General features: G+C 40.4%; 2 protein-coding genes across 2 annotated transcripts; one reads left to right on the plus strand and one right to left on the minus strand.

The window, feature by feature from the left end:
* The first annotated feature begins 9344 nt into the window (after window positions 1-9344).
* On the plus strand, window positions 9345-21912 carry LOC132816018 (anterior gradient protein 3-like). The gene is made up of 8 exons (XM_060825423.1): window positions 9345-9469; window positions 9619-9801; window positions 9896-9959; window positions 13577-13629; window positions 13797-13873; window positions 18437-18500; window positions 18614-18697; window positions 21326-21912. Exons 2-8 carry the CDS (start codon window positions 9639-9641, stop codon window positions 21373-21375), a joined length of 555 nt encoding a protein of 184 aa, XP_060681406.1. The 5' UTR covers window positions 9345-9469; window positions 9619-9638; the 3' UTR covers window positions 21376-21912.
* Window positions 21913-52774: 30862 nt separating this feature from the next.
* On the minus strand, window positions 52775-97337 carry tspan13a (tetraspanin 13a). The gene is made up of 6 exons (XM_060824734.1): window positions 96959-97337; window positions 85568-85735; window positions 65046-65126; window positions 63378-63491; window positions 60966-61076; window positions 52775-54282 (listed from the first exon to the last, which is right to left on the minus strand). The coding sequence occupies exons 1-6, from the start codon at window positions 97019-97021 to the stop codon at window positions 54208-54210; spliced, it is 612 nt and encodes a 203-aa protein (XP_060680717.1). The 5' UTR covers window positions 97022-97337; the 3' UTR covers window positions 52775-54207.
* Between the last annotated feature and the right edge of the window lie 46842 nt (window positions 97338-144179).

Raw genomic sequence — 144179 nt, forward strand, 5'->3', positions numbered from 1 at the left:
ACACTCATATTTTGATTAAGGAAGTGGGTATGGAAATTCTGTTTCGGGGAATGCTCATTTCTGAGCTGGGTACAGTCAGCAGAAGTCCAAGTGGTTTCATCAGGTGTACTTCCACAAGCTGACAATTACAAAACATTCTGAAGATATAGGTGAGGAATGTGATCCAATGAAAGGGGAAATGAAAGTGCGATTTGTTTAATATGTTTAGATTCAAAGCACTCGCCATGTGCAGCTGTGGATTGTTTCTGTCGGATGGCACGAGCTATGTGGCAGCCTACATTTGTCAGCCTTTCTGGCATGCTCATAATGATATACTGATCACTGGAAAACAAACCAAAGCACCTCTATCAGACCCCAGAAAGTGACTGGGGTCAATGACTTAGCTCCCAATAGGCCAACTGTTTATCAAGACACACCCATTCACAAATTTTCAGCACCAACTTCCTTGTTATGTCACAAACCATTTTCTTTATAAATTTCACTGTTGTTTCTTTCCATAGATTTTATGATGAACTTCAAACTCTCAATTCTATTTATGGTAACAGAAATATTATGATATTCATGCAACCAATTAATGTTGATGTGACAATTTAGCTCTGATCTTGCACAGAGTAATGCAAATTTATAAACAATAAAAGACAAGAGTAGATCAGCCATGATTTCCAACATCCACCACTTCTCATAGCTATTTGCTCTCCAGGAAAAAAACTGAAAAATAATGTTAAACACTCAAAGGGAGAAACAAAATTGGAGATTTTCCTTTTGGCTATCAACGTTAATTAACGTAAACATGGTTACTTATTATTTGGCTACTTTTATATTTTGTGACCTTCATCCCTGATTGCAACTGCAGTATCTCTGTTTCAAAGGAATGTTGCAAATATGCACTCCCCAACTGAGCCAGCAGCCTTGTTCTTTAGATTGACTATCCTCTGGGAAAACAGAAAAGAGCTCTCTGTCATCGAGCCCAGTCCTACCTTCACACAATATAAACACATCACCAATAATGTGTATATGTTTAGCATCTTAACTTCACCTTTGTATCCACAGCACATCAAATGAACATGATGAGTCAAGATTTAAAATCAAACTACATAAGAAACATTAGGTCAATATGACCAAACATTTGGTCAAAGAGGTTGTTTTTAAAGTTATCTTAAAGCTCATGAGAGAGATAGAGCAGTGAATAGGTATAGATAGCTTTACAATTCCAGAGCTAATATCTCTAGTGGCTGAAACTGTATGTTCAAATGGTGAATTAATTAAAATGCAGGATTTTACAGTGCATGAGGCTACAATTGATGCTATAGTCCTTGCTTATGTTTTGAAGTTGAAATTAGCTAACTGTATCAATACAGTCCATTTACATATAACCATCAGACATTCTAAAGACTACAGTTCTCTAAAATATCTAGGTTAGTATTTTAAATCTATGGGGCAAGAAGTTGTAAGTTGACAATCAAACTTAGGATCCTCCTCTGAACCTTTCCTGATGCCCCTCAATGACCCATCATATGAGAAAACTAAAAATGGACTTTGTATGCTAAATGAGGCAAAACAAATGATAAAATAGCATATTTTATTTCACACTAAACATCACAACACTGTAACATAACATTTTATTGCTTTAAGTATTGCTATAAGGAATTACTTCAGAGAATTATTTTGAAAAATCAAAGACCTATTTTCATCTCAGTAGACTTTATGATCATTTGACTGTAAGGTATGATCTTATAAAACCTAAGGTTGTACCATGTGCAGAACATTAATTTTAGCTAAGTTGAATATACTTTCCAGACAGTGGCTGCGTTTTCATTACAACAAGTTTAGTTTGGAATGTTTTATTTACACCTAGAGTTGTAAATTGAACATAAATCTTAAATTGCTCTACAAACTTTGCTTACAGCTTGCTCGACAAACCTTAAATCCAAACAATAAATGATGGTAGTGAAAATCAATTCCTCAAAGAATGATCTCTGCAGTCAACCTTCAATAATGAATCTCCAAGCAAGTCTAAAACATTTCCACCTGTAGAGATGCAATCAAATATCAATCCACTATTTTAAAAAAATTTAACCTGCAATTCCTTCAAAATTGGTAGGGTAATATATTATGAGATGCATTTCCAAAAATCTAAATATATAATGTCCCCTATGATACTTTCATTCATGATCTCACTATGTTCTTCAGAAAATGTAATCACTTGTTATTACTTTATTGCTTCAGAATCTATGTTGAAATTCTCTGAAAACTCCTTCTCTATCCCTAAAATCTTAAGTAACATCTATAATGAGTTACGTAACATCTTGCCAAGAACTGGTAGGGAATGCAGGATGATTAGAGAAATTGAGGTTTTGATTCAGAAAAAGAAAGAAACATATGTGAGGTATAGACAGGAAAGATCAGGAGAATCATTAGAAGAGTATAAGGCAATTGGAGAATACTTAAGAGGGAAATCAGGAGGGCAAAAAGGGGATATGAGATAGCTTTGGCAAATAGGATTAAGGAGAATCCACAGAGTTTATATAAATACATAAAGGACAAAGGGTAACTCCTCAAAGATCAGTAAAACAGCCTATGTGTGGAGCTGGAGTAGATGGGGCAGATACTAAGTGAGTATTTTGTATCAGTGTTTACTGTGGAGAAGGACATGGAAGAAATAGGATGTGGGGACATAGATGGTGACATCTTGAACAATGTCCATATTACAGAGGAAGAGGTGCTGGTTGTCTTGAAACACATAAAAGTGGATAAATCCCCAGGATCTGATCAGCATGCCCTAGAACTCAATAGGAAGTTAGGGAAGTAATAGCTGGGCCCTTGCTGAGATATTTGTATCATTGATAGTCACAGTTGTAGTGCCAGAAGACTGGAGGTTGGCTAACGTGGTACCACTATTTAAGAAAGAGGGTAAGGAAAAGTCAGGGAACTATAGACTGTCGAGCCTGATGTCAGTGGTGGGCAAGTTGTTTGAGGGAATCCTAAGGGACAGGATGTATATGTATTTGGAAAGGCAAGGACTGATTAGGGATAGTCAACAGGGCTTTGTGCATGGGAAATCGTGTCTCACAAATGTATTTGGGTATTTTGAAAAAGTAACAAAGAAGATTGATGAGGGCAGAGTGGTGGACATGTTATATATGGACTTCAGTAAGGCGTTTGACAAGGTTCTCCATGGGAGTCTGGTTAACATGGTTAGATCTCATGGAATACAGGGACAACTAGCCATTTTGATAAAGAACTGGCTCAAAGGTACAAGACAGAGGGTGGTGGTGGAGGGTTGCCTTTCAGACTGGAGGCCTGTGACCAGTGGAGTGCCACAAGGATCAGTGCTGGGTCCACTACTTTTCATCATTTATATAAATGATTTGTGATTTGGAGATGCCGATGTTGGACTGGGGTGTACAAAGTTAAAAATCACACAACACCAGGTTATAGTCCACTAGGTTTAATTGGAAGCACTAGCTTTTGGAGCGCTGCTCCTTCATCAGGTGTTTGTGCACAACTATCTGATGAAGGAGCAGTGCTCCAAACGTTAGTGCTTCCAATTAAAACTGTTGGACTATAACCTGGTGATAAATGATTTGGATATTAACATAGGAGGAATAATTAGTAAGTTTCCAGATGACACCATAATTGGAGGTGTACTGGACAGTGATAAAGGTTACCTTAGAGTACAACAGGATCTTGATCAGATGGGCCAATGGGCTGTGAAGTGGCAGTTGGAGTTTAATTTAGATAAATGCAAGGTGCTGCATTTTTGGAAAGCAAATCTTAGTAGGATTTATTCACTTAATGGTAAGGTCCTGGGGAGTGTTGCTAAACTAAGTAACTTTGGAGTGTAGGTTCATAGCTCCTTGAAAGTAGAGTCACAGGTAGATAGGATAGTGAAGAAGGCATTTGGAAGTGGGAGGTCATGTTGCAGCTGTACAGGACATTAATTTGGTCTCCTTCCTATCAGAAAGATGTTGTGAGACTTGCAAGGGTTCAGAAAAGATTAAAGATGTTGCCAGGATTGGAAGATTTGAGCTACAGGGAGAGGATGAATAGGCTGGGTCTGTTTTCTCTGGAGCATCCGAGGCTGAGGGGTGACCTTATAGAGGTTTATAAAATCATTGTAGGATAAATAGACAAAGTCTTTTCTCTGGGGTGGTGGAGTCCAAAACTAGAGGGCATAGGTTTAAGGTGAGAGGGGGAAGATAAAGAGACCTAATGGGCAATGTTTTCATGCAGAGCCTGAGCGTGTATGGAATGAGCTGCCAGAGGAAGTGGTGGAAGTTGGTTCAATAACAATACTTAAAAGCCATCTGGATGGGTATAAGAATCAGAAGGATTTGGAGGGATATGAGCTTATTGCTGGCAAATGGGACTAGATTAATTTAGGATATCTGGTCAGCATGAATGTGTTGGATCGAAGGGTCTGTTTCCGTACTATACATCTCTATGACTCTATGATTCTCTATGACTGACACCAATCAATCAGCCAATAATCCCTGGAATATAACTGGCTAATCTTTATAAACATTGTTAAGCATAAGTATACTTCCAACAACAGGGGATAGTCTTTTACTTTAACAAGCTACTAAAGATGAGGACAAGAGGTTTTCAAAATACATGATTGCCTGGATGGCATAGTGGCTCAATGGTGAGCATTATTACCTCACAACACAAGGGTCCCAGGTTTGATTCCACCCTCAAGCAACTATCTGTGTGACATTTGCTCATTCTCCCTGTCTGCGTGACTTTCCTCCAGATGTTCCACCTTCCTCCACAGTCCAAAGGTGTGCAAGTTAGGTGTATGGGCCATGCTAAATTGTCTATAGTGTCCAAGGATTTGCAGGCGAGGTGTGTTAACCATGGGAAATGCAAGGATGGGATATAGGGGCGTGGATTTAGGTGATATGCTCTTCGAAGAATCAGTGTGGACTCGATGGGCTGAGTGGTCTGCTTCCACACTGTTGGGATTATCTCTTTAAGTAGCCTCAGGTCAATGACAGTCAGCTCCAGTGAACTTTGATGCTTCTAATTATTTCTAATTAAATACAGATAAATCCATCATTGAAACTGAAATGGTATAACACAAAAGTAATTTGGACAAAAAACACAAACAAAATCAATAAGAATATAGAAAATACAGCGAGAGAGTAAAGAAATATCAAAAGGGCTAAGTGAAACAATGAAAAAAGGTAACTAATAAAACCTTAAGGGTATTATCAAATGAAATTCATTGAAGAAATTTTAGGATAGTTCATGAGGAAGAAGGTATGTCAGAAATACTAAGTATTTAACAATGATTTCTGTAAATGTAAATGAGAATACACTAATGGAGGATAGAGAACAATCATTAGTGACAATTACAGAAAGGTAATTGATTCAGACCATCCTGAATCATCAGATTGGTAAAACCCAAAATGAATAAATCACTGAGGACTTCTGAGATAAGTCATAGAGAAGATAACAAAAGATTTGCTTTAATTTTTCAAACTTCCTTAGATGTACAAGTAGGCATGGAAATGGAGAATAGTTAATGTTTTTTCAACTTTCATTGAAGAAAGTAAAATAAAATCAATACCTGTATAAACCAGCAATTCCGTGTTATTCACAAACTCTGAGAGCAGAATTTTAATCGTAATCACAGCAAAAAAATTAATGAGTGTGTTGTTTTAATCGGTTTTGTCCTGAACCTTTCAGTAGCTGTCAAATTTGCATATTCACATTCACATCTGATCACGGCTACAAGCACACCCACCTAAAGCCAGAGGAGTCATTCTAACACGAGCATGTTAAAGCACATGGTGATACGCAGGCTCCTATAAAATACAAGGCTCTAACGATAATACACACTTAAAAACCTTTGCCATCAATCACCAGAGAAGGAAAATGATCATATCATTTCTTAAACTACAGAAATACTAATTATGTCTTTGGATGTTCCAATTTAGCAAAAGGAAGATTCGGTTGGATGGCCTTCTGTGACAATGATTACTCTCTTAACTTTGATTCATTACCATTTTGCAAGAGTAAAAGCAACTTTAATTTATGTAATGTGTATCATAAAGGATAAGTTGCCCAAAAAACATTTCAAGAAGTATAATAAAAATTGAACATCAATCCAAAAAAAAGTGGGTGTTAACTAGGTCCTTCAAGGAGGAGAGAGAGCTAGAAGGGTTAGGATGTAGATTGGTGATGCAGAGATCACCAGAGTAAGAAGACCAGAGAGTTCTGAAAAAGGCTTCTAAAATTTATGGATTTTAAAGAAATGGAAAATACAGCATGGAACCAGAAAACATTGTTGATCACCAAAGAGAGTATTGGCTAAGCGGGACTTCAGTAGGAAAGAATCAAGGCAGAAGACTTTTGATTAAGAGGTTATGTGAAAGAAAACTATTTTCAATATGAAAGAGCAAAACAAATTGAGCAGTCATAATATGTTGACAATTATTTTTAATATATGAACATGACCTGGACACAGGTAAAGTTGGTTATTGGTTCAAAATTGCAAAGCGAATAGAGACAGGTAGACCAATGAGTGGCAAATCCAATTGAGCGATCATATATATTTGCAATGCATTGCAAGATTTGAAAAACCTCAAATGGTACATTTCCAAATATAGTGCAGAAGCTATAGGATCTTGGTGCTCAGATAAAATATATGAAGATAGCTGAAAAAAGTCATCTTGCATGCATCAGGACAATTCATAAAGTGTGACTTCACAGGAAAAATCACCATTTGTGTCGTATGAGATGAAGGTGGTGATTAGTTGGCAAGTGTACTTTGATTTGGACAGAGCTTATCATCGAGAATGCACCCTTTGATATTGACTGATAATTAACTGCCTGGGTTTATTCAAATCAGGAAGGTTGACTTTGATTGGTGAGGGCATTGCCCTGAAAAATGAACTAGTGAATGGATGTCGTCTAATTTGTTGAGTTAGGCAAAGATCTTTGTAAAATAGGTGGACAAATGAAAAACAAAGATAAATGAAATATTAGCTTTATATTGAGATGTCACAATTGCAAAATATGTCTTCGGAGGGTAGCTTACAAAATACTTTAGAGTATGAAATGTTGCATCAGGAGTGGACTACATATATAAGTGGACATTACAGATCATTCAAGCAGTGGATGCACATTTTACAAGCATGCTGTAGACTGCTATGGATAGTGATTGTAGGGTCTTCAACTTTCTACCTATCATGCATGAGAAATTATCTCTCACAAACTTGATGGAGTTTTTTGAAGAAGTAACAAAGAGGATTTGATGAGGGCAGGGCAGTAGATGTGATCTATATGGACTTCAGTAAGGCGTTTGACAAGGATCCCCATGGGAGACTGGTGAGCAAGGTTAGATCTCATGGAATACAGGGAGAACTCAACATTTGGATGCAAAACTGGCTGAAAGGTGGTGGTGGAGGGTTGTTTTTCAGACTGGAGGTCTGTGACCAGTGGAGTGCCACAAGGATCAGTGCTGGGTCCACTACTTTTTGTCATTTATATAAATAATTTGGATGTGAGCATAACAGGCATAGTTAGTAAGTTTGTAGATGACAACAAAATTGGAGGTGTTGTTGACAACAAGGAAGGTAACCTCAGGTTACAATGGGATCTTGATTAGATGGGCCAGTGGGCTGAGAAGTGACAGATGGAGTTTAATTTAGATAAATGAGAGATGCTGCACTTTGGGAAAGCAAATTTTAGCAGGACTTATACACTTTGGTTAGGTCCTGGGGAGTGTTGCTCCTTGAAAGTGGAGTCGCAGATAGATAGGATAGTGAAGAAGGTGTTTGGTATGCTCTCCTTTATTGGTCAGAGTACTGAGTACAGGAGTTGGGAGGTCATGTTGCAGTTGTACAGGATATTGGTTAGGCCACTGTTGGAATATTGTGTGCGATTCTGTTCTTTCCTATCGGAAAGATGTTATGAAACTTGAAAGGGTTCAGAAAGGATTTACAAGGATGTTGCTGGGGTAGAGGATTTGAGCTATAGGGAGAGGTTGAATAGGCTGGGGATGTTTTCCCTAGAGCTTCGGAGGCTGAGAGGTGACCTTATAGAGGTTTATAAAATCATGAGGGGCATGGATAGGGTAAATAGACAAAGTCTTTTCCCCAGGGTGAGGGAGTCCAGAATTAGAAGGCATAAGTTTAGGGTGAGAAGGGAAAGATATAAAAGAGATCTAACAGGCAACTTTTTCACTCAGAGGGTGGTACGGTATGGAATGAGCTGCCAGAGGGAGTGGTGGAGGCTGGTACAATTACAACTTTTTAAAGGTATATGAATAAGAAGGGTTTGGAGGGATATGGGTCAGGTGTTGGCAGGTGGGACTAGATTGGGTTGGGATATCTGGTCAGCATAGACGGCTTGGACTGAAGGATCTGTTTCTGTGCTGTACATCTCTATGACTCTATATGGCTGAAAAGCAGTTGCTCCTATTCTCATCTCCTGCCATCGGCATGTGTTGGAAGGATTTGTAGATTAATAATCAATGTGTTGATCATATTATGAACACAGCTTGCTTAGCCATCAAATCCTGACTGGGACTTGAAGATAGAAATTCAGGATCAGTGATGCTACACACTGCGCCACAAGACCTCCATCGGGCACAGCAGTCCTTGCAAAATAGACTACAGCATTAAAATGGATAATTATTTGAAAAAGTATAGAAAAACACGTGGGCAAAACAAGATAACCAGAGTATAAAACCCAATTCCTCAATGGTTCCAAATTCAGCACAAACAAAAACTTATTCTCATTGTGACTAAAATGTCTGTTTCACTAAAGCAAAGTACCACTTAAATGAGAGAGGATGCTGAACTGTACCTGAAGAAATGTTTGCTGAATGCTGGTTGTTGGCTTTAAAAATTATTAAGTGAAAATAGAACATTATTTAATTTTAGAAACATTCCATTTTGAAAAACATGTTGCATTTGTCATATAAATTCATATTTCATTAATATAATGGAAATGGAATCCACAATTAGTGCAGAGGCAACATTGGGGTGTTGCCACAATTTGTATGAATTGTACGATCTGAAGCTATGAATCAGCACAGTAGTCAATTGTTATATAATTTTAAAAAAACTACAATGCTGTCTGCAAAACTTTCAGCCAATAGTAGAGAGACCAGTCAGCTTTCAGAGGAATCAACAGATACTGATTTGAATTACTCAATGGTTTGAAAGGATGTCACATTTTTTAAATACTTCGCTCAATCTAATTAATATTGCAAAATTGCACCTAAGAAACTTTATTGCGAACCTTCTGAGCTCAACAAGTTCCAAAATGATCGATTTTTTAGCTTAAATCTTAAGTAAAGTCTATTCTTCCTGCATTCCCAAGTTGGGGAGGGCGAGGAAAGGATGGTGACCAATGGGGTGCCGATGATCGGGTATATATTTGGGAACACAGCACCTCTCGAACCACAGCTCAGTCTTAACAGCACTCACCTCGGATTCACTGTTACCTGTCACAGGTAAGCAAGGGATGCAACTTTTGATTTTCACCAGGAAAGTGAGATCACTTTTGGCAATCTAAAGTAGTTCCTAAAACTTGCGCTCTCTCTCTCTCTCTGGGGAATGACGGCGTCGCGTACATAGGTAACATTTAGCTCTGTGTTTCCAGTAATCGGAATTCCTACCAGGATGGCTCGACTTTCGCTGTTCTTTCTGGTGTTGCTGGCGGCTGTCTCAAGTTGTCTGGCCAGAGGGCACCAGAAGACTTTGACCCCTCCCCAGAAGACTGCGAGCCCTCCATCTAAACAGGAGAGTTCGGGCGAGAAGAAATGCCCTCCCAGTTTATCCAGAGGTAAGCAACCACAGCGGGTTGGTGGGAGAGGTTACACACTGTGCTTTCCACCTGCTCCATTAACTGAACTTTGTGCATTTTTGTTCCATTTCAGGATGGGGCGACGACATTGATTGGATTCAGACCTACGAGGAAGGACTGCACAAAACAAGGAAAACGTAATGTCTAAGTAAAAGCGCTCTCTCGTGTCTCTCGGTCTTCTATCTGCACCTTTCCCACCTTCACTGCCTCGGATGCTTGTATATTCCTGTAGGGTATTGAGTATATGCAATATTGATATTGGCTGGTAGATGTGGAATAACTTCCGAAATGACTGATAGTTAAGTACCGCAAACTGCAACGCCTCGGGAGGACTGAAACTCCAAGCTGAGAGGCATTAATGGGAAGCAAAGGGCTGTCTTTAGGAGTGTGCACATATTCCAACAGCAAACTGTAGCTGAGACAAATGTTTCTCGTCCTCGCTTCAGTAACACCCCATTGATTGACCAAAAAAAGTGGGGGGGGGGGGGGGGGTTAAGACGGAAAGACACGAAAAGAACCTATTCCGAGGATACCGGAACATCACGTAAAACAGGAAGCGTAGTAATGTGCACTCTGTTTTTGTTTCTAAGTGTTGCAAATGTCTGTTGTGCCTCAAAGACGGATATAGATTAGTATCCAAGACCGAATCTCTGGCCGATTAATTGTATATGTTAGTACTAGCCATGGGTTTGTTAATTGAATGAATTGATATCTCTTCCGTAAATATAATTTCTCCTAAGCCCAGTTTTGTCTAAATACAAATGACTCCAAATCCCTAAAATATAAGAAATTAAGTATACTTGTCCCTTCAAGCTTGTTCAGACATTGAATAAGATCATGGCTGATTTTCCCACTGCTTCACGTTCCTTCACTATCCCCAGATCCCTTAATTCCTGCGTATTAAAAAGAATAAGCTAAAGATCGACATTTAGTGAACAGGGTCAGGAGTGTGGTGCTGGAAAAGCATTGATTCAGCAGGTGCTAACTGTTCTCTGGGAGAGGAATCTATCTCGAATATCAGATTCTAACACTCCTCAGGGAATGACAGTGCCAGCCACTCCCAAATGCTTTGGTGCTGAGAGATGAGTTGTCTCACGGAAGAGAGAGGTGTAAAATATGGGGAGGCTCACAGAAATAGGTGCACTTAATCTGCATCTTCAATCAATACAACATTCTACAAATTTGTAAATGGAATCAGAATGTGGAGTTTGTTACACTTGATATTTCTAAATGTGATTATCCTTGTTTTACTTTTGATTAACTAAAACCTGGATGTGAGTGGATAAGACATGATTAGTAAGTTTGCAGATGACACAAAATTAGGAGGTATCATTGGTAATGAGGAATGTTGTCACAAATTACAGAGGGATCTTGATCACATGGGGAAATGGGCTGAGGATTGGCAAATGCAATTCAATATGATAGTGGGAGGTGTTGCACTTTGGAAACTCAAACCAAAGTAGAACTTATGAAGTAAATGGTAAGGTCCTGAGGAATGTTGTGGAACACAGGGACCTAGGAGTACAAGTAATCGTTCCTTGAAAGCAGCGTCATAAGTAGGCAGGGTGGTGAAGAAGGCATTTAGCACGCTGGCCTTCAGTCAAGCCATTGAGTATAGGATTTGGGATGTTACGTTACAGCTGTATAAGTGGTTGGTGAGGGCACACTTGGAGTATTGAGTACAGTTTTGGTCACCCAGTTATAGGAAAGACTTTCTTAAACTAGAGGGCAAAGCAGATTTATGAGGATGTTGCCTGGACTAGCAGGCCTGAGTTATAGGGAGAGGTTGGTCAAGATAGGACTTTATTCCTTGGAACATAGGAGAATGAGAGGTGACTCTATTGAGGAGTATAAACTCATGAGGAGCATAGATAAGATGAATGCATATAGAGGTTTTCACAGGGATGGGGAGTTGAAAACTAGAGGACATAGGTTTAAGGTGGGAGGGAAAGATTTAAGAAGGACATGAGAGACCACTACTTCATGTAGAAAATGCTGCGTATATGGAATGGGTTGCCATATAAAGTAGTTGAAGCAAGTACAATAGGAACATTTAAAAAACCATTTGGATAAGTACGTGGATGGGAAGGGTTCAGAGGGATATGGGCTAAATACAGGCAACCAAAACTAGCTGAATGGACACCATAGGAGAAAGTGAGGGTTGCAGATGCTATAGATCAGAGTGTGGTGTTGGAAAAGCACAACAGGTCAGGCAGCATCTGAGGAGCTGGAGAATCAATGTTTTGTGCATAAGCCCTTCATCAGGGATGAGGCTTGTGGGCCGGGGTGCTGAGAGAAAAATAGGAGGGGACTAGGGCTAGGGGGAAGGTAGCTGAGAATGCAATAGGTAGATGAAAGTAGGGGAGAAGGTGATAGGTCAGAGAGGAGGGTGGAGTGGATAGAAGGGAAGGATAATGGACGGGTCAAGAGGGCGGTGCTGTGTTGGCACCATGGTCGGCATGGACCAGTTTGGGGCCAAGGGTCTGTTTCCATGTTTTTTTTGCCAATGTGATTTTTGTTAAATGCACATGCTTGTTAAAATCAGGCATAGCTATCTCAGGCCATTATGCCTGAGGCCCAGTGAGCTGGGCTCATGTGCTGTCTGTTCACTTCACAAGCTAGTTCAAGTTGATGCAAAAGGCAAACATCTTACAAATGGCACACAGACCAATTTGACTCCATATTTACCAATGCTTCTTGTTACACTAAACCCATGAGGAATCTGTGTACAAGCAGTGTACTCAGTTCATCATGGTCCAGATATCAGAAATCAAAGAACCCTCCCTATATGATCGAGAAACCACACTAAACAACAAGCATTTGTTTGTGGCTGATGTTTTCTTTGTTACAGGGCCAATCTTTCATGCTGTCATTCTCATGTGAGTTTCAACAGCTCAAATCCTGAAATAGGTCTTGAGTTGTGCCATCAATAACATCAAAAATAGGTGGTAACATATAGGCTGCCAACAGTGTTCGACAATCCACCTTTGATCTTTGTCAAGTGTCTGGAGCACCATAGATATTTGAGTGAGATGAACTGTCATTATCATGCCAAGTCAACTTGACTGAGCACCAACAGGCAAAATCTGATGAGCAGTAATTCTCCACAAGGATGATAGTATCCATCCAAGTATTTCCTTGGTGTTGTTATCATGTAAGACATGATGATGTTTAAATAACAAATGCATCTTGAGCAAAAATGTTGGACTGCAGCAATCGGTCAAGGAACTTGCCGTAATGTTAACTTTGAGGTACACTCTTAGCTATTTCAATTCATACAGCATTAAGATAATCCCTTACTATATGTAGTTCTTGCAACACGCAAACCTGCTAAAGATGTAACCTCAACCTTTCCTCTCTCTAGTTGTCATAAGTGAAAAATGTTTAATATGTTCCAATCCAATTTTTAATTGTCAGTATGCTGACTGAAACTTAAATGGCCTCTAATGTAATAGAAAGTTGCTAGTTACTTATCATATTTCCCAAATGATTTTTGGTTAATCCATCTGAAAACACTCAAGAATTTCAAGTTAAATAGTTTCTAACCAGTTGTTTTTCTATTTCAATCTTCAATACTGAGCACACGTAATACGAATTTCGGTTCATTACACAAATTAATTTTCTTTAAACGTATGTTTTTCATAAAATTTAAACAATGAAATATTAATTACAGTTTGACATGTTTTATTTACTCTCTAATCTGACATTTTTATTTTATGTTAAATAAAAATATATGTTTATTTTTCCATTTCAGTAACAAACCTTTAATGGTTATCCACCACTTGGAGGATTGCCAATACAGTCAAGGTAAGGGATCACTTCAAATTCCATGCTAATTACCTTTACCCATGCTTTAGAGTGAAATAGCTGCTAAGAATGCTCAGATTTAGGTTGAAATATTCACAATCACTTTACCAAAAATGGTCAGAAGTATTGTACAATTTTCAAGTATTTTTCATAACTCTTCTTCACAGCCTTGAAGAAGGCATTTGCTGAGAATGAGGAAATCCAGAAAATGGCAAAAGAAGACTTTATTATGCTCAATCTTGTGGTAAGTGAGAAAATAGACATTGAAAACTTTATGTTGTAAAAGCACATATCCAGGAAATTATGCTAATATTGTAAAGATTATGAATTTCAATTTGCTTATCCATACAGTTTAATTTGAGAATAATATTTTCCATGCATTTTATCATTTTCAAATCCTCCACGATCACCTCAGATATTTTTAGATTGAAATATGGTTTCATTGAGGATTTAAATTATAAATCTTTAATGATCAACCTTTGGCTCTTTACAGTCTCTCAATATCCTTTATTCTTGAAAATCAGTATCGTCATAGATCCAGTTTTTGTATCATTTTTAGCAACTAAGCATATTAGTCAACCTGTAGTCAGAAGATAGTATGGTTTTACCATAACATCATTTTGACTTTCATTTTACAATTTTGGCCTTTTGAGTTCAGCATTCTATTGATGTTATTCACTGGTCCTTTGATTCATCTATTGAGTCTACCAAGAAAGTCTGTTTTAACTTCATTCTGAACTATTTCAGCCCCATAAAGTATATGTTGCTCTTTTTTCCAATGTACAGTTGATTACATCTATCATTGTCCCGCCTGCTATGTCTCCTTTTTTTTTATTCCACTGCTTTACAATGATAATTCTTCAAACATCTTAGTCTATGTATTTCACAATCCACACTCTCTCATTTTCAGCATAATGTGCTTTTCGTTATCTTTCAAATAATTTATTGTCCATTCTCAAGTTCTGTCCCTGAATACTCACAACTTCAATTTTAATTGCCGGTGATTTTTTTTTTAAAAAAGAAGTATCTTTACAATCACCTTTTCAGCAGTTTACTTACTTAACACTGTAGAGATTAATTCAATAGGCCTCTTGTTCTGTTTCAGAAAGATCTTTGGTCAGGTAGGACTTTGCCCAATTAATTGCTTAATTGCAGTTTTCCAAGTTAATTATTTCACAAACAATCGTCAAGAACATTCTAATTGATTTCAATAAAGATTACATATTTAATTCACTGTCTGTTTTACCACCACATTTAAATATAGGTACAATATTAGCTGTTTACAAGAAATTCCTCAGTGACCATCGATTGGCTTAATCATGAACCTTACATACAATGAAAATTACTATCTTACCATTGAGATTTTAATTTTTTCTTAACTACTGCAGTTCACACAGGACTTATTTTTCATTTTAAGAAATTGTTGTTCTTACTAAGACTATCACAGGAGGACATGTTTCTCATTCTCCCATTTCCCCATGATTCATTAAACAAAAGAACGAGTTTGCTATATTATAGTAAATAATAACAATCAAGGACAAGTATTGTACATTGTGAGCAGATGTATGCTTTTTAGTTTAGTACATATTTTATAAATGGTTTGATTGTGACAAACCTTGGGGCAAAGCCTTCTGATGTAGAGAATTACTGTAGATCACGACATATAAGTCCACCAGATGACGAAGACAAACCCAATTCCTTGGAGTCAAAAATTAAAATTGTGTGCAGTTCTGGTCTCCCTCCTATGGGAAGGATGTTGTGAAACTTGAAAGGGGTCAGAAAATATTTACAAGGATGTTGCCAGGATTGGAGGGTTTGAGCTATAGAGAGATGCTGAATAGGCTTGGGCTGTTTTCCCTTGAGCATCTGAGGCTGATGGATACCTTTACAGAGGTGTTTACAATCATGAGGGGCATGGATAGGGTAAATAGACAAGGCCTTTTCCCTGGGGTGGGGGAGTCCAGAACTAGAAGGCATGGATTTAGGGTGAGAGGGGACCAATTTAAAAGAGACCTACGGGGCAATTTTTTCATGCAGAGGATGGTGCAGGTATGTAATGATCTGCCAAAGGAAGTGGTGGAGGCTAGTAAAATTCCAACATTTAAAAGGCATTTGGATAGGCATTTGAATAGGAAATATAGGCCAAGTACTGGCAAATGGCAGTAAATTAGTTGGGATACCTGGTCAGCATGGACAAGTTGGACCGAACAGTCTGTTTTGTGCTGTGCCTCTCTATGAATCTATGTATTTGCAAAATAGTCCGTAAGTATGGCTATGAAATGTAACACTTGCATTAGTAATCAGTCTCAATTTAGCACCCCTTATATTCTTAAAACATTCTTAACTTCCCTTATACTCTTAATTCGGTTTGTGGGATCAAGCAGATAATATAAGGTGTCATTTGAAGAAGATGCACAGAAGGTTAAGGTAGGAGCAAATTACAGTAGATGCTGGAATCTGTACTGAAAACAACAAATGCTGGAGATAACAGTGGGTCAGGCAGCATCCATGGGAAGAAAGAGAACAGGCTAACGTTTCAAGTCTAGGTGATTCTTCATCAGGGCTAAAGTGAAGTGTGGACTGGGCAGCATTTATACAGTAGTGGGGTTTGGAGTGCTGGGTGAGAAAGTATATTGATAGTTCAGAATAAGTGATCAGAATGTGAGAATGGCACAATAATGGTGTGCCTAATTGCCAGACAGGAACAAATATTCCCACTTGTCTGGGGTGAGATGAGCGAGGACACGATAATAGAGAATGTAACAGGTAAAGCTATAAGAAAGAGAAGGAGTAGGAGTTGGTTCATAGTTTGAAGATGTTGAACTCAATCTTAAGTCCAGAAGGTTATAAAGTGTCTAGTCTGAAGAGGAGATATTGGTCCTCCAGTTTATACTGTGATTCACTGGAGCACTGCAGCATACATAATTATGGCTTGGTGGTTAGCACTGCTGCTTCACAGCACCAGGGACATGGGTTCAATTCCTGCCTCAGGTAATTGTGCAAACTCCACACAGACACTCACCTGGTGTGTGTGTGTGTGTGTGTTTCCTCCAGGTGCTCTGGTTTCCTCTCTCAATCCAAAGATGTGCAGGCCAGGTAAATTGGCCATGCTAAATTGCCCATAGTGTTAGGTGTATTAGTCAGCGGTAAGTATAGGCTGAGGGTCTAGGTGGGTTACTCCTCGGAGGGTTGGTGTGGCCTTGTTGGGCTAAAGGGCCTGTTTCCATACTGTAGGAATCCAATCATAAACTCTAAAATCATTGAAATGATTACATCATCAGAAATATGTTGTGATACACACTCAAGTGAGCTTAATCAAATAGTGAATCTAACAACGATTTCAGTCCAACAATTAATTAAATGTAGCTGCTTGATGGGAAAAAGTGTTGTGACAGAAGACTGAAATTGTTCGGACTACTAAAAGCCCTCCAGTGCCAAAATTATCCATTTCCAGCATTCTTAGGCAGCAAAATCACACAACCATTTAATCACATTGACAAGGGTCCATTAATTTTGATGACCAGTAACCAAACTGTGGGGTAGAAAGCTTAAAGTTCTAGTGGAAATGACAGGCCAAAAGACACGATCATCATGATGATTTCCTACATGACTGATGGAACAAAGTTGACGTGCATGGTAGCTTTCACATGCAAAACCACAACGAACATCAATTTCCTTTCAGGAGTTTTGTGCATGACAAAAGCAGGATGAATTAGAATGGAGCTAAATTGCACATTATTAATGCCTGTGATTGCCACTTGAGTGTGACACATGTTCAGATCCCATAAAACTGAGATCGAGATACCTGCAAAAGAAATAAGAGGAGCAAATTACTGCAGTTGCTGTAACCAGATGTATAACCACATCATGGTTATACCAACATCTGAATTAATATCTGTAGTGCAATCTGTGATAGGAAGTCAGCATTGGCATTGAAGGATGGCTCAACAAGACTTTCAAGTATCACATTCTTAATTATCAAAAGTCCTAATCATAAAACTTGCTGATATTTCCTTTAGAAATCAAAACCTTGTTAACATCTTGATTAGAAAAAGTTCAAAATTTTTGGGCAATTCCAACCTTCCCCTTGTGATTCTGTTTAATACTGCTCCTAATATGCTTTATACATATGGGAATGGTGCAAGATGCGAAAGCAAACAACATAAAGCCAATAGCCAGTCATTATTTTAATAGAATTGTGGTGTTCTCTAAATACAGACCAGTTCACACATTGTCACACAACATTTGAACAGTAGTAACTGCATTTTTTGGATTAGTGGTGCTGGAAGAGCACAGCAGTTCAGGCAGCATCCGAGAATGCTGATTCCTGATGAAAGGCTTTTGCCCGAAACGTCGATTTTTTGCTGCTCCTCGGATGCTGCCTGAACTGCTGTGCTCTTCCAGCACCACTAATCCCAAATCTGGTTTCCAGCATCTGCAGTCATCGTTTTTACCTAATAGTAACTGCATGTCAGAATCTTCCAGACACCCTTTGGAATCTTACACACCAGTGCAACTACATGAGACTTCCCTTTGAGAGTGGCATTTTGAGTTAACATAGTTGGTAAATGAAAGAACAATGGAAGCTACTTATTTATTTATGCTGTACTTTTGCCATTTTACACCAGCACCTTGTTTAAAGAGCAGGTTCACATTAAGCATATGCATGTTTATTTCTGACTTCTTTTTCTCTTAACAATCTATGCACCTTTTAGCATTGTTTCTGTTACTGATTGGCATTACTATATGCAAATATTGATTTTTTTTTAATGCTAGTGCTGCAACTAAATCAGTTTCTTCATTACAGTTTGAGACAAATGACGACAATTTGAGACCTGACCAGCAGTATGTTCCGAGGATAATATTTATCGGTAAGTATTTCAACGTCAAAATATTTTTCGAAGAATATAATTATGGTTGGTATTCCAGGCATTTCATTTCTATAGTTGTGTATTGAATTCCTTTTTTTTGTCTTTGAATACAGATCCTTCCTTAACAGTGAGGGCAGATATCACAGGGAAATATGATAACCGTAAATATACCTATGAGCCTCAAGACATGGATATCTGTAAGTCCAGTTTGGTTCAATTACTGTAAAACCAGTTGTAGTTCTTTGTTTTAAAATCCAATCTGTTGCACATGCTGGAAATACCATTGGAAATGAACTTCCAGGCAACATATGTGGAGAGAGGATTAAGAGTTCACAAATGTGGTCAATAACTTTGCATCAAAGCTAAGAAAAGTTAGAAACGCAATAGGTTTTGAGCAGCTGGAAGTGGGATGTATTAAAAAGGACAGGAGGGAATGTCTTTATATGATGGAAGGTGTAGATGACAGACCAAACTACAGAAAGGTTGGTGGTGCAAGGCCAAAAAACTGACAGGACAAGTAAAGAAACGGAAGATGTTTGGAGAGGAGATTTGAATGACAGAATGATGAATGGCTATAATATGAAAGTAAAAACAAGAGTAAAACTGAAACTTGCAAAGAAAGTGAAATCAAAATGGGTATCCACTTTTTTATGGAACACCTTTCTTCAGTCAAAGAGAACTAACACTATTTAATTTTCCCCTCTGCATTCCAAAGAAGCTCAACAAAAGCTCAAGGAGCAACATCTGTTCATTTAGGCAGTCTGTAGTCTTCCACAGTCAATTTAGACCATTAACTCTGCCTCCGTTTTTGCCAGTAGCAGCACGTTCAAACCCATCTGTCTCACCTCTGCCGCTGAATTAAAGTTCAGCCCCGGTCACTGCCTTTTCAAACAGTTCCAACTGGAGTGGTAATGCTTCTATTTTCAGATTCCCCAGATTATAGAAAGTGGAGGGACTAAAGTAATTCTGGCTCCAACTCCTGGTGGTTTCTCTGAACACTGCCAATAGGAACCTGAATCTGGGTGAGGCAGGATTGGTATCAACTGTAACACTTCCACAGTTGAATAACCTACTGGGAGTGGAAGTTCTCGGTTCACTCAAAGTACCAGAAGATTACTAGTGCCTATAGGATCCTGTTCAAATGGCAGAACATTGTTAGGAATGTGCTTGTGATTTACTAATATATCCTTCCAGAAGGGAACATTCCAAGGATGGAGTACACATTAGGAACATTGATCTTCTAATCCTCCAGTGGTAATTTTTAAAATTTCAACCAAATATGTTTCTTTGCAAATTGACAGTCAATTCTAATCAAAGCTGGACTGCCTGTGAAACCATTGTGAAAATTACATTCCTATTTTTAATTGACTTGGGGGGTCTGAATTTTAAATAAATACTTAACATTTCAAAACTTGCAATTTATTGATGTCAAAAAATAGGATAGTGACCTACTTAAAGTTATTCAATAGCTTTTGTTCTATATTTAACAATCTGTAGTCTGAATGTGGTTATGTTACTTCAACCATTTAAAGAAACCTGTGTCATTGTGATTAGAGGAGAGAAGGTGAGAGAGGATCTGATCGAGGTAATCCAATTATAAAGGGTGTTGACAGGCCAAAAGGAAAGTAAAACTGAACAGTAGACCAGGAAGTAGCAAGTCTGTTTAAAATTAAAATCTTAAAATTAAAAAACCAAAGCATGAAACTTGAAGATCATGAAGTATCCAAACACAAATGTAGTTGAAGAAGAATTTATTGTGACTTTTTAGAACAGAAATGGTTTCACACATTTGGGGGGTAAAAAGGAAATGCATAAAAGGACAGAACATGACACTCAGCTTTACTCTTGCAGCAAGTTCTCTTTGGTTTTGGGCATCCATGCTAATACATTGATGGTGTAAAACTTTCTGACCCCATGAGTTGGCTTTATAAGAGCTAAGGGGAAAAGAAGTAAATCTAAAACTTTTGCCCCAATTTGACATCAACCAGATTCCCATTGATTGAAACTATAGCTCACCCTTTTCAAAATCATTTACTAAGTTTGAAACATTCTTTGCTCAACTCTATATTATCATGCACATCCTGCGGATGGGAGAACTGTCCACTTCATCACAGACAATAAAAACAGGTGCTGAAAGAAAGTTTGGACAAAAGAGCTTATGGCAGAAGCTATTTGATGCTGACAGCTGAAATGCAACAATTTAGAAAGCAATGAACTTGAACTGTGACTTCGCAAGATAAATATCTGAAGTGTTAATTCTTTTGATCCCCACTGCCAAAAGAATCAAACTGAGTTTTATTTTCCAGAAGTAATATTTGTACACAGCTATTCCACATGGCTAAGATCTAGAATACATTGCTTGAAAACAGTTTGGGGCATTAAAGTGGGAATCAGACAGTTAAACTGGACAAAAAATGTGCAAGGTTACAAGGAGAGAGAATTGAACAAAGCGAGCTGTTCATTCAGAGCTGGTGCACAGCAAGTCAAATGGCCTGTTCTCTGCTGAACAACTCTCCGATTCTGTTCCAGTCATATTAAATTTTCTCCAGTTCAACTTTGCTAATCAGTCAATGAAATAGCATGAACCAGGGATTGAATTAAGAATCTTTGTCATGACATTCCAGTTTACTGGAGTATGTTCCATGGTCCACGATCTCTATTTTCCATAAAACTGCGCAATTACATTCTGAGATCGATCTTTCAGACTTGCATTGATGCTGATGGCATACACAACAGGAATATTGTGAACTCTACAACCCAATAGAGATAGCAAACTGTAATAAATTTGATGATACATGAATAATACTTTGCTTATTTTTCTTTAGTGGCTGCAAATATGAAGACTGCCCGAAAGCTTCTGAAAATTGATTTATAGAAGCTTGAAGTCACCTATCTATTATAAGCTTTATTCATTACGTTACTTCTGTTCAACACTTGTAACTATAATACACTCATAGTGAATCTACACAATCCCAATATTGTATTGATATTTGCAAAACAAGTGTAAATAATGTTCTCCCAATAACGGCATTCCAGCTTGTAAGCAATGATATTTTAATAAATGCTTTTGATACCAATGTGAGTGTGTGCACAAATTCTGTACAATTAAGTGAACAGACAGTAACACTTCCTATTATATAGTTCTGTGATTGATTTACAATTAAAAATATAAAAGGAATTTCCATTTTGTATTGTGCTTTTCATGACCTCAGGATATCTCATTTTACAGCTAGAATGTACTTTTAAAGTGTAGGTTTTTTTAATGTCATATAATCGCACACTGTTGATCATTTAATCATTTTAAAAATGAGTTAACAAGCGATACTTAATTATGTGATACTTGCACTGGACAGAATGTTTATACACTGATTAGATTGTTTACTGGATATTAAACGTGGCATTGCAAATAAAACTTGCTTACTCTGTTCTGAATTTTTAGCTAGTACACATGCAGGGTTTTTTTAATTATTATAGGCATATTCTTTTTTTTCTCAACCAAATGGCATTTCCTGGTGCTTTGAAATCACACTTGACAATTAATAACTGAAGATAAATTTATAGGAAAAATGAAATTCTGTGTGATGTTCTTTATCAAATTTTAAATACATCTCAATTGAATAAATATCCTGGAAAGGAAATGACTACGGGTCAGATTAGAGAAAATGGATCTCTGATGATTGAGCAGAGGCAGGAGGGTAATTGTTAGCTATGTATTGTCAGTTTCGCATAAAGGTGTGACAGCAAATTAGCCTGTTTATTGTGGGATGTAGAAATGTGGCAACAGAAGATTGTTAGGAACCTGTTGGAATGAATAAATTCCAATAACTAAATTTATCAAATGACCCCATGGAACAGTGTACAAGACTTCACTTTTTTAGATTTGTATTGATTCTGATTTGATTGTTAAACATGAATTAACAGGTAAATGATCGTCAATGTAATTAAATAGTGCAGCAGGAGATTTTGTGTGCAGTGCCTTGTATCTTTGACCAATGGACAATGTTGAGTGTCAACTTGTAACACCTTCCAATGTCCACCAAAGGCAGACAGTAGGAGTGGGAGAGATTCCTGGACAACCATGTATCTGGGGGAAAAAGGATAAGTGGGGCCTAGAACACCACCGGCCATTGTTCCACATATATAAATATGACATTACAACTTATTCATCATGGATGGCTAGGAAATAGCTGAATTTACAGGATGACATTGTGAATCAAATTGATGTCAATAACATGGTTCTAACTCAAATCGTAACATCAAATATGATTTTCTAATTGGTCAGCACTAACTGAATAATCCCAAATGTGCTTACAATTAGACCAACAAAATTAACATTATCAGTCAGCTTTGCAATCTAGTTCACTGCTGCATGCTAGAAGCAATGGATTTCCTCCCATAGAGATTTGACCTCTGTGGAATGGATAAACCTGTCCAGGCATCACATTATCTTTGAATTGAAGTATAGGCCTCAATGGTTCTAACATATTCTTCATTGAAATTGCTTATCCCAGCAGAGTTACGTGCCAGTCAATCAGGAGTCAGCACCCTTTCTTTATGCAGTGTAGGACTTTGTTCCTTTTGAACACCATTATGCAATTCCTCCCAACCCAACATGTAGGAAGGTCACATTAGTACAATAAACTTAAGAGGATCACAGACACCTTGGTTTGCTTGGCCATTTGCCCTTGTTCTGCCTTCTGTGGCTGCTCTTTTAGTACCTCTGCAACATTGCCTTCAGACTCATCATATAGCCCTTCAAATGCTATTGAGTTCAGGATTATTGTGTGTAATAACTTCATTTTTAATCCTTCCAAACTAATGATGCTTTAACTCTGTCAGTTTAGGAGGTAGCCACTGCTACTGCAAGCCTGGCCAGTTTAAGGGCCTAGCCCTTAGACTCACAAAGGATAGCTTCCTGTGAGAGGCATTATCCCTCCATGTCTCAGGTCAACCCCTCAACCTTTTCTGCCATAGATATGAACTCAGCACAATGGAAATTATTCCATTGACGGTCAGCTCCAAATACCCAACAGCTAAACCAAGCCAATGAAAGCCTGCTGGATTTAAGTCCACAGATTTCAACATCTAGTAGGACACCTATAGGAGTAGCACTGAATTATCATGACACTGCTCATCATGGTGATTTTACTTTTAATCTATGTTTGATTGGTTTCATGATAAACTTATTTGCCTATTCTAACCAATTAGCAGATGATCTTTGACTATCAGCCTTATTAATGCCTTCTTTCCAATAACTTCGGAGGTTCTCCCACTACCTTCTGGGTGACACCAAATCTCCTGTAGTCCATGGCCCATGTAGTCCATGTAGTTAGGCCAACAATTCTGGCCATTGTACTGCATGCTTTGGAGAGGGGATTAGTGCCAGGGAGGCATAGACATGTCCAACCCATCCATGTTGACCAGATATCCCAACCCAATCTTGTCCCACCTGCTAGCACCTGGCCCATATCCCTCCAAAACCTCCCTATTCATATACCCATCCAAATGCCTTTTAAATGTTATAATTGTACCGGCCTCCACCACTTTCTCTGGCAGCTCATTCCATTCATGTACCACCCTCTGAGTGAAAAAGTTGCCCCTTAGGTCCCTTTTATATCTTTCCCCTATCACCCTAAACCTATGCCCTCTAGTTCTGGACTCTCCCACTTCAGGAAAAAGACTTTGTCTTTTTATCCTATCCATGTCCCTCATGTTTTGTAAACCTCTATAAGGTCACCCCTCAGCCTCCGACGCTCCAGGGAAAACAACCCCAGCTTGTTCAGCCTCTCCCCATAGCTCAAATCCTCCAACCCTGGCAACATCCTTGGAAATCTTTTCTGAACCCTTTCAAGTTTCACAACACCTTTCCGATAGGAAGGAGACCAGAATTGCACATAATATTCCAGCAGTGGCCTAACCAATGTCCTGTACAGCTACAATTTGACATCCCAACTCCTGTACTCAATAATCTGACCAGTAAAGGACAGCATACCAAATGCCTTTTTCACTATCCTATCTACCTGTGACTCCACTTTCAAGGAGCTATGAACCTGCATTCCAAAGTCTCCTTTTTTTCAGCAGCACTCTTGAAAACCTTACCATTAAGTGTATAAGTCCAGCTAAGGTTTGTTTTCCTAAAATGCAGCACCTCACATTTATCTAAATTAAACTCCATCTGCCACTCCCTAGCCCATTGACCCATCTGATCAAGATCCTCTTGTAATCTGCGGTAACCTTCTTCGCTGTCCACTACACTTCCAATTTTGGTGTCATCTGCAAACTTACTAACTGTACCTCTTATGCTCATATCCAAATCATTTATGTAAATGACAAAAAGTAGAGGACCCAGCTCCGATCCTTATGGCACTCCACTGATTACAGGCCTCCAGTCTGAAAAACAACCCTCCACCACCATCCTCTGTCTTCTACCTTTGAGCCAATTCTGTGTCCAAATGGCTAGTTCTCCCTTTACTCTGTGAGATCTAACCTTGCTAATCAGTCTTTCATGGGGAACCTTGTCGAACACCTGACTGAAATCAATATAGATCACCTCTACTGCTCTGTCCTCATCAATCCTCTTTGCTACTTTTTCAGAAAACTCAATCAAATTTGTGAGACATGATTTCCCATGCACAAAGCCATGTTGACTATCTCTAATCAGTTATTTGCAAAACAGTAAGGGCTTAACCATTAACAAAATCAGGCAAAAGTGGGAATTAACGTCGGCAGGATTTTGAACATCAGGTCATGATCACCTTTAAAAGATTTTCTTATCTTCTACAGATCTTCTTTAAATCTGCACTGGATAAAAGATCAACAGATATTTTGGCATAATGCAATTTTTGTAAATGTTTGTAACTTGTGCTAGTGAAGAGCCTGTGCTTATTTTTGTTCTGAACTTTCACACTTGGATATGCAGTCGGCTTCCTGCTTTGTAATGCTCTACAATTTGGCTGTTGCACTCGAACTCGCTGGTATAGATTCCTCATCCTCGCTCCACCACTGTCGTCCTGCCCATTGTCTGATCAGAGTTGGTGAAGGCAATTCAGCAATATTTCTCATTTCTTGTACCGTTTGTTGGCGTTATCTCAATATTATATAAATGTTTCCTGCTCACTTCATATCTTTTTGAATGTAATGTGCCCTATGACTTTGTCCATTGTCCTTAACTATAGATGCAGACGTTTAATTATTTTGGCAAGATCAATCTGCATGAATTCTCCTGTTTTCCTATAAATAACCATTGGTTCTAACTCTGGTTACCTCAGTTGATAAAATCGCGTGAGGCATGGATAGGATAAAAAGACAAGGTATTTTCCCTGGGGTGTGGGATTCCAGAACTAGAGGGCATGCGTTTAGGATGAGAGGGGCAATATATAAAAGGGAACTAAGGGGCAACTTTTTCACACAGAGGGCGGTGCATGTCTGGAATGAGCTGCCAGAGGAAGCGGTGGAGATTGGTACAATTACAGCATTTTTGATTAGATTATTTACTTACAGTGTGGAAACAGGCCATTCAGAGCTATAAGGTCCACACCAACCCTCCGAAGAGCAACCCACCCAGTCCTATTCCCCTACATTTATACCTTCACCTTACACTACAGGCAATTTAGGATGGCCAAGTCACCTAACCTGCACATTTTTGGACTGTGGGAGGAGACCGGATCACCCGGAGGAAACCCACGCAGACACAGGGAGAATTTGCAAACTCCACACAGACAGTTGCAAGAGTTGGGAATTGAACCCGGGTCTCTGGTGCTGTGGGGCAGCAGTGCTAACCATTGTGTCACAATGCCGCCCATACGATCTGTGTAAGTGCCGACATTTTTACCATTATTTTCTCAAAACTTAAAAACTTTCCCCAATATAAAGCAGATTTTCTTGCATTACCATATACTGGATGTCCTTATGCCAGTGACGAAAGGAAGCAAACCTCGATTTTATAACATGTGAAAGATGCTCCGTCGATATAGGAATTTGTAATATCAATGTAATTTGTGCTGTGTGGGTCAAGGGTTGACTTGTTCAGCATGTTATGCTCTGAAGGCTTTGGGGAAAGAGACGTGTGCATTGATAACAACAAAATGTGTTAGTGTTGTTATTAATATTCCCTAGTTTCAAAAATCATTAGTAGACATTGGCGAGGGGATACAAAACATTGCGACACAACAGACAGTCAGTACAAACACATATTTCACACAGACAATACTAAATAATTAAAAAAGAACCTGACAAATACACATGACGACAAACCACAGTGGTCATTCTGAGTCTGCGTTTGAAGAGTGGGAATCTTGAAATGAAATAAATGGCGGTAAATTATGGAAGCCTTATACTTTTTAACGATCAGATAGTTTTCCAGTTGTGGAATTGCATCCTATTGAAATTTGCTTTCTAATGAGAGGTTTTCTAGTCTGGTATGACTGTTCAGTCTTAACAAACAAAGAGCTGTTTTAAGTTGACTGCAAACTTTGCTTGATGCCTATCTCAAAGAGCAGTACTCTACTTAGAGGCAGAATTTTTGCAATATTAGTTTGCCATTACTGACATTTTTTATGGTTGATTTTTAAATTACAATTCAGCAGCAGCATCAGTGCTGCCAACCCCACTATCAAGAGCAACTGCAACCAAAGATTTGGATTCTTACAAATATTTTCCACAGAACCTTGTATTCATTTCTGCCTTTTTATGGCAAGCTTTCTTTTTAGTCTTTTGATCTATTCTAATCTTAAAGAATTTAAAAGGCATCTGGATGGGTATATGAATAGGAAGGGTTTAAAGGGATATAAGCCAAATGCTGGAAAATGGAACTAGATTAATTTAGGTGATTTGGTCGCCATGGGCGAGTTGGACCGAAGGAACTGTTTCCATGCTGTATATCTCTATGACTCTATAACTATTTTCTTGAGCTGCTGATCTTCGTGGTAACATTTTTGTGCTTGCTATCTGCATTGCTACTAATATGGTTGATATTTTGGATTTAAGATTTCCTTTTCAGAAACCAGATCATACTTGAATGTAAAGATTCCCAGTTTTTCCTGTGAATGCTTCCATTCCTGTTTGTGTCAAAGTTCATGCCAGTCAAGCTTTCTCAGCTGTGTTTCCTTGAAAATGTTCTTCACGTTGCATTGTAGATTCATTGCATGCATTCTGCGGATCCACATTTCTATCCTTCCCTGAATATTCTTGAAAATTTGCAAATTTTTTAGATGTTTCTTCTCTTTATCAATTTGTTCATTTACGTATTTGGCAGTTACAATATTCCTCTATTCTGAAACATGTGGGTTCAGATTTTCCAGTTATTGTTCTAAGACCACACTCATGAAGTATTGAATTTCAGCAATAGGCTAAGAGTCATACTCCTGATTAATATCATTCATTAAGCTGACTGTTTATTTTGGTTCTCCAAAGACAGAGGTTTAATTCTACCTAGAGCTGTGTAAATAAGAAATTTCTCTTTGAATAAGGTCCTATTCAGTTGATTTGAGATCTTTACTCACTATTTTTATGCTAAGAAATGAAGAAAGCTTAATAAGCCTCATTTATTTAGCTTATTAATTCTATTGGTTTATTTTTATTTTTATTCAGCTGAGATCAAACTGTTGCTATTTCAGCTTAAACTACTGCTTTATTTATTCGAGCTTTTTAATATTGTATTCAAGAACAAGGGTTTCCTCCTGCAGTGATAGTATCAGAAGTCAACAGCACAGAAAAAGACACTTCAGCCCATCAAGTCTATGTCCTCTACTTTTAGCAGCCAGTTTTCTCAAGTCCTTTCAAAGCATGTTCTTTCTATTTTTCTTCATTCACTTTGAGCATTGTTCCTGTCAGTTTTATTTGTGCTTTCCTCCTCCTCTTTACAATTTATAAACTGGCTTTGCACTCAGACAGGATAGTCATTCCTCCAAACGATCAACCTCAAGCTTTGTTTTGTTCATGCTGTTTCAAACAAATTATTTTAATGCTTTTCCTACAATTCAACTTTAACTTGATTGCCTCTCCAACTGTAAGTTAATTACAAATTTATTTTTGTGCAAATATTGTGCAAGTATGATTACAGAAACTTATTTTATTCACCCTTTTGGACACACCACCAGCGCAGCTGAGACTTGAACTTAGACCCACTGGGCTCAGAGGTAGGATACTACCACTATACATCAAAACCACCCAAAATTTCAATTGTAGACTTGGTTACGAGAGCCAATCTTGATCAGTTACAAGACCAATTCCAGTTACAAGTGTGTTTTCACAAGTTTTACAGAATTTACTAAGTTTATTGAAAAACCACAAAACTTGATACTTACTAAAGCAGCGGAGTCAATTAATTCTTACTAGAATATTAGCTCTCAATTTCCAGTTGACTTTGGTGCTGCCTCTTTCAATATCTTGATAACTGTAGTTCTCTTTCTGTCTTCCTTCTACATACTGTATGACAAACAACCAGACATTATTAACCTTTCCAAGCAGCCAATACTCCATGGGCATAATCAGAGATACCCTGAACTCTAATTGGCTTGATAGTTAATGAACAGTTAATTTCCGATTGGCTGAACAGTGTGTATCCAATTCCTGAATGATATCTTTATAATTATTAGCCATTTCAGTGACATCACTTCCTCCTAACTCCTGATTAGTTTTCTAATATGTCAATTATTCAAGAGACCATCCACTCCAACATGGATTGTTTCACTTATTTTTATGGTTTCTTATTAAGATGATGGGATATTTTACAATATCTGCCTTACAAGGTGTTCAGTTATGAGGATATATGCTGTTACGTTCTCATGATAGATATCCTGAGCTCATTGTCTCAGATTTACCTACTTGGTGCAAGTTTCCCATTCGATGAAACATTATCAGTGATTGTACATTTTTAGATGTTTTACAGTTAATTTTAACTACACAGCAGCAACATACAATTAAGTTGGTAGAGAGTCTTGACAAATAAAAGTTTAAAAACATAAGATTATACTTTCACAAAACTAATCACAAACTATTACAGAGCTTAATTCAAATTCAAAAGTGCATTTTGTAAACTGTAATTATTTCTGTCAATCTAAAACACCATGAATTAAAACCAGCTCAAAACAGAATACAGCTGTTACATAGAAGATAGAACATTACAGTGCAGTACAGGCCATTCAATGTTGCACTGACCTGAAACCAATTGGAAGCCCATCTATCCTACACTATTCCATTTTCATCCATATGTCTATCCAATGATCATCTAAATGCCCTTAAAGTTCGTGGGTTTACTACTGTTGCAAGCAGTGCATTCCACACCCCTACTAATCTCTGAGTAAAGAAACTACCCCTGACCTCTGTCCTATATCTAACACCCCTTAATGCAAAGCTATGTCCCTTCATGCTCACCACCACCATCTGAGGAAAAAGGCTCTCACTGCCCACCCAATTTTACCTATGATTATCTGATATGTCTCAATTAAGTCACCTCTCAACCTTCTTCTCACTAACGAAAACAGCCTCAAGTCCATCAACCTTTCCTCATAAATCCAAAGTCAGGTGAATTGGCCATGCTAATTTGTCATTAGTGTTAGGTGCATTAGTCATAGGGAAGTGGGTCTGGGTACATTACTCATCAGGGGGGTCGTTGTGGACTGGTTGGGCCAAAGGGTCTGTTTCTACACTGTAGGGAACCTAATCATCTAATCAAGACCTTCCCTCTATACCAGGCAACATCCTAGTAAATCTTCTCTGAACCCTCTCCAAAGCTTCCACATCCTTCCTCTAATGCAGTGACCAGAACTTTACACAATACTCTAAGTGCAGCCTGGCCAGAGTTTTGTACAGCTGCAGCATGACCGAGTGGCTCCAAAACTCAATCCCTCTACCAATAAAAGCTAACACACCATACGTCTTCTTAACAACCCTAACAATCTGTGTGGCAACTTTCAAGGATCTGTGTATATGAACACTGAGATCTCTCTGCTCATCTCACTATGAAGAATCTTATCATTAGCCTAGTACTCTGCATTTCTGCTACTCCTTCCAAAATGAATCACCTCAAATTTTTCTGCATTAAATTCCATTTGCCACCTCTCAGCTCAGCTATGCAGCTTATCTATGTCCCTCTGTAACCTGTAACATCCTTCAGCACTATCCACAACTCCATTGACCTTAGTGTCATCTGCAAATTTACTAACTCATCCTTCTACACCATCATCCAGGTCATTTATTAAAAGCAACAAACAGCAGTGGCCCCAAAACAGATCCTTGAAGTACCACTAATACTAACTGAACACCAGGATGAACATTTCCCATCAACCACCACCCTCTGTTTTCTTACAGCTAGCCAATTTCTGGCCCAAATGGCTAAATCACTCTCAATGCCATGCCTCTGTATTTTGTGCAATTGCCTACTGTGGGGAACCTTATCAAATGCCTTACTGAAATCCATATACACCACATCAATCACTTTATCCTTGTCCACCTATTTGGTCACCATCTTCAAGAGCTCAATAAGGTTTGTGAGGCACGACCGACCCTTCACATAACCATGCTGAGGATTCCTAATCAACTTATTCCTCTCTAGATTATTTTAAATCTATCACTTACAACCTTTTCCAACACTTTACCCAAAACTGAAGTAAGGCTCACTGGTCTATTAAACAAGGGGACAACATTTGCTATCCTCCAGTCTTCTGGCACTATTCCTTTAGACAATGGCAACATAAATATCAAAGCCAAAGGCTCTGCAATCTCATTCTTGGCTTCCCAGAAAATCCTAGGATAAATCCCATCTGTTCCAAGCTTCTTATCTATTTTCACATTTTCCAGAATTGCCAACACCTCCTCCTTGTGAATGTAAATCCCATCTAGTCTAGTAGCACATCTCAGTATTCCCCTCGACAACATTGTTTCTTTCCAGTGTAAATACTGACAAAAGGTATTAATTTAGCACTTCCCCTATCTTCTTGGACTCCATTCACAACTTCCCACTACTATCCTTGATTGGCCCTAATCTTTCTCTACTCATTCTTTTATTCCTGATATATGAGAGAGGGCTTTAGGGTTTTGCTTGATCCTACTGCCAATGACTTCTCATGTCCCTCCAGGATCTCCTTAGCTTTTTCTTTAGCTCTTTTCTGGCTACCTTGTAACTCTGAAACACCCTAACTGAGCCTTCATGTCTCATCCTTCATCTTTAACCAGCAACACATTTTCAGCTCTGATCTCCAGCATCTGCAGACCTCATTTTTCATCCTAACATTAGCCTTCTTCTTTCTCTTGGCAAGAGATTCCACTTCTTTAGTAAACCACGGCTCACTCCCTCAACCACTTCCTCCCTGCCTGACAGGTGCATACTTATCAAGGACACACAGTAGCTGTTTCTTGAATAAGCTCTACATTTCAGTTATGCCTATTCCCTGCAGTTTCCTTCCCCAACCTATGCATCCTAACTCTTGCCTAATTGCATCATAATCACCTTTCCCCAGCAATAATTCTTGCCCTGCATTATATACCTATTCCTTTCCATCGCTAAACATAATCGAATTGTGGTCACTATCGTCAAAGTGCTCACCTCCCTCCAAATCTAACACCTGGCCAGCTTCATTACCCAGTACCAAATCCAATGTGGCCTCGCTCCTTGTTGGTTCATGTACACACTATGTCAGGAAAGCATCCAGAATACATTGGACAAAAACTAACACATCTAAAGTACTCAGAATATGGTAATTCCAGTCAATATTTGGAAAGTTAAAGTCCCTCATAACAACTACCCTGTTACTCTCACTCCTGTCCAGAATTATCTTTGCTATCCTTTCCTCTACATTTCTGCAACTATTCGGAGGCCTACAGAAAGCTCCCAACAGGATGGCATCACGTTTCCTATTTTTAACTCAGCCCGTCTTACCTCAGTAGAGGAGTCCTCAAATGCCCTTTCTGCTATCGTAATACTGTCTTTGACTAACAAAGCCACATCTCACCCTCTTTTACCATCTTCTCTGCTGCTACTAAAACATCTAAATCCAGAGCCTGCAACAACCATTCCTGTCCCTGCTGTATCCATGAAATAGCCACAACATCAAAGTCCCACGTACCAACCTATGCTACAAGTTCTCCCACCTTATTCTTGATGCTCCTGGCATTGAAGTAGACACACTTCAAACTACCTTCCTGCTTGCTGATGAACTCCTGGGACCTTGAAACCAAATTTCTGACCTCATTACTCTCAACCTCCTGGACACTGGAACAATAATTCTGGTTCCCATCACCCTGCTGAATTAGTTTAAACTCTCCTGAATAGCATTAGCAAATTCCTCCCCCCCCCCCCCCCCCAGTATATCGGTACCCCTCTGGTTCAAATGTAGACCATCCTGTTTGTAGAGGTCCCACCAACCCCAAAATGAGCCCCAATTATCCAAGTATCTGAAACCCTCCCTTCTGTACCGTCCCTGTAGCCTCATGCTTTTTTTGATTCCTGACAGTATAGAAACAGGCCTTTCAGCCCAACAAGTCCACACTGACCCTCTGAAGAGTAACCCACCCAGACCCATTCTCCTTTCCTATATTTACCCTGACTAATGCACCTAAACTATGGGTAATTTAGCATGACCAATTCACCTGGTCTGTGCATCTTTGGATTGTGGGAGGAAACCCACAATGCACAGGGAGAATGGGCAAACTCTACACAGATAGTCACCCGAGACTGGAATTGAACACAGGTCTCTGGTGCTGTGCGGCAGCAGTGCTAACCACTGAGCCACTGTGCCACCATGAAAATTGACTCCTGGCCATCATTCATTCCAGATGTTCTGTTGAATTCAAATTGTACCATCTGCCAAAGAGGGACCCGAACGCACAACCCCAAAACACGACCTGGGTTTACAGTCCAGCGTTAATGCCATTCGGCCATCACCTCCTCTCTCTCCCAATTCCTTGCCTCACAGCAACAAATCAGAGACAATAATCTAGCATTAAGCTTCCATCTTAGCTCCCCGAATTTCTGCCTGAAATCCCCATCCCCTTTCCTTCCTATGCCACTCGTACTTCAGTGGACCACGACTTGGGGCTGCTTCACCTCCCCCATGATCCGAGACATCACAAACCCTGGCACCTGGGAGGAAACACACCAACCATGAGTCTCGCTCATTCCTGTAGAACCTCCTATCCGTCCCAAAGACTAATGCTCTCCTCCTCTCCTCCCTTCCCTTCTGAGCAACAGAGACAGACTCTATGCCAGAGACCTGTACCCCATGGCATACCCCTGTAAGTTTCCCCCACCCCTGCCCCACAACAGTATCGAAAATGGTATACTTGTTATTGAGGAGAATGGCCACAGGGGTTTCCTGCACTGCCTGTCGGTTCCCTTTCCATCCCTGACTCTAACCCATTTGCCTTTTTCTTGTACCTGAGGTGTAACTACCTCCCTGCAATTCTTCTCAATAACCCTCTCCACCTCCCAAATGATCTGAAGTTCATCCAGCTCCAGTTCCCTAACACAGTTTTCAAGAATCTGGAGTTTTGTGCACTTCCCACAGATGAAGTCAGCAGTGACATTGGTAGACTGCTGCCCTAAGCTCCATTCCCACTATTGTATATTCCCAAAGAGACTGTAGAAAGATAAAGAATTTTAAAAAAAACTAGTTACTTTACCAATCCTTTCTTTTGGTGAGAGGAGGAGAATGGGTTGTAGATACTACTTAAGTAGCGTTTCAGGTCACCTAAATATATTACTTCACTTACTCAGCAGTCCCGTGCCCGCTCCTGCTCAGTATGCTATCTGCCTATCATGCGATAAGTTTATAAAATTTAAAATTTATCTTCCTGGTAGGCCCCTGGTCCTTGCTGTTGCTTCTCCCACTGCTACTGCTACTCCCCTCTTCACCAAGTAACCTTTTTAACTTCCCTCTGAAAAGGGCAATGACAGAATGGATTTAATATTGTAAAAGGATGTAAACTTGCTCATGCAATCTTGAAAGGCTGTAAGTTCTTGTTCTGTGATATGAAAATAATTGTGGCAGAGGCTCCCTCTTTCATCAAGGATGGGTTAAGTCATTTGGCCTGTCTTATATTTACTACAATTAAACAGAATAAAATGTAATGTCTTATTTGTTTAATCAAGTCAAAGTGATTAATTGTTGCAAAAGAATTTGATCCTACACAACACACATTATTTTTCATCCTTAACTTGACGCTGTAATGTAATTTTCAAACTAGAAAGCTAGGTTTCTAATTATTTTGACGTTTATGAAGAGTAGTCTGTTCCTTCATTTTGGTAGGTATTTTCTCAAAACTTTAGTTACAGCAGCCTCAGTTGACTTTCTGAAAATGACCAGAAATGCAACATTCCCAGTCAAATCATTTCAAACCAAAAAGGAAGTTAATAGATTAATGAGGAACTACACCAACAATAACAAGATCAGCCCTAAATGAAGGAAAAGGTAAATAATTTCAAGAAGTTTCCTCAATTTATGTATTTATGTTCACCAAATTACCGAGAAGGAAACTCATGTTAGCCAGCAGCATTAGGAGTCCCTGTATCTCCAAGAGAAGTAATTGAGTTGCATGCATCACTAGACAAGCATGGGGGTGCATTGCTCTCAAACAGAAAACCCTTATGATTTTCTCCAGCTGAATGCACTCACTGAATGTATAAACAACTTCCAACTTGATGTGAACTCTATGTTCTTGCATAGTATTTCCTGGGGATTCTGTTTGACCACACACAGACAACAGGCTTGTTTCTTCCACTCCCAAAACTCCTTTTACATTTTTTAGTTTACTCAAGTCAATCTTGTCCTTCAGGCTTTCTCTTTTTCTCCTTTGAGGAACGCCTGTGTTTTACCTTTGCCATCTTTCTTAACATGATGTGCAGGTGCCAGTGCTGTGGATTGGGGTGGATAAAGTCAGAAGTCACTTGACACCAGGCTGTAGTCCAACAGGTTTATTTGAAATCATACAAGCTTTCAGAGCACAGTCCCTTGTGCCAGATGCAGTCTTTCTCAACAGATCTGGATTTATTTTCATGATCAAACTTTCTATCTCTCCAATCTATGTCCCAATCAAATGTCACTTCCATCCTTCTTGCAGATTCCATACAGCTCTTGCCACTCACTTACTAACCCATGGGCAGGAAAATAGCAGTATTTATTTTGTCATAGTTACAGAGAACAATTGTGAAAGGGACAAGTACACCGCCAAAATCTTTCTAGTGAAAACACTGGAGAAGCATTAACACAAAATTGATTAGGTCAACTTAAATTATAACAATTTTCTTAAATGACACAATGTACATGTAATTTGATTTCCACTACTGTATATACTTGAGTAAAAGTCAATCTCATGAACAAGTTAACCCCCTATTTTTGGTCAAAAAATCTGGAATTTTCCATATGTGTTGTGCAAAAGTTGACCCTAGTTTTTCACAGATAACAGGTCATATTTGTGAGTCAAAATACTATCCTGTAATTAATTTCCACGATGAGGAAATTAATTTTTTTCTGCTATTATGTGTTTTGATGTACAATTCACACCAATTTGACGTGAAAGTTTAAGATGCATCAGGTCAGAGTCAGGTGATAACCAACCTCACGGAATACATTTCTGTATGTAGTTGAGGTTTTGAAATATGTTCATTTTGTATAAAAATGCCCTCCAGAAAAAAACAAAAAATGTATAGCAGTGTTTAAACTGAAAGTTACTGAGGTTGCACAGAAGACAAATAACTGTGCAGCAGCAAGAGCACTTTTTGTTTCAGAGAAACTTGTGAGAGACTGGAGAAAGATACCGAAACAACTTCAGTCAATGCTAAAACAAAAGTGTGCCAACAGAGGTAAACCTAGCAAGCGGCCACAATAGGAGAAAAAGTTTTTGAGTTAAGTAAGTACTTCAAACTGGAAAATGTGTTAGTGGTGAAGCCACCTGAATCCATGCACAAAACATGTCAAAGAAGGATGTAATTTCGGACTTTAATGCTGGATGATGTGCAAGGTTCATGAGAAGGTACATTGGCAGAGAACTAAGATTGCACAAAATCTGCCTGCTGAACTAGAAGATAAGATATTACAGTTTCACCAGTTTGTATTCAGAAATCGGCAGAAGGAAGGCTACAAGTGATCATGTATTGGAAACATGGATGAACCACCTATTGCTCTCGACATGCCAGACAGTTGAACTGTGAACCAAAAAGGAGAAAAAAATAGTATTGGCAAAAACCACGAGCCATGATAAAGATAGGTTTACTTCAGTTCTTTCTTGTATGGCTAATGGCACTAAGTTAAACTAATGGCTGTTTTTAAGAGAAAAACTTTGCCAAAGGAGAAATTTCCAAAACAAACTGTCGTCCATATGCATCCCCAAGGCTGGATGGATGAAGGTGGATGTAGAAAATTGATAAAGGAAGTTTGGAATTTATGACCTGGCAGACTACATAAGGAAATAAGTTTGCTCATTGGGGATCAAATTTGATCACATCTAGTGAAGGATGTTGTTGATAACATCTGATCATGTAATGCTGACATAGCCGTAATTCCCGGCGAACTTACAAGTGTTTTGAAACCAATAGTTGTCGATATCAATAAACTATTTAAGGACTTGTTGTATAATGTAGTGGAATAACTGGATGCCTGATAGAGAAAAAACATTCACAAAAGGAGGCAGTATACAGGCTCCATCACTGCCACTAATCTCTGAATGGATCGTTGATTCATGGAAGGAAATAAAAGCTGACACTATTTTCAAATCATGCAAGAAGGTTGGAATTTCAAATGCATTGGATGGAATGTAGGGCGATTAGCAATGGGATGATATAGATGTAGAAGTGAATGATGTGCTACCTCTAACAACAGACAGTGGAGATGAAGAGGATCCATACAATGATATCATTCATCCTGATGATTATGAAGCTTTATTTGGTGCTGAAGGTGTTAAACAGTATGATTTTGCAGGATTTTAATGAACTTTTGTATTTGACATGTTCCATTTAAGATGTACCACATAATTGTGATTTAAAGCTGTATTATATTTCTACTTCACTTTTTGTATGTATAAATAAAAGCTTACTAATTCATTTTCATCTCTTTAGTCTTTATCTGGTAATTACCATAACTTGTTGTGGCTTATTTTTCTTCATTCATTTACAGTTCAATTGAGTGTCTGCTAATGATACAGTAAGTTGGACGGCAGCATGAATTTAAATCCTGCAAAAGCAGCATCCATGAAATAGTCAACCCCATAAATTCAACCTGAAAAAATGGTCTAAAAAATTTGACTTTTACACAAGTACATAAGATAAAGTTAGGAACAAAGTGAACGTCCTTTGCTAAATTAAACTACATAGTGTTTTTTCACGGTCAACTTTTCACTGACAACTCATATTTCTGAATTTTCCTCTTTCCAATTGTCTGCCTCTTTTAAATTTCTCCCTTTCTACTTTGATCTCTTTTACTGACCTTTCTGATTGAAGTTTTTGCATTTCTCTTTCAAATAATTGTCTTTCTAATTCCATTCTCTTTATTTTGAGTTGCCTCATTTCCCTTTCATTTTCTGAGTCAGTTCTAGCTTGATCTACTTGAGCACAGACAGAACCTGCTTTGCTTTCTTACTTTCATTCAAGTCAATTTGTCAATAATATTTGCCTTTGCAGGTGCTTATTTGAAGACACCACACTACCACCACCACATGTTCTGTGAAAACCTTCAAAATGTCTTTCCTCAGCTGTTTCATGGCAAGGAGAGATAAATCCTTTCCCTTCACAAAGACTTGAGCATCAAAGTTACTCATGTTGATTTGTTATTAACACAGCAAAAGCAAATGTAAAATCTTATTTATTTAAATGATATAAAGTTCCAGCAACCTCATCTCAGCCCAATTTGGATTTTTCCCAAACACTAACTCGAACTGACCACAATGGAGATCAAGTAACAAAAAGAACCAAATTTACCAAAATGGAAATAAGTCTAAAAATATATCACCTTTTTATAAATGCCATTTTAACAATCAACTAGAATCAACATAAATTTAATATGAATAAACTAATAAATCATGGTCAAGATGAATGATAATCTATGCATTTAATAATTGACTCAACAAAGATTAATCTCATGACTTTATCAAGCAGCCCACACAGCATATATCATCAGCTTCAAGGCTGACCATCTTCAGGTAGAATTCCAGCTCTTTATCTTCAAGGATTTAGCCACTAATTGTCGTTCATCAGCAATTCCTACTCAGCTCAGGATTCGCAGTTAGACTTCAATATAACAATGCCACTTGCCATTAGCTTCTCATTTCTATTCTCATTGACCTTAGTTCTGGCATTCAATTGGCCTGCATTTTTAATCCACCAGAATCACTTTTATCTAACCGATCAGTAAATACTTGATATGTTGTATGACTGGTTCTATACATTTAATACTTTACAGGAAGAAACAATAGCAGAAAACTCATTTTTGATTAACCCTGCTCCCAGATCATATTCACCTTCCTTGATTGCATCACCACTTTCTTCCTTGCAAACATGCCATGTGGGTCCAAGTTTGGACTATAATCCTAAATCATGGGATTATAGCTATCTACAGGGTCCGCGAATTTCATGAGCCAGTACTCCAAGAGGTGGTCAAACAATCCACCTTCACTGTCAGTTTCATTGAATCCTGTGCAATTCAGAGTTTTCATCACCCATTGACCCCTTCTCAAGCTGCTACTCTCACAACAATCAACTGAGAATTAAAGAGTCTAAGGAACTTGTTCAATTGCCAAAGAACAATAAGCAACCTAACAGTGAAATATTTCAGTGAAATACAGTTCAGAAATTGGGGTGACCAAAGCCAGTTTGCTCTGAAGTAAAAAGCTCTGACATGTCTATGTTGTGAATCTTTCTAGTCTTCATCTTCTGCCTCATCTTCTTATGCCTTTCTACTCCAGAGAATACATCAATTTTTGCTAAATTTTTATATACAACTCAAGCAATACTAAATAAGGAGACATCCTTAGTCAGAAGCCAGAAACCTGAGATAATCATCAAAAAAGCTTCTTCTTCCTTCTGATTAATGGTAGTCAACCTGATTTATTATCAGAAGGTGGCCAGTGAAGAAAAGCACTCCCGCCGATAAAAAAAAAGCACCAAGACAACACCGGAACAAAATGGAAGGATGCACAGGCTCATGGTCCAGATACCCTGATGAGGAGTTCCAAAAACAGAGGCTGTCCCGTTCTTTCAGGGGAGGTGGTTGGAAAATTCCACATGGTCTTCTTCTCTCTCTGTCCTGTAGCATCTGCCTGCACTCATGTACTCCCACTACTCCCAAAGACCAGATTGAACCATCAAGCAAGTTGCGATAACTTCCTTTCTCCTAATGGATAATGAAAGGTAGTCCACCTTTAAGTTGTGTGCAAATCCGCTGTCATGACTCACTTACTGCTAGTTAGCAGATCACTGTAAGGATTAGGATGTAGATGAAGCATTAACCATCAAGTTGTGGTGCAACCTCATTTTTGAGTGATTGCAGGTATCTTAAATGGTAATAAGTTGCTATATGATCACCAGGGCTGTCATTCCTCAGCGAGCATTAACTCCTTTGCCAAGATGGCACTCTGTGCTAAGGGTTGACTACACAAATATTTTAACTTGCGTCCTTATCTAGCCTTAACTATCCTTTCTATTTAGTGCAATCACAGCAGAAGTTCCAATGGTAGGCATCTTTGCTAAAATTAACAAAAAAACTGGTTCACTTGTGGCCTTAGGGAAAGAAATCTGCCATCTTTAACTCAGCAATGCAGCAGGTGACCCTGCAGCAATGCAGCTGACTCCTAAATGCTTTTGAGAGACAGTACAAGGGAACTGCAACAAATGCCAGCCTTGACAGTTAGGTCCACACCCAATACAATACCTATTTTTCTCAGAATCCATAGCTTTAGATTGCAAAAAAAAGTAGTAGATTGCAGCCTATCAACATCTTTATGACAGCAATCAGGAATGAGTCAAGTCAGAGATGTCCATTGGCACACCCACTCCACCATGTGAAAGAATAGAAATATCATCTTGTGTTTTTCATGTCTAAGCTTCAGCAACTTTGCTAACCTCATTTAGTGTACCTTTTCTCTTCCTAGCTTTCTTGCGGTACCCTTTTTTCTTTCTTTTTGCATCTTTGTTACTGAGTCCAATTATAGCCCCACTTTTAATTTTGAAATGCACATGGAAGATGTTACAGATGTAAATAGTTTCATCAAGAAAATGAGGAAAAGCACTTAAAATGTCGAAGTTATAACCACATTGGCAAAGGTTTGTGGTTATTTTAATTGTCATGATGCTAATTTTATTGTTTGAATGACCGTACAATGAAAAATAATGTACCCATATTGAAAACTCTAAACCTAATAGAGTGCTTTGCTTTGAAATTCTACTTCTTATGTTACTTTAATCTATTAAGCATTATGTTTCCTTTCACTTTTATCAATGACCATATATGCACACATATTCTTCTGTTATCTAGTCCTTTCACTGAACTATACTGTTGCTCACCATATGCGAAACCATTATAATTTTAACTCCCCTTACCTCACTAACTCATTTGTTCTCCTGCAAAAAAAAATCTACAGCCGAAATCACCCATTTATTATCATGAATGATGTAGTGAATAGTAGCATTTGTGGTCAGGTGGCATCAAAGTGATAGAAATTAGCAAGTTTTGTAGCTCAGGTTGAGGTTCTGGATGTAGGTTTGCTCACTGAGCTGGAAGGTACATTTCCAGATGGTTCATCACTGTACTAGGTAACATCTTCAATGGGTCTCCACTGCTGATTATTCCAGCTTTCTATTTATATGTTTGGGTTGGTGATGTCATTTCCTGCAGTGATGTCATTTCCTGTGGTGATGTAATTTCATGTTATTTTTCTCAGGGGGTGGTAGATGGGCTCTAACTCGATGTGTTTGTTGATAGAGTTCTGATTGGAATGCCATGCTTCTAGGAATTTTCATGTGTGTCTCTGTTTGGCTTGTCCTAGGATAGATGTGTTGCCCCAGTCGAAGTAGTGTCCTTCCTTATATGTATATAAGGATACTAGTGAGAGAGGGTCATGTCATTTTGTGGCTAGTTGATGTTCATGTATCCTGGTGGCTAGTTTTCTGCCATTTGTATGTTTTGCAATTAGGATGCTCCTTATGAATCAACTTAATTCAGTCCAACTGAATTAATTTTTGGGCAGAGGTGAGAGGACTACCAAAATTAATTAAGGAAAAATTGTTAAGTCAATGTTCAGAGGCCGCACATTTGGAATATGTACCAAATTTTAGGGAAAGCTTAAATAGAGTAGGCGAGTAGGCTAGACAATATTTGAAAGTAGGAAAAAGTGAGGACTACAGATACTGGAGATCAGAGCTTAAAAATGTGTTGCTGGAAAAGCGCAGCAGGTCAGGCAGCATCAAAGGAACAGGAGAATCGACGTTTCGGGCATAAGCCCTTCTTCAGGAATTCCTGAAGAAGGGCTTATGCCCGAAATGTCGATTCTCCTGTTCCTTTGATGCTGCCTGACCTGCTGCGCTTTTCCAGCAATACATTTTTAATATTTGAAAGTTGCACAGCATTTGATGAAACAGGAGGCAGACAAAAAAATCAAAAATTCTTAGCCTCACTTGAGGAGATAAAGTCTAGTATTACTACCAGTGATAGGTGATGTTTAAGGTTAAGTGGCCCTCATCAAATCAAAAGAAAATTAAGTGAGGTGAATTATTTAATAAGTTTTGCCAAATAGAAGGGAAACTCACAGAGTGTGTCATGTGAATAGGCTCAAATGGCATTTTGATAGGGAAGGAAAACAAACAGAGAATGTGGTACTTACTACAACTCAAAATGAAGAACCAAATCCAGATAAACTTGAATTTGATTTTCTTCAAATTCAATTGGATAATGAGGAAAATTTGAAAAATTGGGGTAAATTATTGAGTTAGTTTCAGAAGATAATTTAAATTACCTGAAAGGGTTATTACAATCACACGAAAAGGTATGCAGGAATAAGTGTTGAGAGTGTGGTGCTGGAAAAGCACAGCAGGTCAGGCAACATCCGAGGGGCAGGAGAATCAAATTGATGTTTCGGGCAAAAAGAGATTGAAAGCCTGTTCAAAGACAATATAATCAAAGTGAGTTGCAGCAAATGGAGCTCACTCATAGTGATGGTACCAAAACCATATAGTACCCAATACGTAGGTGTTGGTTACTGCAAAATCAATGCAGCAACAGAATATGATTCATACTCTAGTCCATGACTGGAATATTATATTGAGATGGAGGGACAAGCAACTTATGTTTTGAATTTGGACTTACTCAAAGGAGACTATACTAGAGCGCATGAAGGTAATTTTGGCTTTCATGACACCAAATGAACTTTACCAGTTTAAAGTTATGCCCTTCATTATGAAAAAAATTGTCAGCTATATTTCAAAAACTAAAAAATAGTCATTTCAGGATTATCAGTTGTGTGACATACAAAAGACGATCTAGTGATTTTTTAGTCATACACGGAAGGAACATTTGGAGCATCGATCAGAATTGTTTGGATTGACATCCGAAAGTGGGTTTGGTGATAAACCTTAGAAAGAGTAAGCTCACAAAAATTCCAGTCATGTTCCTAGGCTATGTCATTGGACATGGACAGATGGCCCCATGGGATGTGAAAACAAAGGTTATTGGGAAGTTTTCCATCCCATCGACAAAGAAGCAAGTATTACAATTCCTGGGACTAAGTGGTTTTCACCTAAAATTTGTACCAAATTTTAGCAGCATGACTGCTCCACTGCCTGACTTGTTAAAGAAGTGCAGAAAATTCCACTGGATGGAGGAATGTCAGAAGGCATTTGACATTATGAAAGCTGTGTTAACCACTACATCAGTGTAAGCCATTCATAACCAAGCAAGACCATTCAAAAAGGCTATTGATGCAAGTGATGTGGGTATCAGTGCTGTATTCTTACAACAATATGATGAGAAGATAAAAAGACCCATTGGGTATATTTCCAGAAAGTTGAATATTCATCAGAATAAATATTCCACAATTGAGAAGGAGAACTTGGATTTGGTGTTGGCATTGCTAAATTCAACATTTAGATTGTAAATTTGCTCACTGAACTGGTAGATTTGTTCTCAGATGTTCAGTCACCATGCTAAATAATAATATCAGTAAACCTCAGTTGAAGCACTGGTATTCTGTCCTGCTTTCTATTTGTGTGTGTTGGTCTAGTGTGTTGGTGATATCACTTCCAGTTCTTTGTTTTTGAGAGGTTGGTAAACGGGGTCCAAATCTGTGTGTTTGTTGATGGAGTTCTAGTTTGAATGCCAGGCTTCTAGGAATTCCCATGCACTTCTCTGTTTAGCCTGTCTAAGGATGGATGTATTATCCCAGGCAGACTGGCTCCCACGTTGTCTGTATGTAGGGATATTAGTGATAGTTGGTCATGGTTCTTGGTGGCTTGTTGGTGTTTGTGTATTCTGGTGACTAGTTTTCTGCCAGTCTGTCTGCTGTAATGCTTCAAGAGTGTGGTGCTGGAAAAGCACAGTAGGTCAGGAAGCATCCAAGGAGCAGGAAAATCAACATTTTGGGCAAAAGCCCTTCATCAGGAATAAGGCTGAGAGCTTTGGACGTGGAGATATAAATGGGACGGCATGGGACTGGGGGGGAGGTAGCTGAGAGTGCCCAGATCATACACATCCTCTTCACCTCAGGGGATCTCCTACTCACAGCTTCCAACCTCATTGTACGGGAACCCAGCATCGCCGATTCTACCTCCTACCTAAGATCCACAAACCTGAATATCCTGGCCGACATATCATCTCAGTCTGTTCCTGTCCCAGCTAATTCATCTCCACATAAATCGATACAGTCGTATCATAACACTGACACTCTTATTCATTTGGTTGAACTGGTCCTCACCCTCAACAATTTATCCTTCAAATCCTCCCACTTCCTCCAGATGAAAGGGGTAGCCATGAGCTATGCCTGTCTCTTTGTCAGCTACGTGGAACAGTCTATCGTCCTCAGTTACACCTACACCACTCCCCACCTTTTCCTCCACTATATTGATGATTCCATCGGCGCCACCTCATGCTCCCATATGGAGGTTGAACAGTTCACCAGCTTCACCAACACATTCCACCCTGACTTTAAATTCACCTGGACTATCTCTGACACCTGTCTCCCCTTCCCGTACCTCTCCACCGCCATCAATGGCATTTTCTATAAACCCATCGAGTTCCACAGCTACCTGGATTACACCTCCTCCAACCCTGCCTTCTGCAAAAATGCTATCCCTTATTCCCAATTCCTCCAGCTTCACAGCATCTGTTCCCAGGAGGACCACTTACACCACAGAACACACCAGATAGACTCCTTCTTTAAAGACTGCAATTTCACTTCCCACGTGGTTGATGATGCCCTCCAATGCATCTCATCTACATCCCATACCTCTGTCCTCGAACCCCACCCCTCCAACTGCAACAAGGACAGAACCCCCCGGTCCTTACCTTCCACCCCACAAATCTTCGTATGCATTGCATCATCTTCCGCCATTTCCACTACCTACAAACAGACCACACCACTAGAGATATATCCACCCCACCTCGCTCTGATCCCTATCCGCTTTCCCACCATGACTACCTTGTCAGCTCCATGCCCTTAATAACCCACCCTCCCTTGCCACTGCAGGAATTGAAAAACCTGCCTCCCCTCCACCTCCGTCCAAGGCCCCATAGGAGCCTTCCATGCTCCTGATGCGGTCTCCTCTACATTGGGGAGACAGAACGCCTACTCTCAGAGCGCTTTAGAAAACATCTCCGGGACACTCGCACCTATCAACCCCACCGCCCCGTGACCAAACACTTTAACTCCCCCTCCCACTCTGCTGAGGACATGTAGGTCCTAGGCCTACTCCACCGCCACTCCCTCACCACCCGATGCCTGAAGGAAGAACACCTCATCTTCCGCCTCGGGATCCTCCAACCCCATGGCATCAATGTGGATTTCACCAGTTTCCTCATTTCCCCTCCGTTCACTTTACCCCAGTTCCAACCTTCTAGCTCAGCACTGTTTTCATGACCTGTCCTACCTGAATATCTTCCTTCCCACTTATTCGCTCCACCCTCCCCCTGACCTATCACCTTTACCCACACCTCCATCCACCTGTTACACTCTCAACTACCTTCCCCCCAGTCCCACACCCCTCCCATTTGTCTCTCCACCCCGAGGCTCCCAGCGACATTCCTGATGAAGGGTTTTTGCCTGAAACATCAATTTTCCTGCTCCTCGGATGCTGCCTAACCTTGCTGTGCTTTTGACTCTAAATCTCCAGCATCTACAGTACTCACTTTCGCGCTGATGTAATGTTTGTTGCAGTCATTGCAGAATATTTTATATCAGACAGACAGTAGCACCAACACTAAGCAGAAAGAAAGAATGGAACATCCTCAATTCAGAGGAAAGGAAAGCCCTAGAATTACTTAGAAAGGACAGAAATATTGTCATCCTACTGGCAGATAAAGGGCGCATGACCATCGTCCTGAACAGAACACAATACATTGAAAAAGCAAACGCACTTCTTGCACATACCACCTACCAACAGATGGCGGTGGACCTGACTCCACAGCTAGAAACCTGGATTACAACATACTGAAGAAACTCCACAAGATAGGTGAAATTAACAAGAGAGACCTCAAAAGAATGAAACTTGAAGGGTCCAACATACCTCGTTTCTATGGATTACCAAAAGTACACAAACCAGGGGCCTCCCTCAGACCCTTGGTCTCACTTCCCGGCACACCGACGTACAGACTACCAAGAAAGTGCAACGTAAACTGAAACACCTCGTAGAAGACTCACGCCACTCCATCGACTTAACCCAGGATTTTCTGAAAAACATCCAGGACACCAAGGTAGACGACGATGAGGTAATGGTTTCCTTTGACGCGAGATCCCTATTCATAACAATAAACATCACCCTGGCCAAAGAAACACTGATCGCACTATTAGACGAATCAAAGACACAAACACCAGACAGCACCAACCCCATCAGCAAGGACGGCATCCTAAAACTAATAGACTTACACCTCACAATCCACTTCACATTCAACGACATGACCTACAAACAAATCAACGGGACACCCAGGGGATCACCAATATCAGGAACCTTGGCAGAAGCAGTAATGCAGAGACTCGAACGAACAGCCCTTCCCACAATCCAACTCAACCTTTGGATCCGCTATGTGGATGACACCTTTGTCATCACAAAATGGGACAAATTAGAAGAAACCCACAAACACAAACAACATCCTTACTGATCTAAAGCTCACCAAAGAGGAAGAGAACAATAACAGACTCAACTTCGTAAGCGTCACAGTAAAATGAAAAGCCAATGGAAAACTGCAGACCAGCATCTACAGGAAATCCACACACACTGACCAGATACTCAACTACAAGAGCAATCATCCCTACACCCACCTATGGAACTGCATCAGGACATTATTTAAATGAGCCACAACACAGCAGCAGCACCCAGGAACTACAAGATGCCGAAGTAAAACACCTATACAACATATTCAAGAACAATGGGTATGTGATAAGTACAGTTTGCTGATTCTAACACAACAAACCTAAACAAGAAGACACAACACACACACAGATTCTAGTCACATTACCCTAAATTAAAGACAACTTGGAGATGATGACCAGACTACTCCGGTCCCTTGGCATTATGATAGCCCGCAAACCTACTGATACACTGAAACAGTCCCAATGAATCTAAAGGATCCTTTTGTAGAATAGAATCCTTACAGTGTGGAAATAGGCCCTTCAGCCCAACAAGCCCACATCAACCCTATGAAGAGCAACCCACCTAGAGCCATTCCACATCCTTTCAGCTTGTACGTACCACTGACCTAGCCGACACATCCCTGAACACTATGGGCAATTTAGCATGGCCAATCCACCTAAACTGCGCATCTTTAGATTGTGGGAGGAAATTTGAGCACTCGGAGGAAACCTACACAGACACGAAGAGATGTGCAAACTCCACACAGCTAGTCACCCGAGGCTGGAATAGAACCTGGGTCCCAGACACTATGAGGCAGCAATGCTAACCACTGAGCCACCATGCCGCCCCAGACAACCAGCAGAAAGAACATCATATACTAAATACTTTGCAAAGATTGCAACAAACATTACATCAGACAGACTGGCCACCAAAAGACAAGACCAACTATCACTACTATCCTTACGCACAGATGATGAGGGACACCAGTTTGACTGGGACAATACATCCATCCTGGGACAAGTTAATCCAAGACATACATGGGAGGCCTGGCATTCAAACAGGAACTCCATCAAACACATTGATTTAGACCGTATGTGTCAACCTCTAAGAACTAGAAGTGATATAATCCACCACAACTGACCATTAAACACAAATAGAAAGCAGGACAGAACACCAGCGCTTCATCTGAGGTTCACTGATGATGTTACCTAGCATGGTGATGAAACGTCTGAGAACAGATCTTCCAGTTCAGCGAGCAAGCGCACAATCTGAACCACAAACTGAGCCACAAATCTTCACAAAAATTGGAATTTCAACATTTATATTGCCAATAAAGTGGCAGAGAGAATCGTATGTACTGTTCATTTAACGTGCTTAGAAATAATTTAAAGACAAAAATAACAGGGTGCTGAGATAGAACTTATTGTTACAGGAATGTAATTTGGAGGTTATACACATGGCAAGACAAAGGAACGCAATTGTCAATGCACTGTCATAACTGATAAAGGAGGACAAATGTGTTCGGTGGCAGAAAAAACATATTGAAGTAGATAGCAATATTGAAGGTTTGCATGCTCATTGCCAATATTATGTATATGCTTTCTAGTGTACTAATAGTGTAAGACTACAGGTTCTTATAAATGAAAGCATCTTTGTATATCAATGGGTTTTGTTTTAAAGACAGGAGGTGTGATGGTACTATGGCTTTATGATGTATACTTTGTCCTGTTTTTGTTTGAAGAGCAGTTTTGAGATGAGGTGCTGAGCTGTGTCCTCCAAGCCAATAAAATGAACCATTTGTGAGGCCTTGAGATTTTTTTAAGTTGGAATAATAGAAGCAGCATGAATGGGAGGAGTCAGGCTCCCACAGAACCAGGGCTTCAGTTAAGCTTTAGTAATTGATAAACTTTGAACTTAGCTATGTAAGCTATTATATCTTTCTCAGCCACAACTAAAAAGCTTGTGTATGCAGTCTCACATGAGATTCTGGCAGAGAGAATCTATTTTACTGAATTTGCTCTTGCCAAGCATGTGTTCAGAGGATGTTAAAATATTGGAACAGTTGCCGTTTAGTGGTTAAATAATCCAATACAACTAAAGCTACAATTCTTCTTTCTTCTGATTGCATTTTAACTGTAGGTTAAGAATGGTGTGTTTTACTAAAAGCTGAATAGTCTAACCAATTGAATTATACCTGGAAAACAGCACTTTATACTTATCTTAAATGAAATAAAAGTTGGGGACTAGGCTTGGTATATTTAAAGTGAGAGACTGTGAGGTCTACAGATGTGGGAGATCAGAGTTGAGAGTGTGTTGCTGAAAAAGCACAGCAGGTCAGGCAACATCCGAGGAGCAGAAGAATCAATGTTTCAGGCCAGAGGCCTTCATCAGGAATGAGGCTGGGAGCCTCGGAGGTGGAAAGATAAGTGGGAGAGGGTTGGTGGTGGGAGGAAGGTAACTGAGAGTGCAATAGGTGATGAAGGTGGGGGTAAAGGTGATAGGTCAGAGTGGAGGGTGGAGCGGATGGGCTGGGGAAGGAAGATTGACAGATGGGACAGTGCTGAACTGGAAGGTTTGAATTGGGTAGGTGGGGGGGTAGGGGAAATGAGGAAACTGGTGAAGTCCACATTGACGCCCTGGATTGAAGGGTCCCGAAGCAGAAGATAAGGCGGAATTCCTCCAGGCGTCGGGTGGTGAGGGAGTAGCGATGGAGGAGGCCCAGGACCTGCATGTCCTCGGGAGAGTGAGAGGGGGAGTTGAAATATTCAGCCATGGGGCAGTGGGTTTGATTGTTGCGGGTGCCCCAGAGAAGGTCTCTAAAGCACTCTGCGAGCAGGCATGCAGTCTACCCTTTGTAGAGGAGACCTCATCAGGAGCAATGATACAGTAAATGACATTAGTGGATGTGCAGATGAAACTTTGATGGATGTGGAATGCTTCTTTGGGGCCTTGGATGGAGGTGAGGGGGAAGGGGTGAGCGCAGGTTTTATATATCCTGCGGTGGCAGGGGAAGGTGGGCTGTTACAGGAGCGTGGACCTGATGAGGGAGTCGCGAAGGGAATGGTATTTATGGAAAGCAGATAGAGGTGTGGAAGGAAATATATCCCTGCTGGTGGGGTCCTTTGTAAGTAGCAGAAATGTTGGCCAATGATATAATTAGGCAGAGGTTGGTGGGGTGGAAGGTGAGGACCAGGGGGATTCTGTCTTTGTTGCGGTTGGAGGGGTGGGGTTCGAGGGCGGAGGTGTTGGACGTGGATGAGATGCATTTCAGGTCACCTCCAACCATGTGGGAGGCAAAATTGCAGTCTTTAAAGGAGGAGGCCATCTGGTACGTTCTGTGGTGGAACTGGCCTTCCTGGGATCAGATGCAGAGGAATTGGGAATACAGGATAGCATTATTGCATGAAGTAGGGTTGGAGGAGGTGTAATCCAGGTAGCTGTGGGAGTCGGTGGGTTTGTAAAAAATGTCAGTGTTGAGTCAGTTCTCATGCAGGGAGATGGAGAGGTCTAGGAAGGGGAGGGAGGTGTCAGAGATGGTCCAGGTGAATTTAAGGTCAGGGTGAAATGTGTTGGTGAAGCTGATGAACTGTTCGAACTCCTCGCGGGAGCACAAGGTGGCGCCGACACAGTCATCAACGTAGCGGAGGAAGAGGTGGGGGGTGGTGCCAGTATAACTCTGGAAGATGGACTGTTCTACGTAACCGACAAAGGGACAGGCATAGCTAGGGCCCATGTGGGTGCCCATGACTACCCTTTTCGTCTGGAGGAAGTGGGAGGATTGAAAGTAGAAATTGTTGAGGGTGAGGACCAGTTCAGCCAAAGGAACAAGAGTCATTTTAAAGTGGGTTTTTGTCTGGTTCATAACAATGACAAATCTTTTAGATGTCCAAAAGATGGCAGACTTGTCAAAAGCTGTTCTGGGGTAAAACTTACAATGAACATAAAATATCCAACATACAATTAGAGGAAAGCAAACCAAGGATCTCTCTCAGTTAAGACTGGATTTATATGCCCAGTCCTAAGGAAAGAAGTTCTCCGTTCAAAATCTTATGTATTTCTCCTTCCATAGATGCTGCCAAACCTGACTTTTTTTTCTCTTGAAACTATGATGCTATTACAGATTTTCTAGTTTCTGTAATACTTTGCTTTTATTCAAGGAATGGAACTATGATTACTTGGCTTTCTGTTGTAATGCTACTTCTGAATCTCTACTTCCTGTTGTTGGAGTTACATCTGTTGAAGTGCGCTCAGTTAAATGGTGCTAAAGCATTCACTGATTTTATGATAGTTTGTAATGCTAATATTTTCATGTACCTGTAAGGCTAAGGGATTTAAAGTGCATGTTTGTCAGTGGTTTAATGACAAACCAGTGTCAATTCCTGATGAATGGGCACACTTTCCTTTTTACATTTAATTGGTTTCAAGGTGACATGATCAATCACAATAATTTGAAAATGGTATAACCCAGCTTAAGAGACTTGAATAGACTCAGTGTACAGCACAGAAGCAAACCCTGCAATTCAACTTGTCCATACTGACCAGATATTCCAATCTGACCTCGTCCTACTTGCCAGCATTTGGCCCATGACCCTCTAAACTCTTCCTATTCATATACCCATCAGGTGCCTTTTAAATATTGTGATTGGACCCACCTCCACTACTTCCTCTGGCAGTTCATTCCACACATGCAAGACCCTCTTCACAAAAAGTTACCCCTCACATGCCTTTTAAGTCTTTCTCCTCTCACATTAAACCTATGCCCTGTGTGTGTGTACACTCCCACCTTAGGAATGAGACCTTGGCTATTCACGCATCCATGCCCCTCATGATTTTTCAATCTCTATAAAGGTCACCCTTCAGCCTCTGACCACCAGGGAAAAAAGCCCCATTCTATTCAGCGTCTCCCTATAACTCAAACCGTCTAGTCCCAGCAATGTCCTTGTAAATCTTTTCTGCACCCTCTCAAATTTAACAACATTATTCTTTTAAAGGGGCAATCAGAATTCTACACAGCATTTTGAAAGTGGTCTTAGCAATGTCCCATATGACTTGATTAATGGTGGAATTTAGCTTTGATTCCAACCTACAGCATCTGAGGAACTAGCCAATTTGATATAAAGTTGGCAATGAACAAAGTAGTAGTGGAGAGTTGCTTTTCTGACAGGAGACATGTTACCATCCGATGGCCACTGGGATTGGTGCTGAGTCTGCTGCTTTTTGTCATTTATATGAAATAATTTGGATGTGAATATAGGGAGCATGGTTAGTAATTTTACAGATGACACCAAAATAGGTGGTATAGTGGACAGTGAAGACTATTTCAGAGTGCAACGGAACCCTGATCGTAAGGGCCAATGAGCAGTAGAGTGGCACATGGTGTTTAGTTTAGATAAATGTGACATGCTGCATTTTGGTAAGGCAAACGCAGGGCAGAACTCCTATATTAGGGCCCTGGGGAATGTTACTGAACAAAGAGACTTAGGGGTGCAAATGCATAGTTCCTTGGAAGTGGAATCACAGATGGACAGGGTGGTCTTGGCAGCATTTGGCACATTTTCTTTTATTGGGCAGAACATGGATTATAGGAGTGGGGACATCATGTTTAATGCAGTTCCAGCAGGTTTTGACATGGATGAGCGATAGGCTAATATGACTGAATAAGGGCACATGTATTAGCAGAGGCTGTAATTCCTCCTGCAAAACTCTGGATAACAAGGTAAATGACTGCTAAATCCTTAGATGTAGATATATGCATAAAAACATAGGAATTAGCCGCAGGCTGTTTGAGCCTGTTCTGTTATTCACTAAGTTCTTGGCTTATCCTATTGTTAAAACATGGAATTAGCCACATTAAACAGACAGCAAAAAAATGATCAGATCTGTTCATTATTTTGGTGCAAGTTTTTTTTGAAAATTCATTTATGGGATGTGGGTGTTGCTGGCTTGTCAAACATTCTAACAATGGATAAGAATAAACTACAGTTAAACACAAAGAAATTAAAAGGAAAGCATTCACTTCATCCACCCACATAAATGAAACTTTAATGGCTGGAGTCCACAACTTATCCATATTCCCAAATTTTACAAATCCCATAAATACAGTAGCAATTTTCTCCACATTAGCATTTTTCCCGTGAGACATGTTAAATCACTGCTGTGTCTCTCCAGTGTTAAGAACAATTAATGGTTTGGCCTACATTCATAAACATACTAAGATACCAAGCCGTCAAATATACACAGGTCTGGGCACAGTTATGTCATGAGCAAAATTGCACAATAATCAATATCTTAAATATCCAAATAAAAGTAATTCCTCATTGTGTAGAGAAAAACAAATGTGTTGCAAACTCAACTTACGTGATTTGTTTCTAAATTAGCTATATTTCTAGTGAACCACCTTTACTATACGCACTTGAAGCAAAACAGGTTTTTGTTTGAAATCAAAACAATTCTTTAAACAAGTATTAATAGATTAAAAGTATTACCACCAAAATGCAGAGCAAAAAAAAAATCACAGTATATTAAATTTATCAGTAATCATCAGGGTAGTGCGGTGCTACAACAAAACTTCACATTAAATCACACAGGCAATTGTAAGCAGTTCCAAATAAGCTAGGGAAATAAATCGGCCACTGTTGACTGAACCATCAAAGAAATGAGCTTTCCACAAACAAATGCACAAAATTCTGCAAATGCTTTTGAAGTCTGAAGATCATTAAGCAGCAAGAAATGCATTTCTTTCAGCTAGTATTGCTCACAATGGATCATGAGATCCATACGTAAAACTAAACTTTTCAATTTTCAGAGACAGAAACAGATCTAGAGATGCCTTCTGAAAACTCAAATGCAACATGAGCTTACAAAAACAAATGGCTCCACCAAGTTACTGCACAAAAAGAAAATGCATTTATAGTATTTACAATTTAATTTGCTTAACATTAATTATGATTATTGTCCGATCAAACAAAATATCCTTACTATTAGTTAACTATGCACTAATGGAAAATGGAAAAATGAAAAATTAGAATTATGTCATTATACACTACTATAGTTTTAAGGGACTGTAATATCAAATAATGTTGTGAGCCTTATTTCCTTTGGTGTTAATTTTCAATCTCATTAGTGTGGTGCTTTTCTAAGAATCAACACAAAGTTTTGAAAAGGCAGCTTTTCTTGTGCTAACCAAATGCCTGTGATGAAGATTAGGCTCCAGACAACAATAAACAGCAGTGCATTCCTCAACTTTGAATGCTATTAGTGGTCAACAAAGATCAGTTATAAGTTTCATACAACAGAAAGCAATAACTGAATGAAAATGCTTATCCCAGGTGAAATACATGTCTTGCAAGCTGGTGGAGTTCTAGATATTGAAAGCCTCATCAACAAAAACAACACAGGAGGCTTCAGTAGTACAGTATTCCAGTGGTGTGATGTTTCTGAAGAGTTCTCCTACAGGAAAGCACTTGGATTTGCTCGTGGATCTTTCTGGTTCCTATATCTATGTGTTAACCACACACCCAGGATCTGAAACAAACACATTTGTAAATTACCAAAGAGATAATGTGCATGAACAACTTGATTAAAAGGTTAAAGTTGAAACTTCAAGAAAAGTGGTAAACTTTTATATAATCACATGTATGACAATGAAAATAATTAACAATTGTTGCATAGTTTAAAAAGGATGAAGCAGGGAAGCAACAGTGAAAAATAATTAAATGAAATGAAATAGGCAGGTAACTCCTCATTAATCACTTTTCTACTGAGCATAAAATCTGTGTTTACTCTTTGTGCTTAGACCAGTGCTTCTCAAACTTTTTCCTCACAGTAGCCCCATTTCCATGCTTAATAATTGTTGTGACAGTGAGAACCAAGAGGAGGGAGCTGGCAAGAGCAGGAGCCCAGCTGTTATAAACTGGTTAGAGCTCCACAGTGACCATTGCTGCCTTAAAAGCAGGCCTGGCTTACATCATCTGGTCAGAAAAGCACTGACTGAGATTGTGTGTCTAAATTGTACCCATGTGTGCCCAAGCTGTAAAATATACACCAACGGAGCTTTCTCTTGGGTTTCATATAGCTCCAAAGTGACATGATAGAATTGCAATTCTCAAAGAGTGAAATACAGTCTAAAAGATACATATGAATATACATACATATGAATTAGGAGCAGAAGCAGGCAATTTGAGCCTGCTCCAGCATTAAGAACGATCATGGCTAGTTCGATTCCTCCATATTCCTACCTAGCCACAATAAATTTTCACCTATATACTCAACAAGAATCTACCAGCACTGGGTTACAAAGAATCAAGGAATTTAAATTGCCTTTCAAAGAAGAGTGTTCCAAAGCCTCTCATTCCTGCGAGAAAACACTTTTCCTTTTCTGTCTTAAATGGGTGAACTTTAATTTTTGAACAGTTTAAACTGACTCTAGGGGAAGCATTCTTTCCACATTCACCTTGTCATGGCATCTTTATGCTTCAATCACATGGCCTTTCATTCTTCTAAACTCCAGCCGATAAAAGCCTCTCCTTTCCAACATAAGGCAACCCATCCACTCCAGGTATTTGTCTAGTAATCTTTCTCCAAACCATGTCCAATAAATTTACATGCTTCCTTAAACAAGGAGAACAATACTGTACACAATAATCCATGATTTGGAGATGACGGTGTCGGACTGGGGTGTACAGAGTTAAAAATCACACACCAGGTTATAGTCCAACAGGTTTAATTGGAAGCACTAGCTTTTGGAGTGACGCTCCTTCATCAGGTGGCTCCTTCATCACTACCACCTGATGAAGGAGCGGCGGCCCAAAAGCTAGTGCTTCCAATTAAACCTGTTGGACTATAACCTGGTGTTGTGTGATTTTTAACTTTGTTACACAATAATCTAGATATGGTCTCACCAATTAACTGTATAGCTGAAGCATCATCTCTCTAGTTTTATATTCAATTCCCACATTGCACTCCAGTTGCCAGATCTTTACCTACCCAATTACCCTATCTACATCCCCTTGCAGCTTCCTTATGTCCTTTTCAAAATGTACATTTCTACCTAATCTTGTATCATCAGCAAATTTAACAAGCATAGCTTTTATCATTTTATCTATGTCATTTATATACATTGTAAGATAAAGCCAAGCACTGATTTTTGTGCCACATCACTTATTCTATGTTGCCAAACAGAAAATGACTTGTCTACTTTCTTTATCCATGCCATTCCATCATCCCCGACACCAATAATTTCAGGATGTGGCACTTTAGCAACTGCCTTGTGGAAACCTAAAGAGTATATTTGCTGATAATATATGCTTTGGGTAAAGGACTATTTCTTGGAAGTTCTTGTTCCCAAAACCATTGACTCTGCCTAATTATCTTCAGCTTCACTAGGCACCTTGCTATAATAGCTTTAATAACAGTTTCTACCATTTTCCCTACAAGAAACATGAAGCTAATTGGTTTGCAGTTTCCGTCTCCCTCCCTTGTTGAGTGGAAGAGTTACATTCATTACTTTCCAATCTAGTAGAATCTTTCTTGAATCAAGGCAATTTGGAAAATGAAAACCAATGCATCAACTATCTCACAAGCTAGTTCTTTTAAGACCTTAACAGGAGGCCCAGCAAGACCTGAGGACTAGTTAGCTTTAACAATTTGCTCTCCAACCACTTGCCTTATAACATTTTTGAAGACTTCCTGTCCATTTCTGGATTTATGGTTATTCCTGGGATGTTAATCGGTTTCCCTGTAGTAAAGACCAATGCAAAATACCTATTCCACATCTCTTTAATTAGCATTTATTAAATCCCCAGATATGCTTTCTATAGGGCTAATTGGGGATCATCACCACGGATTTGCAAAAGGAAAGAGACAAATTAAATTTTTTGTGAGGAGGTAACCAGGAGTGTTGATGAGAATAATGCAAATGGTGTGGCGTTCATGGATTTATGCAAAGCTTCTGATTTCGTCCCTCATGGCCCAGGCTAGTCAAAATAAAAGTAACAGCACATGGCACATTGGATCAAAAACTGGCTGAGAGACAAGAAACAGAAGATGATGGTAGAGGGATGTCCCTGTGATGAGAATTTTGTTTTCCGTAGGGCTCCACAGTGTCCTTACAGCTTGTGGTGCACACGTTTAATTTGGGTATAAATGTTGGGTGTACAATCAAGAAATTTGCAGATTACACAAATAAGTGCAGTGTGGTAAATAATGAGGAGGATATCAACCAGCTGATCAGTCAAACCGGGCAGTGACAAATGGAATTCAATCCTGAAAAGTGAGAGATAGTGCACTCTGAGATGACTAACAGGGCAAAGGATTACATGACCCCGAGAGCACTGAAGATCAAAGGGACCTTGATATACATATCCACAGGCTCCTGATGGTAAAAGGTAGATAAGGTGGTTAAGAAGGACACTTGCAGAGGCATAGAATATAAGAACAGGGAGTGATGGTGGAACTGTATAAAGCTCTAGTTGGCCACAACAGAGGAGAACTGCATAGCATTCCAGTCACCACAATATAGGAAGGATGCTATTGCACTAGAGACTGTGCAGAGGAGTTTTTTCCACAACCCTGCCTGGGTAGAAGGGTCTGAGTGAGAAGGAAAGGTTGGACGGATTGGAGTTGTTTTCCTTGGAGCAGCAAAGTTGTGAGAGGAATGGAGCTTTAAGGGGAAGGCATGTTTTTCCATTTTTCAGATGCATCAATAACCAGGGCAGAGATTTAAGGTGAGAGATAGAGGGCTGAGAGAGGAGTTAAGCGTAATATTTTCACCCAGAAAGTGCTGCGAGATTGGAATTTACTGCCTTAAAGAGTGGTTGAATCAGAAACTTTAGTCATGTTCAAGCACTGCCACAGCGTCCAGGGCTTTGGGCCAAGAGCTGGAAAATATTAGTGTAGTCAGACCCTTGTTGACTGGTATGGAAACAATGGCTCCAATTTATGAGTCTACAAGCAGCTGACTAGGGGCACTCCTGGTGCAATAATATAGTTTGTGATGTGAGGAGTTTTCGGAGGGGAAAAAGAAACATGAAAATGTATCAGGTTGTTTTTGATTTACCAGAATCCTGAAGTGACTTTTGCTTAGGAAAATGCATAGATCAGAAAGCTTTTGTGTCAGTGTACAGAAGACCAATGGATGACCAGTTTCTCCTGGAGAAAGCATTATTTAGGAAATAGGTTACCTCGGCATAAGGGTTTTAGTTTGAAAATTCCAGACCACATGTGCTTATTTTGGAAACTGGAAGGGATGATTTGAAACTATGAATGCTTAACCTCAGTTGAGGGAATAATTGTGGAAGAGGGTATCAAACTCCGAAGGCCAGGAATTGAAACAAATAGTTAAGTCAAACCAATAGATGTGATGGAGAACAGAACTCTCTCTGGTACTTGTGTGCTGTGAAGTGAGGGTTTTGGGATAGATGGGGTTTTTCTCTGCCATGAGTATCAAAAATATGTCAAATTTTGTTCTAATGAAATAGCTTGGTTTGTTCCATTCTATATTCAAATCATTGGGGTATTAAAATTGTTTCATTGTTAAAGACAAACCTACAGCATTGTGTGTGCTTGTAATTCAGTGAAAGACTACCATATTAAATGTATAAAATGTGATCAATGAAGCGAGGTTTCAATCTGAGATCAGACTTGGCCAGTTGTAACATTAGCTTTTATCAGAAATATGACATCAATGAAGTGCAGTTCAGATCAGTAGCACAGTACGATGCTCAATCCCAAACTGATGCAACTTCAAAAAAGATTTATAAATTACAGAATGCATTCTTTAGGCATTTCGAATCTTGGTTATTTTGGAGCTGCAGAATGTTACATACATTTATTACATTCTTGGGCTGAAATTCCAAAGGGAATTAGTTGAAGAGTAACCATGTTAGAAAGAAATAAAAATTCTGCTTCATGCTAGACCATGGCTGAAACAATATTTAAATTCAATTATCCATTGAACAGAAGTTGAATAACATAGGAGTACAAAAACAAAGAGGTACGCTGAACTTGTCAAAGACACTTGTTAGGTATCAGCTGGAGTTTGTTTTGCAGTTTGGCTCTACACTATACACAGGATATGATTACATTAAATGGAAATGTCGGCGAATTTTAAAAGAATGGCTCCCGCGATGAGAAACTTCAGTTACGAGGAAAGATTAAATACTTTAGGACTATTCAAGTTGGGAAGAAGCCCAAGAGGTGGTCAAGGAGTAAAATTTTCAAATTCATGAAGAGTCAGGGTAGAGTAGAAAGTGAGAAACTGTTCTCATTTGTAAAAGGATCAAGCTTGATGGGGTCAGAAGAAGCACACAAAAACACAGACTGCAGGTCTGGCAGTATCTGTGGAGAGAAAACAGATTTAATGTTTTTTCAGAACTGAGAAAAGATGGAATTTATACTGATGACGTGGAGGTGGGGTTTGGGAGGTGAGAATGGATAGGTGAAAAGGGAATCCAGTGAGACAGACAGAAAGAAAACAAAAACCAACATAGTGTACAAAATCCCATGCAAGGACTGCACAAAACACTACATAGGACAAACAGGAAGACAGCTAACAACCCGCATCCATGAACACCAACTAGCCACGAAATGACATGACCAGTTATCCTTAGTAGCCACACACTCAGATGACAAACAACATGAATTCGATCAGGACAACATCACTATTATAGGGCAAGCCAAACAGAGAACAGCCAGGGAATTCCTAAAGGCATGGCACTCATCCACAAATTCGATCAACAAACACATCGACCTAGGCCCTATATACCGGCCACTGCAGCGGACAGCAACTGACAACCGGAAGCAGCAGATTCAAACCACTATAAATGCCGGAGGAATCAGCTCAGAAGCGCTTCACAGGAGGCTCCCAAGCACTGAGGATATCACCTAGAAAGGGGACGAAACGTTTGCAACAAAAACTCCCAGCTCGGCGAACAGAACCACAACAAGAAAACAAGAAGTTAGGCAGACAAAAGGGATGGAAATGGTACGCCAGGAAAGAATAGAACCAAGGAGTTATAAATGGGTGGAAATGGTTTAACTACCAAAAGTAACCCATGTCAACACAGGATCTGTTGTGTGGAGGTCAGTAGGAGACCTAGACTGTGGTATTCATATTCTAACAGTATTAAACTCAATATTGAGCCTTAAGGCTATAATATCCTCAAGCAGAAGGTGAAGTGTTCTTCTTGCATCGAGTCTAACTGCAGCAGAGCTATCTTTTTCTCCCTCTCCATTCACTAACACCAAAGCACCAGCAGCAAAAAACGACCTTTTCCTAGAGGCTATCAATTCTGAATAAAGGCCACTGGAGTCAAAACAACAACTCTACATTTGTTCCACAGACCTGCTGAATTCCTCCACAAATTTCTGTTTTATATTTCTATAGTTCTTTGCTTTATACAAAAGAAGCAGTTGTGATGGGAGGGAAAAAACGATTTTCATACAAGTGGTCTGAATTTGGAAAGCAATGCCTTCAAGAATGGTAAAAGTAGGCTCAACCGTGGTATTAGAGGGGAATAAATGATTATTTAAATGGTAACAGTGTGCAAGGGCATGGGGAAAAGGCAGCAGAATGGCACTAAGCCATGATGCTCACTTGGTGAGCTCACACAAACAGCTGGCCTGAAAATTTTCCTTTGGCACTGTCCCAGTTCTGTGATTCTACAATAAATATAAGATTCATTTAGTTTTTCTGCTGTCACCTCTCAAGTCATGCAGCAGTAGTGCAACAACTTCTCCAGCACTGAACATACCTCCACTCAAAAATAAAACACAAAAAACAAAAGCACAAATGGTCCAAATTGCAGAAAATATCACAATTGCTACATCACAAACAACTTTTGAAATCAGTAGAATAGGAGCAAAACAGAAATGCTGGTAATGACCTTACTCATCAAATAAACTTGTCAAAATAGGAGCATTAGAAATATTGAAGTTATTGAGAATAGACCCCATGACACTGCATATATCTTGTTGTCTACTGCAACACTCACATGCCATACTAAACAGCTAATGACGACTTATGAAAATTCTCCTGAATATGCATGCTATATAAATTGGAATTCTAACAATGGAAGTATGCATTTTGTATTGATCTCATTATAGAAGGTACAAAAACTATTTTAATTTTGCAAAACTTGAATGTGAAAACCACTTCTAATGTTAACAGAAGTACTTAAGTGCTTTAAAAAAATAAGAACTTTGCCGACCTCAGTGAAACTGAAGAAAAGACCTACACCACCGACAAATCTCAGTACTTCACCAGCGTAGGTTTTTAAGATGGGTCCACATAGATGACATTCATTAGCAGTAGCACAACGCTGGAAGAAGAGAACAATGGCAGTGATTGTATTTTTTTTTACAATTCATGTTATTTTCAACAACAAAATTTGCACTTTTGATTTCTTTGGTGGACTACAACAGTTTCCATTCAATAATTCAAAGCTGTCAAATGCAAATAGAAGAAATGCAAAATTAATTCAATGTTAATTTTTCCTTCTTGTTTGCCCCCAACTTTCCAAGACATAATGGCAACTCTTGGTGCAACAAGGGCAAAGTGCACAGTACTGGAATCAAAGACTTTGTAGCACAAGAGAAGACCACGGAACTCATTTTGTTAATGAGTTCCAGCTCTCTATGTATTTATTACAAAAATAGTCAGGTACGTATTTTCTGAAGGCAATATATGGATCCATTATTTTTAAGGATCTCACACATGCAATTGGGGCATTTTTGAACATCCTAAGAAACCAAAACAAAAACAAAAACGCTGGATAGAAATTTATTGACAATAGCCTTAAATTTCCAATATACACTAGTTGTCTTCAAATCAAAGCCTTCAGTAAAAGTATCTGACAAAAAATAACATATATATATATATATATATATATATATACACACACACACACACACACACCCCTTGATTATCCAAAGGACACGGGTGGGGAGTATTTTGTTTGGATAATCGAATGCCGGATAACACAGTTTAGACAAGCATCAGAACCTTGTGATCTTGTTTGGATAATCCAAAACTCAAATTTCAAACACAGTGACATTGATTTATAAAATCTTTATATTCATATTTACACCAATTACCAATATCTTATCAGTTTGATTAAGGTTTTTTTTTGGTCTACAGATTACAGAGTGCTGATAGATTAAGAACTTTCCCAATTTCCTGTCAATAAGTTTAATTCCTGGTGGGCCTGGAGATCCTCCCTGCCTGAGTACTTCAGCAGACACTGGTCATTCTCTAGGAGAAAGTGAGGACCGCAAATGCTGGAGATCAGACTACAGAATGTGATGCTGGAAAAGCACAGCAGCTCAATCAGCTTCTGACATTTTGGGCATAAGCCCTTCATCAGGAATGATGCTTGTGGGCCAGGGTCTGAGAGATAAATGGAAAAGGGTGGGGTAGGGGGCTATGGGATGTCTGAAATGGTGGAGAAAAAGCATTTGTTGAGTGTGTGAATCCTTCTGAGGAGGTAAAGCAACAGATGTCCTTTGCAGGTCTGGGATAGTGTGGCCCTAAGCCACGGCTGAGCTGACTGCAGGGAAAGCAGGTGGCGGCTCATGGCTGCGAGTGTGGAGCAGAGGATCCAGAAAGAGAGCTGTTTCTTAGAGCCCCACTCCACTCTCCCATTTATCTCTCAGCCCCGGTCCACAAGCCTCATTTCAATTGAAGGGCTTATGCCCAAAACGTCGATTCGCCTGCTCCTTGGATGCTGCCTGACTGGCTGTGCTTTTTCAGCACCACATTCTTGACATTGACCGTTCTCTGGATGATTATATTTCCCATTCCACTCCTCTTCACCGACTGCAGCAGTCTGGCTACAAACGCCATTTTTCTTTTAAATTTAAGATACAAGGAATGTAGAGGGTGCCTTAGCGTTGATGCTTTCTCTCTCTAACTTCCATTCCAGCCTGCAGTTTATTTTAAGCTGGAAGGCCTCTGACTGGTCATGAAATGTCAAGACTAGTCATTCTTATCCAGCATCAAGTACCCAGAACAATCAAGTGAAAGTTGCAGAGAGGAACCAAATTCTGCACAAGGGCCAAGCTCAGCAACCATAAATAGTGTTGCTGTCTGTTTCCCAACCCCAGAAGGAAATTTCCTTTGCGAACAGCTGTCAGTCTGCATTTAGAGTTCACTCTCCAATGGCAATGCCTCTACCAGTCAGAGTCTATTTGCCATTCAATCAACATTCTCAGAGAGAAATAGTGCTGCTTTGCTCCTTGAATTTGGTATTCTTGCAAATGGTCTTATTGAATGCAAGATGAAAAGCTTCAACAGCATGTGTCTTTTCACAGGAATGAGCTTAAGTGCATTTTTTGGGAAGTGGAATCTTCCCAGTTGGCAGAACTATAATTTGAACCTAGTGTAAACTGGTACAAATTCATCTTACTGTACTGTGGGGCTTTAATGTTATATTACTGAGTCACATTGATGTACAGCTAGTAAAGCTTTGCACTCATCCAAATGTCAGCAGAGTTTTGCACTGAATTATTCTGGACAGAAATGACCAGGAACTATTTTTTTGGCTCAAAGATTTACTCTGAAAGGACAACTGGTAAGATTGCCATTTTGCTTCCATGTTCTAATTTACATTTTGCACACTTACAGCTTTGCAGGTTTCATTTAGGTTCACTTCATTAAAGCCACAACAGTTCAAGTATACTTCCACATCTCCTCTGGTTTCCACGGATTTGTTCCATCCCACTTCCAGAAAATGATTCTGAAAGAAAACCATAACATTACCTTGCGTTTTAATCGAGCAACTCCTCAATGAAAGAACTTGTGTTTACGTAGTCTTGGGACATTATGTGGAAATTTCAGAAATTAATGATAAAACAGGTAGTCAGAACCTCAATATAATGTACTAACCAAAAGACAGCTCCTCTAATATCATCTTACTCCAATCCTATCTTTACTTCTTGGCCATAAACAGAGGGCATAGATAAAAGTGCAATTGCATCCAAAGTTAAAGTCCGATGAACAGTGGTGCAATAAAATTGTAGGCAGGATGCAGATAGCTTGAAGCATTAATGAACCAAGTCTGCAGCCTGGTGTGGGCAATAACTTAATCAAGGGCAGATCATCAGTGGGTGCAGCGCTGGAGGCTATCCAGTGGGAAATAGAAGGCTAACGATTAATTGAAAAAGAACTATGAACCAACAATCATGACTCAAGGGTCCAGCAGAGGTGCATATTTCCCTCAGTGGTTATAGCAGTGTGCACATTATAACTGAGGAGGGGTGAGAGAATGGAGATTAAAACATATGAATCAAGGAATGAAAAATTCAGGGACAAATGGAGAGAGAAAGCTATATCCAAAGAATCAGTAATGGAAAAGAAGCTGGTTCCAGGAAATGTAACAGGAAACAGAATGCAAAACCAATAGCAGTTGATGTTTGGCACAGTGTCGTCCAGGGAAGGGTGACTGAAGAATCAGTAACCAGTAGGCTGCAGGCAAAAAGCATTAGCGATCATGCTGCAACATAGAAGCATAATCCAGGATAGGATATGAACCATCAGAAACAGTTTCCCAGTTGGACACTTATGTGGTGCATTTGTGCATAGGCTAAAGAAATTGATGCATTCATTGCAATTCTTTCATTTGAACTTTATGCAAAAACAGGAGGGGGTAATCTTTGAGACTGCCAAACTCTCTTGCATTCTCATGGCCACACCCTAACCAATCAACTGTCTGATCTGAGAATTAAGATTGGCAATTAACTGTTCTTCTTGCATCTCCAAGCTAATGTTGGCTGAACCAGTTAGCACCCTCTTTCCATACCATAGTGTCTCATTTTATCAAGTCTGTTGTTTACATTCTAATCCTGATGAATGCACATCAAATGGCTTCAACTTCTCAACTCCTTTTAGCAACATTAGATACAGACATCTCTGATATACTACTCCCAATGCGTTCTTAAAAAAAAAATCAGTGATTAAGAAAAAACACTTTTCTATAGGGAACAAAATAAAAACATGAGGGCCAAAACTGTTGGCCCAAAAGTGTGGCCCTTCCTACCCATTTCTTGTCCAATGTTAGCTGATTTGACCTATCCCACAATTCTAGCCTTGACTATTAATGAAGTTATAAATCTTTCAGTGGATATGATTTATATTCACAACCGAGAAGGTCAACCACAGAAAATGCTTGTTGATAAATCCAATGCATCAAATCAACAATTAAGCCGAAGGAAATTTAGGCTTGTTCAAATCAAGTCAAAGGAGAAATGGAGAAGCGTTTCTGAATTTACAAAATAATGGAGAACTGTCTCACCTGCTGATTCTCATTCAGTGCGAGGCTTGCACAGGAGATGGAGAACTGGACCACAAACACCAAAAACAAAATGATCATATACTATCAACCAGTAGTCAAGGAAAAAAAACATTAATCATTTGCGGGTCTTATGGCATTTGATAATGTGCAATCGCCAGATTAGAATATTTTTGACTTTCTCAAAAATCAACCAACTTGTTAAGTTTCATAGAACCCCTACATCGTGTGAACAGGTCTATTTGGCCCAACAAGTCCACACCAAACCTCCAAAGAGTAACCCACGCAGACCCCATCCCCCTACTAGTCTACATTTACCCCTGACAAATGCACCTAAACCTACACATCCCGGAATAGTATGGACAATTTAGCATGGCCAATTCACCAAACCTGCATATCTTTGGATTGAGAGGGGAAATCGGAGCACCCGAAGGAAAGCCACACAGACACAGAGAGAATATGCAAACTCCACAGACTGTTGCCTGAGGCTGGAATTGAACCTGGGTCCCTGGCACTGTGAGGCAGCTGTGCTAACCAATGAGCTACCATGCCATTTAATCAATAACTTTGAAAATGAAATTACTTTTATGCAGTAAGTTGTTAGGATTGGAAATGTGTTTCAATTTTTAATCGTGCTTACAAAAGAGAATTGGATAAGCATCTACAGATAAAAAATTTACAAAGTTTATGGGTGCATAGAGAGGACAATGAGACTAACTACATTGTTCTCACAAACAACTAATGCAGACACAACAGGCAAAATGGCCTCCTACACTATAATCAAACTATGATTATTTTAGGAAAGCATAAAAATTATATATCTAATTTCAATAATGTCAGTCACATATCAAATTCCTGCTGGAGGATTAGAAACAGCATTGATTTTCATTTAATCTCTGAGCAATTAGAAAACACTCTGCACCTATTATTTGGAAATGACTAACTTCCATTTCTATGTGAACAGGTCAGAGTTAGGAAAGCTGATAGCTTGGGAAAAGGGAAGGAAAAAGCAGCGAGAACATTGAGAAGGTAGCAATGTTTTCTTGTCAATAGAAAGCTGGGAATGTTATTGCGGAAGTCAAAAAAAGAACTGAAAGACAGAATATGTCCTACTTAAGAGGGAGCTAGTTAATGTTGACTATTGCATGGTTACAGATAATGTTAACAGAGCAGGTTTAATTCCCCTACAGTCTGAGGTAGATTTGGGATCTGCCTCCTCACCTACCCCTGCTAGTGGTGGACATTGGCAATCCACCATTAAAAACTGTCAAAAAAACAGCTCAAGCAAAGGACTTACCTTCAAGCAGAGCGCTCGTGAATAAATTAATCATATTTAAGCCAAATAGATTGTCCTGCTGGTGTGGGAAACATATGAAGCGTTCTTTGTTACATAATTTTGTGAAAACAAGTTCCACCACTTAAAAAAAGGAAGTTGGATACTTAAGCTGCTCTGTAATTCCATTATTTCAGTTTTGCAATTCACATTTAGCCTCATGGGTTAAATTCCCAAACTGGCTTGTATTACTCTGAAAATCCCTTTTTCTCAACCTCTCCCCTCACTTGATGCATGGTGACCCTCAAGTTAAACCACCACCAATTTTCTCTCTCTAGCGATGAGAGAATGTATCTATAGTCCTATCGACTTACCTTTTATCTTGTATCTCTGAAAACAATTGCTTAGTCAAAAGAGACTTAAATAACTCATGTGCAAAAACAATATTTCATAAAATGGCAGTGTTAAACTGGTAGATACAGGGCTTAAGATCACTGGAAGAGTATTCAACACCAACAAACCCAAGGTAGTAATAATGATAAACCTGATTTTGTATCACTTATTTTCAAGCAAAGTAAGGAACTGCAACAAATGATTATTTGTACAGAAGTCATGACTCTTCAATTCTTAGTCTTTCTGTGCGGTGCACAATTATAACCATATCACCAAGATTTTAATTTTCTATATTTTGCATCATTCAAATTTAATCCAATGTTGTAGTGAAGTAGTTCAAGCTCTAATCTCAAATCAACTAATCCTTGCTTCTCCTGTTCAAACAAAACAAAACAAAAAATTGGCAGTTTCAAATCTTATGCAAAAGTCCTAGTTGGCAGTATTTCAGGTTTGGGTATTATGTTGAGCAGTTGAAGCAATACATATTATATTTCATAAGACTGTTTAATTTCATTTCTGAAGAATACTCAATGGTGAAGGAACTTTACTTTTTAAATACAAAAAGAAATATTTAAAATCAATTTTACTTTAAATTGCCTTCACTTCAATCCCTAAAAATAGTACTGTAGAAAGGTTAACCAATTTGTAAACTATTTCCGCAGCTGTCATCTGCAGCTAATCAAGGCAATATTAAATTATGCAAGCGATGGGTTATGTTCCCTGCATATACTTGCTCAAGCTTGCGTATCAATGGCTAACTATTTACAGTCTTCCTCATACTATTGTTTGCCTATGGACTTTGTGAAAATAATGCAAATTTCACAATCTCATGGCATATTACAGGCCTCAATCTAACAGTTCAAGAACAGAACAGGATTCACTGATTTTTTCAAGGTTAGAAATGTATTCCATCTAATGTGCAGAAACATCTGGACTTTTTTTAATTCCCTAATGAAATGTTGGTGTCACTGGCTGGGCTAGCATTTATTGCCACCCCATCCCTAGTTGCCGTTGAGAAGGTGGTGGTGAGCTGCCTTCTTGACCGCTGCAGTCCACGTGCAGTGGGTTGACCCACAATGCCATTAGGGAGGGAATTTCAGGATTTTGACCCAGTGACAGTGAAGGAATGACAATATATTTTCAAGTCAGGATTATGATAGTGTGGAGGGGAATCTACTGCCCCTGTTCTTCTATATGGAAGTGGTTGTGGGTTTGGAAGGTGCTATCTAAGATCTTTGGTTAATTTCTCCAGTGCATCTTGTAGATAGAACTCACTGCTGTGACTGAGCATTAGTGGTGGAGGAATGTGATGCCAATCTAGTAGGTTAATTTGGATGTTGTCAAGCTTCTTGAATGTTTTTGGAGCTGCAGTCATTAAGATAAGTGGGGTGAATTCCATCACATTCCTGACTTGGGCTTTGTAGATACTTGACAGGTTTTTGGGAGCCAGTTGGTGAGCTATTCACTGCAGTATTCCAAACTTCAGACCTGCTTTTGCAGCCACTGTATTTGCATGGTGAGTCCAGTTGTCTTTCAGGTCTATGGTAACCCCCAGGATGTTGATAGCAGGGGATTCAGTGATGGTATTCAGCATTAAAATGTCAAGGGGTGATGGCTAGACTCTGTCTTACTGGATATGGTCATTGCCTGCCGTTTGTGTGACGCAAATGTTACTTGCCACTTGTTAGTCTGAGCTGGATATTGTCCAGAGCTTCTTTGAATTTGAATATAAACTGCCTTAGTATCTGAGGAGTTGTGAATGGTGCTGAACATTATGCAATCATCCCCACTTCTGATGTTATGATGGAGGGAAAATCATTGAAGAAGCAGTAGGGGACAATACCCTAAGGAACTCTTGCAGTGATGTCCTGAAGCTGAGAACACTGACCTCCAATAATGACATCTTCCTATGTGTCAGGTAGGACTCCAACCAGCAGAAAGTTTGTCTCTTGATACCCATTGACTCCAGTTTTGCTAGGACTCCTTAATGCCACACTTGGTCAAATGCAGTCTTGATGTCAAGTGTGGTCACCCTCACCTGACCTCTGGAATTCAGCTCTTTTGTCCATGTTTGACCCAAGGCTCTAATGAAGTCAGGAGTTGAGTGGCCCTGGCAGAACCCAAACTGGGTGTCACTCAGCAGGTTATTGCTGAGCGGGTGCTGCTTGATAGCACTATTGATGACATCTTTCATCACTTTACTGATGATAGAGTGTAGATTAATGGGGTGATAATTGACTGATTGGAATTTTCCTGATTTTTATGTACAGGATATACCTGGGCAATTTTCCATACTGTTGGTTGTAGCTGCACTGGAACATCTTGGCAGGCTCAGGAAATGACATGTTCTGGAGCACAAGTGTTGAGTACTATTGCCAGAAGGTTGTCAGGGTCAATAGCCTTTGCAGCATCCAGTGTTCCAACTGTCTCTTGAAATCATGTGGAGTAAATCAAATTGGTTGAAGACAGGCATCTGTAATGGTGGGGACCATTGGAGAAGGCTGCAATGGGTCATCTACTTGGCACTTCTGGCTGAAGGTCGCTGCCTCAGCCTTATCTTTTACACTGATATGTTGGGCTCTTCCATCATTGAGAATGGGGAAATTTGTACAGCCTCCTCCTCCAGTGAGTCATTTAATTGCCCACCATCTTCAGGACTGGATGGAGAAGGACTGCAGAGCTTAGCTCTGATCTGTTGGCTTTGGACTTATTTAGATCTGTTGATCATTTGCTGCTTATGCTGTTTGGCATACAGGTAGACGTGCTTGATAGCTTAACCAAGTTGACATCTCATTTTTAGATATGCTTGATGCTGCTCCTGGCATGCCCTCCTGCACTTTTCATTGAACCAGGGTTGTTTCCTTGACTTGATGGGAAAGGATGGACTAGAAATATGCCAGGTCATGAAGTTACAGGTTGTGCTGAAATACAATTCTGATGTTGATGGCCCACAACACTTCATGGATGCTCAATCTTGAGTTGCTAGATCTGTCCAAAGTCTGTCCCATTTAGCACGCCGATAGTGCCACATAACACTTCTCAACGTGAAGATGGGACTTTGTCTCTACACAGACTGTGCAATGGTCACTCTTATCAATACCATCATGTATCTGGCAGATTGATGAAGATAAGGTCAAGTATGTATTTCCTTTTGTTGGTTCCCTCACTGCCTGCCACAGACCCAGTCTAATAGCTATGAATGAGGACCCAACCAGCTTAATTGGTGGTGCTGCTGCTGAGCCAGAATTGGTGGTGGGCAATGAAATCTTCCACCCTGAGTACACTGTGGCCTTGCCAGCCTTAGTGCTTTCTCCAAGAGTTGTTCGACATGGAGGACTATTGATTCAAGAACTAAGGGAGGACAATGCATAGTAGTCAGCAGGTTTCCTTGCCCATGTTTAACCTGAAGCCATGAGACTTAGTCGAGTCCAGAGTCAATGTTGAAGACTTCCAGTGCAATTCCATCCTAACTGTATCAACTGTGTTGCCAGCTCTGCTGGGTCTGTCCTGCTGGTGGGACAAGACATATCCAGAGATGGTGATGGTAATGTCTAGAACATTGTAAGGCATGATTCCATGAGTATGAGGCAAGATTTGACTCGTCCAAGAGATTTAGGTCCCTTTCCAGACTATTTTGCACTCAGTTGAGAGGTTCAGTGTCCTATTGGTATATAAAGGGAAACAAAATGTTGATTATTTTCTGAATTTTACCAACCTAACAGAGGTTCAGTTAACAGGTATCAGCTAAGCAGCTGGCTGTGATTTGGTCATTCTGATAAATCTGCAAACTAATTTCTTTTGAATTCCAAGTAGCTTAAAGAGGTCTACTTTGTCCAAAAAAAAACACAGCCAAGCTTTCAAAGTAAATGCTTCAATTCCAATTACAAGTCAACAATTGTAGTAAAAAAAAATGTTTTTATCAAATGAAGGAATGAAAGCTGAAAATCTTCAGATATTGTTATTATCTACAAGCATTAAAATATAGTAAAAGGCAAACAAATCTCAATGTGGGAATTTAATTAGCATATTAAAACCTTATTGGGCATAACTAAAAGAAAATACTGATTTTTCTTTCCTCCTTCCTGCGATGCATATAGCATCCCACTGGCATAGAGTGCCCGCTGAGGAGTACAGGCACATGCCAATTTTTAACACTTCCACACACACAATTGTTCTGATTTTCACACCACTTTCATGGCAAGTTTTTTTTCCCCACTTTTTAAAACCTATTTAGAATTTTGCAGCATGGAATCAGGCTATTCAACTAAATAAAATCACTCTACAGGAGCTTCCTCTCGCCTTACTTTGTCTCATCCTATCAACATATAATTTGATACAATTTTGTCTTGATTCTGAATAATGGGCAGCTAAATTGTAGACTCAGGCAATATCAGAACCCTATGGAAGAGGGCAATATTCTTCAGTTAGAATTCTAAGTAGCAAGAAAGCTCGCTACGCCTGGCGACAACATGTTGGATCATTTTGGCTAGTCATAACAGATTTCAATCATGAGGGAAACGACATGGGCTCCGGCAAGAAACAAACTAGATGCCAAAAATTCTTGACGTGGAAGTCAGAGCAGTTTTGATGACTCCGGCTCGTCATTTGCTCCAAAAGAATTTTGTGGCAATGGCATCTAAAATGTGCCAGCTTCCTTTGTGACATGTCTCTGACACATTCACTTCTGCACTTCAATACTGCAGTGGCAATTTATCATTGTAATAATGAAGCAAGGACACTTTGCACTCAAGGACACGCACCCAGCTCATGGACTGTACCAAGATGTGTTGCCAACCTGTATGTTTGCTCTCGTAGCACTCACTCACTTGGTGCCTTGCCTTTTTGCACATTTCCCCTCAGCCAAAGATACTCACAGGTACTGCTTTGATGCCTTGCAGTTTAGTACATGCACAAGCCAGGAAGCTTATCAAAAGTTGTCAGCAGTGCTCAGTCAAGTTAAGGAAAAGTGTCACTAGTTAGGGTGTCAAATTGGCACAGTAAGTCATGGGCAGCCTCTGATGCCTCTCCAGGGACTTGGACACTGCTTGAGGGCAGTGATAGTCAGGATTCAATTCACATAAAGGACAAGGAGCTGACTTTTGGGCAGTCCAACACCTGTTTCTGCCTGTGGGCTGTTTCCCTCCTGGAATGAGAAGGACAAGAATTAAAGGATCTTAAAAACTGTATGACACAGCTGTTACTTTTGGTGCAAGTGGGCAGATGTCCCATGTGAGGGAGCAGGCAGTACTGAGGGAATGCTGGGTTAGTGGCTTCAGGAATGTTGGTGACAGCAAGTGAGGGCAGACATTACAGGAAATGGGGAGAGTGACAAGTCATGGAGTCTTAATGGAGGTGGTAAAGTAGAAGAAATAGACTAAGTGTGAGGTCCCAGAGAAATGGTGATGGCACTTATGCTGGCAGAGTGAGGAAGGTCATTGCTGTGCATTCTTCCAGATGGCTGACACAGATGGCAATCTAGGCTGTAAGTGTCATGGCCTCCTCTGATGGTCTTGAGTGTAGAGGATATCCCACCTCTGCACCACTCGGTCCACCCAAGGCCTTCAGGTGCCTGCCCAAAAAGCAAGACACCAATTTTCCCATCTCTGCCCCGTCTGGGTCAAATATCAGGAGGCACGCAGGGCAGTTTCAGACTGATGGTGCCTGCCCAGATACACACTGGCCTTTTAATGATGGTGCCAGTTCCAGGCAGACCACCCTATTCCAACATCTCTCAGCATCAACAAGTTGTTTCTGTTACGCCAAGTGGTAGAATGAAGCAAAAGGGTTTCCTGGGGGGGGGGGGGGGGGAGTGTTGGAAGACAGTGAGATCGTGCTAGGGCTCATTGAAAGAAATCCTCCACAACCAAACTAACTTTTAGCCAAAATGTTAAAAAAAAGTAAGATTCAGTCCAAAGTTTACAAAATTCAAGAGGTTGTTAAATAACTTCAACTGGGAGCAATGTCACCATAACAAGGTGTGAAGCAGTCTGGCAACCTTCCAGTTCTCACAGATGGCCAACCTGCTCTAAGGCAAATGATAAGTAACTGTAACTTAGACATACTGCTTCTACCAGACTAGGTATTTTTGAAATCAAATCACTTGAAATCAAATTGAAATCACTTGCTGCCACCAACATTCCGGGCGGCACGGTGGCACAGTGGTTAGCACTGCTGCCTCACAGCGCCAGAGACCCGGGTTCGATTTCCGACTCAGGCGACTGACTGTGTGGAGTTTGCACGTTCTCCCTCTGTCTGCGTGGGTTTCCCCCGGGTGCTCCGGTTTCCTCCCACAGTCCAAAGATGTGCGGGTCAGGTGAATTGGCACGGCTAAATTGCCCGTTGTGTTAGGTAAGGGGTGTGTGTAGGGGTATGGATGGGTTGCGCTTCGGCAGGTCGGTGTGGACTTGTTGGGCCGAAGGGCTTGTTTCCACACTGTAAGTAATCTAAAAAAAAAATCCACTGGGATTACTCTCAGCCAAAACTACTCCAGCATTGTATATTCCAGAGCTCACACACGCAGTAAGAAGTGAACTGAAACAGACTAGGCTCTACCAAATTTTGTTTAAAGTTATGGACATCTTATACTAATGGAAAAGGCTGCAAACAAAATATGGGATCAAAAATGAACAGAAGGGGCAAACTTTGTACTACAAGATCGATATTCAAACAGAAAACACAATAGAATTAGACAAATTTAACATGGATTTATAAAAGGGAAATCATGTTGAACAAACTTAACAGGATTTTTTTTTGGAAAACATGACCAGTAGAATAGATGAGGGAAAACAAGTGGATATGTTGCATTTCGGCTTTCATAAAGCTTTTAATAAAGTCCCACAGAAGAGATTTGTGAGCAAAATCAAAGCACATGGGATTGGGTATTATGGTAGCAAGGACTGAGGACCAGAAAGCAGCCAGGAAACAGAGTAGAAATAAACGAATCATTTCCGAGGAGAAGGTTAGTGGTTCATGAAATACGACAGGGATTGATTCTTGAGCCTCAGGTCTTCACAATATGCAGTACAACGTGGATAAGGTTTCTGGGTAGTTAAAGATGGAGGATGGGAAAAATTTCTCGCTATAACTTGCTGCTCCTTTTTGAGGTAATTCAGGTGTTGGAGGTGATTTCCTTAAATTCCAGGAGCAGCAATTAGTGTTTTGTATGTTGTTGCATTGTTTTCGAACTTTGGAGAAAAAAGGCAAAACAACAGCACTTGTAAAGGGCGAGGAACAAACAAAGGTCAGGTTAATGCAGGAGAGAGAGAGAGAGAGAGAGAAAGAAACCCACATTGCTAACTGACACAGCAGTGAACCTGCGCAGTTACTGCCTTTGCTGTTTGAATTCATGTATTCGTAGACATCAAAGTGTGTCTGGGAAAGTTAACAAACAGTGAAATTCACAACTGATCTTGGAGGAACCTGTTAGGTAGAGGTCACAGCAGAGAAACAGATAGGTGGATAGTTTTAAGTGTGGCCTTGCTATAAGTCTGCAGTATTGAGTAGAGTGGGTTCTTTCTTGATTGTATTTTTATTGAGCTAAGTCTCTTGATTAAACTTAAAAATATAAGCCATACGTATTATGTTAACCTGGAGCAGGGTTTTGTAGAGGAAGACTAGAAGATTGGAAGACTGCAAAAATGGCCCTTAGTAGAGTGATATGCTCTTCTTGTCAAATGTGAGGGTTTAGGGAGAGTTTATGTGTTACTTAGGATTATATCTGCAATAAATGCTGTTGGTTGCGAATCCTATCAGATCGAATGCATCGGTTGAAGCAACAGTTAGAGGCAATGAGGAATTCATAAGAGCAAGGGAGTGTGATTGAAGGCAGTTATAGGAGGGGAAAAAAGTTGCAGGCACAGTCACATAGATGGGTTAACTTCAGGAAAGGTGGGATAAGTAGGCAGGATGTGCAGGAGTCTTCTGTGACTATCCCCCTTTCAAACAAATGTGCTGCTTTGAAAAATGTAGGGGGTTATGGATTCTCAGGGGAATATAGCAAGTTTCTGGCATTGAGACCGGCTCTAATGCAATGAAGGGTATGTCAAGTCCCAATAGATTGATTGTGTTAGGGTAATCTCTAGTCCGAGGCACAGACAGACGTTTCTGTGGCCAGCAGCAAAAAATCAGAATGGCCCATTGCCTCCCTAGTTCCAGGATCAAAGATGTCTCACAGAGGGTGCAGAATATTCTCATGGGGGAAGAGGGGCCAGCAAGAGGTCATTGTCCACATCGGAACAAATGACATAGGAAGGGAAAAGGATGAGATTCTGAAAAGAGAATAGAGAGAGTTAGGCAATCATTTAAAAAGGAAGTTCTTGAAAGTAGGAATATCTGGATTATTCCCGGTGCTTGAGCTAGTGAGGCTCAGAATAGGAGGATAAAGCAGATGAGTACATGGCTGAGTAGCTGGTATATGGAAGAAGGATTCACATTTTTGGATCATTGAAATCTCTTCTGGGATACAAGTGATCTGAGCAAGGAAGACAGATTGCACCTAAATTGGAAGGAAACAAATATGCGAGCAGAGAGATTTGCTAGAGCTGCTCGAGGATTTAAACTAGTTGGGGGGTGTGGAGGAGGGAAGCAGGAGGTTGGCGGCAACGGGACCCAGGGAGATAGTGAGGAAAGAGATCAAGCTGAGACTGGTACAGTTGAGAAAAGAACTCAGTCAAACGAACAGTCAGGGCAGGCAAGGGACAAAGCAGAAAACAAGGTAGGACTGATAAATTGAACTGCATTTACTTCAAGGCAAGAGGCCTAACAGGGAAAGCAGATGAACTCAGGGTATAGAATAATAGGGTTGTTATGGTAAGGGATTTTAACTTTCCATACATAGACTGGGACTGCCATTGTGTTAAAGATTTAGATGGAAAGGAATTTGTTAAGCACACTAAATCAGAAAATTTTCTTTTATATGTGGATGTGCCTATTAGAGAAGGTGCTAAACTTGATCTACTCTCAGGAAATAAGGTAGGGCAGGTGACTGAGGTGTCAGTGGGGAGCACTTTGGGACCAGCGACGATAATTCTAGTAGTTTACAAATAGTGATGGAAAAGGTTAGAGTAGATCTAAAAGTTGAAGTTCTAAATTGGAGAAAGGCCAATTTTGATGATATTAGGAAAGAACCTTCAAAAGCTGATTGGAGGTAGATGTTCGCAGGAAAAGAGATGGCTGGAAAATAGGAAGCCTTCAGAAATGAGATAACAAGAGTCCAGAGAAAGTATATTCCTATTAGGGTGAAAGGAAAGGCTGGTAGGTATAGGGAATGCTGGATAACTAAAGAAATTGAAGACTTGGTGAAGAAAAAGAAGGAAGCATATGTCAGGTATAGACAGGATAGATCAAATGAATTCTTAGAAGAGTATAAAGGCAGTAGGAGTATATTTAAGAGCGAAATCAGGAGGGCAAAAAGGGGACATGAGATAGCTTTGGCAAATAGAGTTAAGGAGAATCCAAAGGGTCTTTAAGGACAAAAGGGCAACTAGGGAGAGAATAGGGCCCCTCAAAGATCAGTAAGGCAACCTTTGTGTGGAGCCGCAGGAGATGGCGGAGATATTAAATGAGTATTTTCGATCAGTGTTTACTGTGGAGAAGGACATGGAAGATACAGAATGTGGGGAAATAGATGGTGACATCTTGCAAAATGTCCATATTACAGAGGAGGAAGTGCTGGATGTCTTGAAATGCATAAAAGTGGATAAATCCCCAGGACCTGACCAGGTGTACCCTAGACTTCTGTGAGAAGCTAGAGAAGTGATTGCTGGGCCTCTTGCTGAGATATTTGTATCACCGATAGTCACAGGTGAGGTGCTGGAAGACTGGAGGTTGGCTAATGTGGTGCCACTGTTTAAGAAAGGTGGTAAGAACAAGCCAGGGAACTATAGACCAGTGGAGTCTGACATCAGTGGTGGGCAAGTTGTTGGAGGGAATCCTGAGGGACAGGATGTAGGTGCATTTGGAAAAGCAAGGACTGATTAAGGATAGTCAACGGGGCTTTATGTGTGGGAAATCATGCCTCACAAATTTGATTGAATTTCTTGAAAAAGTAACAAAGAAAAGTAAAAAAGTCCATATAGATCGTCAGGCGTTCGACACGGTTCCCCAAGGCAGACAGGTTAACAAGGTTAGATCTCATGGAATACAGGGAGAACTAGCCATTTGGATATAGAACTGACTCAAAGGTAGAAGACAGAGGGTGGTGGTGGAGGGTCATTTTTCAGACTGGAGGCCGGTGACCAGTGGAGTGCCACAAGGATCGGTGCTGGGTCCACTATTTTTCATCATTTATATAAATGATTTGGATGTGAGCATAAGAGGTATAGTTAGTAAGTTTTCAGATGACACTAAAATTGGTTGTATAGTGGACAGCGAGGAAGATTACTTAGATTTTACAACAGGATCTTGATCAGATGGGCCAGTGGGCTGTGGAGTGTCAGATGGAGTTTAATTGAGGCAAATGCACAGTACTGCATTTTGGGAAAGCAAATCTTAGCAGCACTTACACACTTAGTAGTAAGGACCTGGGAGTGTTGCTGAACAAAGAGACCTTGGAGTGCAGGTTCATAGCTCCTTGAAAGTAGAGTTGCAGATAGATAGGATAGTGAAGGTGGTGTTTGGTATGCTTTCCTTTATTGGTCAGAGTATTGAGTACAGGAGTTGGGAGGTCATGTTGTAGCTGTACAGGACATTGGTTAGGCGGCTTTTGAAATATTGTGCACAATTCTGGTCTCCTTCCTATCGGAAAGATGTCGAAAGGGTTCAGAAAAGATTTACAAGAATGTTGCCAGGATTGGGGGATTTGAGCTATTGAGAGAGGCTGAACAGGCTGGGGCTGTTTTCCCTGGAGTGTCGGAGACTGAGGGGTGACCTTACAGAAGTTTATAAAATCATGAGGGTTAACAGACGAGGTTTTTTCTCTGGGGTGGGGGAGTCGAGAACTCGAGGGCATAGGTTGAGGATGAAAGGGGAAAGATATAAAAGAATACCTAAGGGGCAACTTTTTCACACAGAGGGTGATGAGTTTGTGGAATGGACTGTCAGAGGAAGTGGTGAAGGCTGGTACAATTGCAATATTTAAGAGGCATCTGGATGGGTATATGAATAGGAAGGGTTTGGAGAGATATGGGCCAGATACTGGCAGGTGGGACTAGATTGGGTTGGGGCATCTGGTCGGCATGGACGAGTTGGACCGAAGCGTCTGTTTCTGTGATGTACATCTCTATGACTCTCAACGCAAAGTTATAAGAAAAACAAAGTGGCAGATTATTATTTAAATGATAATAGATTGGGATATGTTGATTCTTTTCAAAAAGAAAAGGACCCTTGTGTCATTTTACCCCAGTCACTGGAGGCAAACAAGCAGTTGCAGCGAACAGTTTGAGAAGCAAATGGTACATTAGACTTCATTGATGTATTCAAACCCTCTTGCAAAGATGTCTAATTGCAGCTGTGCATAGCCTTGGTGAGACCACACATTAAACTGTTCATGCAGTTTTGGTCTCTCTACCCAACAGAGGACATCCACACCATACAGGAAGTGCAGTAAAGAATTCCCAAACTGATTTTTAAATGGCACGATTTCATTTCATTTCAGGTAATACTGGGGCAACTTCTGTATTCACTTGAGTTTAGAAAGATAAAAGGGACTCTCACTGAAACAAAATTCTGACAGGTTTGGACAGACAAGATAAAGGAATGATGTTTTCCATGGTGGTGGGAGGAATATAGTATAAGGGGTTCTGGTCTTAGTGTATGGGATAGGCCATTTCAGGTGGGCATAAAGTTAAATTTCTTCACTCAGAAAATGGTGAACCTGTAAAATGCTCTCCCACAGAAGGCCAAGTAACTGAATATATTTAAGAGATAGATTTCTTGATACTAAAGTGACAGCAGAGGAAGCATGAATTTTTTTTGTTCTGTTTAGTATTGGGACATTGTGTTGCTGTCTGGACCAGCATTAGTTGCCTATCCCTAATTGCCCTTGCTGGGCCATTTCAGGAGGCAGTTAAAGTCAACCACATTACTGTGGGTCTGGAGTCACGTACAGGTGAGACCTGGTAGAGATCACATATTTCCTTCGCTAAAGGACATTGGTGAACCAGATAATTTGTTTGATAATTGGCAATTGTTACTCGGTCAACAATAGGCCAGCTTTTACTTCCGGACTTTTACAGAATTCAAGGTTCTCTTTAATGGTGGAATTCCAATCCTGGGTTACTAGCCCAAGGACAGTACCACCATGCCACTACCTCCCCAGCACTGAGATAGAGGATGAGCCTTGATTATATTGAACGGTGAAAGAGACTTGATGGGCTGAATGGCCTACATTTACTCCTATTTTCTACATTTCAAGAGTGAGTCTAATGAGAACATAGGAAGTCAAATCAAAGCATTCCTACTGTTGGAACTAATATAACCTCATATTTCATTTATTGACACAGGTTGTACACATTGCAAAACAGCAGCATGACCTCAATAGCTTGCCACACAATCCATACTGGAAGGACTTGCAGCATAAGTGAGTTTGCGTGTCTAGTTTTGGCTTGGTAGGATTTTCTTTACATTAATTACAGTTGAGTAGTTTGAAAGAAATAAGTAATTTAATTCCATGTTCCATTTTAGACTGAAATGTAGGAGGGGAATCAGTCATAACCAAAGCATTTACTGTACAAACATTTCATCCCTCCAGCAACTGCAGTATTATGCTTCTGGGCATACGTCATTATTGTGTAGGATAGCCAATTAATTTTTAATCAATTATTTAAAATCAAATACTGCTGGGGAATATGCACAATATATGCCAACGTTGAGTTCTGTGAAATTGACAGAATCTGTTTTGAAAGAATTAAGCCAGACCAGCTCAATTTCTGCAGTACTGAGAGATGCAAATAAATCAAATGTTAAATTCAAAATCATATTAGATTCATAGAAATTGCAGTATTTAGATTCCCTCTAATGACCGATTATCACTTTATTGTAAATATTACATTGCTTGTCCATCTTTTCTCAATCAATTGGCTCGATCATTTAAGCATAAAATGGGCCATGCAGTGTTCCTATTGAAGAGGAGAAAACAATATGGATGTATAGATAATTCCATTTATAAAAATAAGTCAAACATATTTATGTTTACAATTACAACACCAGGTTATAATCCAACAGGTTTATTTTGTAGCACGAACTTTTGGAGCGCTGCTTCTTCATCAGGTGGTTCATCAGTGACAGCCACCTGATGAAGGAGCATGCTCCAAAAGCTAGGGCTACCAAATAAACCTGTTGGATTATAACCTGGTGATGTGTGATTTTTAACTTTGTCACCCCAGTCCAACACTGGCTCCTCCAAATCATATTTATATTTGTTCCCCTGAGTGCATGACAAAGGTTTGCCTGCATATCAAGGCTCTGAAGATACCTCGAGTAAGGGCTTATGCTCAAAACGTCGAATTCTCTATTCCTGAGATGCTGCCTGGCCTGCTGTGCTTTGACCAGCAACACATTTGCAGCTCTGAAGATACCTCGCAAGTTACAGCCTTCAAATATTTCAAATGAATCCAAAATATTTGATGTGGACAGTGAAATACTGCTGGATTCAAAATAGAATTCAACTACAAAATGGTCAGTCTATGTCTGTTGGATAAGAACTGGCACATGCAAGTTTACCCAAAGGGAAACTAGCAACTATGGATAACGTAGCTGTTGGGAAGATGTATTGTTATTTAAGGACTATTTGGAAATATTGGAAGATATAGAATGGTTTCAAAGCTTTCTGGGATTAACAGAGTTGCATCAAAGGAGTGAGATCAACTGTTTAGGGTGTATTTTCAGACACCCTCTGTTTATCTGAAAAAAATCAATTGATTTTGGTGAAAACAGTAAAGCTAAGATTTCAGAGATGAGATGGGGTTTGTGGCCTTGGTTACTAGGAAACCTGACTTTTAAAAAAATGTTATGTTGCCTCTACGCTAATACAAGAACAGCAATCTTCTCTGAACTTAGAATTCTGTTTTACAGCCACAGGGAGGCAGTAAGGAAAGCACCCGGAAATTGAAGTCACTCTCATGAAATGCTCTTCTTGGAATTTATCCCTGGGAACCGGATTCAGATTACACGTATTTATGACTATCTTGTAAAACCTGAATAGCTAGACTGTGACCCGTATTCTAAAAACAGTCAAATATATTTTGCTTATAGAGGTGAAATTCTACCATGAGTCTATAGCTGTCTGCAATTCAGTTTTATTGATATGAAGTCCAGGATTGTTTTTATCTTGACCTTGTCAAATGGGGTTGAATCTTATAGTTTTTTGCCAAATTATCTGTTTTATCGATTATCATGGAGGATTGTCTGAGGTCCAGCAGGTTCTCTTGCTACATTTTAAACAAATTCATTAATTACCTGCCCCACCTCTAATGGCATCCTTTTCATCTGAGGCCTCATTCTACTACTCACATATCCAGAACAAATTTGTCACTACCAAGTTATCCCGGAATAGACTTGCATCCCAAGCACCAGCATTATCTTTAAGAGGTCATTGTGCTACCGGGCATGCATGGTTAGTCCAGAGCTGCCCTGCACCATTCAGGAGACTTGTCCCAGATATGGCAGACAAGGGAAAATTGATGCCAGGAGACAAATACCAGGAGATCTTGGTGGACAAGCTGGTACAGATGCTTCAGGATCAAAGGCACCCAGGATGCCAGACCATTCTAGCCTGATCCAAAGTTGCCATCCAGGTCTCAGATATCTGGGGGAATACGCAACCAAATATGAAGGTCAATGTTCTTCTCCACTCAATCAGTGCAAAGAGCATATTGGCTGGGCTACAACATGGAGGTTTTCTAGAGCAAGCAGCGAGCAGGCATTGGCTCGGACTTTCACGTTCAGAATTGTCAACTCTAGTTTTCTTGTGATGTGTTGTAGAATAGGAAACTACATATTAACAAGGTGAGATTTGCTGTTAATACTTCATTACTTAAGGGTGGCACTGTGGCTCAGTGGCTAGAACTGCTGTCTCACAACGCAATGGACACAGGTTCAATTACAGCGTTGGTTTCCTCCGGGTGCTCCGGTTTCCCCTACAGTTCAAAGATGTGAAGGTTAGATGAATTGGACCTGCTAAAGAAAAATTGTCCATAATGTTCAGGGATGTGTAGGTTAGGTGCATTAGTCAGAGGAAATGTAGAGTAATAAAGTAGCAGAATAGGTCTGGGTGAGATACACTTCAGAGGGATGGTGAGAACCTGTTGGGCCAAATGGCCTGTTCGTACACTGGAGGGATTCTATGATTGACAAACAATCCCCCTCGATATACAACTCACTTTTGCCTAGTGAGGAACTGGTTTTGATGTCCACAACCTAGTTAAAAACACAATAAGTGGCCCCACTTCTAGAAAGGCCTTGCAATTCTACAGCTATCTCACCATAGCCACATGATTGAAGTCCCTGTAAGATGCAGCCCAGCTGGTTCGTTTTTGTCAAACCACTCTCTCTGCAGAGACATGTCCATGTTGTCTGTCTGTCTGTGCGCGCACGCACGCACACACAATTAGATACATGATTTTACTTCCAGATCATGGTGTTAACCAGTGTTGGCTTCTTGCATTAAGGATAAGCTTTGTTTACGTTAAACTGATTATTTTGAGCTCATTAAAGGAGGCTGGCAACCATCTCTTTTATCCTGAATATCAGTACATAAGAGAAGCAACTGACCATTTTAACAAATAAACCAAAACACATTTATACTAATTGTGCGATTGGTGGAGTAGTGGGATAGGATTCTAATGTCTTCGAGAAACCCACTGAAGTTTGCTCATGACTAGTTCCTGGACATGCGTATCCATCTAGAAAAAAAGGTTTACTCCCATTCCAATCTCATCAGCCTCGTCAGCAATGGACTGTGAATTCAATTGTGATTTATTAATTCATGGAATGTGGGCAAGGCTGGTTGGATTAGCACTTATTAATCACACCCACATGCCCTTAAGTGGTAGTGAGCTGCCTTCTTGAACTACTGAAGTAGATGTTGTATCAACACAGCCAAAGTGCTTTTCGGGAAGGAGCTCAGTGACACTGAAAGAATGGAGATATTGTTCCAAGACAGGTTGTTGGGTGGATTGGAGGGGAACTTGTAAATGGTGGTGGTGTTCCAATGTATCTGCTGCCCTTGTTGTCAAGATCATGAAATCGCAAAGTAGGTGATTTGGTGAGTTGTCACAATGCATCTTGGAGATGGTACATGTTCTGTTACTGTGCACTGATGGAGGAGAGAGTGAAGGTGCTAGCTAGGGTGGCAATCACGATAACTGCTTTGTTCTAGATGGTGTTGAGCTTCAAGTATCATTGGAGCTACTCTGACATCAGCAAGTAGACACAAATCTAATATGTTTAAAGTGTGGTGCTGGAAAAGCACAGCAGGTCAGGCAGCATCCGAGGAGTAGGAGAATTAACATTTCGGGCAAGAGCCCTTCATCAGGAATGAGGCTTGTGAGCTGAGGGGGTGGAGTGATAAATGGGAGGGGTGTGGGTCTGGGGGTAAGGTAGCTGAGAGTGAAATTGGACAGGTCATGAGGGTGGTGCTGGTTTGGAAGGTTGGAACTGGGATAAGGTTTTTGGGGGGGGGGGGGGGGGTAATTAGGAAACTGGTGAAATCCACATTGATACCATGTGGTTGGAGTTTCCTGAGGCGGAAGATGAGGCGTTCTTCCTCCAGGCATCAGGTGGCGTTGCAATTGAGGCAGCCCAGGACCTGCATGTCCTTGGTGGAGTGAGAGGGGGAGTTTAAGTGTTCGGCCAAAAGGCAGTGGGGTTGGTTGTTGCGGGTGTCCCGCAGATGTTCTCTGAAGGGCTCTACAAGTAAGCATCATGTCTCCCCAATCGCTGGGAAACCGCATTGGGAGCAATTGATACAGTAAATGACATGTGTGAAAGTGGAGGTAAAACTCTGATGGATGTAGGAGGCTCCTTTGGGTCCTTGGACTGAGGTGGGGGGGGGGGCGGGGGGGGGGTGGTGGTGGTGAGGTGCGGGCATAGGTTTTGCAATTCCTACGGTGACAGGTGAAGGTGCTGGGAGGAGAGGGTAGGTTGATGTAGGACATGGTCCTGACAAGACAGTCAATCTATCAATCTTCCTTCCCACCTACCCACTCCACCCTCCTCTCCAACCTATTACCATTACCCCCACTTCCATCTATCTGTCACACTCTCAGCTACCTTGCCCCCTCCCAATTATCTCTCCACCCCCTCGGCTCACAAGCCTCATTCCTGATGAAGGACTCTTTCCCGAAACGTCGATTCCCCTGCTCTTCGGATGCTTCCTGACCTGCTATACTTTTCCAGCACCACACTCTCGATTCTGATCTCCAGCATCTGCAGTCCTCACTTTCTCCTACAAATCTAACATGTGACAAAAGATGCTTTGGACAGAAAATTATAGAGCCGCACTTAATAACTTTTTATTTAGAGGAATTCATTTAGAGCATGTAAATAAAGGTTTTTAAGGAGTTAAAAAGCCTTACTTACAATTAAGGAGCAGGCAGATTCATAAGCTGTGTATGCGCGAATAACACATCCCAGAAATATTTAAGACCAATCTCCAGTGAGTGCAGATTATTCCATCATGTTCCTGGTTTGTGTCTTGTAGATGAATCACAAGCTTTGTGAAGTCAGGAAGTGAGGTGGTCACTGCAAAATTCATAATATTTGACCTGACCTTGTAGCTATAGTATTCATACAGCATGCCTATTGCTGATAGTAATTGCAACATGGGGGAAACCTTTGGACTTACTTCAATTTCTAGACAATGTCAATCTCAGGATGTTGATAACGGGGAGTTCAGTGACGGTAACATCAAGGGATGATGTTTAGGTTCTCTCTTGGTGCAGATGGTCATTGCCTTGCGTACTACGAACGTTACTTGCCGTTTATCAGCCCAAGCCTGAAGGTTGTCAGGTCATACTGCATATGTACATGGGCTGCTTCAGTTTCTGTAGAATAGCAAATGAACTTGTTGTACAACAATTGGCAAACATTCCCACTTCTGACCTTATGATGGATGGAAGGTCAGTGATAAAGCAGCTGCAGATGGTTAAGCCTGTGGTACCAATCTGGGGACGTTCTGCTGTGATGTTCGGTGGCCTGTGGATTATCAGATAGATAACTCTGAAAATGCTTTATCATGTGCTTTAAACGAATATTGCTATCTGCATATGAAGCTAATGTGGAGTATCTCTGCGTTATGGCTATCGCACACACACCAAGAAATTGCTTACTCCAAGTAAGGCTCTTTAATTCCTTTGCAAAGTAACACTCCCCCTTCAAATGTTCTAAATAAAACTCTGTACATAAAAAGTTATCAATACAATATTTTGGCAAAGTATCGAGCACCTCTCTCTTTAAATGCTCATTCTAGACTGGTAGCTTCTTTTTTCCCTGATGTCAGGCCATGTGATCATCAGGATTCATAAAACTCGAAGAAAGAATGCCAGTCAGGTGAACTTCTGAACTGTGGCTCCCAGTGAGGAGCAGGATTAAATCTTTACAAACTCAATATATGAAATAATCCTACATCCAAAAAATGTTCAACCTATTGATCTCAGTTATATACTTGAACATAGGTACCAAAGATAAAAAAAGTATCTAACTCCACACACCATTCAATGACCCAACATATTAACATTAAGTCCTGTTAGCTCATGCTTTCACAATCATTTTTTGCACATAATCATTACACAAATTGAATGATGTATTTTAAGGTGTTCATTTCTATTTATATTCTACTTAATAAATATTTCTTTCAATCATTTTTGAATCAAGTCTAAATGTCAGAGTAAATACTAAATGATTATTTTCTGTTAAAGGATACGAAAAATAGTAAGACTTGGTGATGCTTAATGGCTCCCAATAATCCAATCAAAGCGATGAAGAAAAGAAAGATTCCAACTCCAATCACTCCTGCGACAACAGAGAAGCTTGTAACAAGTCCAAAGGTTTTGCCCCATGCTGCAATTCCAATCAGCAACAGGCTCACCAGCTGTAAAAATAAATGCATAATTTTAGAATTACAGAGAGAAACTTTTATCGCATTAAGCTAAAGTTATATGGTTATAAATCAACAGTGAGGGCTCTTGTACTTCAGTGGTAGCGTCCCACCTCTGGGTCAGAATGCCCAGGTTACATTTCATCTGCTCCAAGGTGTGTTGTAACACAGATAGATTTTTTTAATCAATCTATAAGTTAATAATAAAGGAGATTTTTTAACAACCCATTACACCTATGTTGGATCAATCCAATACTAATCTCACTTCCCAACATTAAATTTGGATTCAAATATTATTCCAAATGTCCCCTCAAATAATGCAACTATTTTGGCTTCAACCTATTTGCAGGGCAAAGCATTCTCTGGTTTCTAATGACACTCTAAATAAATATTCTATTCCCTCCCCTTCCTATCAGCGTTTTGCCCAACTACCAACAGGAGAAACGTTCTTTTCCTAGTCACTATTAAAGCTTCTCAAAAATGTCTAAAGGTCTGTATTAAATCTTGTCTTAATCTGTTCCAATGGAAATAGAACTGTATCGAAAGTCTCATTCTCAACTAATTTCCCTCTTAGAAATTCTATATGGAATAGTCTTAATCATTTTAATATCATTCCTGCACAGTGCACTGCACACTAACCAATAATTTGTATAAAAACACCTTTACTTCTTTTACTCTTGTATATTTAAATTTAGATGATTTAAATTATACTGGCCTTTATCAGCATCTGCAGGCTCTATTAGCATTTGCAATTTCAGAGAATTATGTATTTGAACCCATCAATCTGTTCATCCACACCTTTTAGTATTTTTCATTAAGTATATAAATCATGTTTGCAGCTTTTCTTTCCATTATGCATTCCCTCAAAAGTTTTTACATTGCTTCCATATTTCAAGAACATTCTACTAACTTGTGCACAAATGTTTTACTTTCATAGCATACAATCTTAAGTTGCTGATGGTAATATTTCTATACGTTAACAACAAAAGAGGATCCAATTTAAGACATGTCCAAACTCCTTCAATCCAAGCAACACAATTCACTTCAACTGTTTCCTTCATATCAATTCAGTTTGTATCTATCAAGCTACACTTTTTCTTATATAACACTCTTGACTTTTCTAACAAGACATTTTATAATCATTTATGATTTTTCAGATTATATACACACATTGTAGTGCACATTCTCAATACTATCCAAATGGCAATTTCTTCAATGTTGATTTATCAAACAGAAGCTGGCTTTAAAAATATGTATTGACTGTTCTGAATTACAATAACCTTACAGGGTCTTCTTAAATTATGGTTTAAATTATGCTTCTTTAAAACTGTGCAAGAAATCAGGGTAAACTTAATTCCAAGGCTAATGTTGAAATTCAAGATACAACCTCGTTCCTATTCATTTAATCAACTTCACATGTACATGAATATTAAATGTGCATACATGATTATGACTTTTAATAATATATTTTAACTGATACATAGCCTTACTAATCTAAACATTTCAGGAATGGATCAGTATCATTGCTTCTAATGGAATGAATGGCAAATAAATATTTCAAATTCTCGAAGGAGGAGTCATTATTTAGAAATAACATGGATAAAGAAACTTAATATCAAAGCAGAATCTTAGAGGAAGATTTTAACAGAGAGAGAAAAAAAAATCCCCATTCCCACTGTTGCAGAAATAATCATTGTTTCCCTCAAAGCATTACTAAGACTATTTACAGCAATCTTGCTTTGACACAATAAAAAGAGGTCATTGTTAGCTTGTTTGCTACGGGAGATGAAGTACAAAAGTACCAAGCAACATGATGTTATAATTTATCCACAGACTGAGGGCTCAAATAACAATGTAGTGTTTAGTACTCTATAGTAACTTGCCAAGAATTATAATGTATAATTACTGTTTTACACGGATTTGGTAAAATTCATTACACTATGTTTATAGGGGGAAAAAAGGTCTATAAATTCAACATATTAGTATGTTCTTTTAGAAAAAAAAATCCAAAAAGAAGTTACCAGTCTCATCTATGATATAACAAACTTCACAGTCACCCTTTGCTGCATTTGTGACAGCAGTGTCTTCAACTATTTTGCATTCACCCTCTGGAATTTGTCTCAAACTATTCTAATACTTGCTTTCATGACATTCCTCACAATCCATGCTTTTGATAAGGCCTCAGAATATTTCCAATAGCTTTTTCATTGTTTTGATGTCCCTTTCTTTCATTTTGCTCCTTGAAGTGCTGCAGAATGTCTTTTCATGCTAAAGGCAATTGTCTAAAAGTAGGTTTTGCTCTGTCTATATGCTTTTGTACATATTATTCTCAATATTAAATGTTCCTCAGACTTATCCATATGATAATTTTAGGTAGTATTTCTTTTCTACCTGACCAGAAGGAATATTTAATACACCTTTAAACACTTTGCTTAAGGGCTTTCAATGCAAACTTTCCCTTATGCCCTTTTCTGGCACATACTAATCAATTTTTCCCATGCTTACCAAATAATTGTTTTTAATCTTATTTAATCTGTTAATTTTAAACTTTCACATCTGTTCCAATATGATGAAAAGACCATGCTCTATTTGATAAATGTTCAGAATACTATCATAACAAAATTGTCTTTAAATTATCTATTTCTTTTTCTTAGCAGTTAGTGTCTACATATTAAACCTCAACGGTGGCTGATAGAAATGTATAGTCAACTGTACATATCACACCTTCTCATTCCCCATGACAAAGGTATGACATTGCACTCTGTGTTCAATAGATTTAGAAGCAGCCATGCTTTTCTACCTGCCTTTAAATGCTAGTCTAAATAAGCCCAGTGGTTAGATTGGAATTTAATTTTAAAAATAATTGACTTAATTTACAGCACATTCCATTGCTTAATTATTAGTTAAACTGTATTTCACCATTCCTGCCCATGACTGGATTCAGTGCAGTCGTGCCTAATGTGTAGTGAATCTGACCATTTTTAATTATGTGCAAACAGGATGCTTCCATCAATTAGAAGACTTGTCCAAAAAATTTCACTTTTCAAAACTGAAGCTTAAAATCATGCAATTTCAACCAGGCATGTGACCTGTAGATGAGGAGGAATAGAAGGATGCTTGTGGACAGAGAGGTGATTGCACAGGGATAATTAAAGAAACCTTTTCTGAAGATGCACTGATAATAACCAAATAAATAGGAGTGAAAGTAACCAAGAACACTTCCAAGAAACTAGATGATGGAAGAGGACTGTCAAAAATGCACAGCATTCAAAATAGATGAAGAGAACAGAGCAAAGAAGCACCATCATAGTCACAAAAAATACCATTCATTGCTGCTTGGAGAGATTACACTGCTGTGGGAAAGACAAAAACCTAACTGGGGGAGAAACATGAGAGAGTAGCAGAAAAGTTGAACATTGAAGGCAGTTAGAGGTGGGCATTAAATGCTACCCCAGCCAGAAGCACTTCATGATCCATGTACCAGGAATCACCACATCTCTTTGGGCCGGTATCTTTATCTTTTCATTATTTAAAATCCCATTCTATTATTTTTTAGATCTAATCTGGATTTGTCAACACTGAAATGCAGTCACACAATCTACCAACATTTCTACAGAAATTATTTGACCTACATTGTTTGTAATGATAGCTATTATGTCAGTGGCAAATCTGAATAGGAGTGTTTCATTGTAATCAACTAAGTCCTTGATGAATACAATGAATAACTGGGGCCCCAAAGATCCTTGCAGGCAACACTAATGAATTCCTGCTATTCCTTGCTCATTATCCCTACACTCCATCTCCCTCTGCTCTGTCTGCTTTAGAACAACTATCTATATTAACTTTTCCATCAGAGGTCTTCCTTCTACTTCCTAAAGTCCTTATGACTGCCTACTTGAAAATTTACCATTAGGACCTTAGTCCTAACTCTGTCAAATTACTATATCCCAAAAGTACAGATCCTTCAACTTCCAGTATTGTTGCTTGTGTTCACCGAAATGGAACCACTACTTCTCACATTCCTTCAGGCATGCTCTTAATCAATTTATCTCTGTGCTAATTTGCACATGGCTCAGGTAATAACCAACAGATTATGACCCTCACTGTCCTATTCTTTAACACAACTCCAATTTCCTGGCATTCTCCAAACAGGATCTTTTGCCTACCTTTTCCCACATTAACCTCACCAATACTCTTTCAAATTAGTTCCTTGCTTCTAGAGTGCAGCCAAACCATCCTTACTTGAAGGTTCAAGTCTGTATTAAATGGGCCACTCCCCGTCAGGACAACAGTAAACAAAGAACAATGGGCCTGAAAGGTCTGAAGTTCTTTCTAATCTAGCTGCATAATTGTAGTCAAATAATTATTCGAAATGACTTCTCTCCCTCTTCCTGAAATGTTATCTCTGGCGTCACCCAAGGATCAACCTTTACTTCCTCTTACTGATATGATCCAAAGCCAGACCACTAGTTTTCAAATGCATGCTAATAACAACCAGCTCATCACTGCCTTTCTCAACTGCTCCACTATTGCAAAATTATCAGACAGCTTCTCTGATATCCAATATGGTTGTGCAGAAATCTCCTCCAAATAAATAGTGTGAAGAGTAAAACCATTGTTTTCAGTCCGTGCTCCAAATTCTAGTCCCCAACTACCAACTCTATCATTCCCCCGACAACAGGTTGAGATAAACCAGTCTCTTTGCAATCTTGGTGTCATATTTGATCCTGAAATAAACCTACAACTTCATTTTATTCCATTCCCTAAGACCGTCCATTTCTACCTCCATAACATTGGTCAGCTTCACTCAGCACAGCTCAACCACTGTTGAAACCATCATCCAAATCTTGCTTACCTCCAGACTTGACTACTCCAACTTGTACATGGCAGTCTTCCAACTTTCTACTTTGTGAACTTGTAGTCATCTAGAACTCAGGTGCCCATGTTTGAACTCTTAGCAAGTCCTATTCCCTATCAGTCCCATGTACACTGATCCACATTGGTTCCCAGTCAAGCAACATTCTGACTTAAATTCTCATCCTTTTATTTAAATCCATTTGTGTCTTCCTACTCCACAATCTTTAGAGATATCTCCTGTGAAGCAACTTGGGCATTTCATTTGGGCATTCAAGGCACCATATAAATAAATGATATTGTTGTTAAGTTGGGAGATGAAACATTGCCAAATTTCTCACTTTACATCACCATCCAGCAATTCTTGTAGAAGCTGCACACCTGGACATTGGTTAGTAGCTTGCTGAGACTTATCACTAATGTTCACGCATGAATCATGTTTGAGATGAGTCACTGCCTTCAGGACAGAGGAGTAAACCAGGGATAAATGAAAAATAGAAGTCAGTTCCTTTTTCAATTTTTATTTTCCAATGTATCCTACTGCAAACATGTTTATAACTCAGCACATTTTGTACTTGAAACATATTTTTTAAAGTTGATGTACATTCATTCAAATGAAGCTATTATTTTTGCCATACTGAGTGAGTGTACTGTGCTTCAGGTTTCCAGGCCCCACTACTGAGCACCACACCATGAGACACATTGAGTGCACAGTGTGTTTTGTGCTCCAGAATGCATTCCAACTGCATTGTTGCTGTATAAAATATGTGCAGTAAATATGCATAGAACTGGTTATGCCTTCCTTATCATGAATAAGCTGAGTGTTCATGAATGTAGCTGAAATTACTACACCACCTTTTGATTACTGCAAACGAACGTTGCCAGGGTTGATTTGAACTATCGGGAGAGGCTGAACAGGCTGGGGCTGTTTTCCCTGGAGCATTGGAGGCTGAGGGGTGACCTTATAGAGGTTTACAAAATTATGAGGAGCATGGATAGGGTAAATAGGCAATTTTTTTTCCCTGGGGTTGGGGAGTCCAGAACATGAGGGCATAGATTTAGGGTGGGCGGGGAAAGAGACCTACAGAGGATGGTACGTGTATGGAATGAGCTGCCAGAGAGAAAGTGGTGGATGCTGGTACAGTTGCAACATTTAAGAGGAATTTGGATGGGTATATGAATAGGAAGGGTTTGGAGGGATATGGGCTGGATGCTGGCAGGTGGGACTAGATTGGGTTGGGATAGCTGGTCAGCACGGATGGATTGGACCGAAGGATCTGTTTCCATGCTGTACATCTCTATGACTCCATACAGTTTGGTTTCTTTCTTTGGTTAGCCATGACTTTCTAACAGAACCACCTTTTGGGATACAGTTGTTGACTGTAGCAGTTGGTGGGGACAACTTAAGCAATAAAAAAATCTTACTTTAAACCATGGATACACTGTACATTTTATAGCTCATTGTGAACATTAGCTCAGCAATGTGTTTTTCAGGACGAGGTTTCAAATTATGGTTGAATTTACTATTGATTATATTGGCGGAAAGGTCTTTTGCTGCTAAGCATTGTATTCCACAATGTCATTTGCTCCTCCATCAAAAATAATTGATCCACAACTAAAGTTTTTAAAAATGTCAATCTGTGAATCACTTGTCTCAATTGCAGGACTGAAATTTCAAGTCTCACTCCGGAATGTGATCACCAAAATCAAAGCCGATACTCGAGTACAGCTTTATAAAATCTAAGAGGCATCTTCACAGGAGGCTTCTTACACTGAGGTCCCACTTAATTGCTCAGGTGGACTCAAAATCTCGTAACACAACTGTGAGGAAGAACAGGAGAGTTTTCCCTGGTGACCAACCCAATGTTATCTTTCGATCACCATCACACTAATAAGATGATCTTGATATTATCACATTGCTGTCAGATAACGGAGTGTAAATTAACTACCATGTTTCCTATATTATAGCAGTAACCAACCTCTCAAAAATACTACATCAACTGTAAAGGTCTTGGAGATGTCAGAAAAAAAAGCACGATATCAATGCAAGCTTTTCATTGTTTTATTCAATGAGCCAGAATCCCTCTACAAACTGTACGAAAATCTACCTCACACAATATCAGCACTACATAAGCAGAAATGATGTTCGCAACCTTTTGTATGCATACATTACCTTTAAGAAAGTTCACCTTTAAGAACTCACTATGCTAAATGTGCGCTATGTTGTAACTCTACCTGGGACATAGTCAGTCACTCGTCAGAAATTGATTATTAAACCATTATTAACATGACATGCCTCACTTCATTCCTCATTGCCATCTAAACCTGGCAATTGTATCATTAAAAGGCACCCAAAGTAAGCTGCTTTGGAATTAGAAACATTTCAAGACCTCTAAGGATTTTTTTTTAAAATGACTTACACTTATTCCTTATCCCAACGCAAACATTTGTGGAGATAACAAGAAGGGGCTCTGTGGTGCAGCAGTAGTATCCCAGGTTCAAGTCCCACTTGTCCAGAGATATGTAATAACATCTCTCAACAGGTTGATTGGAAAACGAGGTTAAAAAAATGAAAATAAAAAGGGTCTCTCTGGCACAGTGGTAGTGTCCCTGGTCTCTGGCTAAGGTTCAAGTCCCACCTGCTCCAGCAATGTGTAATAATATCTCTGAACCGGTTGATTGAGAAAAATAGATACAATATGTATCTTTGTCACTTTTTCTAAATTATGAAGGCAATCATTATAGCTTGTAAATGTGTCTATAATCTGGAGTCAACAATTTACAGTATAACCTTAAAATATATTCCTATGCTAATCCTTACAATGAACTAATTAAACTGTATTCAAATTATGAAATACAATTTCTTTGTTGCCTTAAAATGTCTCACTCCAATTATATAAGCTCTATATTTCGACTGCTAAAACTGCCCTGCATCATTATTCATTAAAACATTAAAATATATTAAATTGCAAAGCCTGGGTGTTTAGCATATTGTGGTAAAATACAATTAGTTACAAGATAAACGCTGGGCTGCAAGATGATTTTTTGAAATAAGCACAGTACTTTAGGTGTTGAGAGAAACAGAAATCAGGTCGAATGTGCACGTGACTTGTATCACATGCACCACCACCTGACTGAGCAGGAAACTAAAACATCAGCAAGAATTCTCAGTCTAGAGGCCTAACTCAGTGACCCATGCTGGAAGTCATTGTTAAGGAAGTGATATACTTCATACAATAAAACAACGCCCAGAATGCTACTTTTAACCTTGAACATGTATTTTTCTTTTCTTTTAGTGCTTATAACTTATTTATTCACAATCTTCCTAATGTACTTATATTTTTTGGCAAACAACTTCACAAGAACCTTCCATTCTGCAGTAATTACATCACAACACCTCAAAGAGTGTCCACACCAACAAGTGTGTTGCAGTGAAACAAATATTTCACAGAAATGCAGATTATAGCAGAGCTATTATATAGCTGTTTTGTATCAGTTTATACTCCTGTAAATGATGCTTATGTTTCTTCAGGAACTCAAAATGCAGCATGTCACAAAAGGTTCCATACTTCACTTGGTGTATTTCAAGCTCAGCATCATTATCAAGCCTGTTTTCTGATGACCCTTTCACTATTATGGAAAATTTTTTTTAAGTTTAAAAAAAAACTGTTATGCTTGGCTTCAATGCTTTTTTTAAACTGTAGACTTGTCTTTTGATTTGAAACAAATTCTGTTCCTCTTTCCACAAATGCTGTTAGACCTACTGAGCTTTTCTAGTACGTTCTATTTCAGATTTGCACCATCCAAAGTACTTTGTATTTAATATTCTCCTGTTTATAAGAGTGACTATTTAAACGTCAGTGCTTCCATTACAGTTTAGCTTTTGTGCTTTACTTATCATATATATATAAAAAAAAGATATATATAGATATTTATACATTTTTTTTAAAAAGTATGTCCTTCCTATTCTAGGATAACTGAGATATTCTTGAAAACAAACAATTGTGCTCATATCCTGCCGAGCCTCACTCACCTCAATTTTTCCTGTGAACTTTTCTTATTTCCTAAACATGGAATTATGCCAGCCACAAAATGTTTGTATTGCTCAGTGTTGTGAACTATTCCTCATATGTGGTGTTATATGCCACTACTTTATTTCTCCCCATGCCATTTAACTTCACATGAATAATTGCTAATCAGTTCCTATCTGTCCCTTTCAATATATTCCTAATCTTTCCTCAGTATTTACTGTTGACAAATCATTCCATACATATTGTACTTACAATATACTACCCTACTCATTTTCCTGAGCAGCAACTACCTTTGACTTGAATTTGAGACATATTAAAATTTCTTTGCCCAGATTGCCCTCTCTGGTTTTCTCATCATTTTCTGGGGAATTTTCTTTTCAATTTTGGATAGAGTTTGAAATCTGTTGGAGGGTAATTATCTGGGGCATTTACCAGCCTTGATTGTTTTACCAATGTCAATACACTCAGTGCCTTTAATTACTCAGCTTCCTTCATTATTTGTCCTTCTGCCATGACAACACTGTTCCTTTTTGTACTGGTCTCCAGCGCTAATGCACGATTGTTCACTGATGCTCTGAACTAGCCATAATAATTCACTGAGATGACTCACAATGAAGTTATTACAAACTCTCATGGTTAATGTCTCTCCCTTTTGAATTTACTACAAATGTTCACTTTTGTCTCCCCTGAAAGGCCCTGTATTTTGCTTTTTAAGACTATTAATTTTGTATCTTTATCAGAATTGCCATCTACACCCTAAACATGTCATACCATGCTTGTATGAATTTGGCTGCAAATCAGTTAATTGATTTAATTTTGCCATTTCAAAACTCATTAATAGTTGGCATGCTCCCATTTTTCAATCATCGTTTTTTTCCCCCACAGAATAGCTGTGTGCACTGTCTCTATGACAACTTTAAAACCAGTTGCTTTCAGTTGTGGGGATTTTACTCAATGACAGAGGGGAAACAAAACAGAAATCTGTAAGCAAGCTGCTGACAAGGAGGAAGTCAAGATGTTATGTACTTTCCAGAGCTCAATTTCCTATTTTTTTTCAGAATTACAGTAACCCAAGCCTTTGCGTGAATTGCACAATTAACTGAAGAACATCCCTTTCCTGAAGAAAAATTATGTAAACATCAATTCAGATGTTAATCTTTTACTTTAGAAGTCATTTTAAATATTCACATAAACAGCTAAATATGCAGCCTGAACAATTTTCTTACACAATTTTCAGTACACTATAGATTAACATTGTAGTTTAGCATGCTTCTAATGACGTGATAGAAAATGATTGCCAACTGACATTAATTACAATTTTTTTTGCATAAGTTCAAACCTAGATGAAGAAATGAAGCCATATACCAAGCAAAGGGCTTCTTAGTGAGCAACTGGAAATTCTGTTCTCTCTAAATAATTAACTCTGGTATGAATATCACCTACTGAAACCAAGGCATGTAATGACCGTGCTTGCAGAGAGAAACAAAACTAATTTCTTTCCATATACAATATACCAGATCATGACAATATACCAGATTTCATATAGAAATTTAAAGATTATAATGAGCTAAAGATTTCACAGACATTTACGTGCTATGCCTGAACCATGGTGACATTTGGCTGAATGTTTTGGACGAGGGAAAAATAAAATGTAGGTCACTCAGATCATTGAGGATGTGCTGCCAAATCAGGGAGATACAATTTTCCATCGTATTATTCATAAAATTCATAAATTGATGGCGTGAGATATGGCGCTACCTCTGTTCTCTAAGAGTAACATTTTGACAGCTGTGTGAAATGAATTGCACCCTAACATGTCCATCTTTTCCTCAGCACTCTTGTAACAAAATGAGCTTAAATGTTGCTGGTACACAACCAGCCAGTGCTGAATGATACGTGTACACGCCCAAGCTCATAGCTTCCTTAAGATTTGAGTGTTCATACAAAAGCACTACCAGGAATCGTGTAAGTGCATGTAACACATCCTGTAACCTTTACTGCTGGGAGGAGGGAAATAATGCGGCGGGTTTCGAACATATTTTTCGAAAGCCACATGGACAAACTAAATAAAAATATAAAAATCGTCCAGTGGACTGGGTACTGAAAGACTGACGGCGCCCAGACTAGTGAAAGCACGATCACCTAAACAATAACTATCCCCTGTAGGACACACAAAAGCGGCCGGAAGGGAAATCGGCGCTTCAATATGTCATTGAAAGGTGCAGAGGAAGAATTAAACTTCAGGAGAGAAATGGTATTCTCACTCGTTTCGCTCGAAACCCAGCGAGAACGCTGCCATATGTCTCTGTCTGACAGTGCCCCGGTTACTCACAATGTACAGCAGGTTCAGGACACACAACGAGTTCTTGGAACAGGTGAAACCGCCGCAAACCATCTTCAAACGATGAAGCCCCAGCAGCTGATCAGCCCCGAGGAGGAGACAGAGGTGGGAGACAAGTCGCCGGGCTGCTCGCCTGCCCCAGTGTATTTTTTTCTCTCTTACCAAGGCAACCCCCCCAACTATTGGCTTGAAAATGCCGCAAAGCCGGCAGCTCTCACTGTCAGAATGCAGGATCTCACACACACACAGAGAGAGAGAGAGAGAAAGCAGCAACTCCGCTCAATACGCAAGCGCTGCCGCCTGCAATCAGCTGACGCTTGGGTTCGGCCTGAACCTCCCAGCTGCTGCCAGTCAGAGGGAGAGACTGAGACACAGAGAGAGAGAGAGGACAAGGGAAGAGGAGGAGACCACACACCCCCACCCCCTGAAGGCAGGCACTCAGCAGTGTCAAGGAAATGTCAGCACTTACCTGGCAATGTCAGGAAGGAAAGCCATTGGACACCTGCAGCGGCTTATATTATTTATATTTGCACAAGTATCAGAATATGTTTCAGACAGAAAGCTGATTTACCGCCCACTACCTAAATTGGTTATTATTTTTGCATGAATATCAGGAACAGGTTTTAAGGGAGGCTTAGACCCTCAAAGACTGGGCACCATTACGAGTGTGAGCTGACAAACATTTATGAATCGTTCACACTATGCATTGGGGCATAGTTGATGTGGATTCCATTAGAATATTCCTCCATCAGGTCCTAGTCCCATGGGATCTGGCATTACTGATGATGCCGTCTAATGTGGATATTAATCCTGGGTACACCTTCCCCAACTATTTCATCCTGTCTGTAAATGGTCTACATTATATGACAAATTCCCTCTACTAAATTCATTGATCCCATTCCTGAGTCTTAGAGATCGATTCTAAGATCATTGCCTGATCATGTTCTCATCTCCTTTGGAAGACACCTAGGATCAGTGTATTCCTGGAGATCCATTCTTTTAGTTTGCCAGTCTGAGTGCCCAGTCATCTGGATAATTGATCCTGACCTATAAAGGTCTTCTGCTGGTATGTACAGATTTCCTTCTCCTGAGAAACCCCTAATCAGTCTGCACAAGGTAAGAAGACTGGATGAATTCATTGGCTTTCTAATATTGGTTCTGGACTCATTGAGTCTCCTGGCTGAGGTTTTGGCAGGTCGTCTGCCCTAGATTAAAATTGTCATTCACATTTTAACAATTTAATAGTTCTTTAATATAATGTGCAAAAACAGACATCTGTAGGCATACTATACTCGGATTTCCAGAAGGTATATGTATGATTAGATTAGATTCCCTACAGTGTGGGAACAGGCCCTTCGGCCCAACAAGTCCACACTGACCCGCTGAAGAGCAACTCGTCCAGCCCCATTCCCCTACAGTTACCCCTGACTAATGCACCTAACACTATGGGCAATTTAGCATGGCCAATTTACCTAACCTGCACATCTTTGGACTATGGGAGGAAACCAAAGCGCCTGGAGGAAACCCATGCAGACACGGGGAGAATGTGCAAACTCCACACAGAGAATTGCCTGAGGTGGGAATTGAACCTGGGTCCTTGGTGCTGTGAGGCAGCAGTGCTAACCACTGAGCCACCGTGCATAGTACCACAAAGATTATTACAGGAAATAGAAGCATATTGTTTAGGGGGTATCATATAAACATGGTTAGAAAATTACTGGCTGTCAACAAAAAAAGAGAAAATATGTACAAATGGGTATTTTCTAATCAGCAGGATGTGACAAATGGAGTCCTAAAGGAACCTGTATTGCGGTATTACAATTTTTACAATTTACATCAATGACATATATGAGGGGAGTAAAGGCATGGTAGCTAAATTGGAAGATGAAACCAAGATAGGGAGAAAGGTATTTTGTACAAAAAGACAGAAGGAATTGGATATGGATATGCAATTGTATATGGATAGGTTGAGTGAGTGCACAAAAATCTGGTGGATGGCTTATAATGTGGGAAAATATCACTCCATTTACAAGTTTGCTGATGACACAACTATTCAAGTTCGGATTTCAAAAACACAACACAATATAATTTGTTGTTGTTGTATCATCAGTCTTACCAGACTACAAAAGCTGCTCTCTCATTAGAGAGAGAAGAAACCGGTGGTGATTTAACCTGACTGCCACCAGACCTCAGGTGAGGTAAGAGGTTGAGAAGGAGAGTCCTTCATGGTAACTTCAAATCGATGATGGGAATTAAACCCATGCTGTTGGCATTACAGAGCTGCTGTAAACCAACAGTCCAGCAACTGAACTGAACCGATTCCCCACAACAGAATACAGGAAAGAGATTGAGTGTTTAGTGGCAAAGATAACAATCTATCCATCAATGTCAGCAAAATGAAGGAGCTGGTCATTGACTTCTGTTACAACATGGGGTAAACTCTCCTGCTTAATTTAAAACCAGCAACACAGAAAAGATTTATCCCATGCAGTAATCTGTAAAAATCGACTGGCCAAGAATTATTTCAAGTAAAAATAAACAACTTTATTTCTTAAAGTAGAACAGAGAATAATTAACTAACCACTATTTTCAATTTCTTTCTCTAACCTATCTTTTACCTTCCCTTCTATAATACTAGCCTGATAAAACTCCTAATTAACATTTACAAAACAACACTTTTTATCTCAAAACCAGGCAGCTGTAGGTTCTTATCTTTGGATTTTCCTGTGTCATCTTTTCGCTTTGTTAGGAATTTCTGCATTACAGGTTATTGATTGAAAAGGGACTTTTAAGAGATATATTTTTTCAAGCTGTCTCTTACATGCTAGGAGTTGGCAGATCTCTTCTCAACTGTTCAATTTTCCCCAGCCTTATAACACAGAGCATCGAATTGTGTCATTGGCTTTTAAGATTGTCAATACACTCAATCCAAACTTGATTGGAAATTGGTATTTTTATCAGGGTATAATTTAAGCTGATTGGCTGGATTCAAATTTGTTTTTGTCTCCAGGCAACAAACAACTCAAGTTGTTCAACCCAGTGTCACATACATTGTTGCCTTATTGAGAACATTTAGTGTTGTTCAGTAGTTCTGCTGCTTTTAACTCTCTTAAAGGTACACCCACATCTTCATAACACTTCAGGAAACAGAGTAGAGTGTTCTCCCCTCTCTACATCAATGGTGCTGAGGTGAAGACGGAAGAGAGCATCAAGTTCCTGGGGGATGATGATCACTAACAATCTGTCCTGATCCACCCTTGTCGATGTGACACTCAAGAAAGCACAACAATGTCTGTACTTCCTCAGGAGTTAAGGAAATTCAGTATGCCCACAAGGACTCTTTCCAATTTTAATAGACAAACCATAAAAAAAACATCCTATTGGGATACATCACAAAGTGGTATGGCAACTGCTCTTCCCAAGATCAGAAGAAACTACAGCGCACTCCATCATGCAAACCAGCCTTCCATTCGTTGACTCCATCTATCCTTCCCACTATCTTGGGAAAGGAACCAATATTATCAAAGACATCTTCCATCCTCATTATACTCTCTTCCACACTCTTCCATTGGGCAGAATATATAAAAGTTTGAATACGCATGCCAACAGATTCAAGGACAGCTTCTTCCCTGCTGTTATCAGACCTTTGAATAGATCTGTCAAATGTTAATTCTGATCTCTGTCTCTGCACGGTAACACTGTATTCTGCACTCTGTTCTGCTATCCTGATGTCCTTCAGATGGTATGATCTGCCTTAATAGCTAGCAGAACATTTTTCACCATTTCTCAGTACATGTGACAACAACAAAACAAACTTGCATTGGAGGTGTTAGTAGATTGCGACTTAGAGTGAGTGTGCTGTCTTATGAGGATGGGTTGAACAGGCTGGGCTTCTTTCCATTACTTTGTTTTACCTCACATTCCATCTACGGTCTGGGAATTTAATTCACAGGAGATGATTCAGGTTTTTGTGTTGTATCTCATAGAATCCATAGATCATAGAATCCCTTCAGTGTGGAAGCAGGCCATTCAGCCCATCAAGTCCACACCAACACTTTGAAGAGCATCCCTCCCTGACCCACCCCATGCCCTATTCCTGTAACTTTGCATGTCCCACATCTAACCCACATAACCTGCACATCCCCAGACACTAAGGGCAATTTAGAAAGGCCAATTCACGTAACCTGCACATCTTTTGACTGTGGGTAGAAACTGGAGCATCTGGAGGAAACCCACGCAGACACTGGGAGAATGTGCAAACTTCACATAGGCAGTCACCTGTGGGTATAGAATCAAATTTGGGTCCCTGGTACTGTGAGGCAGCAGTGCTAATCACTGAGCCACTGTGCCATTCCAGTTCCTTAGATATGTTTCTACATCCTGGCAATCTTCCAGGGAGAACATTCGTACTCTCTTTTAAAATTGAGTATATTCCCCACTACAAAGTTTCCAGACAGCCACTGAATTGCCTTCACAGGCACATCAGGTTTGCATGTCCTTCTTTAAGACCCATTGTGTTGGTTGGTCAGTCTGAGTTCCCAGTCATCTGGACAATTGGCCCTATCCTATAAAAGGTCTTTTACAACAGTCTGTATTGCTTAAATATTTAATATATCCATAAATTATTCAGGGCTATGATCTATTGTCATGACATATGGTACCAATCCTCTTTTTCTTACACCCTTTATGGCACCATTGATTTAAGATATTCCTTCATTTGCAATAATTGGTTGGATCAAAATTTCAACCAAGTGGAAAATCTTTACATTTACACAGGAAGAGCTGAATCTTAACTTCCAAAAAAGGTGCATAATGGGATTGTGTCAGATTATGAAAGTCAAGAACAGAAATGGACTTAGCACGAAGCCACCCTCTTCCAATTTTAAGAGATGATGGATGAAGGGCGGGAAACAAATCCACTCATGGGAAGCAGGTTTGTCCTTTAAATGTTATAATTGGTCTGTGTGCCTTGATTTATCCAGCCTGTTTTGTACACAGGTAGCTTTGGGAATTCAACAACTGGAAGGATGTCAGTACAGCTGAACCTCTATTGCCTACCGTCTCAGCAACCAGCAAACCCAGTAAAGTTTATATCGTTGTTTCAGTGCTTGATTGTCTGTGAGATTTCTTCATAAGTAGCCGAATTAAATGTAGCTTGTGTTTATTTAGCCACAATAACATACTTTTCCCAACTTGGTTTAAATATTTCCCAGTCGCATCAGGAAAACATTGTGCAAGGAACTCAACTAAATTCTGTTCAGCTGCAGCCCTCTCAACCTTTATAAGTCCCTTCTCCCCCAGAGCTTATTTAAATATCACAACGATTAGTTATTCCACTATTGGAATACTGCATGCAGTTCTGGTCTCCTTGCTATAGGAAGGATGTTGTGAAACTTGAAAGGATTCAGAAAAGGTTAACAAGGATGTTGCCAGGGTTGGAGGGTTTGAGCTAGAGGGAAAGGCTGGGACTGTTTTCTCTGGAGTGTCAGAGGCTGAGGGATGACCTTATTAAATCATAAGGGGCATGGATAGGTTAAATAGGCAAGGTCTTTTCCCTTGGATGGGGCCAGAGGGCATAGGTTTAAGGTGAGAGGGGAAAGATTTAAAAGGGACCTAATAGGCAACTTTTTCTCACAGAGAATGGTATGTGTATGGAATGAGTTGGCAGAGGAAGTGTTGGAGGCTGGTACAGTTGCAGCATTTAAAACATGTCTGGATGGTACATCAATAGGAAGTGTTTAGATGGATATGGGCCAAATGCTGGCAAATCGAACTAGATTTATCTAGGATACCTGGTTGGCATGGATGAGTTGGACTGAAGATTCTGTTTACATGCTGTGTATCTCCACATCTCTATGACTTAATCGAACATCCTTTCTCCTGCACAATTTTCTAAAAATTTAGTCATCTGCTACATCCTCCTGTTAGTGTACTTGTTTGCACATGGGACTGGGAATAATCTAGAAATGACTATTTTTGAGGTCCTCACTATCTTCCTATCTCGCTGCCAGAGTTCTGACTGCAGGACCACATCCCAGTTTCAATGTGGACCATAATTGCTGGCCACCATGTTATGGAATAATTTAAATCAACACAGGTTCTGATCAATATTCCAAGCAGACTTTATTGCACTGGTGGGGAAGACAATCGTACCAGGGACACCAAGAAACTTCTCCAATGAAACAAAGGATACAACTGCTTTATATACATTTATTCATGTTACATCACTTCTAATGTGAGCCAATCAAATCACGTTACTATCATATCACATGGTCACATTGTCAATTTAAAAGTCAAAGCCATGGCCTTGTCACAGCTACATTTATATAAGTAACAGGATATCTGTGGTATGCAAGGAACGTCTGTTATCTTGAGATTTGTGAACTCTGTTCTTGCCTTTATCTTATATTGGCACTTGCTATATGTGATTCTGATCATCAAAAAACCCACTTGTGCTTTTTCCCTTATCACAAACTGTTTGTTACATTTCCATTATCTCACTGTTAACCTTTTCACCCCCAGATACATTCTTCAATTCTACCCCTTTCACACTGTTAAAATGGTCTGCAGCCACCAGTGATATTCTCAACTCTGGTACTCAAGAATCATCATAGGTTCACTTCTGTGGCTGCAGAATATCCTAACTGTTCCCTTAACTCTCAGTTCACCTATCATTATTGCTGATCCAAACTTTCTTGTACCCACCTGAATACCCACCCAAGGCACCATGGACGTAATTCTGGCTACACTTTGCACATAGTCCACCACTTTCAACAAATATAGTGTGGGTAGTTTTCAGCTAACATGTGTTCTGGCACAGGATTTGCTTATAACTTCATTTGAAGTAATAAGGAACGTTATTTTCAAGATCACTTACCTCTGTTCACAATAGCGTGATTCCAGCAATGATCGTTTCATGCACTTTGTTCTGCGCATGCACGATGTCCGTGCTGGTCTTCGTGCCATGCTGCATATGCGCGATGTTAGTGCGGGTCTTCAAACCATGCTACGTGTGCGCAATGTCAGTGCCGGTCCTCGTGCCATGTTGTGTGTCCGTGATGTCAGTGCTAGTCTTCATACCATGCTGCGTGTGCACGATTCAGTGCTGGTCTTCATGCCATGTTGCGTATGCGTGATGTCAATGCTAGTCTTCATACCATGCTGCGTGTGCGCGATTCAGTGCTGGTCTTCATGCCATGTTGCGTGTGCGTGATGTCAATGCTAGTCTTCATACCATGCTGCGTGTGCCCGATGTCAATGCCGGTCTTCGTGCCATGCTGCGTGTCCGTGATGTCAGTGTTAGTTATCATACCATGTTGCGTGTGCGTGATGTCAATGCTAGTCTTCATACCATGCTGCGTGTGCGCGATTCAGTGCTGGTCTTCATGCCATGTTGCATGTGCGTGATGTCAATGCTAGTCTTCATACCATGTTGCGTGTGCGCGATGTCAGTGCCGGTCTTCGTGCCATGTTGCGTGCCCGTGATGTCAGTGCTAGTCTTCATACCATGCTGCGTGTGCGTGATTCAGTGCTGGTCTTCATGCCATGTTGCGTGTGCGTGATGTCAATGCTAGTCTTCATACCATGTTGCGTGTGCGCGATTCAGTGCTGGTCTTCATGCCATGTTGCGTGTGCGTGATGTCAATGCTAGTCTTCATACCATGTTGCGTGTGCGCGATTCAGTGCTAGTCTTCATACCATGTTGCGTGTGCGCGATGTCAGTGCCGGTCTTCATGCCATGTTGCGTGTCCGTGATGTCAGTGCTAGTCTTCATACCATGCTGCGTGTGCGCGATTCAGTGCTGGTCTTCATGCCATGTTGCGTGTGCGTGATGTCAATGCTAGTCTTCATACCATGTTGCGTGTGCGCGATTCAGTGCTGGTCTTCATGCCATGCTGCGTGTGCACGATGTCAGTGCCGGTCTTCGTGCCATGTTGCGTGTGCGCAATGTCAGTGCTGGTCTTCATGCCATGCTGCGTGTCCGTGATGTCAGTGCTAGTCTTCCTACCATGCTGCGTGTGCACGATTCAGTGCTGGTCTTTGTGCCATGTTATGTGTGCGTGATGTCAGTGCTAGTCTTTGTGCCATGCTGCGTGTCCGTGATGTCAGTGTTAGCCATCATACCATGTTGCGTGTGCGCGATTCAGTGCTGGTCTTTGTGCCATGTTATGTGTGCGTGATGTCAGTGCTAGTCTTCATACCATGTTGTGTGCGCGCGATGTCAGTGCAGGTCTTCGTGCCAGGCTGCGTGTCCGTGATGTCAGTGCTAGTCTTCATACCATGCTGCGTATGCGCGATGTCAGTGCTGGTCTTCATACCATGCTGCGTATGCGTGATGTCAGTGCTAGTCTTCATACCATGCTGCGTGTGCGCGATGTCAGTGCTGGTTTTCGTGCCATGTTATGTGTGCGTGATGTCAATGCTAGTCTTCATACCATGTTGCGTGTGCGCAATGTCAGTGCTGGTCTTTGTGTGCCATGCTGCATGTGCGTGATGTCAGTGCCAGTTTCCGTGCCATGCTGCACATGCGCTAATGCCAACAGGTCAGCTTTCTGTGAGAGCTGATGTACAGAGAGCAGCTTTCTGAGAGAGATACATTGAGCAGCTTTCTTTTGAAAGGTACACTACTCCAAGATTATCCCTTTCTCGAAAAAAAAGGAGGGGCATAATGTTACGTACCAGGTCAGACCCCTTCAAAATAAATTAAGAAGGTAAACCCTAACTTTTTCTTATTTTAAAGGCAGATTTGAAGAGGGTGTTCTACATGCGGCTTTAGGCCTTACAGAATTTATTTAGACACTACAGCTGAAATACCAACAAATGAAAACAGAATGTAAAGAGCTAACTATTGGAAAATTTATCCAACCCAGTACAGCAACTTAATTAAGGAACTGTTCCAATTCAGTAACATCCCATTGTGACGACACTGCTCCTTTAACACAATTATTCTGTCCTTGTTTTTTTCCACAAGAGGTTGTAAAGGCAGAGGTTCTGATATATCTTGAAATATTTACTTGAGAAGGCTTTTAAGCCTTTCTTTTAAAACATGTACAATGAAAGGGGAGTGGCCAGTTTTCCCAGTTCAGAGTTGGGTTTGGTCTAGTTTTAACAAGCAGTCTGTTTGAGGATGCTGATTAAGGAAACAGCTCCATGCTGATCCTGACCCTCTGTGACACCTCTCCTGTAAGAACCTGTGTTTGCTGTTACCTTTTTTGCCAAGAGAGTGTTTATGGGATGCTGCAAGTATTTGGAACCACATCGTTAAGTTGCGATAGAGTCAACTGGGGTTTCAGATAGGTTAAGTTGTTCTGAGTTCAGTTCTCTTTTGTTCATATTTCGTTCAGTAATCTGTCCCTAAATTCTGTTTTATTTAAAACTGAGTGGTTGGGCCAGCTGCATCACTCTTGGAATACCCACTTTACACCTGCTTAAAACAATTTGAAAAGGTAGGAACTGGGCTGCCTTCTTGAAATATTTCGAGGGGGTCTGGCCTGCTCCATAAAACCCAAAAACACACTCTTTGGCAAAAAGATAAATTGAAACTCATATTCTTGTTTCAGGGGGATTCAACATCCAGAGAGATTTTAGAGAGAAAGTCAGCCAGGAATCGTACACTGAAGCTTGCAACCTTTCCTGGAATCCAGCATCTTGTGATTGCCACAGCTAAACCAAACTAGAAAAAAACTTGAACTGGGAAAACTGGCCACTCCCCTGCCATTGTGAAACTAGGCTCTTTCTAGACCCCTTGCCATCCCTGTCTTTATGACCTCTCTTTAAAAAGGTCCAAGAACAAAGTGACAGCAACTTCACAATAGTGACAAGAATGTTAACAAGAAGTGGCCTGGTGATAAAATTGCAGGTGATGAAAGCAAAAGAAAAGTTATAATTCTGGAAGAGAAGCTAAATATTGTAAAGCATTTTGAGCATAAGGAAATAATATGTGATATAGTTCACTTAACATGAATGAGGGACTCTACGCATCATGATAACCCTCCGTCTCTGCATGAACAATATTTTAAAAATATACTGTGATAAATTTACTTTTTGTTTCATTGATAAATACAATTTATACCTTCATTCAGGGTGTACTATACTTTATGTTAGACTTTTGGGTTATTTTTGAGTGATCATGAGGGATATTTTTTGCTGATCTGCCCCTACCTGCTTTTCCTAGAGACACCATTATTTATATTAAGCAATTTTCTGTAAAGCGAGGTTTCCCTGGAATGCAACTACAGCATTATAGGAGGACTAACTGTACTAGATACTGGTTGGAGATTGAAATGTATTCAGGGGATTTCTGCACGTTCTACCTATTCCTGTCTGACTCTGCTGATCATTCATGCATGCTCTGCAAGCATATCCTTAAGCTGAAGAGTGAATGTTTGAAAAATTCATTTGCAGGATGTGGGCTTCACTGGCTGAGCCAGCAGTTATTGTTGGTCCCTAGTTGTCCTTGAGAAGGTGATTGTCAGCTGCTCTCTTGAACCACTGGAGTCCATTTGCTGTAGACCCACAGTGCCTTTAGGCGGGCAGCTCCCTTTATGGATTTTGATTCAGCAACACCGAAGCAATGGCGATATATTTCCAAGTCAGGGTGGTGAGTATCTTGGGGGGGATCTTACAACTGGTGGTGTTCCCTACATTTTTCCCATGGCCTGTCGTTCTATCCAAAATTAGTCATGGGTTTGGAAGGTGCTATCTAAGGAGCCTGGGTAAACTTCTGCATTGCATCTTGGAAATGATGAACATTATTGTTACTTAGCATTGGTGGTGGAGGGAATGTATGCTTATGGGTGTGATGCCAATCAGGTGGACTGCTTTATCTTGGGTGGTAATCAAGCTTCTTGAGTGTTGTTTGAGTTGTACGTTACATCTGGGGGTTATTCCATCATATTACTGACTTGTGCCTCGTAGCTGCTGGATAAGCTTTGGGAAGTCAGGAGATGAGTCACTTGCTGCAGGATTCCTAGCTTCAATGTCTATTGTCCCAATCAAGTATTCTTATCTCAGACAAGATGACAATACCACATCAGTGTTAATGTCCAATACCCAATCTCTGATTAGGTAATGATGAATTCCATGGATTAGTTTACTTAAAATAATAAAGCCTGATATTAGTTATTCAGCATACATTATACGAACTGATTTCTGTATGTGAAACTTGCTGGCCTGCAGCAGATGAACTTTTAGACAAAGTTGCTATTTGAGATATGCGGGATAATATTCTCTGTGTAAAGGTTACGTCTTTTCAAGGAAAGGCACACAAATAGCATTGTTCTTCTTTCCAACAAAAAGTTTAACTATTTACAACAAAAATGAACCTATGAATCTATATGACATTTAGCTAATTTGTTGATACATTCAGACCTCATGACGGCAACTTCATTAATCATTAATAATCTACTGTTGTTCAGTGATATTGTTTGTCATTCCTATTTGTTTTTAGAATGTTGCACTGTATACAATCGAGGGAGGCAGTTGGGAAGCTGGAACAGACCCAAGATGTCCTTGATCCTCCACACTGTTGTGCAGTTATGTGTATGGCCTCATAGGATCTCAGTTCTGAGCGCATTCTGAGCATCTTGCCTGGTTGTCATTTACCTTCTGTCGAGTCCTGAATGGAAACTTACTGTTCCATTTGTACTTTTGACAATCTTCTATTTGCATTTTTATCATACCCATTAGTCATTTGCTCTTGCAGGTTTATAAGCTATTCGAATCTCAAAAGGAGTTCTTTTAGTATGAATGTGAAAACTGGTGCATACTGATCTGCTTGTGATAGAATTATTTCACTTATGCTGTACACCTCTATGACTCTAAGTGTCACTTTCAAATGTAACATTGCAATGTATATGCTTAATATTTAGATTTTTGAGACTGCCAAGTATGATTTCAATGAGACTGTTAGACCTAGGATAACGTGGGGAAGAGGTTATATGACAACTATTTCATCTTTCACGCATGTTCTAGAATGGCCTACCAATTTCAGCCATTGTCTGTAATGATGTGTTCTCTGTGTATGTTCAACATTGAGCTTAAGCTGTGTATTTGACAGTTACGTTTGATGTTTTATGTAATTGATGAATGATTGATACTTGGAAGTCAGCAGCAACAAAATAGTCATTGAGAAGGATACGAGAAAGGTCAGATGTGAGTTTTGACCAAGGTTGGGCAGAGACCTCATAAGGTATTATTTCCACTTAACATATGTTGTTAACATGCACCACAGCTCTTAATAAAGGTTTCATTGCTATGGCTGAAACCTGGCTATTATACTGACTCTCTTGTAAGCCTTCACATTCATCTAATCGATGCCCATGTTCAAGTGATGAAGATGTTGAAGCATACCAGTTTGCAAAGACTCTGGTATGATGGCCTGCCTGCATTTAAAAATGGCTCCTCAGGAGATGTCACGCTAATCCCAAAGAGGCCAATTTGGTGTCACATGTTTGTGGTCATTATGACATGAAATGAATCAGGCCATCCCTGATGTTTTTCATTATTCTTGGGCAGATTACGAAGTGCGTCTGATAAGACCATCAGGAAATCTTGGCAGTGCACTAGCCAATCACTTTTGCCAAATCATATTCAATCATTTATAGTCATTCTCCACTGCAAATCTTCTACTGAATAGACAGGTAGGAAAACTCATGACTCCAAAAGTTAAAACTATTGGTTCCCATTGAATGTTTGAGCAGTTAGTCTGCACTACAGACAAAGTTATTGAAGCAAATGCAATCTGTTTATCCTTTTGTAGTATGCTTGCTCCCAGAACTTTCTGTGAAGCAATATTTCCAAGATGTTGTCTCTCTGAGCTCATAGTTTGGTGTTTCCATTAGTAACTGCTCTACTGCTTCAAAGAGACCTTGATGGTCCTCATTCTATTTCACTTGAGTTGGGAAATATACCCACAATGGAATAAATAGAACCAACAAAGTAGAACTGCAACATGCTGATGTGACATTTTTGGGTAATCCTTTGTTTTGTGTTATTTGCATTAGTAAATGCAGATTGTGATTATACTCTTGCTTTGCTTTTATTGGGAATGTAAGTGGTGATACATGCATCCTGGTACACTGTAGACCAGACTGATTTCTGGGCTGGCAGGACTAACATAAGAGAAGAGATTGAAATGCTTGGGATCATATTCACTGGAGTTCAGAAAAATGAGGAGTTTTCAGAGAAACCTATAAAATTTTGATAGGACTAAACAGAGTGGATGGAGGAAGGATGGTCCCGTTGATGGGGTAATCCAGATACAGGGGTCATAGACTAAGGACATGCGGTAAACCATTTAGGACTGGGAATGAACAGAAATTTCCTCACCCAAAGAGTGATAAGTCTGAGGAATTCTCTACCAGGCCAGAACATGGTATGATTTCAGGAAGGAGTTGGGTATGTCACATGGGGCCATAGGAATCAAAGGGTATGGGTGAAAAGCGGAAACAGGCTTTTGAATTGAATGATCAGCCATGATCATTATGAATGAAGGAGCAAGCTGAAAGGTCTGAATGGGATACTTCTCTCCTACTTTCTATGTTTCTGCGTATTGCAATTTGCGAGGTTGAAAGAAATCCTGGCTATCACATACCCCAAAGGGGAATCATTGAAAAACAATGTTGTTTGAATAGAGTGTGGAACGTAACACACATTTGGGACTCCTCTACAAGATATTCTGACCAGTAATGATACTTGTCATCAAACACTGCCAAGGTTTCCTGATGGTCACATCAGATGCATTTAGTAATCTGCCCAGGAATAATGGAAAAACATCAGAGATGGTCTGATTCAATTCATGTCAGCATGTCCACTCAGATTTAGCTCTTTAAAGTGGTATTACATAAGGGTATATTTTCAAAGAAGTATTAATGTGTAATAGATCAAGACATACAGTCATTTGACATGTTTTTGAGCTATGCTGGTCACCATGATCCTGTAATCTTTTAATGATTCCATCTCATTCCATTTGTCTAGCTCCTATTTCAATAATTTCACTTTTAAATGGACACAACCTATATGCTAGGTCAATGGATGGACTTACGGTTGTTTTCATTTGCAATGCTCCCTTGAAAGTTTTATCAAAATATTCCAGATATTTCAATGTTAAGCCTGTGAATTATGTAGACTTTTATCTAAATTACATCAATTCTAGTCAATGCTTATGAAAGTTTAATCTGACTCATGAATTGGTCTTCAAATATAGTCCATATCTTCAGGGATCTTTTACCTTTTGGGCTGTTAATTCAGTTGTGACAGTTCTGTGTAAATCTTCATTCCTAACTATGAAACAAATCTTAATGTCTTGCTTTTCTAAGCTGGATTTTTAAAAAAAATGATAGCTCTGAACTCTATAAACATTTTGTATTTTCTGAGGTGGTCTACTGAGTTTTAACTTGAACTAGGGAATTTTGTGGACATTCTGATAATATACCTTTGACATTCCATTCTTTGCTACTAATCAGCACACACCCGGATCACTTGCTGAAGTGAGTTAAGCTGCCCTCTTAACACGGGTTAACAATTTACAATACTGTAACAAACAAGCACATTGATAATTGTTTAATTCACCTCAGCATATTTTCTAACTGTTTTCAATAGGTTTCACGTAGTAAAAAGTGAGGTCTGCAGATGCTGGAGATCAGAGCTGAAAATGTGTTGCTGGTTAAAGCACAGCAGGTCAGGCAGCATCCAAGGAGCAGGAGATTCGACGTTTCGGGCCAGAACCCTTCATCAGGAATGAGGAGAATGTGCCAGGCAAGCTAAGATAAAAGGTAGGGAGGAGGGACTTGGGGGAGGGGCGATGGCGATGTGATAGGTGGAAGGAGGTCAAGGTGAGGGTGATAGGCCGGAGTGGGGTGGGGGCGGAGAGGTCAGGAAGAAGATTGCAGGTTAGGAGGGCGGTGCTGAATAGGTTTCACCTCTACATTAACTTGCTTGTTGACTGTGCAAGCAAGATCAGTGCAATGTTCTCCACCTCTGTTTTCCAGGTCACTTTTTAAAGATTTCTTCATTTTTGTGGGATGTGGGCGTCGCCAACTGGCCAGCATTTATTGCCCGTCCCAAGTTGCAATTGAGAAGGTGGCAGTGAGCTTCCTTCTTGAACCGCTGCAGTCCACCTTCTGTGGGTTGACCCACAATGCCATTAGGGAGGGAATTCCAGGATTTTGACCCAGTGACAGTGAAGGAACAACAATATGTTTCCAAGTGAAGATGGTGAGTAGCTTGGAGGGTAACTTGAAGGTGGTAGTGTTCCTAGATATCTACTGCCCTTGTCCTTCCAGATGGAAGTGGTCATGGGTTTGGAAGGTGCTGTCTAAGGATCTTTGGTGAATTTCTGCAGTGCATCTTGTAGATAGAACTCACTGATGCTCAGAAGTTGGAGGAAGTGGATTCTTGTGGATGCGGCACTAATCAAGTGTCCTGGATGGTGTCAAGCTTCTTGAGTGTTGTTGGGTCTGCATTAATCCAGACAAGTGGGAAGTATTCCATCACATTTCTTACTTGTGCCTTGTAGATGATGGACAGGCTTTTGGGAGTCAGGAGGTGAGTTACTCACAGCAGTATTCTAGCCTCTGACCTGCTCTAGTAGCCACTGTGTAACAACAATGACTGCAGATGCTGGAAACCAGATTCTGGATTAGAATGGTGCTGGAAAAGCACAGCAGTTCAGGCAGCATCTGAGGAGCAGGAAATTCGACGTTTCAGGCAAAAGCCCTTCATCAGGAATAGAGGCAGAGTGCCTGCAGGGTGGAGAGATAAAAGCCACTGTGTTTAGGTGTGAGTCTAGTTAAGCTTCTGATCAATGATAACTCCCAAGATGTTGATAGTAGGGGATTCAGTGATGGCAACACCATTTAATGTCAAAGGCAGTAGTTAGATTGTCACTTGGTGATGGGCATAGCCTGGCATTAGTATGGTGCGAATGTTACTTGCCACTTGTCAGCCCAAGCCTGGATATTGTCCAGATTTTGTTGCGTTTGGACACAGACTGCTTCAGTGTCTGAGGAGTTGTGAATGGTATTGAACATTGTTCAATCATCAGCAAACATCCCCATTCTGACCTTATGATGGAGGGAAGGTCATCGATGAAGCTGCTGAAGATGGTTGGGCCTAGGACACTACGCTGAGGAACTCGTACAAAGATGTCCTAGAGCTGTGATAACTGACTGTCAACAACCACAACCATCTTCCTATATGTCAGGTATGACTCCAACCACTAAAGCATTTGTCCCCTGATACCCACTGAGTCCTGTTTTGCCAGGATTCCTTAACGCCACACTTGGTTGAATGCAGCCTTGATATCAAGGGCTGTCTCTCAACTCACCTCTAGAATTCATCTCTTTTATCCATGTTTGAGCCAAAGCTGTAATGAACTTAGGAGCTGAGTGGCCCTGGTGGAACTCAAATTGAGCAGATTGGTTTGATAGCACTGATGATGATACATTACTTTACAGATGATCGAAAACAGACTGATGGAGCAGTAATTGACTGGGTTAGATTTGAATGCTTTTAATGTACAGGACAATTGCCCAATACTTGGGCAATTTTCCACATTTTTGGTTTGATGCCAGTGCTGTAACTGTACTGGAACAACTTGACTAGGGAAGTGGCAAGTTTGGGAGCATAAGTCTTCAATACTATTGCCGGAAAGTTATCGGGACTAATAGTTTTTGCAGTATCCAGTGCCTCCAAAGGTTCCTCGATATCATATGAAGCAAGTCGAATTGGCTGAAGTCTAGTATCTGTACTGCTGAAGACCACTGGAGGAGGCCAAGTTGGATCATCCGCTTGGCACTTCTGGCTGAAGAGCGCTGCAAAAGCTTCAGCCTTATCTTTTGCAGTGATGTGTTTGTCTCTTCCATCATTGAGGATGTGGATACAGGCAGCATCCGAGTGAATTGTTTAATCAACCCCCACCATTCATTGTCTGAATGTGGCAGGACTGCTGAGCTTAGACCTGATTCATTAGTTTAGGATTGCTCAGCTCTGTCTATCACTTGCTTATTCTGTTTCATGTGCAAGTAGTCCTATTTGGTGGCTTCATTAGGTTGATGCTACATCTTCAGAAATGCCTGGTGTTGCTCCTGACATGCCCTCCTGCAATCTCCATTGAACCAGGATTGATCCTCCAGCTTAATTGTAAAGGTTCAGTGGGGGATAAGCGAGGCCATAAGGTTACAGATTCTGCTGCTGCGTCTCATGGATGCCCAGTCTTGAGTTGCTAGATCTGTTCGAACCCTGTCCCATTTAGCATGGTGATAGTGCCACATAGCACGATGGAGGGTATTCTCAGTGTGAAGATTGGATTATGCGTTGGTCACTCTTACTGATACTGTCATGGACAGATGCATCAGCAGCCATGTTCTTTAGAACCTGACTGGTTCAATCTGTAGTACTGCTGCCGAGCCACTCTAAGTGGCAAACATTGAAATCCCTCACCCAGAGTACATTTTGTGCCATTGCCATCCTCAGTCCTTCCTCTGAGTGTCGTTCAACATGGAAGAGCACCGTTCCATCAGCTGAGGGAGGACGGTATATGGTAATCAGCAGGAGGTTTCCTTGCCTATGTTTAATCTGGAGCCACGAGACTTCATGGGGTTCAGAAACAATGTTGAAGACTCCAAGGGCAACTTCCTCCACACTGTGTATGACTGTGCCAGCATCTTTGCTGGGTCTGTCCTGCTGGTGAGACAGGACATATCCAGGGATAGTAATGGTCGTGTCTGGGACATTGACTGTAAGGTATGATTCTGTTGAGTATGACTGTGCCAGGCTATTACTTGAATAGTCTGTGAGACATCTCTCCCAATTTTGACATTTGTTTGTGAGGAGGACTTTGCAGGTCGACAGAGGTGTTTCTACTGTTATGTTTTCTGATGCCTGGATCAGTGCCAGGTGATCTATCTGTTATCATTTCACTGAGACTTTGTAATGATTGGTACAACTATATGGCTTGCGAGGCTACTTTCGAGGGCAAGTTGAGAGTCAACCACATTGCTGTGGGTCTTGAGTCACATATAGGCCTGACCAGGTGATGATGGCAGAATTCCTGCCCTGAAGGACATTAGTGAACAAGATAGATTTTACCCAAAATCGACAATGGTTTCATGGTCATCATTAGACCCTTAATTCCGGAATTTTATCGAATTCAAATTCCACCATCTGCCACGGCGGGATTACAACCCAGGTCCCCAGAACATTATCTGGCTCTCTGGATTAATAGTCTAGAGATAATACCACTAGGTCATTGCCTTCCCCTCATGTAATGATAATGATTTAATAACTGATCATCAAAAATTGATTAACTCAGGAGTTAGTTTATTGAAACATTAAAACACATTAGTGGGTATGAAGCAGACAGTACAGCAACCAAATGATTTTGATATGCAAAACCTGCAGACCTGCAGCAGACTAACTGCTAGATAAAGTTGCAACATTGTACATTCAGAGAAGTTGCTTCTTTAAAGGTGAACTCTCTGAAAGCAAGGTACATATACAATAGGATAGGGTATGCTACAGTTAGCTTTAACATCTCCAGGATAAAAAGCAGAAATATCACCCAGGGTTTCTGCTCCTGATATTGGTCTGGGACAGGTTTCAGCTTGTTTGTAACGTTTTTTCCCTCCTTGTCAAATAATGCACTAATATTCATTATCAAAATCATACATAGATAGCAAATACCTAACGCTAGAATACATACCCTAGTAATAGTCATTTCCACTAGAAAATGTTGGGTGAAAAATTCAAAAGGAATAAATGACTGAGATTGCATTTCACTTTAAAAAACAGAAAATGCAAAGTAAATTGTCAGAGCAAAAGGGAGGAAAAAATTAACTGCAAATGCTGGAAATCTTCAATAAAAGACACAAAGCTAAGTAAAGCCCAGCATACTTAAAATTGGCAGAATTTGTACCTGGTTTAAAAGGGACCTAAGGGGCAACTTTTTCACACATACCGTGGCGCATGGAATGAGTTACCGGAGGAGGTGGTGGAGGCTGGACAAATGCAACATTTTAAAAGACATCTGGATGGGTATCTGAATAGAAAGGGTTTAGAGAGATATGGGCCAAATGCTGGCAAATGGAATTTGATTTATCTGGTCGGCTTGGATGAGTTGGACTGAAGGGACTGTTTTCATGCTGGGCATTTCTACATCTCGATGGTGAAGACACTCATCAGATCCAAATGGGATCATAGCCACTGCACTGACCAGGAAATATCTTGGAGCTGCTTAAGTTGGTGCTACAATAACTACTGATGTAAGCTGAACTGTCTGTTTATGGGTTTAGAAGAGATTTCTGATGCACCTCTGGTTACAGGAGTGAAGGAGGAAAAGTGTCATGGAAACGTAGTTCCAATAACTCTAGGCATTCAGAAGTGTTATAAGTGTGCATTCATTGCAGGACTAATGTGTGGTGCTCTGATTAATCTTAGAATCATAGAGTCATAGAGATGTACAGCATGGAAACAGACCCTTCAGTCCAACCCATCCATGCCGACCAAATATCCCAACCCAATCTAGTCCTACCTGCTAGCACCAGGGCCCATAACCCTCCAAACCCTTCCTATTCATATACCCATCCAAATGCCTCTTAATTGTTGCAATTGTACCAGCCTCCATCACTTCCTCTGGCAGCTCATTCCATACCATAGCACTCTCTGTGTGAAAAAGTTGCCCCGTAGGTCTTTTTTATATCTTTCCCCTCTCACCCTAAACCTATGCCCTCTAGTTCTGGACTCCCCGACCCCAGGGAAAAGACATAGAACGTAGAACATAGAAAAATACAGCGCAGTACAGGCCCTTTGGCCCTCGATGTTGCGCCAACCCAAGCCCACCTAACCTACACTAGCGATATCCTCCATATGCCTATCCAACGCCCTTTTAAATGCCCATAAAGAAGGAGAGTCCACCACTGCTACTGGCAGGGCATTCCATGAACTCATGACTCGCTGAATAAAGAATCTACCCCTAACATCTGTCCTATACCTACTTTCCCTTAATTTAAAGCTATGCCCCCTCGTAATAGCTGACTCCATATGTGGAAAAAGGTTCTCATTGTCAACCCTGTCTAAACCCCTAATCATCTTGTACACAAGACTTTGCCTATTTACCCTATCCATGCCCCTCATAATTCTGTAAACCTCTATAAGGTCACCCCTCAGCCTCTAATGTTCCAGGGAAAACAGCTCCAGCCTGTTCAGCCTCTCCCCAAGCTCAAATCCTCCAACACTGGCAACATCCTTCTAAATCTTTTCTGAGCCCTTTCATCTTTCTGATAGGAAGGAGACCAGAACTGCACACAATATTCCAACAGTGGCCTAACCAATGTCCTGTACAGCCGCAACATGACCTCCCAACTCCTGTCCTCAATACTCTGACCAATAAAGGAAAGCATACCAAACGCCTTCTTCACTATCCTATTTACCTGTGACTCCACTTTCAAGGAGCTATGAACCTGCACTCCAAGGTCTCTTTGTTCAGTAACACTCCCTAAGACCATTAAGGGTATAAGTCCTGCTAAGATTTGTTTTCCCAAAATGCTGCAGTGGTTTTCTGGGTTTTTTATGCACAATATCATTGAGAAATAATACAATGTGCACAATGACTCATCTGTCTTCCTCATAATTAGCAGTGGACCTTTGTACTGGACAGACTACAGGTAAGTGTTGCCCTGTACCTTGCAACTGAAGTACATTCTTGGTGACACAAACAAGTTGATTCATATATCACTGAAAGAATAACATTTGTTGGTGTATTTGTTGTTTCACTGTACGTCCTTGCTGGAGAATTGTACACTTTCAACACTGGAGGTTAGGAAGAGAATGTACAAAATGCGTGCTAATGTCACACAATGTCTCATTTTAATTTTAGTCCTTTGAATAAAATGAAATGTTTTATACCATTGCTTTTTGTAGAATACTTTTCTAAAATTTTCAAACAAGGTATTCCTAATCATTTGCATCTGACTCTGCTCAGTCACATTGTTTGCTTTAACGCTGAATCATTTAGTAACACAATTAATATTTGATTTGGTATTGTGTGACAAATTAAAGTGAACCTGATGCTCAGCTCACATTTCTAATGGTTTACAAAATATATTTATTAACAACACAAGTGACAATGATTATTTAGATTCAATATCATTTTTTAATAGATACTTTTATTAAATTTTATTAAATTTTTCTTTCTTTACAGAACAATAAAAAAGGAAAATAAATTGCAACACCAGCAAACATTATTCTACATTCATATCACAACAAAAAAAGAAAAAAAAACACAACAGCAAGAACAATACAACCAAAACTCATCAATATCCATGTGCAAAACAGACAAATCAATAAAGGTAGTTAATGAATAAATAAAAAAACAAAACAAACAAAACATTAGCTCTCGACCTCCGAGTGCACTAAATATTGCATACAAAATATTCAGAATTCTCACTTCAAGGGCATCAAGTACACTGAATCAATGTGTCGTGGCTACATGAAATCCCTAGTTAAAATGGCAGATAAATCTGCATCCCAGTTGTCCAGAAAGGGCTGCCATACCCTATGAAAATGTTCTGTTTGTCGGTGCACCATATTCTTGAAAACATCCAAAGGGATATGTTCCATAATAAGCATATTCCGACCCAACGGAACCTGGGGAGCGGGATGGGGAGAGGGTGGTTGGAGGGGAGGGGATGGGATGGGTTCAGAAACCTAACATATTAAAATATTTTTCCTATTGTAGAAAGTGAGGATACTAAAAAGTGTTTTTCCCATGAACATCCAAAGAGGATATATTGGGTAGGGCTAGGAGGATAGAGATAGGATCCATCTTAACCTCTGCCCCCAAGACTCTCTCTATAACCCTGTCACAGAACTCCAATATGTATGGAGCCTGGGCAAGACCATAAACAATGAGTGAGAGTACCAATGTTTATCTTACACTTGGGACAAAAAGGGGGTGCTACCACCTCAAAATTTGAAAGATGGTCTGGGACCAAATGGACCCTACGCAAAATCTTCAGCTGCATGGCATGGGTCCTATTACAAAGCAAGATCTTCTTTACATTCTCACAAATGTGCCCTCATACCTCCACAGAAATCTCAACCCCAAATTCCTTCTTCCAAACCCCACAAAGCTGTTTAATGTCTTCTGAAGGATTGCCCCCCCCCCCACCAACCTAGCATGTGATAAAGCGTAATAATAGAGAGAGTAAGATTCAATTTCATTTTTAATTTAGCCAATGAACTGCAGCCAGTGAGCTAGTAGAAGTGCAACAATCAGCTCATTGACTTGTAGGCAACCAATTCTTTCTAAATTGCTATCCATTTGTGTACCTATTATGTACTCAGTTAGAGGCATAGAGAAATACAGCACGGAAACTGACCCTTCCGTCCAACTCGTCCATGCTGACCAGATGTCCTAACCTAATCTAGTCCCATTTGCCATGAAATGGCCCATATCCCTCCAAACCCTTCCTATTCATATACCCATCCAGATGCTTCTCAAATGCTGCAATTGTACCAGCCTCCACCACTTCCTCTGGCAGCTCATTCCACACACGTACCACTCTCTGCTTGAAAAAGTTGCCCCTTAGGTCTCTCACCGTAAACCTATGCCCTCTAGTTCTGGACTCCTCCACCCCAGGGAAAAGACTTTGTCCATTTATCCCTTCCATGCCCTTCATAATTTTCTAAACCTCTAACAGGTCACCCCTCAGCCTCTGACACTCCAGGGAAAACAGCCCCATCATGTTCAACCACTCCCTATAGCTCAAATCCTCCAACCTTGGCAACATCCTTGTAAATCTTTTCTGAACACTTTCAAGTTTCACAACATCCTTCTGATAGGAAGGAAACCAGAATTGCACACAATATGCCAAAACTGGCCTAATCAATGTCTTGTACAGCTGCAACATGACCTCCCAACTCCGATACTCAATCATCTGACCAGTAAAAGAAAGCATACCAAACTTCATCTTATCTTCTTTATTATCCTTTCTACCTGTGACTCTACTTTCAAGGAACACTCCAAGGTCTCTTTGTTCAGCAACACCCCCTTGGACCTTATCATTAAGTGTATACGGTAAAAACAATGACTGCAGACGCTGGATACCAGATTCTGGATTAGAGGTGCTGGAAAAGCATAGCAGTTCAGGTAGCATCCAAGGTACTGCTCCTCGGATGCTGCCTGAATTGCTGTGCTTTTCCAGCACCTCTAATCCATTAAGTATATAAGTACTGTTCTGATTTGCTTTTCCAAAATGCAGCACCTCGCATTTATCTAAATCAATCTTCGCCTGCCACTCCTCCACTCTATTGACACATCTGATCAAGATCCTGTTGTAACCTGAGGTAACCTTCTTCGCTGTCCACTACAACTGAAATTTTGGTGTCATCTGCAAACGTATTAACTATACCTCTTACGCTCACATCCAAATAATTTATATAATGATGAAAAGTAGTGGACCCAACACCGATCCTTGTGGTACTCCAGTCTGAAAAACAACCCTCCACCAACACCCTCTGTCTTCTACCTTCGAGCCATTTCTGTATCTAAATGGCTAGTTCTCCCTATATTCCATGCAATCTAGCCTTGTTAACCAATCTCCCATGTGGAACCTTGTTGAACACCTTACTGAAGGTGTTCAATATAGATCACTTCCACTGCTCTGCCCTCATTAATCCTCTTTGTTACTTTTTCAAAACACTCAATCAAGTTCATGAGACATGATTTCCCATGCACAAAGCCATGCTGATTATCCCTAATCAGTCCTTGCCTTTCCAAATGCATCTACATCCTGTCCCTCAAGATTCCCTCTAACAACTTGCCCACCACCGACATCAGGCTCACCGGTCTATAGTTCCCTGGCTTTTCCTTACCACCTTTCTAAAACAATGGTACTACATTAGCCAAACTCCAGTCGTCCGGCACCTCACCTGTGACTATCAATGATACAAATATCTCAGCAAGGGGCCCAGCAACCACTTCCCTAGCTTCCCACAGAGCGCTAGAATACACCTGATCAGGTCCTGGGTAGTTATCCACCTTTATGCATTTCAAGACATCCATCACTTCCTCCTCTGTAATATGGACATTTTTCAAGATCTATTTCCCAACATTCCATATCTTTTATATCCATCTCCACAGGAAACACTGATGCAAAATATTCATTTAGTATCTCTTCCATCTCCTGCAGGTCCACACAAAGGCAGCCTTGCTGATCTTTGCGGGGCCCTATTCACTCCCTAGTTACCCATTTGTCCTTAATGTCTTCATAAAAGCCCTTTGGATTCTCCTTAACTCTATTTGCCAAAGCTATCTCATGTCCTCTTTTGCCCTCCTGAATTCTCTCTTAAGTATAGTCCTACTGTCTTTATACACTTCTAAGGATTCGCTCGATCTATCCTGTCTATACCTGACATATACTTCCATCTTTTTCTTAACCAAACCTTAGGTTCTCTCATCATCTAGCATTGATACACCTACCAGCCTTTCCTTTCACTCTGACAGGAATATACTGTCTGTGGACTCTTGTTATCTCATTTTTGAAGACTTCCCATTTTTCAGTCGTCCCTTTACCTGCAAACATATGCCCCCAATTAGCTTTAGAAAGTTCTTGCATAATACTGTGGAAATTGGCCTTCTTCCAATTTAGAACTTTAACTTTTAGATCTGGTCTATATTTTTCCATCACTATTTTGGAACTAATAGAATTATGGTCGCTGGCCCCAAAGTGCTCCCCCACTGACACCTCAGTCACCTGCCCTGCCTTATTTCCCAAGAGTAGATCAAGTTTTGCACCTTCTCTAGTAGGTACATCCACAGACTGAATCAGAAAATTTTCTTGTACACACTTAACAAATTTGTCTCCATCTAAACCCATAACACTGCGGCAGACCCAGTCTATGTTTGTAAAATCCCCTTCTACAACCACTCTATTATTCTAACAGATAACTGAGGTCTCCTGACAAATTTGTTCCTCAATTTCTCTCTGACTATTAGGGGGTCTATAATACAATCTCAATAAAGTGATCATCCCTTTCTTATTTCTCAGTTCCACCCAAATAACTTCTCTGGGTGTATTCCCAGTAAAACTGTAATGCTATCTGTTATTCAAAAACGCCATTCCCCCTCCTCTCTTGCCTCCCTTTCTATCCTTCCTGTGGCATTTGTATCCTGGAACATTAACCTGCCAGTCCTGTCCATCCCTGAGCCATGTTTCTGTAATTGCTATGATATCCCAGTCCCATGTTCCTAAGCATGCCCTGAGTTCAGCTACTTTCCCTGTTAGGCCCCTTGCATTGAAATAAATGCAGTTTAATTTATCAATCCTACCTTGTTCTCTGCTTTGCCCCTGCCTGCCCTGACTGTTTGATTCGTTCGTTTTCCTAATTGTACCAGTCTTAGAGTGACCTCTTTCCTCACTATCTCCCTGGGTCTCACACTCCCACCTTACAGTTTAAGCCCTCCCAATCAGCTCTAGCAAATCTCCCTGCTAGTATATTAGTCCCCTTCCAATTCAGATGCAATCCATCCTCATGTACAGATCACTTCTGCCCAGAAGAGATTCCAATGATCCAAAAATATGAATCCTTCTCCCATGCACCAGCTCCTCAGCCATGCATTATCTGCTCTATCCTCCTATTCCTACCCTCACTAGCTCATAGCACCAGGAGTAATCCAGATAATACTACTCTCAAGGATCTCCTTTTTAAATTCCTGCCTAACTTTCTCTATTCTCCCTTCAGAATCTCACTCTTTTCCCTTCCAATGTCATTGGCTTCAATGTGCACAGTGACCTCCTGCTGGCCCCTCTCCCCATTGAGAACATTCTGCATCCTCTCTGAGACATCCACTCCGATTTTTTGCTGCTGGCCGCAGAAACGTCTGTCTGTGCCTCGGACTAGACAGTCCCTTAACACAATTGATTGCTTGGAACCCAACGTACCCCTCATTACATTACAGCCTGTCTTGATACCAGAAACTTGGCTGTTCATGCATCATTCTCCTGAGAATCCATCACCATCTGCATTTTTCAAAACACCATACTTGTTTGAAATGGGAATAGCCACAGAAGGCTCACCTACCTTTCCTGGAGTTAACCCATCTAGCTGAGTGTATCTACGACAGTTCTCCCTTCATGTAACTGCCATCCATCACATGCCCTAGCTCTTGTAAAACTCTCATTGCCTTTAATTGAAGCTCCAAATGATAAATTTGATCTGATAGGATTCACAACCAAAGACACTTCCTGCAGACATAATACACAGTAACATGCAAACTCTCCTGAAACTCCCACATCAGACAGAAGAGCATATCATTCAAGTAAAGGCCATTTTTGCTCCTTCACAATCTCAGACCCAGAAAATAACAATATTGTATTGCTCTAAAAAATACTGCTCCAGGCTAACTTAACACTAAGGTTCATATTTTTAAAAATTTATCAAGGGACAGATCTCAATAAAACATGTAATCAAGAAAAAACCCACTGTACTCACTATTATAGATTTATAGCAAGGCTACACTTAAAAACTATGCACTTACCTGTTCCTGTGCTGTGAGCTCTCCCACACAGGTTCCTCCAAAATCAATCGTGAATTTCACTGTTTGTTAAGTTTTCCTTGATGCATGAATTCAAACTGCAAAGGCAGTAACTGCACAGATTCACTGTTGTGTCAGTTAGCAATGAGGGTTTCTTTCTCTCTCTCTCTCTCTCTCTCTCCTTCACTGATCATGTACTGCCTATTGTCTGTCCATCTCCCTTTTTAAAAGTGATGTTGTTTTGACTTTTATTTCCCCCAAAGTTCCAAAACAATCACAACAGCATATAAAATAGTAATTGTTGCTCCTGGAATTTGAAGAAATCACCTCCAACACCTAAAATACTTCAAAAAAGGAGCAGCTCTTACAGCCAAATTTTTTTTCCCATCTTCAGTAATGTGATCAGAAAACCTGGCTTAATTTATTGTTATTGCCAAGATACCAGAGGCTGACTGGCGTCATGAACCTGAACCCCAGTAAGGAGTCAGGAGTGCAAAGGAGGGAAGGAATATTGATAAAGGAAATTGACAATAAAAAGAAAACTGATACACTGAAGTAACCTAATCTACTGGAAAATAGTCATTGAGATGTGTATTCTTAGGAAACCTTTGTTTTTAAATCAACCAAGATTTAGTTATAAAAATATAAATTGCTTGAAAAACTCAGCAGGTCTGGCAGCATCTGTGGAGAGAAAGCAGAATTAATGTTTTGGGTCCAATGACCCGTTTTCAGAATTTTGTTTTGGCATTTAGTTACATTTAGTAAACATACATTAGTTTACAGATTGTGTTACGTGACAATTAGTTATTTTTTAAATCTCTGAAACATCTGAATCTTACTCTGTGTTGCTCACATATTCCACTTTTGCTTCTTCCCTTTTCAAAATCACTCCAAAGTTTTCTGCTAACAATTCAGTTACTCAGTTTACTTTCCTAAGAAGTCTTCATATTAGTTACATATTTTTATAGAGTTAGAGGCATGTCAGCAAGTGGTTAGGACTACTGCCTCACAGCGCCAACGGTGTAGGTTCAATTGAAGTGGGATAATGCATGCAATATTGCAAGCGATAGTCCATGAGCCTTGATGAGACGTGTTTGCATTATCAAGTTAGAATGATTATAAGGATCGGACAGGAGATTGCCAGGTGATTGGGTTGAATGGTTTCCCACTCGGAAACCATTTCCCACTATATAACAACGACCCCACCAAATTATCCTGTCAGAACACGAGATGAGTTAAAGTTTTGATATTGGGAATATTTGATTAGATTAGATTAGATTTTAGATTAGATTGGATTAGATTACTTACAGTGTGGAAACAGGCCCTTCGGCCCAACCAGTCCACACCGACCCGCCGAAGAGCAACCCACCCATTCCCCTACATTTACCCCTTATCTAACACTATGGGCAATTTAGCATGTCCAATTCACCTGACCTGCACATTTTTGGACTGTGGGAGGAAACCGGAGTACCCGGAGGAAACCCACGCAGACACGGGGAGAATGTGCAAACTCCACACAGTCAGTCACCTGAGGCAGGAATGGTATAGAATGTTCTGTGCAATATTGATCTCAAAACTTTATGCCTTTCTAAGATTTTCTGCATCATGGTCAAATATGTCTCCACATTCATGTTAGTGTTTCAGATCTGTTAGTATTAGATTTAATTTGCCTGTAATATTTTGAAATTTGTGAATGTCTACAGTACATTAGATAACCATACTTCAGACAAGAATTACTTTTATAACCTTGTTTCATCTTAAATTTGGGAATTATTTGCTAAGTCAGGTAAGATGTGAAGGCATTGGAGAGAGTGCAAAAAAAAATGCACAAGAATGGTTCTGGGGTGAGAAACTTCAGTTATGAAGGTAGGTTGGAAAAACTGGAACTGTTTTCCTTGGAGAAGTCGAGGCTGGAAGGAGATTTGACAGAGGAATTTAAATTATGAGCAGTCAAAACAGAGTAGATGGGGCTGTTATGAAAATCTTATCATTCAACAATTTTGGCACAAATTTGAGGTAACTGGTAAAAGAAACGAAGGCAACGTAAGAATACCTATTCACACAGTAGCGGAATGCATTACCTGAGATTAATGCAGGTACTTTCTACTGAGGCATTTAGAAGTGAATTTGATTGATATCTGAAAAGGAACAATGTGCAGGGCTATGAATGAATGGCGAAATTGAGGACCGCAGATGCTGGAGATTAGAGTCAAGATTAGAGTGGTGCTGGAAAAGCACTGCAGGTCAGGCAGCATCCGAGAAGCAGGAAAATCGACATTTCGGGCCGGAGCCGTACCTGATAAAGGGCTCCTGCCCGAAACGTTGATTTTCCAAATCTTTGGATGCTGCATGACCTGTTATGCATTTCCAGCACCACTCTAATCATGGCTATGAATGAATGGACTGGGGGGTGGACAAAGTTAAAAATTACACAAACCCAAGTTATAATCCAACAGGTTTATTTGAAAGTACAAGCTTTCGGAGCACTGCTCCTTCATCAGGTAGCTAGTGGGCTATAAAGGCAAGGGAAAGGCCATAGGTGAATTTGGAGAGTCAGTGCAAATGATAGGCCAAATTACCTCTCTCTATATTGTTACAATCCTGTGGTTCTGTGAACATTTTAGCTGGTTGTATCACTGCCAATTCTTTTTGATGCATGAGAACATTCTCAGGATCAATGGTGATGATGGTATTTCCTTTTGTTTTACTTCATTTGAGGAATGTGGCATTGCTGGCTGAGCCAGCATTTATTCCCCATCACTTATCGTCCTTGAACTGAGTGGCTTGCAAGGCCATTTCAGACGGCAATCATGTTGCTGCAGGTCTGGAGTCATGTGCTGCTGGATTGGGTTAGAATGGCAGATTTCTTTTTGTAATGTCAATAATTGCATGGGATTGTATTGATATGGTGGTTATTTGTTGCCATTACACCAGCTTTAAAATAACTCAAGGGAGGTATGAGTCCTATCACCAAGTCACCCTTTATTTACATGGACACAGTACATGGGCTCTGACCAGCCAGCTCAGAACCAATCCCCAGAATGGATCTCCTGTTTATATCTGTCAGCCAGGCACCCTGATTAGCCCAGGTTAACAGCCCCAATCAAGGATCTCATCGTCAATGAAATTCATTTGGCCCTGGTTCCAATCACTACATCCCTCCCCCCACCAAGTCCCAGGATGTAGGCCCGTTCTTTTCCTTGTAGTTTCTCCTGGGATGCTTTCGCCCAAAGCCCAGTTCTTCTTGGACATGGGTGGCATGTACCAGACTGTAGCCCACCTCTTGCGCTGGGAGCATCCTGGGAGAGTGTCCTCCTCTTCTTCAGATGGTAGTGATATTGAGGTTGTGTCCCCCTAAGACTCTGAGGTTTCATCGTTGTTAAATGGAGAGGGAGAACCCAGAGTTTCTGACACCCTTTCTCACTGTTCTGAGGGACCAGGTATGTTTTGCTCCTACCCAATTTGCAAGATAGCGGCTTTCAGCTGATCCATGTATTTGTACAGGACTGCCTCATCTACCTGAACTTCATATGTCATGCGGCCTGACTTCATGTTGACCCCATGCAGGGCCATTTTGACACCAAACTTAATCCCCTGAATTAAGTTGTCTCTCTTGCTTAGAGGTTGCATGCAGCCAGCAGTGGCGTTCTTAGGGCCATTTACACCCTCCCTCCCCCAAGTTCTGAGAATATCGGGTTTAACCTGGTGTGGAGCCTTCTCCCCACCAGCAACTATGCTGGAGCTATCCCTGTTACTGGGTGTGAGGAGACCCTATAATTCAACAGGAACCGGGACAGTTTGGTGCTGAGTGAAGCTGGAGGCTGTCTCTTTAAGCCTGTCTTTCTGCCAGACCATTGGATGATGGATGGTATGGAGCTGACCTTATGTGCCGAATCCCATTGGACTTTAGGAAATATTTGAGATCCCTGCTGGTAAGCAATGCCCCATTGTCTGTGACCAATACTTCTGGGAGTCGGTGTATTGCAAATGACGCTTGCAGCTTTTCCATCATCATCCCTGAGTTTGCCGAATGAACCCTATGCACACCCAAATAATTTGAATGGGCATCCACAAAGAACATTGAGCCCATGGAAGGACCAGCATAGCTGATGTAACCAAAATTACCGACCCATTCCCGCAGATTTTTGTCCTTGTTGGTACTCTGGGCACTGCCACCCATGCAGCTATGTCAATATCTACCCCTGGCCACCAAACATAATTTCTTGCCAATATCTTCATTTTGGAAACCACTCGATGACCCTGGTGAAGTTCAGTATCTGGTGGCAACCTTTACAAGGGATAATCCCACTTGTTCCCCACAGTAATATGCCACCCTCTACAGTGGTCGGGTCTCACCAGGTTCGGAAAGGTTTTAGTCCTGGGTTGTGATGGTCCTTTTGATTTCCCCATCACCAGCAGCTGTTTTAGTTTTGCCAGGATGGGATCTTTCTGTGTCAACAGTTTGGATATTGTCACCCAGAAGAGAATCCAGAAAGTTTAAAATCAGAACATACTGTTGTAGGGGAGGCACCACCAGTGGAGTATCTGGTGGGTGGTGGGTCAAGGCATCCGTATCTGCCACTTCGCCTCCTGGATGGTGTTCCAACTCATAATTGTTTGCACTGAGAATAAGGGCCCACCGGTGAATTCAACTAGAAGCTATGGGATTGTCTTCTTTAAATATCCCCAATTGGGATTTATTATCCATTACTATTACAAATTTATGTCCGTAATGGATTCATGGAACTTTCTCATATCAAAAATGACCGCCAGACCTCCTTCTCTATCTGGGCATGTTTGCGTTTGGCATCAGCCAAAATCCAGGAAGCACACGCTATCGGGCGTTCCTCTCCATTGAGCCACTGGTGAGCCAACACTACTCCGATACTATAGGGAGAGGCATCACATGTCAGTGCCACCTCTCACATGGGATCGTGGTGGGCCAAAACCTTAGATGATAACTGCTTTTCAATTTCCCTGAAGGCTATTTCTTGGTTACGTGACCATTTCCAAAGCTAACCGTTCTTCAATAGCAGATGTAAGGGTGCCAGGATGGAGGCATGATTACACATTAATTTTCCATAATAATTCACCAATCCAAGGAAAGATAGAAGTTCCGGTACAGAGCCAGGTGCCAGTGCACCATTGATTGCCCTCACTTTATCTCCCAACGGGTTTAACTCCATCCTGTTAACTCTGCAGCTCCAGCAAGTCAATTGGAGTGCTTGGAACACATATTTTTCCCTTCTAAGGTGTATGCCCACCTAGGAGAAAGGTTTAAGCACTATTCTGGACATAGGTTTGCTCGCTGAGCTTGAAGGTTCATTTCCAGACATTTCATCACCATACGAGGTAACATCTTCAGTGAGCCTCTGAATGCAGCACTGGTGGTGTAGCCCACTTTCTATTTATGAGTTTGGTTTGTCCTAGGATGGATGCATTGTCCCAGTCTAAGTGGTGTCCTTCGTCATCTGTATGTAAGCAAACTAGTGAGAGTGGGTCATGTCTTTTTGTGGCTAGTTGATGTTCATGTATCCTGGTGGCTAGTTTTCTACCTGTTTGTCCAATATAGTGTTTGTTATGTTCTTGTTACAGTTTGGTATTAGAAGAACTAAAGACACATGCACCAAACACCACCAACTTCATCAGCAAGGACAGTATCATCAAGCTAGAGGACCTATGCCTTACCACCCACTTCACCTTCAACAACAAAATCTATAGACAAACCAACGGAACACCCATGGGATCTCCGACATCAGGGTTCTTAGCAGATACAGTAATGCAAAGACTCAAAGAAACAACTCTGCCAACCATCCAACTCAAACTTTGAGTCCGCTATGTGGCTGACACTTTTGTCATCACTGAACAAAATAGATTAGAGGAAACCTTCAAGACCGTCAATAATACCATTACTGGCATAACATTCACTAAAGAGGAGGAAAACAACAACAAATTGCCGTTCCTAGATGTCTCAGAGCGAACAGCCACTGGGGAACTTCAAACCAACAACACATACACATACTCATACAGACCAAATATTGAACTACAGAAACAATCACCACAACATCCACCAACAAAGCTGCATTTGAACATTATTTCAATGAGCCAACACACACTGCAGCACAGAGGAACTACACAGTGCATCTTGTAGACAGTACACACTGCTGCTATTGAGCGTTGGAGATGGAGGGAGTGGATTTGTGTGGATGCAGTGCTAATCAAGTTAGTTGCTTTGTCCTGGATGGTGTCAAGCTTCTTGAGTGTATGATATCAATGGCTAAGATAGCAGGTGATGGCTGCAGCATTTAGGAGGTCCCCAGTTGTTGAGGATCCCTTGCTACTGGAACTGGGTCTACCTTCTGTCAAGGACTACATGTCTGCTGATATGCAACAGCATTCCCATTTTAAAAGATGTTCCACACAAGGCATTTACCTAAAGAAATTCAATTCCCCTCACACCCACAACACAAACCCTCCACGTTCATTGAGAAGTGATTCAGATGGCATTGAGACATCTGGACGTCTTTAGCTCTAGACTGGCATGTAGACTATGGAGTTTGACTCAGTCACTTCATCTTCGAATAGGATCAGGAGAGCACCTCTTAACAACTGAGCAGTCCTCATCAGCGTACACTCTGGTCATCCAGCATGAGGAAGGGGTGAGAAAAGGTGTCATAAAAATAGCCTGTTCTGCCACCAACCTGGATGAAAAAGCACATCCAAAGGGGTTCATCTACCTACAGTCTGAATACCAAAGTCAAAATCACTCACCGAACCTGAATGCACAAACCCTCATAGGCAATGAGCGAAATCATCCCAGATGAAGAACTGCCCTTGTTGCCTGCGAATTCAAGCACTTCAACACTGATATTGCTGCTCTGCGGGAGACTTGAAGAGCAGGCAAAGGGGTAGCTGAAGGAAGAAGCTGGTAGTTACACTTTCTCCTGGAAAGGAAAACCCAAGCATCAATCTAGGGCACATGGAGTTGGATTCATTATCAAGACTGAACTCATCAACTGGCTCTCAGAACTTCCTATTGACGTCAACGAGTGCCTCATGATTCTCCATCTCCAACTTGCTGCAGCAATTGCCATGAGTGCCTATGCTCCAACCCTTAATGCCAGAGACAACTTCAAAGAAGGCTTGTACTCATCGACAAGAAGAAGAAAGGTCTCCATGCCTGACAAAACAACTGCACCAATGAGGCAAAGAGGAGTACTCATCAAACAGCGAAGGCAGAGTTACAAAGAAGATCTAGGGAAATCAAGAGCCAATGGAGGACTGAGAAAGTTGAGAAGTTGCTATTTCTTGTTGACAAATACAACACTCAGGGTTTCTTCCGTGTCACCAAGGCTATAAAGACCTACATCCTTGGCCTCAAACCAGTACAAAGTAAGAAGGGAACCGTTTTGAAAAACAGAAAACATCAGCCTCTGATGAGGGAATACCTCAAAGAATTCCTAAACTATGATGCAATCATCAATGTAGATATGTTTGAGGAAATTTCCCAATTCCCCATCAAAGATGACATTGCATTCCCTCGCAGTGTGACAGAAGTTGAAGCTGCCATTGGTCAATGAAGAATGGATGAGCCACATGATTAGAGAGGTTTGCAGTGTGCATTTTCAAGCTTGGAGGAAGAGAGCTTACTCATTATCCCATCTACTATTCCTGAAAATCTGGGACAAAAAACTGCCTACTATTCTCAGGGATGCTGCCATTGACATCATCTTCAAGAAAGGAGACAAAGTGGACTGTGGAAACTACTAAAGAATCTCTCTCTTCTCCATTGGCAGGAGGAATATCACCTCAACCATTACTAGATATGTTCTCCCAGAAATCCTTCCTCAAAACCTTCTAACCAAACTATGAAACTACGGTCATGATTTTCACTGTTCAACAACACTCTATTTCAACTTCATCAATCTGGCCAATGCTTTTAACCCAGCTAGTTGGAAGGTGCCATAGAAGACCGTGAGAAAGGCTGGGTGTCCAGAGAAATTCATCAACATCTTCCCTCTCCTCCATGGTAAGATGTCGGACAGCGGTTCTCACCAACCATAATATCACGTAATCTTTGAGGTCAAGACAGGAGTCATAGAGTCATAGAGATGTACAGCATGGAAACAGACCCTTCGGTCCAACCTAGCCATGCCAACCAGATATCCCAACCCAATCTAGTCCCACCTGCCAGCACCTGGCCCATCTCCCTCCAAACCCTTCCTATTCATATACCCATCCAAATGCCTCTTAAATGTTGCAGTTGTACCAGCCTCCACCACTTCCTCTGGCAGCTCATTCCATTGTGTGAAAAAGTTGCCCTATAGGTCTCTTTTATATCTTTCCCCTCTCACCCTAAACCTATGCCCTCTACTTCTGGAATCCCCAACCCCAGGGAAAAGACTTTGCCTATTTACTCTATCCATGCCCCTTATAATTTTGTAAACCTCTATAAGGTTACTCCTCAGCCTCTGACGCTCTAGGGAAAACAGCCCCAGCCTGTTCAGCCTCTCCTGATAGCTCAAATCCTCCAACCCTGGCAACATCCTTGTAAATCTTTTCTGAACCCTTTCAAGTTTCACAATATCTTTCCAATAGGAAGGAGACCAGAATTGCACACAATATTCCAACAGTGGCCTAAAAATCCCCACTCATTTCGCCATCTTCATCGCCACCATTGTTCGCCTAGTCTAGAAAGAGTTTCCCACTGGTGTGGACATCCCCTACAGGATGATTGGAAAACCTTTCGACCTCAATCAATAAAAATTCAACAAAACGGGACTGACCTCACTTGTGGAACTTAAAAATGTAGATAATGACATCATTTCTGCTTTGAAGAAAACCTTTAAGCCTTGCTTAATCTCTTCATAGATGCGTACTGAAGACTTAGTCTCAGCTCAACCTCAAGAACACTCAAATCCTATATCAACTCATCCCAGGTCAAGTTCTGATTCATCCTCCATTATGCATATCTGAGATGCAAATTTGGGATATTTTCTTTACCTGGGAAGCTGCCTCTCATCTAAGGCTGACTTTGATGTAGAGGTTCAACCTCACATCTACTCTGTGAGCATCGTTATCAGCTGCTGAACGATAAGAGTCTTTGCTGACTGTGACATTTGTGCTGATGCCATGATCCTTGTGTCCAAAGCAGTCATCCCTCCAACTCTCCTTTATGGCTCTGAAACTTGGACCACGGAGAGACACCCCTCAAAACTCTTGAGAAGTACCAATGATACTCTTTGGGGCAGATTCTCCATAGCAGCTGGGTGGACAGGCATTCTAGGATCAGCATCCTTGAAGCAGGTAACAACACCATCAGCAAGGCCATGATCATCTGAAACCAACTCTGCAGGACTGGTCGCATGCTTAGGATGTCTGAATTCCAACCGCCAAAACAAATCATCTTCACGCGGTTCACGGAAGACACTTGACTGAGATGAGAACAAAGAGAGTGTTTCAAAGACTCACAGAAGACTTCCCTCAAGATATGCAACTTAGATGTCAACGCATGGCAGATGCTCATTCAAAGAAAACTGACTTGGAGTAAACTCCTGTATGAAGGGACATAATTCCCTGAGAACACCCATCGGCAAGAGGAGTTACAGAAAAGAAAAGAATGCCAACAATCTCAAGGTCAAGGACTCCTTCCACCTCCCAGAAACACTTGCCGAATGTGTGGTCACAAATGTGGCTCAAGGATCGGTCTCATCAATCAGACAAGGACTCATCAAACCTCTGACCAGTGACACGGAATTTCCAGGTTGGCATTCGTACTCATTAGCGAGTGATTGCAGGCGAGAATCTGAACGTCAACAGATGAGATACCGGGAAGTACAGGCAATGTAATTGATTTCAGTATTCCCGGGCTAATCATAAGAGAAATCAACCATTCCTGACTAATATTTCATGGGCCACGCTGAAAGGATGGAATCAGATTTTGTGCAATTCCATACAGAATTGAATAGCCTGACATTGCCTTCTCCCCACCCCCACCCTCCTCTAGCTTATCTCTCCAGGCTTCAGGCTCACTGCCTTTATTCCTGATGAAGGGCTTTTGCCCGAAACGTCAATTTTGCTGCACTTTGGATGCTGCCTGAACTGCTGTGCTCTTCCAGCACCACTGATCCAGAATCGCTTATTATGTGTTGCTTAATAGCATTTGATCAATGTAAATGCCAACAGAATGTTAATCAGCCAACTTATATCTGGTCTACTCCTGGGGCTGAGGGGTGGGGCTGCCTAGAGGTGTCTCCATTCGTTACACAAGCCATCAATATCCCAGCTGAGATGTTTTAGGGGCCTTTGTTTTGAATCAAGCTCTCAGACACTTTTAAATCCAATTTTTCTCCATTATTACTTAATACACTTAAGACGTACTTGCTGTTCTCATGCAAGTGCTTGAACTATCTAGTCAGAAAAAACTGGAAACATTTAGCACTTGTGAGCTCTGATGCACTTTCTTATGTTCTATATGTTAGTCTATGGAACATATACCATGTCAACTGGGTTCTTGTTCAGTTGGATATCTTAATCTTTAGTTACAACACTATTTACATGGTTACAATATCATTGACAAATATCTATAGTCTGGCTCCTTGTCTACTAATATTACTATACATTAAAATATATAACTGACTGCATTACACAAAGAAAGTGACTGTATCGAGGACCATTGGACCATGATGTCCTGTGTTGTCATGTTCTGTACCTCTCCCATCTGGACTCTATGATACAGTAAAACATCCCTTCCTTAAGTTTATGCCTGAATCATTAGCTGACTCAGTTTCTGTGAGCTGAACACTAATTTGCTGAGTGTTCCTAACATTCCCATTTTGTCTCATTTTCCAGCATTTGCAAGTTGTTGCCTTTGCATTTTGGTTAAAGTCATAAGGAAATGATTAAATATCATCAGTTTTAATTTGATTTTAGAAGATGTTTAAAATGTTTTGGCCTCTGAATTGCTGCCATTTGTTATGGCATTTTGAGTAAAAGTTTTAAAACTTCAAACTGTCTCCAGTGAGGTGGAACTGGATCCAATAATCTTTAATGTGCAAACCATTTAATGAACACTAGGTGGCATTAAAACATCACCTGTTTTGACCTTGATGCAATGGTTGTGTCGTGTTAAAAATCACACAACACCAGGTCATAGTCCAACAGGTTTAATTGGAAGCACACTAGCTTTCGGAGCGACGCTCCTTCATCAGGTGATAGTGGAGGGCTCAATTCTAACACACAGAATTTATAGCAAAAATTTACAGTGCGATGTAACTGAAATTATATATTGAAAATTGATTGTTAAGTCTTTCATCTGTTAGAATACAGTGATAGTTTCACTTCTTTCATGTGTAAATCACAAAACCTTTTTTTAAAAAAGTTGCATTCTCAGGTAAGCTGTTAACAATGGTGTTAGCTAGACAATATGTTGAAGGTGTTGGCCCCCTGTGTTCTCTGTCTATGCCATGATGTTTAGATTGATTCTAATCTAAAAGGCGAGATAACGGAGTTTTACATAAATTCGTGCAGTTTATGAGCTCAGAGTTCTACCTGAATGTATGCAATTTTTGAGCAAAGTACAATGTAACCTTGGTGATCATGTAGATTGTTTCTGCTGTTTCATGATAGGTATAAATTTGTAAATACGTCCATGAATGAGCATGTTCGGGAACAGCAGTTTTATCCTGGAGCATTGTTCTTTGGAGCATGGTGTGAACTTCAACTTTACACTCGAATCATTGTGGAATCTTCCAGAAATTGTAATCTTGCACTCATTGTCATTGGCAAGTGGGTGCAGCCTTCTGCCAGGACATTTCAATGATGCACAATGCAAATGGTAACGAGCACCTAAGAGCAACAATGTGTAATCCAAAAGGTGAAGCGGGGGTCCAGCAAGAGTTGACATGAAGAGTAGCACATTATCAATGTCTTTTGTACCCAGTGGAATAGATCTACTTGCTGAGGTAAAACAGCAGAATCCCAGTGAGCAAGAGTCTGCCCCAGTTTGAGAACAAAACAGAAAAGGATTTGGAAACAAACTAGAATGAGTGAAGACTTAATTCCATCAGCTTTTGTCGTATTAGTTAATGGTGTATGCGACCAAGATATTTGATGTTAGACTTCAGAGGGATTTTGTGGCTGCATAAGGGGGCTACCAGTTTAGGCTCAAGTGAGGTACAGGTGGAGGCAATGGGCTTGGTGGACCAAATACCTAGCACCTTATATTCTATGTAATATTCATCTAATAGATGGCATCTCCAATAGAGTAGTACTCCATTTAATACGGTAATGGAATGTCAGCATAGATCTTTGTCCTGATGTCTCTGATGTGGGATTTAATCCATACCTTTTGGAAGGATGTTTACTGTTGCTCTGGACATGAATGTGGAGACAAGGCAAGAGGAAAATTATGGAAAATGAATTCCTTCCTCTGGCCAAACTTCCTAAAGGTAGGTAGGGGTCTATGCTAACTATTATATTTTATTAAGCAAATTACAAAACAGTTTACAAAAAACATTTACAGCTGTACACAAGAGACAGAAATTTTACAAGGGAGAGGAGCAGCAGAGCTAGGCCCCAAACCCTGTAAAACCATTTTACAGGGAAATGAGGACAAACCTTCTATGCTAACTATCTCTGACAGGAACCAATTAAAGCCGTTAGGCCTTAAACACTTGCAATGTTCTAATAGGAAATCCAGTTTTCTGGTGTTGCTCTGGTCCCTTGCTGGGTTGGTGAGTGCTCATTTATCTCTCCACCCTTCAGGCACTCCATCTGTATTCCTGATGAAGGGCTTTTGCCAGAAACGTCAATTTTACTGCTCCTCGGATGCTGCCTGAACTGCTGAGCTTTTCCAGCACCACTCTAATCTAAACTCTGGTTTCCAGCATCTGCAGTCATTGATTTTACCGAGTGTTCAGAACTCCATATTAGCCTGCACGTTGATGGACAAAGAAGCAGAACAGTTTAATACAGCACAACCAAAACCATCTGATGCTGTTTCTCATGAATACTTTTCACCAAGATAGTTATTGCTTACTGTAGGATACAAGTTAGACCTTTAGTTAACCACATCCACATTCTAGCACCCTGATGCTCAGTGCTTAGTCGGCAACTGTCTCCTTTCCTGCTGATGCTGTTAGCCATCCTTCCCTGATCTCCAATATACCCATCCATATACTGGAAATGGTCCCAAGTATTGTTCCAGCATGCGCACAAAATTACAAGTCATTGTTATCAAATGAAGCCGCGGCTGACAGATGCTCACGTTTCTTCCTGGTTTTTGCAGTTGTGTTGAAATCAATTCTTCTTCACACCTAAATATCTCTTTTAATATTCAAAGAGTTTCAACAAATCATTTGGAATCAGGTGATACACATAGAGTAAAATCAGTACAAGCACTTGTACGCCTTTGGTAAGAAATGCTAAAGTTATTTAATCTTCATCATTGTCTGATGATGTTAACAAGCATTGTGTTCTCTTTACAAGTTGCAACAGCCATATTGAGATGCGCTAATGACTGATAACTTATAATTATTAATATATCATAGAATCTCTACAGTGTGGAAACAATCCCAACAAGTTGGGGGCAGCACGATGGCTTAGCGGTTAGCACTGCTGCCTCAGAACACTAGGTTCCCAGGTTCAATTCCAGCCTCGCGTGACTGTCTGTGTGGATTTTGCAAATTCTCCCAGTGTCTGCAGGGGTTTCTTCCGGGTGCTCCGGTTTCCTTCCACAATCCAATGATGTGCAGGTCAGGTGAATTGGCCATGCTAAATCGTCCATAGTGTTAGGTGCATTAGTCAGAGGGAAATGAGTCTGGGTGGGTTAGTCTTCGAAGGGCCTGTTTCCACTCTGAAGGGAATCTAATCTAAAGTCCACACCAACCTTCCCAATATTCATTCCCCTACCCCCTTACTCTACATTTCCCGTGACTAATGCACCTAACGAACACATCCCTGAACAGTATGGGCAATTTAGCACAGCCAATTCACCTAACCTGCACATCTTTGGACTGTGGATGGTAACCAGAGTATCTGGAGGAAGCCCATGCAGACACGGGAGAATGTGTAAAATCTACACAGAAAGTTGTCCAAGGCTGGAATTGAACCCAGGTCCCTGGTACTGTGAGGCAGCAGTGCTAACCACTGAGCCACCATGCCACCTCAAGAAAGTAGCATACACATCAATCCTAAATCCCGTCACCGGTAACCCTAGTGCACCACTGTTTCTGCCCAGGTTTGAACCAGGAACCTTTTGCGTGTTACGCCAACATGATAATCACTATACTACAGAAACACAAGGGCGGCTTGGTGGCTCAGTGGTTAGCCTGGGGTGACTGTGTGGAGTGTGCTCATTCTCACCGTGTCTGTGTAGGTTTCCTCCAGGTGCTCTGGTTTCCTCCCACAATCCAAAGATGTGCAGGTTAGGTGAATTGGCCTTGCTAAATTGCCCATATTGTTCAGGAATGTGTAGGTTAAGTGCATTAGTCGGGGGTAAATGTAGAGTAATAGGGGAATGGTGGGTGGGTGGGTTACTGTTCGGAGGGGTTGGTGAGGACTTGTTGGGCCGAACGGCAAGTTTCCACACTGTAGGGATTCTATGATAACAAGTCTTGGTTCATTGTGCTGCTAAATAATATTTACAGAGTCCACTGAAAAGAACAAACTTTTTTGAGAACTTTTATTATTGTGGACTATTTTTTATGATTTTTGGTTTTTAGGGATTCTTTTTACATTCTGATTAACTTGTTTATTAAGTGGTGCAATCATGTAGGAACAGTACCTTCTATAGTTGTGTTAGCACATATAGCTTTTGGACTCACATAGAAGAATTCATCAATATCCTCAATTAAACTCACAATCACACCCCACAAGGAAAAGTGTTAATTTCCAAGCACTCATATTGATATAAGACAATAGGTAAAAGTTAGTAATAAAAGCTTTTTTTCAAACTAACTAACTAACACAAAAAATGTCATCACCTATACATACCTAACACAGGCTGGTAAATTAACAGCTAATGTATTTCCATTGCTGTACACAAAGCTGTAACACTTTATACAGGCAGTTACCATTATAATGTCTGTCAGCAGTGCGACAGCATGTTATGATAGGCAAAATATTCACTCTGGTCATTATTTATGATATGGTGTGGCTAAACTATTTGGGATGTTTGGGGAGATTTGGAGCTACTGCTACTAAGTGGGGAAAGATGCCCATTCAAAGACTTTGGCAGAAGGAGCGCAGTTACTAGCGGTGTACCACAAGGATCTGTTTTGGGACCATTGCTTTTTGTTATCTTTATAAATGATCCAGAGGAAGGACTTGAAAGCTGGGTAAGCAAGTTTGCGGATGACACAAAAGTCGGTGGAGTTGTGGATAGTGAGGAAGGAAGTGGTAGGTTACAGCGGGATATAGATAAGTTGCAGAGCTGGGCGGAAATGTGGCAAATGGAATTCAATGTAGCTAAGTGCGAAGTCGTTCACTTTGGTAGGAATAACAAGATGATGGATTACTGGGCTAATGGTAGGCTACTTGGTAGTGTGGATGAGCAGAGGGATCTTGGTGTCCATGTACACAGATCTCTGAAAGTTGCCACCCAGGTAAATAGTGCTGTGAGGAAGGCATATGGTGTACTGGGCTTTATTGGCAGAGGAATTGAGTTCCGGAGTCCTGAGGTCATGATGCAGTTGTATAAGACTCTGGTGCGGCCTCATCTGGAGTATTGTGTGCAGTTTTGGTCGCCATACTATAGGAAGGATGTGGAAGCTTTAGAACGAGTGCAGAGGAGGTTTACCAGGATGTTGCCTGGAATGGTAGGAAAATCTTATGAGGAAAGGCTGAGGCACTTGGGGCTGTTCTCATTGGAGAAGAGAAGGTTTAGGGGAGATCTGATAGAAGTGTATAAGATGATTAGGGGTTTAGATAGGGTAGATACTAAGAACCTTTTACCGCTAATGGAGTCAGGTGTTACTAGGGGACATAGCTTTAAATTAAGGGGTGGTAGGTATAGGACAGATGTTAGGGGTAGATTCTTCACACAGCGGGTTGTGAGTTCATGGAATGCCCTGCCCGTATCAGTGGTGAACTCTCCTTCTTTATGGTCATTTAAGCGGGCATTGGATAGGCATTTGGAAGTTATTGGGCTAGTATAGGTTAGGTAGGATTCGGTCGGCGCAACATCGAGGGCCGAAGGGCCTGTACTGCGCTGTATCCTTCTATGTTCTATGTTCTAAGGTAAGTCTTAATATTAATTGACAGTAAAGTTTTGTTTCATTGTACTTAATAGATATTTATTACATCTAAGATACATCAGTGTCTGTCATGGGACATCAGGCTCAACCAAACAGTAACAAACACACTATGGAAAATGAATATACAAATATATGACAAGATTGGCACTTTGAACCTGCTCTCCCATTCAATGTGCAACAAGAGAGGTTATGGTTCAGTTATACAAGAGAGACCATGTCTAGACTACTGTGTACAATATTGGCCTTTTAATTCAAGGAAGAACATAAATGCATTGAAAGTAATTCTGAGATTTTCTCAACTAATACCTGGAATGGGTAAATTGTCTTATCTGCAAACATTGGACAGTTAGGTTTGTATCATCTGGAGTTTGGAAAAATAAAAAAGACTTTATTGAAACTTATAAGTTTCGAATGAATCTTGACAGGATGGATGTTGAAAGGATGTACCCTCTTGTGGAAAGTCTAGAACTGCAGGTTACTGTTTCAAAATAAAGATCAACTACTTAAATCAGACAATGTGATGAAAGGTGTGTTATTTGTGAATATTTTGATGTGTTTTTTGGAGTTTGGATTTCAAAATAGTCCCATATTAGTCCCACGTTGGATACATTTGTGAAGAGATTCCTTTTTAATAGAAACAAGATGAGATAGCCCTTCTGAAATCATGACTTAACCCAATATTGCTCAGAAGGCAAGTGGCTGGAGATCTTGCTGTGCTAATGGAATATTATTTATAATGGGTCAGTTTATAGCAGAGCACAATCATTGAAGTCCATTAGGTTGTTTGCAGTTCAAAGTTAACAAAGATTGACATAGAAAACCCAGGGAGTGCAAGTTTTTTGGCATTTCACAGGAAATCTAACTTTGGATAAAAGCGGGTCTATTTTTTTCTTGTGAAGAGCTTTTCTTATCCTCCAGAGCAGGCCAGAGAATACGTTCCCTCGGCAGAAGTTTTGTTTGTGCAGATTTCAGAGCAGAAGTGCTAAGTTAGAAACCTGCAGGTTATTAGAAACTGAACAAATGTAAGCTTTTGGTTGTGGATATTTGTGTAAAAAGACTGCACCGTGCAGAGGAAACAAATTGGGAAAATCAATTAAGTGGAACTGAGGTAATTTCTCTTGAAGTGCTATAATTGAATGGTGTTGGGTGTTTTGTATTGTGTATGATATGATTTATCTGAAACTGGTTTCTGTCCAAATAACTTGATTCATATTTTTACTTTTGTCTTCTGTGTATTAAGATTCTGTTCTGCTGTCAAAGGATCTCTACAGTCTTGTGTAACATTTGTGTCTAACCATTCTATTAACTAAAATGTTATCTCTCAAATTAAATTCCATTCTGGGATCAGTGTGTCCATTGGAACCATCAGCTGGGATCATAACAAACAGTAAAATTTTTCTTGTGTTGTAAGCCTTTGCAACTCTCTTGCTCACAGGTGGAAGATTTAGTATCGAATATTTTAGAGACAGAGGTAGACTTTCTAATCCAGAATCTGACAGGTTATCGTGGTTAGGTGGACATGTGAAGTGGTCAGGTCATTCACAATCTTATCAAATGGCGTACAGGTTCAAGGGATCACATGCTTTACCCTTACCCCCTGGATCTTGTTCCTGATTGTTATGATTTGGAGATGCCGGTGTTGGACTGGGATGTACAAAGTTAAAAATCACACAACACCAGATTATAGTCCAACAGGTTTAATTGGAAGCACACTAGCTTTCGGAGCGACGCTCCTTCATCAGGTGATCACCTGATGAAGGAGTGTCGCTCCGAAAGCTAGTGTGCTTCCAATTAAACCTGTTGGACTATAACCTGGTGTTGTGTGATTTTAACCCTGATTTGTATGTTTGTTTGAGTGTACGTCCTGCTTCCTGTACCTTGCTGCATAGCTCACTCCAACGTCATGTTCTGTCTGAGCAAATCCACGGATCAGGATATAATCCATGTGACATATAATCCTTTTCAGTCCTCCTTGAATGCTTGACCTTGTCCTCTGGCACTGATGTGCTGTCAAAGGATAATCTGTTGAAATGAAACCTTCCAAATGGTTTAATGCCAGTGGTGAACAAATTACCCCTCTTAATTGAGGGGTACGTGCTAAAACCCAGTTTTCACATTGGCCTACATAAAGATTAAACAAGATGGCAGCGGAGGAGGACACTCGAACTGGAGTTCGTTGCTTCTTCTATTCCTTTTCTTTTGTTTTCTCTTTCGTGCATTTCCTCGCCCAACTTCCTCCTGTAGCCCAGACCGGAATAGGGATGGACAGCGGCCAGAGCAGAGTGGAATAGGGATGGACAGCAGTCGGAGCAGAACAGAATGTGAATGGGCAGTGGTCGGAGCAGAGCGGAATGTGGATGGACAGCTGCTGGGGCAGAGCGGAATTTGGATGGACAGCGGCTGGAGCAGAGCGGAATGTGGATGGACAGCGGCCGGAGCAGAGCGGAATGTGGATGGACAGTGGACGGGACAGAGCGGAATGTGGATGGACAGCGGCTGGAGCAGAGCGGAATGTGGATGGACAGTGGACGGGACAGAGCGGAATGTGGATGGACAGCGGCCGGAGCAGGGTGGTATGGGGATGGCCAGTGGACCTGAAGTGAAAATGACTACTGGTTGGAAACTGGTAACGCCTGATCTGACCACATGGAAATCCTTATAAGAAGGCTGAAACATATACCATTTTAGTTTTATTTCATTATTTTCCTAACTAAAAATGTATATATCTGTAATCTAATTTTTGTACCTAAGGTGACACCGTGTTGGTGACATTGTACACTTTTCACTGTACTCCTTTTGTTACTTGAGTACATGTGACAATAAACTAGACAACACAATGAAGTTTGCATTCAGCTGTTAAGTTCAACTATGCAAAGATTCGGATAGATCCATTGTCTTTTCAGAGCTGAAAATGTGTTGCTGGTTAAAGCACAGCAGGTCAGGCAGCATCCAAGGAACAGGAAATTCGACGTTTCGGGCCAGAGCCCTTCATCAGGAATGAGGAGAGGGTGCCAGGCAGGCTAACCCAACCACCCCGTGGCTCAACACTTTAACTCTCCCTCCCACTCCACCGAAGACATGCAGGTCCTTGGACTCCTCCATCGCCAGAACATAACAACACGACGGTTGGAGGAAGAGCGCCTCATCTTTCACCTGGGAACCCTCCAACCACAAGGGATGAACTCAGATTTCTCCAGTTTCCTCATTTCCCCTCCCCCCACCTTGTCTCAGTTGATTCCCTCGAACTCAGCACCGCCCTCCTAACCTGCAATCTTCTTCCTGACCTCTCCGCCCCCACCCCACTCCGGCCTATCACCCTCACCTTGACCTCCTTCCACCTATCACATCTCCATTGCCCCTCCCCCATGTCCCTCCTCCCTACCTTTTATCTTAGCCTGCCTGGCACCCTCTCCTCATTCCTGATGAAGGGCTCTGGCCCGAAACATCGAATTTCCTATTCCTTGGATGCTGCCTGACCTGCTGTGCTTTAACCAGCAACACATTTTCAGCTCTGATCTCCAGCATCTGCAGACCTCACTTTTTACCCATTGTCTTTTCATACTGGATGACAATCTCGGAGCCTCAGCTAACATCTTTTCCTACAAGTGGGATAATCCTTGCTTTAATATAGTCAGTGTCTGTCTTTACAATTCACAAGAGTGGATGAAGTATGATATTTGAGGGAGGCAGAGACTGGCTTTGTTTCAGGGTGTGTTATGCTGTCTTCAGTTTTCATTTTCCTTTTGAACAGCTGTAGAGATTTAGTTCTGAAGATTTTAAGTTCAGCATTCTGACTTTCCAGTTCTTCCCTTCTGCACATCCGATGTAAGTTAGTAACTTGGGCTTCCCTGCTTCAGAGGGAATGACTATTTGGCTTAGAATCACATATAAAGTTAAATTTACTTTTTTTCTTTCTGTTTTGAAGAGTTACCATATATACTGTTCAGTTACCATATGTCTTGTTCTATGCCTCTTGGCCCATATCTTTCTTTGTGAGGATGAAGAGTTTGTCTAATCATAATTCAGTATCAAATAATTCAAACTGCTATCCATGTGTCTAACTTAAAGCATGTTTTGTTTCTATTGACTCGGATACAAGAATGATCCTGGGGATGAAGGTTTTGTCATAGGAGGAGTGGCTGAGGACTCTGTCTGTACTCAATGGTGTTTAGAAAGATAAAGGGGAGAAGCTGATTGAAACGTGTGGAATACCAAGTGGCCTGGATTGGGTGGATATGAAAATGTTTCCACTTATAAGAAAGACTGAAGGGCACATCCTCAGAGTGAAGGTCAATTCTTTAGAACTGAGAGGTGGAGAAATTTCTTCAGCCTGAGGGTAGTGAATCTATGGGACTCACTGCAACAGACAACTGTGGAGGCCTTGGCATTGAGTGTATTTAAGACAGAAATAGTTAGGTTC

This window comes from Hemiscyllium ocellatum, chromosome 5 (assembly GCF_020745735.1).
Source record: "Hemiscyllium ocellatum isolate sHemOce1 chromosome 5, sHemOce1.pat.X.cur, whole genome shotgun sequence".
NCBI lineage: Eukaryota > Metazoa > Chordata > Chondrichthyes > Orectolobiformes > Hemiscylliidae > Hemiscyllium > Hemiscyllium ocellatum.

Bases quoted from the DNA above. Each gene is read 5' to 3' on its own strand.
- LOC132816018 (XM_060825423.1), top strand. From the start codon at position 9,639: ATGGCTCGACTTTCGCTGTTCTTTCTGGTGTTGCTGGCGGCTGTCTCA. The intron at 9,802-9,895 runs GTAAGCAACCAC...GTTCCATTTCAG, and splicing joins CCCTCCCAGTTTATCCAGAG to GATGGGGCGACGACATTGAT. The intron at 9,960-13,576 runs GTAATGTCTAAG...TTTCCATTTCAG, and splicing joins CTGCACAAAACAAGGAAAAC to TAACAAACCTTTAATGGTTA.
- tspan13a (XM_060824734.1), bottom strand. From the start codon at position 97,021: ATGGTTTGCGGCGGTTTCACCTGTTCCAAGAACTCGTTGTGTGTCCTG. The intron at 65,127-85,567 runs GTATCCTTTAAC...ACTGGTTGATAG, and splicing joins ACCAAGTCTTACTATTTTTC to TATATGATCATTTTGTTTTT. The intron at 63,492-65,045 runs GTGAGACAGTTC...GTTTTCTTTCAG, and splicing joins CACTGAATGAGAATCAGCAG to AATCATTTTCTGGAAGTGGG.